At 39.9% G+C, this 144,179-nt stretch overlaps 5 protein-coding genes across 5 annotated transcripts; 2 read left to right on the forward strand and 3 right to left on the reverse strand.

Moving 5' to 3' along the window:
- The first annotated feature begins 65,083 nt into the window (after window positions 1-65,083).
- Window positions 65,084-65,568, forward strand: LOC145050327 (histone H4). The gene has a single exon (XM_078998598.1). The coding sequence runs from the start codon at window positions 65,150-65,152 to the stop codon at window positions 65,459-65,461; it is 312 nt and encodes a 103-aa protein (XP_078854724.1). The 5' UTR covers window positions 65,084-65,149; the 3' UTR covers window positions 65,462-65,568.
- Window positions 65,569-66,003: 435 nt separating this feature from the next.
- Window positions 66,004-90,102, reverse strand: LOC145066981 (putative pectate lyase 2). The gene is given in 6 exon segments (XM_079014216.1): window positions 66,004-66,270; window positions 66,400-66,445; window positions 67,464-67,556; window positions 67,648-67,766; window positions 68,011-68,248; window positions 90,017-90,102. Coding segments are annotated over 6 exon segments (804 nt in total). The 3' UTR covers window positions 66,004-66,048.
- A 2,560-nt stretch (window positions 90,103-92,662) lies between these two features.
- Window positions 92,663-93,147, forward strand: LOC145050336 (histone H4). Its single transcript, XM_078998605.1, has one exon. The coding sequence runs from the start codon at window positions 92,731-92,733 to the stop codon at window positions 93,040-93,042; it is 312 nt and encodes a 103-aa protein (XP_078854731.1). The 5' UTR covers window positions 92,663-92,730; the 3' UTR covers window positions 93,043-93,147.
- Window positions 93,148-93,444: 297 nt separating this feature from the next.
- Window positions 93,445-95,312, reverse strand: LOC145050332 (putative pectate lyase 2). The gene is made up of 4 exons (XM_078998601.1): window positions 94,604-95,312; window positions 94,233-94,336; window positions 94,001-94,139; window positions 93,445-93,871 (listed from the first exon to the last, which is right to left on the reverse strand). Exons 1-4 carry the CDS (start codon window positions 95,306-95,308, stop codon window positions 93,650-93,652), a joined length of 1,170 nt encoding a protein of 389 aa, XP_078854727.1. The 5' UTR covers window positions 95,309-95,312; the 3' UTR covers window positions 93,445-93,649.
- Window positions 95,313-103,755: 8,443 nt separating this feature from the next.
- TTG1 (Transducin/WD40 repeat-like superfamily protein) lies at window positions 103,756-105,157 on the reverse strand. The gene has a single exon (XM_078998609.1). The coding sequence runs from the start codon at window positions 105,031-105,033 to the stop codon at window positions 104,026-104,028; it is 1,008 nt and encodes a 335-aa protein (XP_078854735.1). The 5' UTR covers window positions 105,034-105,157; the 3' UTR covers window positions 103,756-104,025.
- Window positions 105,158-144,179: the final 39,022 nt, after the last annotated feature.

Below are 144,179 nucleotides of genomic sequence, written 5' to 3' on the forward strand. Positions count from 1 at the left end.
CTACATTCACGAGGTAGCGAAGATGGACCAAGAGATTGCCTCTGCCATTCACAAGCGAACCACGATCAAACCTATAGGCAGAGCTGGAAATGTTAATACAATGGTCAAGGGGAAGATTGATTCGAAGTACCACACTGTAATGTTCGTCAGGGGCGAAGGTCAGAAATGCCGGTTCGCTCTTGTTGACAAACACCTCTTCTCGACTACTTGCTTGGAGCATGTCTTGGAGATTATTCAGAGGTGTGATCAGAACAGTGCAGATGACAAGAAGTTGTTCACTGATATGCTGAGGTGGTATATCCAGTTTCGTCAGACACTTCTCGCGATAATCTCTCGGCTGTTCAAGGTGATAAAGACTGTGAAGCCAACTCAGAAGAAATAATCTCTCACCTCATTTGACGCAAAGGGGGAGATTGTTGGGATAATTATGTTGCGTCATGGGCTTAGTCCTTAGCCCAGTTTTGATTGCCGGTATTGGGCCTGTCCAACCGTGCATGTTTTGTTCTAGGGTTTAGTATATAAGTTGCATGCATGCAGTCTTTGTAAAAAAAACGCTTTTATTATTATTCATATTCAGTTTTTGTAAACCCTAGCACGCCTCTACAGTGGAAGTTCTTCGTCGAGCTCTGGTGAGGCGTGACTATATTTGAATCATAAGCACAATGTTGATTCTATTTTGTGTTCTTCATATTACTGTGTTTGTTTTTGTTTGATCTTTATTCTTTACCTGTGAAAGATCTAATCGATATAAGATTTATTCTCATCACATAGCGACAATACTATAACCAGGATATCGACCTAACAGGTCACTAACATAACCTCATCCTAAATACCAGGATACCGACCTAACCAGGTCACTAACATAGCATCATCCTATATACCAGGATACCGAACCAACCGAGTCACTAAAGCATACATATCACCATCCTAACTACCAGGATGTAAATCAATAAGTATAACATGCAATAATCCGGATACAATCCATAAAGGGCCGGCCTTGGTGCCTTAGACCCTGATGATATAGTGAGGATAACTCACCTTGAGACTGTCGACTTGAAAGATAACCTCAAACTCTCGGATCACCGACACAAGCTCCACCACCTATATTCACCATAGAACCATACTTGTAAATTTCCAATCTCCCAAAATGCCCTAGAAGTCAACTAGTCAACCCATGGTCAAAGTCAAAGTCAACGGTCAAGGTCAACAGTCAATATTGACCTCAACACGTCGAGTACAACCAACCACTCGCCGAGTTCCTTGCATAACTCGTCAACTCATCGAGTCACTCGACTGACTCGCCGAGCCCACGACAGTCTTCATCGGCCTCGCCGAGTTGACCATACAAATCGTCGAGTCCCTTCAGTCCTTCATCCATCCAGATGCTTTTTAAGCCATGAAAGGTTCCATATTGCAAATCCAATTCCCCAAGGCATGTTCATCACGTAAAGTTGCAAACTTTACGTGTATGCAATGCTCTAAATACTCTAAATGACAAATCCAAGCTTGAAATGGAGTTTAACACTTGAGGAGGGGTTCATACTTGCCAAAGCTGATAGATTTAAGGACTTAGAGACCAAAGAGAGTTCAGATTTGAAGTTACAACTTCATATCTTAGCTCATACTCAAGGATAGCTTCTTATTATGCTAGAAAATCCCCAATCTTTAATCAAATGAGATCTAGAAGGAAATGAGATCAAGGTAACGACTTGATACCTACCAAGAGATGCCAACTGAGGTAGATACCAGATCCCCACATGTTCTTTGCTCCTAGCCACTTGTTCTCCAAGTTCTTCTTACAAAGATCCACCTCCCAAAGCTTGAAACACACAAAGATGAGCCACACACACGGATTAGGGTTTGTTGAACTCTCAAGAAGTTGTAAGGGGGAAGAAGGAGGCTTATGATCCTTTAAATAGGGTGCAAAACCCTGGGAATTAGGGTTTCATCCCCCATCACCTACTCATCGAGTTCTAATTTGGACTCGGCGAGTAGATTACTTAAACGCGTGGCCCAACCCGCTACTACTCGACGAGTCATAGCATCAACTCGTTGAGTAGACCCTGCAATTATGAATAAATCAAAGCCATAAATTAACATCTGAGAATCGGTGCGTTACAATTCTCCTCCACTTAAATTGGATTCCGTCCTCGAAATTATCTCTTGTCACCCTTGGCATGCCTGACATCCGGAAGGGCACCTCCACAACTTGAACTCACAATGACCTTCCCAAAACGATCAAATCTAGCAGAAATAAACCTCTACCTCAAAAATACCCAATCCATAATCCCACACAACAACCAATTCCACTTCCCCTGAAATCTGAAGCCTGGGATTTCGAAACCGGTCCGACTCCAGACTGACCGTACATACCGAACCATCTCTATTCCCATTTCACTTGTCCCTTAACGTGCCTATCTAACTTTTAATAATTTGAGGTTCCTACCAGAGAGCGGGATCATAAATTACATATTACGGCAATTTGACGCTCCTTTTAACTCCCAAACCAATATTCTCATCACTGCCAATTCCCAAACATAAACACCTGATCCTGGCCTGATCAACCTCAGGTTGGAATACTAACTCATCGAATCAATTCAACCATCAAGTTGGAGTTCTCAGGGTTTGTTGTTCTACCACCTCAACCTTACCGCTCCTACTGAACCTCCATGCCTACGACTTACAGTGGACCCACACCGGGTAGCTCGGCCTACTGCATAAAGCAGGACCACCTCACCCAACCAAACACAATATGTCATCAATTAGACCATCCATATTAGGTACACATAATACTGAAAATCACCTATCATATCGTTCCCTCTCGCCTACCACTTCCTCATGGGAATACGGTCCCGCATGCAATTACCATCAAGTGACAAACATACACACCAGCTAACCATCACGATTACCCATACCTGGCCGGCTGGCCCAATCAGCCCCGGGCTTGAATACCAGGCATGCTTGCGACGGGTCCAGTCATCCCCATGATGGAATACCCTCGTACCATACATATGTTTGGCCCAATCAACCCTCGGGTTAGAGTACCAAACGCGTCAGGTTCAATCAATCATAGGGTCCGGTCATCCTTAGGATAGGATACCCTAGATCGGAACACCAATATATATACATATATCAGGTCCTAACTCATAAATTGAGATCCAAGGATCTATACTTGCATTCCACCCCGAATCCTTCGATTCAACGCAACCACTTGCCATACCTGGATACAACTATTTTCTCAACCGTTGCTGAGACTACCCGTCTCATACCTGATCCATCATCAGGTTCCCAAAAACTGGAAAACAGAGACATTCTAACCCGAATAATCCTTCAACTTCAACATCACGATGACATTACACCTTCTGCCTGGAACTCGCGGTTCGCACCATCGATCAAAAGTTCCTCTGTTTACGCCACAGACTTCTAACATACATACCTTGTGCGGATATACTCGCGATTCTCCAACGCAAGCCTTCACCAAAAGCCTACTCGAAAAAATGTCTACCCATGATACTTCCCCATGCAACCTTCCCTAGATCTGATGAATATCCACTCGGACCTACCCCGAGTTCCCAACTAGAGTATTACCAGAACTAAGGAGAATGACCCTCAAGACACACCGACCGCATACTTAAACCGATAATCGAGCCATATGATGAATCAACGCATTGACGATCCATTGTCTCTTGCTAATAAGGCATTGTTCTCTTAAATCTATCCTATTAAGTCAATCTACGTTGTGAATCCAAACCTATTAGATAATTATACTTTCAATTTCTATTATATTAAGACATTGCACTTTGATAATCTAACATATTTAGAAATCATGTTTTAAAATATATATATATATATATATATATATATATATATATATATATATATATATATATATATATATATATATATATATATATATATATATATATATATATATATATATTTGTTTGATTTTAGCTACCAATTATAACATTATATTTCTAATCTTTTCCTAACAATACAAGATTCGACACGGTAAGTTTCTTAGGATCTCTTATATGTATGTTGTTTGGGTTAATTGGGTCATTGGCTTGTTGTGTATTTGAAACACCAAACTTGATATGTTTGGTACTCTCCACTTTGGGTTTATAATTTTATATCTCCATTTTTGGATGACTTTTTTTTCGTTGAATAAATTTCAAATAATTATCTATTATTGTGAAGATTGGTAGTATGGTTAAATAACATGAACTTTATGCAAAAGTAATCCTCCAAAATCAAATAACATTTAGTAAGAGTGAGAAAAGGCGAACTGCAAACCGAAAAAACCGCATAAACCGAAACCGAAATGAAAACCGACGGTGCGGCTTTTAGTTTTGTAAGAACCAAAAATGTTCGGTGCGGTGCGGTTTCTTGTCTTGCAAAAACCGCAAAAAAACGAACTGCACCGAATATATATATATATATATATATATATATATATATATATATATATATATATATATATATATATATATATATATGAAGTATTGATATTTGTAAGAACGAAGAACTCATGACAATTAAATTTTTTGTAAATATAAATATCTATCTTATCAGAGGATAATTGTATATTTTTAAGCATACGTATAGTGATATTTACGAGAACAGATAATGTTTATTTTATTTTTTAACATTTAAATATGAATAATACTATTGATTATAGTATCGTTTTTATAAATACATTAATTGATATTATCGTATGTACATGTGAGACAAATATTATATTTAGTTTGTATTATATTCAAGCATTAGAAGCATGTTGGAAGAGTGGTTATTTCTTTTGATTTCAACCCAATAGGTGGTGGTATCAGTTCATCTCCAATATATCATTTGGGCTTTCATTTTGCTAGCCTTATAAGATTATCCTTGATCGTCTTTCAAATAAAACCTTCATCATTCTCACATTTCATATAAGAGAGTCAATTTGGCGCTCCTCATCTCTATATAAAGTTTATCAATAAATGATTAACACTTCTCATCCGAGTCAAAGTAACTCGTTGAGTTACCGAGTTTTAGTAAAAAGGCAAAACAAAAAACAAATAAAAAAATTGACAAAAAACCGCAAAAAAAAAACGAACCGCATAAAACCGAACGGTGCGGTTTCTAAACTTCAAAAAACCGAAGTTGTGGTTTTTGGTTCGGTTTTGGCCAAAAACCGCACCAAACCGCACGATGCTTACCCCTAACATTTACGGCAAAATTGAGTAATTTAATCCATATAAATGGATAAACTAATAACAATAACTTGCTTTTTATGAATTTTGTAAAATCACCATTTACTCTGGAATATCATATTTCATAAGTTAAGGTGGTTGGTAGATATTGGGTCTGGAATCTACTATCGTACGTTTTGGATTGGAAAAATGTGTTCGGATTGCATACTTTGAAATATCTTTTTCCGAAATAGTTATGTTCATTCCAGATTTGGTGGTTGTTGATAGGTAACGGGTCTGGAATCCGATTGTTGTACATTCCAAACTAAAAAATCCGGACTATATAGCATTCCAGAATGGTGATCAAGAGAGGTAAAATTATGGTATTTGTGTGTTCTTTGTTCATACACAAGCCACATGCTATATATTTCGTTATCTGTGTTCCCCAGTTGTAGTACATTTCTTTATATTTGATCCTCTACAAGCTTTTTTTATATAGTTTTCGTATTCTAGAAAGATGAGTATGTATAACGCTTTTTTTCAAGTGCCAGATTCTAGTGGAGGGAAATGGAAATATAATGAGGGATCTATAAAATATATTACTCCATACTACACACACTTTGATATAGATATAAGCAATGATACCATATTTGTTGAGTTAATCGTGTTGGTTGCTTCCAAGTCCAGGTTACACACTGGTCAAATATATTTATCTTTTCAATGTCCTAGATCAAATATAGTTATACATATTCTTGACGATAGTGATCTAACATATTTTCTTAGTTTTGTTAGTAATATGACTTCTAACAGCATATAATTGTTTGGTGTTAATAATGTTATGGAAAGTGGTATTCAACGATTTCCTGGGGAAAATCGTTTGGGTGATAATCAATATGGTCATGTAGATAAGGGTGATTTTAGGTATAAAGGTAAGGTTGTTGATGATGTTTCTCCAATATTTATTGTTGATGAATCTGCGAATGATGAGGCAAAACTAATTTTTTTGGTTGATGATGTTAATATAATTCCACGTGGAGATCCAGTTAAACACTTTAAGAGTTTCACTAAATTTTATAGGGATGATGTTGAACCTAGGCCTGGAAATCGGGTTAAGTTCAGGTCGACGGATCACATGTTGGCAGGTCATAAAACATAAACTCAACCTAACCCATAAAATATATGGGTTGGCGGGTTAGCGGGTCACAGGTTGGCAAGTTGGAAACCTCTGCCCAGCCCAACCCATATAACTCGTTTAAGTATATTGGTTCACGGCTTCACAGGTTAATGGGTCAAACCCAACCCCCATAACCCTTCTAATAAATAAGCAACACAGTTTCAAAAAATGAGGTTTTTCAACATAAAATCATAAAGTGATTAAAGTCACTAACATAAAAAAAGAGGTTTTCAACATAAAGTCAAAAGTCATTAACATCCAAAAAGAAATTGAAAATTTAAAACACTCATACAAAGTTCAACTGTTAAAAAAACAATTTGATAATTCATTCATTCTAAAATTCACATTTCTTCATCTTACATCGACTTCTTCATAATGATATTCAAATAGAAACAATATGCAAAATTAAACTTTTGATATTTTGAAAGCTACACAAATAATATCATGTCTTCTACCACTTGTACTAAAAAGAACTCACCAAATGACAACTTAAAGTATGTTAGAATTTATAGCCTCCATATTGTCTTCGTTGATATTCAAATTCATTACATTTTGAGTTAGATTTTCAAAAGCCACATTCAAATCAACTACATAAGGAATAGAAAAAAAAAAAGAATAACTAATACAAAACTTTAGATAATACAAGAAAACTAAAAATTATTAAATATTAATTCAAATTCTTTGTTTGTGGCTCGTGAATATCTAAAAAATGACGACATGTGGGATTTTTTTTATAAAGGCACTGCAAAAAAACTAGCCACATACGAATACATAAGGAATACAATAATATTGAATATTATGATTACAGAAGGAAATCATATTTCATTAATATATATATATATATATATATATATATATATATATATATAGGGGGGGCAAATCAATAGAAAATGCATAAAGGTTTGGAAACCCTAATGAAACATCCTGAAAATACGGTCCAAATTTTTCGTTTTTATTTATTATATAAACCATGATCATCAAATATAAGTCATAAAATCTCAACATCATATCACTGTATCTCAAAATATCAGAGTAAAAACATCCCAGACTAAAACATAAATGGTGTGTGCACTGCAGTCATTTCAAGCTCTTCCCCTTGCTACTAGAGGTACCTGAAACCAAAACTGAAAACTGTAAGCACAAAGCTTAGTGAGCTCCCCAAACTACCATATACCACATAACATCCAACTAGGAGGTATGGGCTCCGCCCACACTCTGTGAGATACAAGCCCAACCCACACTCACCTAACTAGGAGATACGTGCCTCGCCCACACTCCGCTATCTCTGAGATACGGGCCTCGCCCACGCTCAGCTGCTATGAGATACGAGCCTCACCCACACTCAGCTGCTGTGAGATATGGGCCTCACCCACACTCAGAAAATCATAGAACGCATACCAGTATCACACAGACAACAAGTATAACTAGCATATCAATTCCATATCATATCAGTTATCTATGAGATACGGGTCTCGCCCACACTCGATTATCTATAAGATACGGGCCTCGCCCACACTTGGCTACTAATCAGAATATCAATCTATACCATATCAACTATCTAAGAGATACAGGCCTCGCCCACACTCAACTACTAATAATATCACATATACGGATCGGCCTTGGTGTTGTAGACCCGTTCCTACTAGAGGAAACTTGTCTCGATATCGTGTGAATAGCTGAAGTGTCTCTGCTCCGCAACCGGCTATACTCACACCTTATACATAACCATATCTTAGATACCATTCCATACTCAAAACCCCTTCATGGGTCAACCTTGGTCAAATTCAACGTCCAGTCAAAGTCAAACTCAACCCTAAGTTAACTCAACTCGTCGAGTCATCCCCCTGACTCGCCGAGTTCCCATGCCACTCGCAGTCATGATAAAATGAGTCAACTCGTTGAGTCCTCCTACAGACTCGCCAAGTTCTGTCCTTCACAGAATCAATTGAATCAACTCGCCGAGTTCTTCAGTATGATACTACATCTTAATGGATTAAGCCCCTATTCTTCAGATCTAAGCTCCATACTTCGCATACACTTTGAAAACATCCTTTCAAGGGTAAAGTTTCCAAATTTACCCGTTAATACCCTCACTTAATGGTTTTAGTTCAAACCCTAACTCCTTAGGACCTAGATCTTGGTCCACAAGCCACCAATACTTCAAACCAAGGCATATTCACTGAGATCTAGACTCTAAACACTGTAATAGCATGTAAAGCTCCTAACTTTCCTCACATGCATGACCTTTTGGAGCTTAAAAGGCCAAAATGACAACTTATAGCTTGCATGGGGCTTTAATGGCCATAAAGTTTGCACCTATATGCCATGAAAGCCCTCCATGGATCTAGATCTGGAGATATACACACTTGGTACGTCCATCTCCCAAGGATCAAGCTTCTTGGACCAAAAAGCCAATAGAAAAGGTAATAAGGAGATCTAAGTGCTTATTGAGTAAGGTTGAAACTTGCTTACCAGAAAATGATGAGTAATGCAAGATGTTTATAGATCTACTAGCCTCTTCTTGAATCACCAAACTTCTCCTTCTTCAACTAGCTTCAAAACACAGAAGTTTCACTCACAAGCTCAAACAAAGCACTAGGGTTTTGTGGATTAGGGTTTGGGACTTGGAGGCTGGAAATGAGGCTGATAGGTGGGGATTAAGATGCTTAAATAGGGTGTAAAACCCCAAAATTAGGGTTTCACCCCTGGCTGCCTACTCGTCGAGTTGAGGACTGTAACATCCCGAAATATCAAGAGTAGAGTTGAAGGACTAAAAGAGTAAATTGGGAAAGAGCGACTCGGCGAGTCCATGGGTGGACTCAGCGAGTAGAGTCGCGACTTGGTCGCGTGTTAAGTAGCCGACTCGGCGAGTCAGTAAGGTGGACTCGGCGAGTAGGCGCTAAGTGGAGAAAACCCTAATTCTCGGGGTTGAGCCCTATATAAAGAACATAACATTCATTCCCCCAGCCTCTTTACTCATCCTCAAGTCCATAAACCCTTAGCCTTCATGTGTGAGTGATCATATTGCATTGGGAAGCTTGGAGAAGCAATTGTTGAGGAAATCTTGAAGGGTAGGAGGCTTGGAGCAAGGGGCTTTGCTTGGATTCGAGTTCCATTGTAGTTGGGGCGTTCTTTTGAGGTAATATCTCATCCTTGGGTTGTTGTTCTTATGGATTCATCATTATGGGGTTTGTGGGGAGTTTATCTTTTGGTGTTTTGGAGTTTAGAGGTTAGATCTGAGGTTGCTACCTCAGATCTGGAATGGAGAAGGGTTGGAATGCCTGAAAGTCCCTGTATTTGAGTGTGTAGAGAAGCTATCATGTCCCAAACCCTAGCCCTAAAGTGTTAAAGGCCTAGATCTCTTTGGATTCACGTAAAGTTTGCCACTTTACGTGATGGATGGGTTGTAGGAGGCTAGATCTATGTTTTGGACCAATTGCATGGTCTGGAGTGCTTCTGTATGGATTCAGACCGGTGGTACTCGGCGAGTCACATGGGTGGACTCGACGAGTTGCTTGAAGATGAGCTGGAACTCGACGAGTTGGAAGAACAACTCGGCGAGTTGTATGAACAACTCGGCGAGTAGGTTGAAGATAGCCTTAGACTCGGCGAGTCTGTTCTTGGACTCGGCGAGTCTTGTCGAAGAGTCCCAATATTTTTCTGGTCGAGTCGAGAATCGGTGAGTCAAGGGATGACTCGGTGAGTTGTGTGCGAGTGGACTCAGAGTTGTTGGACTCGGCGAGTCTCGGGGTGACTCGGCGAGTTAGGTCACGGATTGAGGGAAGTTCTGAGTATGGGGACTCGGCGAGTCATCGGGTTGACTCAGCGAGTAGAGTCGGTCAGGGGTTGACCAATTATCTTCCGGGGGTATTTTGGTAATTAAGGGTATTTATTGAGTTGAGTGTTTTGGTGTTCAGTGGAGGAGTTCGTGTCGGAGTTTGGAGCAGTGGGATCTTATCCTTTCAGCCGGCAGTTTCGAGGTGAGTTATCCTCACTATATCAACAGGGTCTAAGGCACCAAGGCCGGCCCTTATCGGATTGAGATCCGGGTAGTTGTTGTTATGTTATTGATTTGATATGTTTGCATCCTGAGATCTAGGATGGTATATGTTAGAGACCTGATTGAGATCGGTATCTTGAGAGATAGGGAGATGTTATGCTAGTGACCTGATAGGTCGGTATCCTGGTTAGGATGATGATATGTTATGTGATCTGTTTGATATGCTTGTTAACTGTGAATTGCTATATGATTGTATGTATATGTGCACATGGTTGTTTGGACTGGAGTTGGGTTGAGGCGGGTCCTGCTTTGTGCTGTAGGCCAAGATACCTAGGGCGGACCGGTTGTTCCGAAGGCCCAGCGAGCGGTCCGGATAGGCTGTAGGCCCCAAGAGGGCGGACCAGACGTGCCGAGGCTCGGAGAGTGGACCAGGCCGACTGAAGGCCCGGTGCGGGCGGACCAGTCATATTATAGACTCAGAGAGTGGACCAGGTGGATTGAAGGTCCGGTGCGGGCGGACCAATCACACTGCAGACTCGATGTATGTGGTTAGATTCAGAGAGTGGACCAGGTGGATTGAAGGCCCGGTGCGGGCGGACCAATCACACTGTAGACTCGAGGTTTATGGCTAGAATCAGAGGGTGGACCAGGTGGACTGTAGGCCGGTGCGGCGGACCAGTCACACAGTAGACCCGAAGTGCATGGCTGTTCTGTGATCGGATATGTTATGGCATGTTATCCGTGTGTGGTATATGTGGTTGGTATTTTGGGGATATCTCACTAAGCTTTCGGGCTTACAGTTGTGGTTTTATGTTTTTCAGGTTCTTTAGGAGATCGTGGCAAGGCGAAGGCGTGATCATACCACTCCTCATGATTTTGTAGTAATGTGATTTTGGGAATACGCTAAATGTTTTGTATTGAAAACCTTTTTGTAAAGATTTAATGGAATCGAGTTGTTTTTGAAAAATTTAAAATTGGTTGTATTTTTCGGTCGTTACAAGGACTCTCGTCGAGTAGTTTTCTTAAAAACTTGTGTCCCTTCTAACTTCTACTTGACGAGTTTGGGGCTTCCAACCCGTCGAGTTGCTCTATTAAAATGAATAACTTATAATTAAATACATACCAGGAACCCGGTATTATACCTGAAATCTAGAAAACCAATACTAACGCATAGAAAAAAATACTTTAAGATATATAATATATTTTTTTGTCTTTATAGGGTTAAAAGTCATAGGTTTCGGAAGAAATTCGCTAAAAAAATATTGCAAAAAAATATTATATATATATACATATATTACTTTTTTAGCGATTTTATAAAAAAGTAGCGGTTTTTATGTTTGTAGAGTTAAAAAAAGAGGTTAAATTGCCCCTCCCCAAAGTCAACTCCATAAGAATGAAACCCATTCATTGTCTTACAAACATTTAAACCACTTGGAAGTACATACCAACTCATGCACATATAAACACTTAAGTTGATATTAAGAAACACTAAGTCATAAATATCTAAGTTAGAAATACTTACTAAATCTTCACCAAATGCCTCCATGTTCTTGACCGTTGCAGGACAAACTTTCTCATCTCATTTCTCTGCCTCCTATTTTAGTATGAAAAAAACTTTCCATCATGTACATCGTGATTTCTTTAAGTACAGTGATAGGAGGTTCCCGTCTAGCTTGTATAATGATGGCATTAAAACACTCGACAAATGCCATTCTCTACAGCCTCACAAGACAAGCCAATATAAAAAATGACCATGCATTGTGTAGAAGGTTCCATAGCCATGAGATGATAATAAGAAGCATAACATGTTCATTTGATCATCTCAATGTTAATCTTGAAATATCCTTATGTTGTAGATTTTGCAGCTGCCTAAAACATGTTTTTGAACTCTATCCCAATATACACTTTTGTAAATTTGGCATATATATGCCTAACACATTGTATGTGCTCTATATATGGTGAAACTTATTTTGTAGCTTCAAGAAGACCCTTTTTAAACAGATTATCACATTAACTAGTAGATGTGATTAACAAGTACATAAAATGATAGATAAAATTATAATTTACCTTGTGTTAAAAATTGATCGCACACATTCCTCTTCAACCATGCTATCAAAGGTCATCATCAACATGTTTCAATAATCATCTCCAAATAATAATGTTTTCAATCTCAACAACAACCTAGGCTATATGATACACTTTATGGTTTGTAGCCTTACTTATTACAGTTAAATGCTCACCCTTACATTGTCCATTCAAGAAAGAACCATCAAACATTATTACCCATATTCCATCCTCTTTTCTAACCCTATTTGATGCTTCAAGACATAGTAGATTATGTAAAAAGGTGTAGTGTCACTAGGGTTTACACGGACATAATGTAACATCCGGATTCCTAGGTATATTATCTTATTCATCTATTTTGGAGTTTGTGGAGGAACTCGGCGAGTTGGTGCTTAGACTCGCCGAGTAGGGTCGCGAATTCTTATCCGGGTTCATGACCGGACTCGGCGAGTTCATGAGTGGACTCGGCGAGTCCATGTTGTTTAATGAAACCCTAATTTCTTGGGTTTGGGACATATTCAAAGGCCCTTAGGGCCGTCATTTGGGGCTACCAAACCCCAGAGAGAAACCCTAAAAGAGCCAGAGCGTTTGTGAATGGAAATTAGCCATTTCTTGATCTTTGTGGTTGGTTCTTGCAAGAAAGAGGTGATTCCAGCTTAGAGGAGGCCAAGGATGTTGTGCATCTAGGGATTTCGAGCAAAGGACTTCATCCTTGAGGTATTGTATTGATCCTTTGTCTGTTTTGTTGAAGGAATCCATAGATGTAGAGTTTTTATGTCCTTTGTTGGAATGATTTGTGAGAATATGGCCCCTCTTCATATTGAGACTTCAGATCTGGACCCATAGTGGTCTAAAGAGCTTATTCCAGCTTGCTTTATGTTGAGCTATGGAGGTAATGAACTTAGGATGTTGTTTTGGGGCTAAATCACCAAGTGAAACCACCTAGACGTCACATGAGTGTCAAGATCCGAGCTTTACGTGATTATCATGCTTGGGAAGGTCAGATCTATGGATTAAAGGAACAGATCTGACCTCAGGAGGTCATTTGAGTTTGTGCATGGTATGAACTCGTCGAGTCCAAGGGCAGACTCGACGAGTAGGGTTAGAGTTTCCCATAAATCACTCAGTGAGTAACTTGCTGAGTTAGGGGAATGACTCGGTAAGTCAGGAGGGGGATAGAGGACTAGAGTTCAAAGCGGAACTTGCCGAGTTGATCTTGAGACTCGGAGAGTTGAGTCGGGGTGGCCCCACGATTCATGCCAGGTGTAACTCATCGAGCAAGGGGAAAGACTCAATGTGCCAAGTGAGTCTAGAGAGTTAGTGGACACGTGTAGACTCGTCGAGTCGCCCAAGTGCACTCGACGGGTCGGGTCAAAGTTTGACCGTTGACTTTTGTTGACTTTTAGGGTTTGGTCAACAATGGGGCCTTTGAGCCAAGAGAGGGGTAAAATGGTCTTTTACCCTTCTGAGGGTGCCAAGGGAGGTTTGAGTAGAGCATCGAGAGTTATATTTATGAGAGAATTTACTTTATGTGATTAGGCGGAGGCTAGATCGTATTTCTACCGAGTCAGAGATTTACCGAGACATCTGAGGTGAGTTTTCTCACTATACTGTACCTGGAAGGGTACTTATGTGTGACCGGAAGGTCTTGTATGATATGATATATGTGTTATATGTTGTTATTTGATATGTATGTGCTATGTATGATATGTATGGTAAGGACCTGAAGGTCAAGAGGATACGGACCAGAAGGTCGATACGGGTAGGACCGGAAGGTCTACCGGAACTCGGGACGGAAGTCCCCTGAGACACCTGGATCGGAAGGCGCCGGCTTGACTCGTACACACACACAGAGTATGACTTGGAAAGGCATATGCGTGGTATGTGGTATTTCGGGGAACTCACTAAGCTTTATGCTTACAATGTTTATGTGTAATGTGTTTCAGGTACCAATGATGATCGCGGGAAGGCGCAGGCTTGACTCGTACATACACACAGACGAATTTGGATATGTTTTGATCTTGGGAGTCGATATGTTTTGTATAATGATAATGTTACATTGGATTTTATGGTTTTGTTATGAATGAAGTTACATTTTTAAATGAAAATTTGTTTTGAAAAATTACGTCGTTACAAGTTGGTATCAAAGCCTTGGTTTGAGGGATTCGGATGCACCCCCGGGCGTATCTGGACTCAAGCTGAGGATTTGAGGAAAAATTTTAATAATAAAAAATTTCAAAAAGTAAAAGAGTTTTGGAAACAAGCAGAGCAGAGCCGTGTGTACGATCAGCCAGCGCCCGAACGGTGATTTCCCAAAATACCCATACATTAAGTGTTATGATACGTGAAATACTATGATATATGTTGGGTTATGATATGTATGCTAGAGTAGGCTAGGTATTCATGATAGGACTAGAGTGGCCTGATTTGTGATGCCTTAGCCTAGGAGGTTGCTGCTATTACGAGATACTTGAGAGCGAGTAGATAGCGGTGAGGATCTTAGGAGAGGCTTACCGAAGGGTAGCCTATGCTAGAGAGATGTAGAGTACTTGTGAGCTAGGATCCAAGTAGGAGGACTTGGGGTGAATGTTGATGCGGTGTGGTCGGTAGTATAGGGCCCGTACTACTAAAGACACCGGATCAGAGAGCAGTCCAAGTAAGAATCCTTAGGATACTGGGGAATGAGTAGGGTTGGGTTATCAAGTGCGAGTATGCTCGATCGAGTCTCTGATATTTTTATGTTGTATTTCAGAGACATCATGGTTGGGACACGACACACACCAGAGAGCAGCGGTGCCAGCGACGAGGCGATTCGTCGGATGATTCATGAGGAGGTGGCTGCGGCCATACAGGCCGAGATTCCGGAGATGTTTGGGTCTATCAAAACCACACTGATTGAGAATTTTGACGAGCGGTATGCCGCTCTTACTGATGATGTTGTTTCTGCAGCCACCGAAGCCATCGCGGATGCCAGGCCACAGGGAGGAGACTCGTTGCTCTATCGGGAGTTCCGCAACACGAAGCCTCCAGATTTTGATGAAACGCCGGACCCGATTGTTGTGATGAGATGGATATCTGACATTGAGGGATGCTTCTACACTTGTTTGTGTCCAGAGCATCTGAGGGTTCGGTTTGCACTGAACCAGCTTCGCTTGGGAGTGAAGGACTAATGGAAGTTTGTGACTGCGCATCTTAGTTCTGCGGAGGTTTCAGCGGTTACCTGGGAGAGGCTCACCACCATGTTCAGAGACGAGTATGTTCCCCCGGTGGAAAGGGAACGGTTGGCTCAGGAGTTCTTGACCCTCAAGCAAGGCACTAAGTCAGTTACTGTGATTACCAGGATGTTTCACGAGAGGGCGATGTTCTGCCCTGAGCACGTGTCGACCGAGCAGGCACGTATGAGTCGATATCTGAGCGTTCTGAGGAGAGACATTCATGAGTTTGCGGCAAACTCATCATACTGGACATTTGCTGAGCTTCAGGAAAATGCCCAGAAGAGGGAGATTGAGTTGGAGACGTAGGCCAGGGAGGAGGCCGAGTCTTAGAGGATGGATCGGCGGCCGGCACAGTCTCAGCCGGCAGCCAAGCGGTCCAAACCCACTCATTCGAGATCTGGGGGTCAGAAGGACCGCACTTGTGGAAAGTGCGGCTAGGGTCATGATGGGGTTTGTAGATCCGGTGCTTGCTACAAGTGTGGCAAGGAGGGGCATATCGCCAAGGATTTCCCCAAGGGATTCATGGTTTGCTTTCATTGCAACCAAACCGGACATTGGAAGGCCGAGTGTCTGCAGTTGAAGGGGACGGAACAAGGATCTTCCCCTGCTGCTACACGAGCTATTGAGGGTCGGCCGGTGAAGGCCGAGGCGCCAAAGGCGCAAGGGAGAGCGTTCCAGCTGACAGCGGAAGAGGTCCGTGCAGCGCCCGATGTCGTGGCTGGCATGTATTATTTCATGTATTTGATGGGTTTTATGCATAAGAAACATTCCTATGTGCTCATACAAACCCTAATGCTTGGATCTAGGTTTCACTATTGAACATGCTTTGATTCCAAGACTTACAAACCCTAATCTAGCATATAAACAACATAACTAACATATAGAATCAGATCTAGATGTTTACCTCTTCAATTGTTGGCTTAGATCTTGTATATCTTCTTCTTTTGAGCCTAGAGTCACAAATGCAACTCCTCTAATGGTTCACAAACCCCACAAGCAAGAAGGCAATATGAGAGAGGGAGAGGGAGGCTAGAATTCGGCCTAGGGTACTCTTGGAATCAAGTGGTAGCCGAATTCATGCCCTAGGGGTCATATTTATAGTTACAGATTACTAGGGTTTCACTCTAAACCCTAATGGACAGCTTATCCACCAAGCAGCCCATGGAACCTTCTGGAATAAGGCCCTTGGACGAAAATATGATGGTTACCCATCATAATTTCGTTCCCCCTTAAGCCCATTAGGTTTCCTTAACCTAAAACTCAACTATCACACATTTGACAGTTTATACCCCTTTATTCAATTAATCTCTTTTGACCACTAAATTAATTCTTAATTAATTTATGACCAATACTAATTAAATAAATATGATTTCTCCTTTAATATATTATTCTTATAATATATTAATAAATCATAATACTCTCTCTTTCTCCTTAAATTACCTTGTCAAGTTGCTATGGAGAAGGCAACCCAAAAGGACCATGCACAATCAGGTCAAGTACATACCAAATATAGTTACGGGCTTAGACACTATTCCAACAGTATTTACTTTTATGTTGTGGTATAGTGCTTATATTATGATATGCGTAGGTACTTTTCTTGTGAGTTCTGTAACTGCCTTGGTGTTATTTGACTCGGGTGCGAGTCGATCTTTTGTATCTTTGGCTTTTAGTCAGCACATCAGTATTAGTCGAGAGGCGTTAATTCGGCCTCTGAGAGTTTCCATAGCTGATGAGAGGGCGGTGTATGCCACCGAGGTGATTCGAGGATGTGTACTCGAGATTTTTAGAGTGGAGTTTCCGATTGATTTAGTTCCTATTGCGATGGGGGATGTCTGTGTCATCGTGGGCATGGACTGGTTGAGCAGATTTGGAGCGGTTATCGACTCCGAGCGACAGCTGGTGACCATACGAGACCCTAGTGGGGGAGTTCTTACGGTGTACGGCGAGAGTACACATTCTAGGTCGGCATTTTGTTCGGACACTAGAGCGAGACAGAGTCTACAGCAGGGTTGTAAGGGATTTATAGCGTATGTGATGGATACGAGGATTGATTCAGAGATATCAAGGTCAGTTGATGAGGTTCCGATAGTACGTGAGTTCCCGGATGTATTTCCGGAGGAGTTACCGGGTGTGCCTCCTGAGAGGCGGGTAGAGTTCAGTATTGATTTGGTTCCGGGGGTTGCGCCTATCGCCAAGGCGCCCTATCGCCTGGCGCCTCCAGAGATGCATGAGTTATCCTCGTAGCTTCAGGAGCTACTGGGGAAATGGTTTATTCGGCCGAGAAGTTCGCCATGGGGAGCGCCTATCCTTTTTGTCAAGAAAAAGGATGGTTCACACCGGATGTGCATTGATTAGCGGGAATTGAACAAGCTGACGGTCAAGAACCGTTACCCGTTGCCGAGAATCGATGATTTGTTCGCTTAGTTACAGGGAGCATCTTGGTTCTCCAAGATCGATTTGAGGTCTGGATATCATCAGGTGAGGGTGCGAGATAAGGATATCCGGAAGACAGTGTTCAGGACTCATTACGGGCATTACGAGTTCGCGGTGATGCCTTTCGGGATCACCAATGCATCGGCGGTGTTCATGGACCTCATGAACAGGGTGTGCAGGCTTATGTTGGATCGCTCGGTGATCGTGTTCATCGAAGACATATTGGTGTATTCAAGATCCAGAGAGCAGCATGAGGAACATTTGAGAGAGATCCTCAGAGTTTTGAGATCGGAGAGGCTTTATGCCAAATTCTCCAAGTGTGATTTCTGGTTACGAGAGGTCCAGTTCCTTGGACACCTCATTAACCAGAAAGGGATATAGGTGGATCCGGCCAAGATCAAAGCAGTGATGAGTTGGGAGGTACCGAGATCACCTACCGAGATCAGGAGTTTCCTAGGGTTGGCAGGTTATTATCGGAGATTTATCAAGGATTTCTCCAAGATTATCGTGCCACTCACCAGATTGACCCGGAAGGGTGTTGCTTTTTCATGGGGCCCAGTGCAGTAGGCCTCCTTCGAGACACTTCGCCAGAGACTATGCGAAGCCCCGGTGTTATCCCTTCCGGAGGGAATGGAGGATTTCGTAGTGTATTGTGACGCGTCGATATCAGGGTTGGGAGTGGTGCTTATGCAGAGGGGGCATGTGATAGGATAAGCATCAAGACAGCTGAAACCTCATGAGTCGAGGTATCCCACCCACGATCTGGAGTTGGGGGCAGTGGTGTTCGCCCTTAAGATTTGGCATCATTATCTGTATGGGGTTCGGTGTACCATATACACAGACCATAAGAGTTTGAAGTACCTGATGGATCAGCCCAACCTGAATATGCGCCAGAGGAGGTGGTTGGATGTGGTAAAGGATTACGACTGTGAGATCCTGTACCACCCGGGCAACGCTAATGTTGTAGTTGATGCCTTGAGCCGTCGGGCGGAGGGCGCCCCGATGCGAGATGTTTGCATCAGATTGACAGTGATGACTCCGGTGTTGGACACCATTCGAGGGGCTTAGGATGAGGTCGTGAGACCAGAAAACCATAAGAGAGAGCGAGTTATCGGGCATGTATCGGAGCTCGTCACCGATAGCCGAGGGCTTATGACATTTCAGGGTCGGATTTGGGTACCGTTTGTGGGCGGAACGCGTACCATTTTGATGGAAGAGGCTCATCGATCGAAGTTCTCGATCCATCCTGGGGGCACTAAGATGTATCTGGACCTGAAGAGAGAGTATTGGTGGCCCTGCATGAAGAGGGATGTCGCATGGTTTGTAGAGAGATGCTTGACTTGTCGCAGGGTTAAGGCCGAGCACTAGCGTCCACATGGTAAGTTGCAGCCATTAGAGATTCCCGAGCGGAAATGGGAACAAATTACCATGGATTTCATCACCAAATTGCCAAGGACTGCGAGGGGTGACGATGCAATTTGGGTGATTGTGGACAGGTTGACAAAGAGCGCTCACTTTCTTGCTATTAGTGAGAGCTCTTCTGTGGAGAGGCTGGCAGAGTTGTACATAAGAGAGGTGGTATCGCAACATGGAGTACCTATCTCGATTGTCTCAGATCGAGACGTGCGTTTCACTTCCAGATTTTGGAAGAAGTTTCATGAGGAATTGGGTACGAGGCGGCATTTTAGTACCAGATACCACCCACAGACTGACGGCCAGAGTGAGCGGACGATTCAGACACTCGAGGACATGATCCGAGCATGTGTGTTGGATTTCGGTGGAAGTTGGGACACGTACTTTCCCTTGGCTGAGTTTTCCTACAACAACAGCCATCATTCAAGCATCGGTATGCCACCATTTGAGTTGTTGTATGGGAGGAGGTGTCGGACCCCCATTTGTTGGGGAGAGGTAGGGTAACGTGTGATGAGTAGTATAGAGATTGTGCTTCAGACGACAGAGCAGATACATCAGATCAGACAGAGGTTGCTGACGGCCTAGAGCCGTCAGAAGAGTTATGCAGATAGACGTCGGTTCGAGCTCGAATTTCAGGTCGGCGACTTCGTACTCCTGAAGGTCACTCCTTGGAAAGGAGTGATCCGATTCAGGAAGAGGGGCAAGTTGGGGCCCCAATATATTGGTCCTTTCAGGGTGATCGCGAGAGTAGGCAGGGTAGCCTACCGGTTGGAGCTACCTGCAAAGTTGGGCCAGATTCATGACACCTTCCACGTATCGCAGCTGAGAAAGTGTATAGCTGACGAGTCGGCAGTGGTACCATTAGAGGACATTCAGGTGGATGCGAGCCTGAACTATGCAGAGAGACCGGTGGTGATTAGGGATCGGAAGATCAAGGTTCTAAGGAACAAGGAAGTGCCTCTGGTGCAGGTCCAATGGCAGCATCGAAAGGGGTCAGAGTTGACTTGGGAGCCGGAGCAAGAGATGCGTGAGCAGCATCCAGAGTTGTTTGTGGAGTCAGACTTCGAGGATGAAGTCTGATTCTAGTGGGGGAGAATTGTAACATCCGGATTCCTAGGTATATTATTTTATTCATTTATTTTGGAGTTTGTGGAGGGACTCGTCAAGTTGGTACTTAGACTCACCGAGTAGGATCGCGAATTGTTATTCGGGTTCATGACCGGACTCGGCGAGTTCACGAGTGGACTCGGCGAGTCCACACTGTTTAATGAAACCCTAATTTCTCGGGTTTGGGACCTATTTAAAGGCCCTTAGGGCCGTCATTTGCGGCTACCAAACCCCAGAGAGAAACCCTAAAAGAGCCAGAGCGTTTGTGAAAGGAAAGGAGCCATTTCTTGATCTTTGTGGTTGGTTCTTGCAAGAAGGAGGTGATTCCAGCTTAAAGGAGACCAAGGAGGTTGTGCATATGGGGATTTCGAGCAAAGGACTTCATCCTTGAGGTATTGTATCGATCCTTTGTCTGTTTTGTTGAAGCAATCCATAGATGTAGAGTTTTTATGTCCTTTATTGGAATGCTTTGTGAGAATATGGCCCCTCTTCATATTGAGACTTCAGATCTGGACCCATAGTGGTCTAAAGAGCTTATTCCAGCTTGCTTTATGTTGAGATATGGAGGTAATGAACTTAGGATGTTGTTTTGGGGGCTAAATCACCAAGTGAAACCACCTAGACGTCACATGAGTGTCAAGATCCGAGCTTTACGTGATTATCATGCTTGGGAAGGTCAGATCTATGGGTTAAAGAAACAGATCTGACCTCAGGAGGTCATTTGAGTTTCTACATGGTATGAACTCGCCGAGTCCAAGGGCAGACTCGACGAGTAGGGTTAGGGTTTCCCGTAAATCACTCAGTGAGTAACTTGTTGAGTTGGGGGAATGACTCGGTGAGTCAGGAGGGGGATAGAGGACTAGAGTTCAAAGCGGAACTTGTCGAGTTGATCTTGAGACTCGGCGAGTTGAGTCGGGGTGGTCCCACGATTCATGCCAGGTGTAACTCGTCGAGCAAGGGGAAAGACTCGACATGCCAAGTGAGTCTAGAGAGTTAGTGGACACGTGTAGTCTCGACGAGTCGGGTCAAAGTTTGATCGTTGACTTTTGTTGACTTTTAGGGTTTGGTCAACAATGGGGCCTTTGGGCCAAGAGAGGGGTAAAATGGTCTTTTACCCTTATGAGGGTGCCAAGGGAGGTTTGAGTATAGCATCGAGAGTTATATTTATGAGAGTATTTACTTTATGTGATTAGGCGGAGGCTAGATCGTATTTCTACCGAGACATCTGAGGTGAGTTTTCTCACTATACTGTACCTGGAAGGGTACTTATGTGTGACCGGAAGATCTTGTACGATATGATATATATGTGTTATTTGTTGTTATTTGATATGTATGTGCTATGTATGATATGTATGGTAAGGACCAGAAGGTCAAGACGATACGGACCGGAAGGTCGATACGGGTAGGACCGGAAGGTCTACTGGAACCCAGGACGGAATCGGAAGATCCCATAGAGTATGGCTTGGAAAGGCATATGCGTGGTATGTGGTATTTTGGGGACCTCGCTAAGCTTTATGCTTATAGTGTTTATGTGTAATGTGTTTCAGGTACTAGTGACGATCGCGGGAAGGCGCAGGCTTGACTCGTACACACACAGACAGATTTGGATATGTTTTGATCTTGGGAGTCGATATGTTTTGTATAATGATAATGTTACATTGGATTTTACGGTTTTGTCTTAAATGAAGTTACATTTTTAAATGAAAATTTGTTTTGAAAAATTACGTCGTTACACAAAAATTTCAATTGTACTTACAAAATTAGATCTCAACAACTCATGCCAATAATCCCATACTACTGCATAACGGTCACTTATTTGCCATTAATTAAGGACATTTCCCTAACCTTGATCTATAAGACTTCTAACTAATAGACCTTATGTAACATCCAGAAATAAATGGTATGGCTTGAACCCCCTTGAAATTCGATTTTTTGCATTATTAGTCCCTTAGTATGCTGGGAGTACTTAGGTGTACGCTTAGCGTCCTAGGACCTTTTCTGGTCGCGGATGTTTGGAGGTACGCTGGGCGTACCATGGATTGCATGGGGCATACGCGTCAGGGACCAAAAAACCCTAATTTCGGACTTGAGGCCTATATAAACAACTTTAAGCCCTTGGGACTAAACCCTGGAGAGCCTCCACTGCCTTTGAACGTCATTTCACTGCCGAAAGCCTTGAGAAATCATTTTTGAGCCTTAAAAGTGTGCATTTGTGATCTTTAGTGTTCTTTTCAAATAGAGGAGTTAGTCATGCAAGCTTGGATCAAGAGGGTGCTTCAAGATCTTGCATCACAATCATCTTACAGAGCTCTTAGAGGTAAAAAGCTTGCACCCTTCCTCTTTGCTTTTTAGATCTTGCTAGGGTTTTTGTAGTTGGTCCTTTTGATGGAATTTTGGGCCTCATTTGTTGTCTAGATCGTCCCCATTCGATAGTAAGGTCAGATCTAAGGTCCTTAATCCATTAAAGAGAATAAAAATAGGAGCTTGGTGGAGGTCTTAACCTTGTGCATGAATTAAGGACTTGTGAAAGGTATTAATGATGACTTTGGAGGTTTAACGGACATGAAAAGGCATAAAGTTAGCAACTTTATGCCCTAGGATGTGTTAATGGACTCAGATCTAGATTATGGACGTAAAAGAATAGAATAATAAGCACTTAATAGAGAAAGTGCTTAACTGAGACTTACGTCGGGCGTACTATGAGTACGCTACGCGTAACCCTTTAAACCCTGATATGTGTGTTTTTATATATATTTATGTGAAACATATCTTAATATTTTAGCCTTTATTATTATTATTTAGAACTAAAATATACTTAATATGCTTTGAAATATTTAATTACAGTAAAAATGGAAGATGGAATGCAAAAGAAAGAGAATGGAGCTGAAAAGATGCAAAAAGGATATTGCTGGCAGATTGACCCCTCTTCAGTGTTTCGGGTATATCTGATGACTCAAAAGTCTAATTGACGAGATTCAACATGTTCTGAAAACTAGACGAAATTTCCTACGACTTATGTGAGAGGGACGTTTGGCTAATTCGACACTCATCTTATCCAAAATCGGCCTTGAAGATGAAGCATAAAAGCTGGACGGAAATTCCCTCCAAGTTACTTATTCCCCAAGCACCACTTTCCTTATCTTTATTTGCTTAATCCCTAAGCCACATTAGTTTCCTTATTCCAATCCAACTCTAATATTCCATATAATTCTATCTCCATCAACTATAAATACCCCATATCATTCCACCATTTTCATAATCTATGATATTCCACTTCGACTTGTGCAACAAGAAAACTTCATAGTTGCTGTTTTGAGGGTCTAGGAGGCGGCCGGAAGGCCGTTAAGCTAACGGGAGCGGAGATCGGAAGGATTGGAGAGCGGATACATGTCGGTAATCATATAGGTTGTTAACGTGACCATGTTTAGCATTCCATTGTGTTACTATTCTGTATTTAGTTTCTGATTTGGGTGTAAAAACCTTTTACTTTGTGTTTATGATTAAATGAAGCTTTGATTATTAGACTAATTGCTATATTGAATTGTTTGTTTATGTTTAATTTATCTTGCCAATCTTGTTAAAAGATCCTTACGTATTAATGATGATTATTTGCTGTTAATTGTTAAGTGAATTGAGTTGTGTGAACACCTGCTTGATTGCTTGTCTCTTATGATTTTGATGACCATCGAGATTATAAGTCTAGGAATAACGAAGGTGAAACTAGGATTAACTTGGGAATAAGTAAGTTAATGTGTGAGCCTTGTTTGATGACCATCAACGAGAGGTTAAATTGAATGATTCATTTGATTAACTATATTTACAAGTCTTGCTTGATACGAACTGAACACTAGGAAGCATGTTAGTTTAATCAACTGATCACTGTTTGAATTGACTTGTTTGCTAAAGGATTAGTTATAGTGAACGCGAATCTAATCATTTTAGGAATCGGTGAACATGAATAAATGAATTTGTGTATGCAATTATCTATGTTTTTAAGGTGTAATTTATCTAAACCAAAGTACCTGAAGAGATTTGCTTTCCTGTTAGTGTATCGAGAGTTGTTAATTAATTGTTAGTTTGAGATTTATTAAACTATTTCTTTATTCTTTTCGTGTGACCTGTAACCTATAATCAAATATATTAAATTAATTCACCACCGTTCCCTGTGATCGACACCCGACTTACCTAAGCTATACTGTAATCTAACTAGGTACACTGCCTATAAGTGCATAGATAGTCTAAGTTTGTTAGGTTATAAATATTAAAATTAGTGGGTACTTTTGTGCACATCAAACCCGGTACGCTGCGCGTACCTGAAGGGTACGATGGGCGTACGCGGGGCAGTTTGGGTCGTTCTTGTTTTGGGCTGTCGAACTGTTGGGCCTCTTTTGGGTTTTTGGGCCTGATTGGATTCTGTGAGTTAAAGGCCTTTTTTATCAGTTCGGACCATGGACTATTTGGTTGGGCCTTTTTGAGTCAATCGGGCCCAATAAGGATATTGGACTTAGATCTTGGGCCCATTTGCAATGAAAGGGTGATTGGGCCTTTAGGTTTAGGGTATAAAGGTTGGGCCCTCCCTTGGGATAATTTATGAACCAATCATTGATGATATTATTATTGTTATTATTCCAGTTCGGGAGGTTGCGGGTCATTAAGAGTGCAGTATTCGTGTTCTTCGGAAAAAGGTGAGTCTTCTCACCGTACCCATGGGTCTACGACACCAAGGCCGGCCCATTATGTGCTTATGGTATATGTGCAATCACTTTGTCTTTTGATATGTAATGTGATCGTATGTTTTACATGAAGACCCTGGGGAGAGGCCGTGGCATTGGATGTAAGACCATGTGGGGTAGCCCATGGCAGTCCTGAATTTACGTGGGGCATTTCGCTTACAGGTTGTTGAATTGTTTCAGGTACATCGGAGCCAAAAGGCATGGTCAAGGCGTGATGGCGTTGTGTGCACTCTATATATCTCTCTTTTTCACTAATATGTTTGGGGACACACTCTGATAATTTATATAATGTAATGGATGGTGTTTCAAACTAAATGTGGGGATTCACGGTTTTATGTCAAGGTGTTATTTAAATTAAATTAAATTTTTCGTTGTAAAATTTGGGTTGTTGCAAGTTGGTATCAGAGCCTTGGTTTGAGAGATTCAGGCACACTCTCGAGTGTGTCGGGAATCAAACTAAGGAATGGTAGAAATGTTTTCAAAATAATAACATAAAAACGAAAAGATGAGAGTGCAACACGCGTGATCAGCCAAGCCAAGTAAGTAGTTCCCCTATATGCTTGCCATGTTATACTAATTTTGAACCATGTAGCTTATGTGAAATTTGCTATGTGTATGCTTTTAAAATTGTATACGGTCATGAGATTATAGCCTCAGAATGATTGATTTGGCCTTATTTCCGGTTCCTTGTTTGGTTGTGGTCTTAGGGTAGAATCTTTTATTCTTAAGTCTATTTGATCCCTTATCTGTGTATAATTTGCATGCATAAGAGAATTACAACTTTTTTACTTTTTGATTTTTGATCTTAGGGTAGAATCTTTTATTCGAAAGTCTATTTGATCCGCAACGCATGCATTTGTGTCTAAATTTTTTTTCCTAAGGACCCCCCCTAATTCTAAATACTCACAATCCTCATAAACACTCATCCACTTTTTTTTGAACAATGTTCATTTTATGCAACCCTCCGAATCCATCCTCATAGAACTTTCTAACCTCAAGGTATTTTTGTAGAGCTACCCAAGCATACATAAACTAGAGAATTACAACTTTTTTACTTTTTGATTTTTGGCATTTTCCACTTTTGAATTTTTTTCTTTGATCTTCATATTTTGACTTTGATTGCTCAAAAATTCTTCATTTTTTCACTTTTTGGTAATTTCTCTCTCTTCTCTTTTTTACATGTATCTCACTTTTTCCTTTTCACCCAAAACCTACATGCTTAAGCAGTGGCGCTCTACTTCAACCTTTATTGGTTAAGACATTAGTCTAAGTGCGATGGCTACATAAGTTTTCCTGGATACATTTCAGGTACAGGTTGCTAAACATATTGCATCCCTCAAACTAAGTGAAGTTGTGTTTTTGTCCCATGATTTCACTAGAATAAGCGAAGCCACAGATGCACTATAACGTGTATTGGCTCAACTAAACATTTGAGTTCTCGTCGGATCATCTCATACAATATTAGCAAAATTTTAAATTATCACTAGATTTTTCTAAATTAAACTATTATTTCAAGTTTTTAAAATTTTAAATTATCACTAGATTTTTCTAAATTAAACTATAATTTCAAGTTTTTAAAATTTCAAATTTTCACTAGATTTTAGCAATTTTCAAACTATTATTTCAGTTTTTAATTTACTTTTATCGACCCACTACCCCACACTTATTTCATACAATGCCCTCATTGTATGTATAAAACTAATTAAGCACATAAAAAGGGAGAAAAAGGAACAGACTCCCCTGGGTAGTTGTGGCGAGATCGAATGGGGCTGCTACAAGTTGCTCCAAATATTGCTGAAAGACTGGAAACTAGAACTGCTGCTTCTAAATTTTCAAGAACGCCGACTTCTAAGACGTGGTGCAAAGATTGCAAATAAATGCAATATGTAGTAACCATGACGTGGGAAAGTGTCAACCACGTCGTCTCGTCGAGAGATGTGAAATCTAAACATGGCCACAATGTGAAAATTGTTGGTCGCATCGTCACATCAAGAATGGCAGCCTCTTCTCGCGATGAAAACTCCCCCACGACATAGGAAAGTGTCAACCATGTCGTGGCATTCGGGATGATACTTCTACCTCGCGCCGAAATAAAACTCTATGGTGTGGGAATAACTCATCCATACCATAAGAGTCAAAATATAGTAGAAATGCTACTCTTCAAAATAATCTCTCACGAAATCAATATGCACCCCACACTTATGACAAATCGATGGTCTTGACTATAATCTTCGAACTCTCACACGGCTCTCTCTAGCAACAGTCGGACCTAGCTGCTAAACTTACTGCCAGCTTTCTAAGGGCGAAAATTCTGCAAAGATCTAAACAACCAAAGAGCATCAACATGGAAAACAAAAGTACCAAAAATAAAACAACCTAAATTAAACTTAATTAAATACCAAATAAAAATACTAATCCTAAGCAACGCAAAAATAAACTAAAAATAACACAAAAATAAAAATAAAAATAAAAAGGATAAACTAAGTCACTCGTCATCCTCGTCATCGTGTTGTTGTGTCCCAGATGTACTGGCTCCATCAGGTCGTGACTGGAATGGTGGAGGAAAAGGAACCGAGTACTGAAACCCCTGGTGGGCAAAGAATGCGGTCAACGCATCCCCATACCATTGTTGTTGTCTCTCCATGTGTGCAACACGCTCACCTAGGCTCTGAACTCCCTCGTCAATGCGGTGAAATTCCTCGTCAATGCGCTAAGCCAGCTAACGTATATCAATCTATGGCTCATGTCCCTGTTGCGCTCCTCGAGGAGCAGGTCTACGCCGCTGGACTCGTCGCAGTTGTGGCTCAACTGCACCCTCCTCGTCCGCCACGTCATCTGGTCGTACCCGCAAGACACCATCCTTGCCCCGCTCAAGTACACGCATCGACTCCAATAATTGAAGGCTCATCTGCCTCATATCATGAAACACCATCGATCTCGTAATCTCACGCGTCAACAACTGATAGGATCGAGCTAATCGTGTGATAAAATGCCCCCCCCCTCCGCAAATCGGGCTATCCTCCCGAAGTCCCCTGGCCCTCCTACCCAAATAAGCGGCTAAAGCAACTGGAAGGTTCAGGTGCCTCCCTGGAGTAACAAGTGCCCATAACAAATACAAGTGTATAGAAGGCACTCTCTCACTATTCTTATGGTGCGTGAGAGATATGGAAATCAGACGGTGCAACAATCTATATGTGGTAGACCGAATCATCCTCCCCCATGCAGTAGATGGTGTGTACACTCCCCCAGTAATCTCTACCCAAAAAGTGTTTTCATTGTAGTCATCCGGCTGACTTGTGAGACAATCAGCAAGGAATGCAGGGAAATGGACACTCCTCGTCTCGTCTACTGTATATATCCCAACTTGGGTGGCAAGCTCAATCGCACTGCACTCCCGACTCACACCACCCAGTCTAAAGGAAAAGGTTGTCCTATCATCGAGTGTCTTCCTAGGGTCATAGGAAACTATATCATAAAACTTCAGCAAAAATTCCTGATACACAGGATCCTGGATCCTGAACAATCTTGCCCAACCATGACATACAAACAAATGCACGCCACTCGCGTCCGAGTGCGTGTACTGCAAAAAATCTTGGATCAGCACAGCAAGTCCAGTCTGGGCCACCAATTCCCAATCAAATGAAGGTAATATGTCAATCTCCTTAGTAAGCAGCAGACTTAGATTGTTGGCATATTTGGCCCGAGTTTCATTTTTTAGAGTTTGGGGAAATTGCAAGAAACGGTGATCGGTCACGTCCTCGGGTGGGTTGGTTCATCGATGAGTCCCAGTGCTAGGTTTTGTCTATTTCCAAATAAAAACAAATCAGAAGGACTTGTTCCGAGTCCTAGATAAACACCTTGTTCCCTCGAAGGCCCTGCAAAAGTTCATAAGTGGAGCATCAAAGTCCGAAGCACCTGAGCACGTGAAGACAAAGTTCATAAGTCAGTTGCAATGGTACATCAGAGTTAGAGAATGGTTGTATCGGGCATACGTGTTCATCAAGGAGGATTCCAACTAAGCTGACTGGATTGCTAGGTTCACTTAGGGGAGATTGTTGGAACCGGAAAGTGAACCTCTAGCAACCTCTAACCTGTCATGTTCCGAAGTCTATCTTAGTTTCGCAGTGAGACATGTTCCGAAGTCATTCTGCAATCTGAAGTGATATGGGTGTCTGGAGTGAAAGAGATTATGTCCGAAGTGAGGAGATTGTTCAAAGATTGTCATTCCGTATTGCATGTATTGTTCTTGTCTTTTACATGATGTAACAATTCATAGGACTTAGTTTCTTTTGTCAAAATTGATAATCAGAAGTGTCAGAAGTAAAAACATTATCCAATCCTATTAAGCAACTTGGTTTTTATGATGTAACTCCTTCTCCTATATAAGGAGCATCTAATGACAAGAATAGTAGACAGATTGTTCCTCCATAGATTTTTTCACATTTACTTATTGTCTTTACCTTGATTATACTCAGAGTTTCACATTTAATACTTGAAGTACTTTGTTGATCTTCATCTTTAAGTCTTTACTGGTCTTTACTGGTCTTTCCAGACTCGACTGGAACATATAATCAGAAGCAGACATTGATCTTAAGCTTTAACTCAAGGTTTGAGTTTTCAATCCTTGTCCTTGTGCAATCAGATCTTTGTTGTCACACACCATCTCATAATATCATAGCATACTAGCACATAAAGCATAAAAGATAGTGGCATACCAGAAAATTATCCTTTCATTTTTTAGTTATTAAACAAAATGCATGCTTGTGGATATAGTTTACAGATAATAGATTATGATGATCCAGTTATCTAGCAGAGTATAGATGATGACATGAAGAAAAACTGTTTAATTCAAAATGAAATTTTTGGCCTTAAATTTTAAGGATAATAGATTAGGACATGTTTTTAGACAAAAGGCTTTATAATTTTTTAATTCAAAATGAAATTTTTGACCTTAATTTTTGGGTTGGTACTAGTTGGTATTAGAGCCTTGGTTTGAGAGATTTAGGCACACTTTCGGGTGTATCTGGACTCAAATCGAGGGTTTGGAAATTTTTTACAAAGAAAACAATTTTTCAGAAATTAAAATTAAGGGTTTTGAGAAAGAACAAGGAGTCTGATGCGTGCAATCGGCCGAGCTCAATTAAGTTTTCCCCAAGATACCCATACATGTTTGCTATGATATATGATATGATTATGAGAACTGCATGCTCGATTAGGGCTATGGATCTAGGAAGGATCCCTTATTTGCCTACTATATGTATATGAGAACTGCATGCTAGATTAGGGCCAAGGATCTAGGAAGATGCCTTATCACGTCCTCGGGTGGGTTGGTTCTCTGAGTTCTATGAGCCATAAATCTGCAAAAATAAAAACAGCACACAACCAAAACAAAATACCACATCATTAAACATATTCAAGTGGAAAATATAGGTGTTGGTCTAGGCTGTACGCTGGGCGTACATCCAGTATACGTTGGGCGTACGTCCAGATGCTCGAATTTGCCCCTGTTTGGTCATTGTTTAGCCATAATCAACAGTCAACAAATATTTACAAGAGAATCATGAAGGGTAGTCAAAATATGGGTAAACTACTTAGACATACTTCCAACGAAGTCGCATCTAGGTCTGTTCGTTACTGGCCTTAAGCCATAATCACTCTTCAACAACATTACCCCAGGAAATGCACAGAGCAGTCCATCAAGCGAAGGTTTACATATAGAGAAAGCTAGGCGTACACCCATAAGGTCGAATAGATGATTATCTTACAAGATAAAGGCCAAGTTAAGTCCAAGGGTTTAGTCCATTGATCGAAATCGGTCTATTAAGACATAAGCTAGCTCATATTCATGTGAAATCGACCCTAATTGATGAAGGGTATAAACCCTAGATTTTGATTTAGGCTTAATACTGCAAACTCACTGATTTAAACACAAATAAAAAACATAGAGTAACCGAATCACATACCTTTGTGACAAATTTTACAAGAAAGAAAAAAAAAAGCGAGAGTCTTGTGGAGGTATTCGGCCATCACAACGTGTGCGTGAAAAAGAGTCGAAAGAGGGAAGAACAAAAAGTCAAAGGGTAAAAGATATAACCTGATGCGAAGTTACGCGGGGCATAACTCCAACTCCTTGATAAGTCTGGTCGCGATCATCATTTTAGTACGCTAGGCGTAATGTCAATTATGTTGGGCGTAATTTTCTGAAATATTTTCCGTTTTCCTCTATTTGAAATTCCTTTTTCCAACTAATTTATTTGAGAACTTCTTAATATTTTTTTTAATTGCTTCAACAACACCCATGACTTTCCGATGAGTGACATATTTTTTAAAAAATTAGACATCATGATCAAGTGTCTTTGCCGAGATTAAACAATAATAGTTGATTAAAACCCTTGCACGCAAGAAATGGTTTTTGAAAACAACCACTTACGGGACCCGTTAGAATATTTCATTTGTTTTCTTCGTACCTTTAACTAAAAGTAGAACAAGAAGTGACCTAACTAGTCAAGAACAGCAAGAGCTCGGTCTTCTACTTAACCTCCACAATACGCCTTGCTATACTACGCCCCATGGATTGAGTTGGATAAATCAACAAAGTAGTAGGCTAAGTAGGTCAAGAATTCCCTAATCACTTGCATTCTCGAAACCCATGCAAAAGATAAATTCAATCAATGTGTACGATCCCAAATTCCTGCAATTAACAACAAGAACCTTCCCGACAAGTGGAATGATATCAACGAAAATAAAACTAAAAGTAAAATAAAAACTAACTAAAAACAAATAACGAATAATCAAATTAATTAAAAACCATTCCCCGGCAACGGCGCCAAAAACTTGATGTGAATCTTTAATGCACTAGTTTTTTATTTGTAAGTCCTAATTTATCGCATCTAAACCACACCTTACAGGCAGTGAACCCGATCGAGTATAGTATAGCTTTGATAAGCAAGGGTGTCGAACACTAGGGGAACGGTGGTGAATTAATTTAAAATATTTGATTATAGGTTACAAAACACACGAAAGGAATAAAGAAACGGTTATTAAATCTCAAATGAACAATTAATTAACAAATCTCGATAAACTAACAGGAAAACAAATCTCTTTAGGTACTTTGGTTTAGATAATTTACACCTAAAAAGCATTGACAATTGCATACACAAATTTATTTATTCATGTTCACCGATTCCTAAAATGATTAGATTCGCGTTCACTATTACTAATCCTTTAGCAAACAAGTCAATTCAAATATTGATCAGCTGATTAAACTAACATGTTTCCTAGTGTTCAGTTCGTATCAAGCAAGACTTGTAATAATAGTTAATCAAATTGGTCGTTCAATTAACCTCTTGTTGATGGTCATCAGGCAAGGCTCACACGTTAACTTACTTATTTCCAAGTTAATCCTAGTTTCACATTCGTTATTCCTAGACTTATAATCTTGATGGTCATCAAAGTCATAAGATACAAGCAATCAAGCAGATGTTCATACAACTTAATTTACTTGACAATTAACAGCAAATTATTATCATTAACACATAAGGATCTTTTAACAAGACTAGCAAGATAAATTAAACATAAACAAACAATTTAATCTAGCAATTAATCTATAAATCAAGGTTTCATTCAATCATAAACACAAAAGTAAAAGGTTTTTACACCTATTCAGAAACTAAACACATAATAGTATCACAGTGAAATGCTAAACATGGTCACGTTAACAACCCACATGATTACCGACACGTATCCACTCTCCAGTCCTTCCGATCTCCGCTCCCGTTAGCTTAACGCCCCTTCAGGCCGTCTTCTAGACCCTCAAAATGGCTTAACAGAAGTTAATTATCGACTAAATTAGGTTAGAAGTCGAATCCCCCCTCCTGGCTGTCCAATAATCACTTTTTATAAGCTTTGGGACCGACTTACGTACGTTGGGCGTAAGTCGGTTTACGCTGGGCGTAGTAAGAGTTGTATTGCGATTAGGAATTCCGGAACCAAACCCATTACGCTGGTCGTAACTGAACTTACGCAGGGCGTAATCCGTCTTTCACCATTACGCTAAGTGTACTTAGCAATTACGCTGGGCGTAATTGACTCCTTCAGCATTTTTTTTCTTTCTTTTAGCTTCTAAGCCCTAATTCCGCTCCAATCTTTTCTTTTGCGCTCTATCGACAACTAATAGCTACAAATCATAATTCAAAGCATTATAAGTACTTTTTAGTTCTAAAAGAGAATAATAGAGGCTAAAATATTAAGATATAATGTATAAAAATATATATAAAAATACACATATCATCGTGCAACTGGCCGAGCTCAAGTAAGTTTTCCCCAAGATACCCATACTTGTTATGTTATGTTATATGGTTTTGATTCAGAGAACTGCATGCTAGAATAAGACTAAGGATCTAGGAGGATGCCGTGTGTGCCTGATATATGATTCTGAGAATTGCATGCTAGTTAGGGCTAAGGATCTAGGAAGGATGCCTTATATGCCTGTTGTATGAGCTGTATGCTTGGACTGTTTAGTCGGCAGTAGGGTGGCCTGTATAGGTTATGCCTGGATTGGTTACTCAATGCACAAATGTTGATTGCTTTGTGTTATGGGGGTTCTGTCCAGCTTCAACTAACTAAGGAGCGGATATGTAACAGTATCCGCAAGCTAGTTAGGGGAAGATGGTAGGGACTCCTAGCGCAGCTGATGGTGGATAGTAGGTCAGAAGAGTGCCCTAGGAAAGCCTAGGATGAGGTCAGTAGGAAGGGTATTGGAAAAAGGGGACTTGGTGAATTCGAAGCAATCCTTGAGGAAAGTACGGATATATGTGGAAGGTAGTATGGGCCCGTACTATTGGAAGCAGTGGATCCGTACTCGATTCAAGGAGGGCCTAGATGGAATCAGGAATCAGGAAACCTGGAAAGTGTGTATGACCTCCAGAAAGTATATGTGACCCTGACTTTGTATGTTTATTTTCCATAATGGTGGTCACGCGACATGGAGCAGGAGGTTCAGGATCTGGGTCAGGATCGAGCTCGGGGGCAGGATTCGAGCATGTGGATGATGGGTTACGCGAGTTCATCGCATCCGAGATCACGAGAGGTATGCTTGATGCGACGCCGATTATTTTCCAATGCAATCAGACAGGCCATAAAAAGGTTGAATGCCCTAGGTTGCACGGAGGAGGAGGAGCGGTGGCGGCGCCCGCACCCGCCATCCTGAGGATCACTAATGGCCGCCCTGCCAAGGCGGATATCCCGGCGGTGAAGAGCCGCTTGTTCCAGCTGACTACTGAGGAGGCTCGGGTTGCACCAGACGTCGTGGTTGGTATGTATCTATTACTTTACTGCTTATTGTAATTGTATGGCTTATGTTTATATCATGGTTGTTCAGAAACCTTTTTAGTCAATGGTATGACTGCTCATGTTTTGTTCGACTCAGGTGCTACCCGGTCATTTGTGTCTCTTGCGCTTAGCAAGAAATTCCGGGATACGCCGGGGATCTTGGACTCCCCACTCGAGGTTGAGATTGCAGATGATCGCACTGTTAGTGCTGCGAGGGTGTATCGGGAGTGTGTCCTGAATGTACTTGGGGAGAGATTTCAAGTCGACCTAGTCTCGATACCGTTAGGGGTGCTGAAGATGATTGTCGGGATGGACTGGAAGGGGGCCAACGGGGCTATGATCTATTGCAAGCGACAATTGGTTCAGGTTTGAACCTCCAATGGGGGAGAGTTGGTTATTCATGGTGAGGGGGCCTTGCAGGGACCGATCCTCTGTTCGGCTGCGAGGGCAAGGAGGTTTCTTCAACGAGGTTGCATGGGATTTCTGGCTTATATCGTGGATACAAGGGTAGGGACCGCGACGGATGTGGGCAGTGTGCCGGTTGTTCAGGACTTTCGGGACGTTTTCCCTAAATAACTACCGGGGGTGCCTCCGGAGAGGCAGGTGGAATTTCGTATTGACTTGGTGCCGGGTGCCGCCCCAATAACAAAGGCACCATATCGGTTGGCACCACCCGAGATGCAAGAGTTGTCTACGCATCTTCAAGAACTGTTAGACCAAGGGTTCATTTGTCCGAGTAGTTCACCATGGGGAGCACCGATCCTTTTTGTGAAAAAGAAAGACGGGACGCACTGGATGTGCATTGATTATAGGGAGCTGAACAAGTTGACGGTAAAGAACCGCTATTCTTTGCCAAGGATCGATGATTTGTTTGATCAACTTCAGGGTGCATCTTGGTTCTCCAAGATTGATCTCAGGTCCGAGTATCATCAAATGAGGATTAGGGAAGAGGATATAATGAAGACAACTTTCAGGACTCGGTATGGGCATTATGAATTTGTGGTGATGCCATTCGGACTCACCAATGCCCCGACAACATTCATGGATCTCATGAATAGGGTATGCAGACTGATGTTGGATCGGTCAGTGATCGTTTTTATCAACGATATCCTGGTTTACTCCAAAACCAGAGAGCAACACGAACAACATTTGAGGGAGGTACTAGAAACTTTGAGGGTGGAGAAACTTTATGCAAAGTTCTCCAAATGTGATTTATGGCTACGGGAAGTGCATTTTTTGGGGCATGTCATCAATCAAAAAGGTATTTCGGTTGATCCAACAAAGGTGGAGGCTGTGATGCGATGGAGAGTACCGAGAAATGCCTCGGAGATTCGTAGCTTTTTGGGTTTAGCGGGTTACTATCGGAGATTCATCCAGGATTTCTCCAAGATTGCTATGTCATTGACCCGTTTGACCAAGAAGAATGTAACTTTTTGGTGGGATGAGGGTTAGCAAAAGGCTTTTGAGACTCTAAGGTAGAGGTTATACGAGGCTCCAATCCTCGTACTGCCTGAGGGGTTGGACGATTTGGTGGTATATTGTGATGCATCGATTTCAGGATTGGGTGCAGTATTGATGCAGCGAGGGCATGTGATTTCCTATGCCTCGAGGCATTTGAAGCCTCATGAGGCAAATTACCCCACACATGACCTGGAACTAGGGGCGGTGGTGTTCGCCCTCAATATTTGGAGGCACTGTCTGTATGGGGTGTGGTTTACCATCTATACCGATCACAAGAGCCTAAAGTATTTGATGGATCAGCGGAACCTTAATATGCGACAGAGGAGATGGTTGGATGTACTTAAAGATTATAATTGCGAAATCCAATATCACCCAGGGAAGGACAATGTGGTGGATGATGCCTTGAGTCGCAAAGCGGCAGGGTCCCCGGTTAGGGACATTTGTATGAGGATGATGGTGATGTCACCTTTGTTGGGTATGATCAGAGGGGCTCAGGTTGAGGGGGTAAAGAAGGAAAACTGGAAATCACAGAAGATATAGGGCCAGTATCCATTGTTTGTTAAGGATAGTCGCGGCCTTTTGACTCGGTGTGGATGAGTGTGGGTACCTTTGGCGGGGGGGGGGGGGGGGGGGGGGGGGGGGGGGGGTGAGGCAAAGGATGTTGGAGGAGGCTCATAAGTCTAAGTTCTCTATACATACGGGGGCAACAAAGATGTATAGGGACTTGAGGCTTAATTATTGGTGGCCCTGCATGAAGCGAGAAATCGCTTGGTTTGTGGAGCGATGCTTGACCTGCAAGAAGGTCAAGGCCGAGCACCAGCGGCCTCATGACAAGGTTCAACCGTTACCCATTCCCATGTGGAAGTGGGAAGAGATCACTATGGACTTCATTACAAAGCTACCGAGGACGGCGAGGGGAGTGGATGCCATATGGGTCATCGTAGACAAACCGACAAAGAGTGTCCACTTCATTCCAATCTCCGAGAGCATATCCGCAGAAAAGTTAGCAGACTTCTATGTTCGGGAAGTAATGGCCAGGCACGGGGTGTCGGTGTTGGTGGTTTCGGATAGGGATGTTCGGTTTACATCTAGTTTTTGGAAAACGTTTCATGAAGAACTGGGTACTCAGCTACATTTCAGTACAGCATATCACACTCAAACTGATGGATAGAGTGAGAGGACAATCCAGATATTAGAAGACATGTTGTGAGCATGCGTGCTAGATTTTGGAGGAAGTTGGGATACATATCTCCCACTGGCAGAGTTCTCATACAATAACAGTTATCACGCCAGTATCGATCGAGATCCATTCGAGATGTTATATGGTCGGAGGTTCAGGACCCCCGTATGTTGGGACGAGGTTGGTCATCGGGTCATAGGAAGCACGGAGGTGGTGCTCAAGACCACCGGGTTGATCCAACAGGTACACGACCGGCTGCGGGTCGCGCAGAGCCGACAAAAGAGTTATGCTGATCGACGGCGATCGGATCTTGAGTTTCAAGTGGGGGATTTTGTCTTATTGAAGGTGTCGCCCTGGAAGGGGATTATCAGGTTCCGTAAGAAAGGCAAGTTGGGCCCTCGATTTATAGGTTCATTCAGGATCCTAGCCCGAGTAGGCAAGGTAGCCTACCGATTAGAGCTCCTTGAGGAGCTTAGCCAGATTCACAACACCTTCCATGTATCTCAGCTTCAGAAGTGTATTGTTGACGGGTCCACGATTATACCTTTGGATGACATTCAGGTGGATGGGGGACTGAATTATGTCGAAAGGCCGATTTCCATACTAGACAGGAAGACGAAAACACTTCAGAATAAGGAAGTAAAGTTAATGAAGGTGCAATGGCAGCATCGAAAGGGCTCCGAGTGGACTTGGGAGCCAGAAGAGGAGATACGGGAGCATTACCCTAATCTATTTTCATCCAGGGACTTCAAGGGAAAATTATAGTTCAAGTGGGGGAGAGTTGTAACATCCATAAGTAAATGGTATGGATTGAACCCCCTTTTAAATTAGAGTTTTTGCATTATTAGTCCCTTAGTAGGCTGGGCGTACTTAGGTGTACGCTTAGCGTACTAGGACTTTTCTGGTCGCAGATGTTTGGAGGTACGTTGGGCGTACCATGGATTGCGCGGGGGGTACGCGCCAAGGACCAAGAAACCCTGATTTCGGACTTGAGGCCTATATAAACGACTTTAAGCCCTTGGGACTAGACCCTGGAGAGCCTCCACTGCCCTTGAACGTCATTTCACTGTTGAAATCCTTGAGAAATCATTTTTGAGCCTTAAAAGTGTGCATTTGTGATCTTTAGTGTTCATTTCAAAGAGAGGAGTTGGTCAAGCAAGCTTGGATCAAGAGGGTGCTTCAAGATCTTGCATCACAATCATCTTACAAAGATCTTAGAGGTAAAAAGCTTGCACCTTTCCTCTTTTCTTTTTATATCTAGCTAGGGTTTTTGTAGTTGGTCATTTTGATGGAATTTTGTGCCTCATTTGTTGGCTAGATCGTCCCCATTCGATAATAAGGTCATATCTAAGGTCCTTAAGCCATTAAAGAGCATAAAAGTAGGAGCTTGGTGGAGGTATTAACCTTGTGCATGAATTAAAGACTTGGGAAAGGTCTTAATGATGACTTTGGAGGTTTAATGGACATGCAAAGGCATAAAGTTAGCAACTTTATGCCCTAGGAGGTGTTAATGGACTCAGATCTAGATTATGGATGTAAAAGAATGGAATAATAAGCACTTAATAGAGAAAGTGCTTAACTGAGACTTACGTAGGGCGTACTCTGAGTACGCTACGCGTAACCCTTGAAACCCAGTACGCTGCGCGTACCAGAAGGGTACGATGGGTGTACGCGGGGCAGTTTGGGCCGTTCTTGTTTTGGGTTGTCGAACTGTTGGGCCTCTTTTGGGTTTTTGGGCCTAATTGGATTCTGTGAGTTAAAGGCCTTTTTATCAGTTTGGACCATGGACTATTTGGTTGGGCCTTTTTGGGTCAATCGGGCCCAATAAGGATATTGGACGTAGATCTTGGGCCCATTTGCAATGAAAGGGTGATTAGGCCTTTGGGGTAGGGTTTAAAAGTTGGGCCTCCCTTGGGATAATTTATGAACCAATCATTGATGATATTATTATTGTTATTATTCAGTTCGGGAGGTTGCGGGTCATTAAGAGTGCAGTATTCGTGTTCTTCGGACGAAGGTGAGTCTTCTCACCGTACCCTTGGGTCTACGACACCAACGATGACCCATTATGTGCTTATGGTATATGTGCAATCACTTTGTGTTTTGATATGTAATGTGATCGTATGTTTTGCATGAAGACCCCGAGGGGAGCCCGTGGCATTGGATGTAAGACCATGTGGGGTAGCCCATGGCAGTCCTAGGTAAAGACCATGTGGGGTAGCCCATGGCATTGGATGTAAGACCATGCGGGGTAGCCCATGGTAGTCCTAGGTAAAGTCCATATGGGGTAGCCCATGACATTCTTGTTGGTTCTATGTATGCATGGACCATGTGATATGTTACTAGGATATGTGTATGTGTGGTGTGTGGTATGCTCTGGGGAACTCACTAAGCATTTCACTTACAGGTTGTTGAATTGTTTCAAGTACATCAGAGCCAAAAGGCAAGGGCAAGGCGTGATGGCGCGACATGCACTCTATCTATCTCTCTTTTTCACTATTATGTCTGGGGACACACTCTGATAATTTATATAATGCAATGGATGATGTTTTAAACTAAATGTGGGGACTCACGGTTTTATGTCATGGTGTTATTTAAATTAAATGAAATTTTTCGTTGAAAATTTTGGGCTGTTATGTAACGTCCCAAAAATCAGGGGTAAAATTTCATTTTTAATATAACTAAAACATTGATACCATTTAATTCAACAATCAAATCATAGTCAATCAAATTGTTTATCAGAGTTTATCCCAAAACCATTCATTGCGGAAATCATAGGTGTGTGCACTGCGATCAACCCGAGCTCTTCCTTTCCAAAAAGATGATACCTGAAACCATAAACAAACCTGTAAGCACGAAGCTTAGTGAGTTTCCCAAAGCATACCATTCACACAAACCACATATCACATATCTTGTTAGCTATAAAAGTTACACACATATCATATATACTGTTAGCTATAAAAGCTACCATATATCACATAAGCCCTGCATACATAAAACCTGTAATAGTGCCATGGGCTACCCCACATGGTCTGTACCTAAGACTGCCATGAGCTACCCCACATGGTCTCACATCCAATGCCATGGGCTACCCCACATGGTCTTTACCTAAGACTGCCATGGGCTACCCCACATGGTCTTACATCCACTGCCACGGGCTTCCCCCAGGGTCTTCCCTGCAAATACCATATATAACCAAATAACATATCATGCATCACATAAATATCTACACATAACACGTACATAAACCTGTAAGGATGTCGTGGGCTACCCCCAGGGTCTTATACCATTGCACCATGGGCTACCCCACATGGTCTTCCATGCAAGTATCACAAAGACAACTAGCATGTCACATAATTACCAGCATACCACCTAGCATAAAGCTAACTATCATATCACACTACATAAGATGGGTCGGCCTTGGTGCCTTAGACCCATTGGTATGGTGAGAAGACTCACCTGCAACTGTCAGCTGAAGAAATAAGATCACGCTGCTCCAACCACTGACACAAACTCCTCCACTGGTCAACACCAAATAACTAAACTCAATAAATACCAATAATTACCAAAATACCCCTAGAAGTCAACTGGTCAACTCTTGGTCAAAGTCAAAGTCCTGGTCAAAGTCAACCTTCCAGGTCAACCCTACTCGCCGAGTCTGCCTACTGACTCGCCGAGTTCACACGCTCGGAGTCCTTCCATTCATGACTCGACTCGCCGAGTCAGCCCCTGACTCGCCGAGTCTACCGATTTTCGAGTCCTGCCCTGTCCAACTCACTGAGTCCCCACTCAACTCACTAATCCGAGTCTCAACTTGAAGGGTTTGGGGTTGATGGGTTTTGAGCATTCTAACACTTCCTAAGTGTACATGCAACCCTAATAACCTTGGATCTATGTTTGTCTAATAATCATGCAAAGTTGTTTTTCCAAGGTTATGAACCTATCTAGCATACATGGGAACAATTTTTCTTTGTATAAAAGATAGAGCTACATACCTTGTTGATGAAAGTGTTCCTTGAAACCTTGTGAGCCTAGCACCTCAAGTGTGATGCATCAAATGCTTCACACAACACCAAATGCAAAGTATAAACTTGAGAGAATACTCTAACACACTCAAAATCAGCCAAGCCCTCTTGTTTCTCTAAGTGTAGTCAATTTTAGGGAGAGACATGGTCCTTATATAGTGTGTTGCATTAGGTAAAACCCTAATGTAACATGACTCTTCATTTCTCAATCCATGGGTTAACTCCATGGAGCATCCTATGGGTGAAACCCAACTTGATAATCCATGGAGCCTTTTAGCCCACTATATAAGATATGGAAGATTTACATAATCTACCCATATATTTAATTAGTTATCTTTTTGATCACTTAATTAATTCTAAATTAATTCTTGATCAAAACTAATTAAATAATATTATTAATATATTAGAACTTATAATATATTAATAAACCATATGTGTTATTTCTCTCATTTAGTTTATCCAATTGCATGGTGCCATGCAACCCAAATGGACCATGCCGGGTCGGGTCAAGTACATACCAGAAATAGTTATGGACTTAGACACCTTATCCAACAGTTTCCCACTTGGATAAGTCTAATAACTATAACTGCAATACTTCAGGAACCGATCGGCAATCGTAGCTCTTTCAAGGTCTCTCGGAACTGAGAAGATGTCGATACGCCATTTAAGATAAGTGATCATATAATCCTCTGTTCTACATATCAGCCCGACAATTACATGGAACAATGTCTTACTTGTTGTTCAACAGTTTGTTTCCCGATTTCTGATTTGTTTGACAAAGAACTAAATTGAACACATCAATTAGGTTCTGACCGGGCCCGGTACATAGGTCAAAACAAAATCATCGAGGGGCCCAGATATCAGCTTCTAATCCAAGAAGGAATAGATAAACTTCGACTCATATGTTTGTTCTACTACTAGTTGAATCATACACAAAAGCACGTTTTATAACACCGAGTTACCAATGTGTTTTCGTACAATCAATGCATAATCAATTCATAGGTAACAAATCATATCTCTTGGTTTGAAGACTTATATATTATTACCGTCTCACGATCACTCGAGATAAAATTCCAAGAAGTGATTCCAGTGAGCGTGGATTGATTCCAATACTCAAAGCTTATGAGCATTCATGATTGTTGTAGCCATGTCCAACACCTTAGACCTCTGCAACCAATCATGACAGTCTTACTTCATATCTACTTCCAACATATGACCGACTGTGGAAAATTTGAATAATATGTAAAATCACAACATACTATTCTGGAAGTCAAAACACGCAAAAGAAATTATAGTAAATGATTGACATAAGACAGTAACACTTTACTCATAAATAAACACAACTTTTATTCATCATCAAATGTCAATTACACTTTACAAATTTCAAAATTATCTAACTACTAAAACTAATATCATCCTTCAGCCCTATGCTCCGAGCATGCTGGAGAAGCTTAACCCTACTTAGTCCCTTCGTGAGGAGATCTGTTGGGTTCTCATCGGATGATACCCTCTTTGCCACGAGGATTCCTTCTTCTATGCGATGTCTGATAAAGTGATATTTTCTGTCGATGTGTCTGGATCTCCCGTGATCCCTTGGTTCCTTGGCTAAGGAAACAACACTTTCACTATCACATAAAATTTCCATGGGCTCCTTTATAGCTGGTACAACTCCAAGGTCTCCTATGAAGTTCTTCATCCATATAGCCTCCTTTGCTACCTCGCTCGCTGCTATATACTCTGATTCACAAGTAGAATCAGCCACTGTCTCCTGCTTGGAACTCTTCCAAGTGATTGCTCCTCCGTTTAGGGTGAAGACCCAGCCCGACTGGGAGCGCAAACTGTCCCTATCAGTTTGGAAGCCAACATCACAATACCCTACAACTCTCAAGTCATTACTCCCACCGAGGGTAAGGACCCAGTCCTTAGTCCTCCGCAGGTACTTGAGAATATTCTTTACCGCAGTCCAGTGAGCCTTTCCAGGGTTCCCCTGCTACCTGCTAACAATGCTCAAAGCAAAGGCTACATCAGGTCGAGTACAAGTCATAGCATACATGATCGAGCCTACTGCTGAAGAATAAGGCACTCGACTCATTTCTGCTATCTCAGCCTCAGTACTTGGGCTCTGAGATTTACTCAATTTGGCGTTACTCTGGATAGGTAATTCTCCTTTCTTGGAGTTCTCCATGCTGAATCTCTTCAGCACCTTGTCCAAGTAGATCCTTTGACTAAGTCCAATTAGTCTCTTACTCCGGTCTCTCAAGATTCTTATCCCTAGAATATAGGCAACTTCTCCTAGGTCCTTCATAGAGAAACACTTCCTAAGCCAGGACTTAACTTCCTGCATAGTTGGGATGTCATTTCCTATGAGTAGTATGTCATCCACATACAATACCAAAAAACTAACTATACTCCCACTAGCCTTGACATAAACACAAGATTCATCTTCACTCCTAGAAAAACCAAATTCCTTGACCTTTTCATCAAAGCAAAGATTCCATCTATGAGGTGCTTGCTTTAATCTATAAATGGATTTCTCAAGCTTACATACTCTATTAGGGTACTCGTTGCTGACAAAACCTTCTGGCTGACTCATGTAAACATCTTCAGCCAACTTTCCATTAAGGAAAGCGGTTTTGACATCCATTTGCCATATTTCATAGTCATGAAATGCAGTTATGGCTAACAACACCCTAATAGACTTAATCTTGGCCACTGGAGAAAAGGTCTCATCATAATCCACTCCAAGAATTTGAGAGAAACCCTTTGCAACCAGTCGAGCCTTATAAGTGTGTACATTACCATCCATGTCGGTATTCTTCTTGAAGATCCATTTGCACCCTGTAGTCTTACGACCTAGTACATTCTCAACCAAGTTCGAACCTTGAAGCAAGCTCTCTATAGCGCTCCTGTACTATCTCTACCTGAAGGAACGGAAGATTTTGTAGTCTACTGTGATGCGTCAAATCAGGGCTTAGGTTGCGTTCTCATGCAACGTGGAAAAGCGATAGCATATGCGTCCCGCCAACTAAAGACGCACGAAGTAAATTACACGACCCATGACCTAGAACTGGGAGCCGTGGTCTTCGCTCTGAAAATTTGGAGGCACTACCTGTACGGTACAAAGTGCACCATCTTCACGGACCACAAGAGCCTCCAGCACATCTTGAATCAGAAGGAGCTGAACATGAGACAACGAAGATGGGTGGAATTGCTAAACGAATACGAATGCGAGATCAAGTACCATCCAGGCAAGGCCAACGTGGTAGCTGATGCATTAAGTCGGAAGGAGTACTCTAATCGTCGTACGAAAACACACTCGATAACCATTCAATCTCATCTGGCCACTCAAATTGCATCAGTCCAGTCGGAGGCTATGAAAACGGAAAATAGAATTAGCAAGGCATTGCGCGGGATGGAAAAGAACCTTGAAGCAAAGGAGAATGGGGTATACTACTTCATGAACCGTATTTGGGTCCCAAAAATCGGAGGATTTAGGGAGACCGTTATGAAGGAAGCCCACAAGACACGATACTCCATTCATCCCGGTTCGAACAAGATGTATTTGGACATTAAACAACACTATTGGTGGCCTAACATGAAGGCGGAAATCGCGACCTATGTTGGTAAGTGCCTTATGTGCGCCAAAGTAAAGGTGGAGTACCAGAAACCTTCAGGATTGTTACAGCAACCGGAAATCCCTGAGTGGAAATGGGAGGGGATTTCTATGGATTTCGTGACCAAGCTGCCCAAGACGTCGGACGGACTGGACACCATATGGGTAATAATCGACCGACTGACGAAATCTGCCCATTTCCTGCCAATCAAAGAATCCTACAAGATGGAGAGACTGACACGTTTGTACCTACGAGAAATTGTAAGACTCCATGGAGTGCCAAAATCTATCATCTCGGATAGGGACAGTAGGTTCACATCGCGCTTTTGGCAATCACTCCACAAGGCAATGGGAACTCATCTCGATATGAGCACCGCATATCACCCACAAACGGACGGTCAAAGTGAACAAACCATTCAAACGCTTGAAGACATGCTTTGTGCATGTGTGATAGACTTTGGGAAGTCTTGGGATACCCACCTACCGTTGATCGAGTTCTCATATAACAATAGTTACCATTCGAGCATCAAGGTGGCTCCTTTCGAAGCACTGTACGGGCGTAAATGTAGATCACCATTATGTTGGGCTGAAGTAGGTGACACCCAGCTAGCAAGAACGCATACGTCGGACAGGGCACTAACGGGACCGGAGATCATTCGCGAAACCACAGAAAAGATCATCCAGATCAGAGCTCGATTACAAGCATCGCGTGACCGACAAAAGAGCTACGCCGATAAACGGCGAAAGCCCTTAGAATTCTAGGTCGGTGATCGAGTACTGTTGAAAGTCTCACCCTAGAAAGGGGTTATACGTTTCGGAAAACGGGGAAAGCTGAACCCGCGATACATTGGACCTTTCGAAATCGCCGCTCGAATAGGTCCGGTAGCATACAGACTACAACTACCCGCGGAGCTAAACGGTGTACACCCCGTGTTTCATGTCTCTAACCTAAAGAAGTGCCTATCAGACGAAACCCTTGTCATTCCTCTTGACAAAATCGAAATCAATGAGAATCTCCTGTTCGTCGAAGAACCAATCGAAATCATGGACAGGGAGGTGAAGCATACTAAGCAGAGTCGCATCCCGATCGTGAAGGTACGGTGGAACGCAAAGCGTGGGCCAGAATTCACGTGGGAACGCGAAGATCAAATGAAGCAAAAGTACCCTCACCTATTCTAGCATTCTCAAATCTAGCTTTCAAACAGAATTTCGGGACGAAATTCCCTCTAACGGGGGGATGATGTCACAACTGAAAATTTTGTGTCATGTAATCTATACACTCAAGTTAATGTGAATCAAAAACTTAAGAACATGTGTAACACCTACTATTATGACATCAAAAACTTCAATCAAATACATCATACAAGTACTACAAATAGTCATCAAACAATTGGAGACCCTAGAAGTCCTTGTTTAAGACCATTTTGGACTAGGACTTCCTTATTGGATCCAAATGGACCAATAAGCTTCCAATTAGACTATCATGGGCTTAGAACCCTAATTGGGCTCTAATTGGACCCACACTAATTTATTTCAACATTTTGGGCCATGTTGGGCCTAGAATGGAATGAAGTAAAAGCTTTGATCCATGAATACCCTAAACTAGTCCAACAAAAATGGAAAAAAATCATACTATATTCTTTTATGTTGAAACTCACCCAAACTAACTCTAATATTGGGCTTAGGAGCAAAAAGCCCAAATTTTCCTTTTTCCTTCCATGTTTTCGGCCCAAAACAATCCCAAGAGAAAGGTTTGACTTTCTCATGCCACCTCACTATTAACCAAAGGACTTCCATGCAAGAAACTCATATCTCCATGCAAACATCACCTCAAATATCATTTCTTCTTCCTCTCTCTCTCACTCTCGGCCACATGCAAACACACACACACCACAAAAATCTCTTCCAAACTCTCTAAGTCTAGAATAACAATCCTCCCTCCTTCTTCAAAATTTTCGTGAATCTAAGAAGCTTTCAAGAGGATCTTGCAAGTTAATCATCATCTTAGGTAAGTTTTTACTTATATCCATGATCTAGCTACTTCATTCCATCAAAAACCTCTTCTAAATCTATTCCAACTTGTGATCATGCACCTTAGAAGTCACCAAACTCGAGATCTACCAAGGAAAGGTGCTAAGGCCGAAAAATCACTTCATTTTCTTCCATCTTTTCTTCAAAAACCGAAAGCTTCAAACAAGGTGAGCTTCATACCCCCTATTTTCTGTTTTTATGAGTTTTGTGGGGGGTGGAATACAAGTGAAAGTGTAGATCTATATGCGTTTGTATGCTTTGTATGATTTCCATGCTTATATGTGTGCTTTTGTGTGTTATAATGTTGGATCTAGCCATAAAACTCCTCAAAACCGAGATATACCTTATGTTAAATGATTTTAGCATCAAATATATTTCTACATACAAAGTGTTTCTAGAAAAATAGCTAAATGGCTTAGTAACAATTTCTTTGGGCTAAAAACACAATTTTTGGACCTAAAATGTGAAAAATACAAAATTAAGGGCCCAAATTGACATATCACGAATTCTGATGGATGAGGTGTGTCAAAACAGTTTCAATAAAACAATTTCTGGAAATATACTCATTTAGAGGATTAAAAACATAAATTTCAAGCTTAATGGGCTAAAAATGACATTTTCGGCCCAATGAGGCCCATTATGCGAGATTTTCTGTTTTGGAGGGCCAAAACTGTGTTTTTCTGTAAAACAGTGGACTATAAGTGTTCCAAGTCCTTTTTAAAGGTTTTAAATGCTTTTTAAATTTAAAAAGGACCAAAGTTGCAAAAATTTTACAATTTGGGCCAAAATTGTCAAAATTGCGAAAAAGAAGGGTTATAACCGAGAAAACTGAAATTTCAGGGACTTAAACTGTTTTCTATGAAAAATATTAATTTCAATAATTTTTGGTGTTAAAATGTCAAGAAAATTGATTTAAGGACCAAACCGGAAAGTATTTAATTAAAGGGTTGAAAAAGTAAATTTTACAAACAATGAGGGGCTGAAAACAGAAAACTTCCAAGGCTTATTCAATACATGCAATTTGATCAAATAATGGCACCGCGACTATCGACGAAATACAATACACTACAATACCAAAAGTCGTTAAACGAATTGGTTCGGTCTCGAACAAATAAAATCCGAAACTACTAACACGACGACACTACGACACTACGATTCATACAAGTAACGTTTGGGAATTCAATATACATGCGAGTGTGCACAGACGTCTACGCACCATCTTTGGGCCCCAAAAGTGTAAAATCTTGTTTGTTGGGCCTAGCTAGCCCAATGACCTGATCTTAAGGCCCGAAGACCTCTATCTTACGAAGTGTTGGGTTTTACCGATCTAACACAACGTAAAAGGACTTTCAATGGCTTGTATACTACTGGTCCCCAAGGGTCCTTTGGTATTGCTAGTAAAGTCTACATTTCATGCGAGGCGGGTCTGGGACCCCTCGTACATTTTTTTTATCCCCAACCGGTTAATGGAGTCATCGAGGTATTCGTGCCCTCTTTCTCTTCGGATGTGGGACTACACATAGTCAGGGCGGTTGGATAACGTGATTAGTACGGACGACGCCTACGGGATCGTTAGTATAGCTATAAACTGGTCGTTTGTGTAATGCGTGTTTGTAGCAATTAATCATGCTCAAAAATAATCCAACGTCGCCTGGGACTGACACTACACGCTATGCAATGGTTTCAATGTGACTTCATGGAATTCAAGGAATTAGGAAAACATCGGGTTTTCCTAGGGTTTTCAATACATACGGATTCGAAATGCATACAATTTTAATGAACAATTTTTACAAGTATAGAAACAAACAAGCATACCTATGGATCTTCACAAACGTTTTCAAAAGATTTTCTTTGCAGAAAATATCGGATTTTCTGGTGGTTTTCAAACGATACGAAACATTGTTTTTCTTCAAATACAGCTTATGAACTCACCAACATTTCACATGTTGACGTTTTTCAAAATACTTGTATTCTCAGGGAACCAGTGAATCAAAGGAAATCATATTCAGTGATGGCTTGCAGTTTATTTATGTACGAATCGAACAATTTATTTTTGGGAATGTAATGTTTAAACAATGTATTTCATGTAAACTCTACTGGTTGTACTATATTAATGCATGGTGACGAATGTTGTTACGTTTCATATATATTCAATGTTATGGTACTCAATTGAGTCACGACAGCCCCCGAACGTTTCCGCCGCCTGGTTCGGGGGTGTGACAGGTTGGTATCAGAGCTTTGTTTATAGTGAACTAGCATGTCGAGCCACACATTGATATGCAACTATAAACCAAAAAGAGGGACTAACATAACTCTGAACAAAACAAGTAAATAAAACACACTTGCTTGTATTAGGAATAAGGACCTAACGCCGAATCGAACACAATAATGCTGGTATCTCGGTTAATTCGGGACTGTTCTTAGTGATACCAAGGAGTGAATGTAGCCTGATCAACTACATTCTCTCCAAAGTAAAACTAACACACGTCTTGATGAGATCGGGATAGCTAGGGAACCTAAAACTATACCCTGTATCACCAAAAAGAGAACGTTCGCTTAGTCTGTATAATAGTCATAGTACCCTAGGAATAATGTTAGCATATTTACGTACCCGCGCAGACAGCATGGCTGGTTTTCATCACCCTGGAGACCCCTATTTCCCTAATCAGGGAAACAACGGGTGGCTAGAGGAGGAGGAGCCTGAGGAAGAGCAGCAGGGTATCCAGTTTCATCATGTCCTAGTAGCTCACGGGATGCTTGGGGATGAACCGGGAGAGAATCCAGGGGAAGCACACGACGTCGGACCCGACAAATATGTAGACACTGACTACGAATTTGGAGAGATCGACGACGACGACGAGGAAGGTCAGGTCGGGGATCAGGACCCCGTCCCGCCATGCGAGAACGAGGCACAGCCAGATCACCCCGATCCACCAGTGAACCCCCCAAGAGAGAACCGTTCCCTCGAAGCTGAGATCGCCGCACTGCGACAACAGCTGTATGCTATGGAAGCTCGGGCAGTGCAAGTAGAGCATGAGAGGGATGAGGTTATTGGAGACATGGCAGAGATGGCGCAGCTACTGGCGCAACATTTCGGCATATGACCTCGGCACCACCTCCAGACGCAGCTCATCGCGGTTAGGGATAGACTTATCATAGTAGGTCATTAGGGACTATGTTATGTACTCCGGCTCTATGTTTAAGTGACTACACTACTCATGGATCCGTTATGCTGTCGGATTAGTGTCACTTATGTATGCTCTTACGAGCAAATTTTCTTGTATTACATGCGGATAATATTAATGAACTTTTGTGTGTTTTGCTATGATATTACCAGTTGTTATGTGTTGAGACGTTATGATTGTATGCCCGATGGTAGTAATGTTTAGGTTCGTACCATACACCTAGTTAGTAGGATCACAACCTCACAGAAACCACATACACTCAACATCTTTCCGTTTCATGACAGAAAGATGCCTCGCCGAGCTACTCGCGGAAATCCCGAACCAACCCCGCCCGAAGTCGACACCACTGCTTTCCAGGCAGCCGTGTCTGCTGCGGTCACAGCAGCTATGGCACAACTTCACCGAGGGAACAACGGAGGAGGCAACGGGCAAGGATCCGGAAGTTCGAACAACGGGACGAATCAAGGACCCACTAAAACGTGCACCTACAAGGACTTCACAAATGCTAATCCACGGACTTTCAACGGCACTGGAGGGGTGATCACTCTGAAGCGATGGATCGAGAAGGTAGAGCCGGTATTCGAGATATGCGATTGCCCCGAGTAGATGAAGGTGAAGTTCGCGGCCTGTACTTTTATGGACCAAGCACTCACTTGGTGGAACGGACACGTGGAAGCTATGACGCTCCCTGTCGCCAACTCTATCCCATGGGCAGAAATGAAAGAAATGTTAATGGCTGAGTACTGCCCCCGAGGTGAAATACAAAAGATGGAGCAGGAACTATGGAACCTCACTGTGCATAATGCGAACATCGATGCCTACATATCAAGATTTAGCGAACTATCTCTGTTGTGCCCGGGTATGATCACATCAGAAGGAAAGAAGATTGAACGATTCATCTGGGGACTGACATCCCCCATTCAAGGGAATGTGATAGCTGCGAACCCTGAAACGTTTGACAGTGCGAAGAGATTGGCAAAGAGGTTATATGATCATAACAACAAGAAGGGCGAGAAGCCAGTGGAGACTGAGAAGAAAAAGGAGGGTGATGGCAGGAAAGGGAAGAACAACAAGAGGAAGGGGCGTCAGGGCCCCGAGACCTCTAAACAGCAGCAAACAGTGGCAGTTAACGCTGTCACCGCACCGGTTTCAGCCACACCACATGCTCCAGCCTCAGCTGCTTCAAATGCTTCAAGACCCTATTCCGGTAACCTTCCCAAATGCAATAAGTGCGGTTTCCACCATCTTGGTGAATGCAGGGAATTCCATTGCACCAGTTGCAACCGAAGGGGACACACTGCAAGGTTCTGCAGGACATACCCTCCTCAGAACCAAAGTCAGGGAAACAACCACAACAACAACAACAACAACAACTACCGCAATAACAACAACACCAATGCCGGCGGCAACAATGCAGGGCCTAGCCACACCTGTTGCGGGTGTGGAAGGACGGGGCATTTCCGCCGAGATTGCCCTAACAACAACTCAGGAAACAGAGGAGCAGGAAGAATGCTGACTATGGGTCAGAGTGATGCAGTTCAGGACCCCGCAGTTGTGACCGGTACGTTCCTCCTAAACCACACTAATGCATGCATCTTATTTGATACCGGAGCGGAGCGAAGTTTCGTAAGCGAGAAGTTTAAACATTTATTAAAACAACAACCCCAGAAGCTAAATGAAACCTATACGGTGGAAATGGCCAATGGGAAAACCGAATCCACTGGGGAGATCTACATCGGATGTACCCTAACCCTCAACCAACACGTTTTTCGAATAGACCTAATGCCAGTATCAATTAGGAGTTTCGATGTGATTATCGGCATGGATTGGTTAAGCCCCCACCATGCTGAGATTATGTGCCACGAGAAGGCCGTTCGCCTTCGTCTCCCAAATCACGAAACCCTAGTAATTTACGAAGACAAACCCAGTACGAATCTTCGTCTCATCTCGTGCATCAAAGCACAAAAACATCTGCGAAAGAACAATTTGGCGTTCTTGGCTCACATAATGGACAAGACCAAAGAAGAAACTAACATCCAAGATATTCCGGTAGCGTGTGAATTTCCGGACGTGTTTCCTGAAGATCTTCCAGGAGTACCCCCAGAGAGACAGGTTGAGTTCCGAATCGACCTCGTTCCAGGAGCAACTCCTCTCGCTAAATCACCATATCGGTTGGCTCCTGCTGAAATGCAGGAATTGTCCAGCCAACTCAGTGAGCTTCTGGACAAGGGATTTATCCGACCTATCTACTCGCCATGGGGAGCTCCGGTGCTCTTTGTCAAAAAGAAGGACGGATCTTTCAGAATGTGCATCGATTACAGAGAGTTAAATAAACTCACTGTTAAAAACCGCTACCCACTCCCACGAATCGATGATCTATTCGACCAGCTCCAAGGAGCTAGCTATTTTTCTAAAATAGATCTACGGTCTGGATACCACCAACTCAAAGTCCGAGAAGAGGATATTCCTAAAACCGCTTTCCGAACCCGCTACGGACATTATGAATTCGTCGTAATGCCCTTCGGTCTAACAAATGCACCTGCCGCATTCATGGACCTAATGAATCGAATATGTCGACCGTTCCTTGACAACTTCGTCATTGTGTTTATCGATGACATCCTCGTCAATTCTCGAAGCAAAGAGGAGCATGGCCAAGATCTCCGATAAGTCCTAGAGACTCTGCGATCGGAAAAGCTTTACGCCAAACTCTCCAAGTGTGAGTTCTGGCTCCGGAGTGTGAATTTCCTAGGCCACGTAGTTAGCCAAGACGGAATTCATGTGGATCCCTCTAAAGTCAAAGTTGTGGAAGGATGGGCAACTCCGACTACGCCCACAGAAATTCGTCAGTTCTTAGGCCTAGCAGGCTACTATAGGAGATTCATCCAAAACTTCTCTAAGATCGCCAAGCCGCTTACCTTGCATACGCAAAAGGGCGTGCCATTCAAGTGGACAGACCGACAAGAGATTGCGTTTCGAACCTTGAAGCAAGCTCTCTATAGCGCTCCTGTACTATCTCTACCTGAAGGAACGGAAGATTTTGTAGTCTACTGTGATGCGTCAAATCAGGGCTTAGGTTGCGTTCTCATGCAACGTGGAAAAGCGATAGCATATGCGTCCCGCCAACTAAAGACGCACGAAGTAAATTACACGACCCATGACCTAGAACTGGGAGTCGTGGTCTTCGCTCTGAAAATTTGGAGGCACTACCTGTACGGTACAAAGTGCACCATCTTCACGGACCACAAGAGCCTCCAGCACATCTTGAATCAGAAGGAGCTGAACATGAGACAACGAAGATGGGTGGAATTGCTAAACGAATACGAATGCGAGATCAAGTACCATCCAGGCAAGGCCAACGTGGTAGCTGATGCATTAAGTCGGAAGGAGTACTCTAATCGTCGTACGAAAACACACTCGATAACCATTCAATCTCATCTGGCCACTCAAATTGCATCAGTCCAGTCGGAGGCTATGAAAATGGAAAATAGAATTAGCAAGGCATTGCGCGGGATGGAAAAGAACCTTGAAGCAAAGGAGAATGGGGTATACTACTTCATGAACCGTATTTGGGTCCCAAAAATCGGAGGATTTAGGGAGACCGTTATGAAGGAAGCCCACAAGACACGATACTCCATTCATCCCGGTTCGAACAAGATGTATTTGGACATTAAACAACACTATTGGTGGCCTAACATGAAGGCGGAAATCGCGACCTATGTTGGTAAGTGCCTTATGTGCGCCAAAGTAAAGGTGGAGTACCAGAAACCTTCAGGATTGTTACAGCAACCGGAAATCCCTGAGTGGAAATGGGAGGGGATTTCTATGGATTTCGTGACCAAGCTGCCCAAGACGTCGGACGGACTGGACACCATATGGGTAATAATCGACCGACTGACGAAATCTGCCCATTTCCTGCTAATCAAAGAATCCTACAAGATGGAGAGACTGACACGTTTGTACCTACGAGAAATTGTAAGACTCCATGGAGTGCCAAAATCTATCATCTCGGATAGGGACAGTAGGTTCACATCGCGCTTTTGGCAATCACTCCACAAGGCAATGGGAACTCATCTCGATATGAGCACCGCATATCACCCACAAACGGACGGTCAAAGTGAACAAACCATTCAAACGCTTGAAGACATGCTTTGTGCATGTGTGATAGACTTTGGGAAGTCTTGGGATACCCACCTACCGTTGATCGAGTTCTCATATAACAATAGTTACCATTCGAGCATCAAGGTGGCTCCTTTCGAAGCACTGTACGGGCGTAAATGTAGATCACCATTATGTTGGGCTGAAGTAGGTGACACCCAGCTAGCAAGAACGCATACGTCGGACAGGGCACTAACGGGACCGGAGATCATTCGCGAAACCACAGAAAAGATCATCCAGATCAGAGCTCGATTACAAGCATCGCGTGACCGACAAAAGAGCTACGCCGATAAACGGCGAAAGCCCTTAGAATTCTAGGTCGGTGATCGAGTACTGTTGAAAGTCTCACCCTAGAAAGGGGTTATACGTTTCGGAAAACGGGGAAAGCTGAACCCGCGATACATTGGACCTTTCGAAATCGCCGCTCGAATAGGTCCGGTAGCATACAGACTACAACTACCCGCGGAGCTAAACGGTGTACACCCCGTGTTTCATGTCTCTAACCTAAAGAAGTGCCTATCAGACGAAACCTTTGTCATTCCTCTTGACAAAATCGAAATCAATGAGAATCTCCTGTTCGTCGAAGAACCAATCGAAATCATGGACAGGGAGGTGAAGCATACTAAGCAGAGTCGCATCCCGATCGTGAAGGTACGGTGGAACGCAAAGCGTGGGCCAGAATTCACGTGGGAACGCGAAGATCAAATGAAGCAAAAGTACCCTCACCTATTCTAGCATTCTCAAATCTAGCTTTCAAACAAAATTTCGGGACGAAATTCCCTCTAACGGGGGGATGATGTCACAACTGAAAATTTTGTGTCATGTAATCTATACACTCAAGTTAATGTGAATCAAAAACTTAAGAACATGTGTAACACCTACTATTATGACATCAAAAACTTCAATCAAATACATCATACAAGTACTACAAATAGTCATCAAACAATTGGAGACCCTAGAAGTCCTTGTTTAAGACCATTTTGGACTAGGACTTCCTTATTGGATCCAAATGGACCAATAAGCTTCCAATTAGACTATCATGGGCTTAGAACCCTAATTGGGCTCTAATTGGACCCACACTAATTTATTTCAACATTTTGGGCCATGTTGGGCCTAGAATGGAATGAAGTAAAAGCTTTGGTCCATGAATACCCTAAACTAGTCCAACAAAAATGGAAAAAAATCATACTATATTCTTTTATGTTGAAACTCACCCAAACTAACTCTAATATTGGGCTTAGGAGCAAAAAGCCCAAATTTTCCTTTTTCCTTCCATGTTTTCGGCCCAAAACAAGCCCAAGAGAAAGGTTTGACTTTCTCATGCCACCTCACTATTAACCAAAGGACTTCCATGCAAGAAACTCATATCTCCATGCAAACATCACCTCAAATATCATTTCTTCTTCCTCTCTCTCTCACTCTCGGCCACATGCAAACACACACACACCACAAAAATCTCTTCCAAACTCTCTAAGTCTAGAATAACAATCCTCCCTCCTTCTTCAAAATTTTCGTGAATCTAAGAAGCTTTCAAGAGGATCTTGCAAGTTAATCATCATCTTAGGTAAGTTTTTACTTATATCCATGATCTAGCTACTTCATTCCATCAAAAACCTCTTCTAAATCTATTCCAACTTGTGATCATGCACCTTAGAAGTCACCAAACTCGAGATCTACCAAGGAAAGGTGCTAAGGCCGAAAAATCACTTCATTTTCTTCCATCTTTTCTTCAAAAACCGAAAGCTTCAAACAAGGTGAGCTTCATACCCCCTATTTTCTGTTTTTATGAGTTTTGTGGGGGGTGGAATACAAGTGAAAGTGTAGATCTATATGCGTTTGTATGCTTTGTATGATTTCCATGCTTATATGTGTGCTTTTGTGTGTTATAATGTTGGATCTAGCCATAAAACTCCTCAAAACCGAGATATACCTTATGTTAAATGATTTTAGCATCAAATATATTTCTACATACAAAGTGTTTCTAGAAAAATAGCTAAATGGCTTAGTAACAATTTCTTTGGGCTAAAAACACAATTTTTGGACCTAAAATGTGAAAAATACAAAATTAAGGGCCCAAATTGACATATCACGAATTCTGATGGATGAGGTGTGTCAAAACAGTTTCAATAAAACAATTTCTGGAAATATACTCATTTAGAGGATTAAAAACATAAATTTCAAGCTTAATGGGCTAAAAATGACATTTTCGGCCCAATGAGGCCCATTATGCGAGATTTTCTGTTTTGGAGGGCCAAAACTGTGTTTTTCTGTAAAACAGTGGACTATAAGTGTTCCAAGTCCTTTTTAAAGGTTTTAAATGCTTTTTAAATTTAAAAAGGACCAAAGTTGCAAAAATTTTACAATTTGGGCCAAAATTGTCAAAATTGCGAAAAAGAAGGGTTATAACCGAGAAAACTGAAATTTCAGGGACTTAAACTGTTTTCTATGAAAAATATTAATTTCAATAATTTTTGGTGTTAAAATGTCAAGAAAATTGATTTAAGGACCAAACCGGAAAGTATTTAATTAAAGGGTTGAAAAAGTAAATTTTACAAACAATGAGGGGCTGAAAACAGAAAACTTCCAAGGCTTATTCAATACATGCAATTTGATCAAATAATGGCACCGCGACTATCGACGAAATACAATACACTACAATACCAAAAGTCGTTAAACGAATTGGTTCGGTCTCGAACAAATAAAATCCGAAACTACTAACACGACGACACTACGACACTACGATTCATACAAGTAACGTTTGGGAATTCAATATACATGCGAGTGTGCACAGACGTCTACGCACCATCTTTGGGCCCCAAAAGTGTAAAATCTTGTTTGTTGGGCCTAGCTAGCCCAATGACCTGATCTTAAGGCCCGAAGACCTCTATCTTACGAAGTGTTGGGTTTTACCGATCTAACACAACGTAAAAGGACTTTCAATGGCTTGTATACTACTGGTCCCCAAGGGTCCTTTGGTATTGCTAGTAAAGTCTACATTTCATGCGAGGCGGGTCTGGGACCCCTCGTACATTTTTTTTATCCCCAACCGGTTAATGGAGTCATCGAGGTATTCGTGCCCTCTTTCTCTTCGGATGTGGGACTACACATAGTCAGGGCGGTTGGATAACGTGATTAGTACGGACGACGCCTACGGGATCGTTAGTATAGCTATAAACTGGTCGTTTGTGTAATGCGTGTTTGTAGCAATTAATCATGCTCAAAAATAATCCAACGTCGCCTGGGACTGACACTACACGCTATGCAATGGTTTCAATGTGACTTCATGGAATTCAAGGAATTAGGAAAACATCGGGTTTTCCTAGGGTTTTCAATACATACGGATTCGAAATGCATACAATTTTAATGAACAATTTTTACAAGTATAGAAACAAACAAGCATACCTATGGATCTTCACAAACGTTTTCAAAAGATTTTCTTTGCAGAAAATATCGGATTTTCTGGTGGTTTTCAAACGATACGAAACATTGTTTTTCTTCAAATACAGCTTATGAACTCACCAACATTTCACATGTTGACGTTTTTCAAAATACTTGTATTCTCAGGGAACCAGTGAATCAAAGGAAATCATATTCAGTGATGGCTTGCAGTTTATTTATGTACGAATCGAACAATTTATTTTTGGGAATGTAATGTTTAAACAATGTATTTCATGTAAACTCTACTGGTTGTACTATATTAATGCATGGTGACGAATGTTGTTACGTTTCATATATATTCAATGTTATGGTACTCAATTGAGTCACGACAGCCCCCGAACGTTTCCGCCGCCTGGTTCGGGGGTGTGACAGGTTGGTATCAGAGCTTTGTTTATAGTGAACTAGCATGTCGAGCCACACATTGATATGCAACTATAAACCAAAAAGAGGGACTAACATAACTCTGAACAAAACAAGTAAATAAAACACACTTGCTTGTATTAGGAATAAGGACCTAACGCCGAATCGAACACAATAATGCTGGTATCTCGGTTAATTCGGGACTGTTCTTAGTGATACCAAGGAGTGAATGTAGCCTGATCAACTACATTCTCTCCAAAGTAAAACTAACACACGTCTTGATGAGATCGGGATAGCTAGGGAACCTAAAACTATACCCTGTATCACCAAAAAGAGAACGTTCGCTTAGTCTGTATAATAGTCATAGTACCCTAGGAATAATGTTAGCATATTTACGTACCCGCGCAGACAGCATGGCTGGTTTTCATCACCCTGGAGACCCCTATTTCCCTAATCAGGGAAACAACGGGTGGCTAGAGGAGGAGGAGCCTGAGGAAGAGCAGCAGGGTATCCAGTTTCATCATGTCCTAGTAGCTCACGGGATGCTTGGGGATGAACCGGGAGAGAATCCAGGGGAAGCACACGACGTCGGACCCGACAAATATGTAGACACTGACTACGAATTTGGAGAGATCGACGACGACAACGAGGAAGGTCAGGTCGGGGATCAGGACCCCGTCCCGCCATGCGAGAACGAGGCACAGCCAGATCACCCCGCTCCACCAGTGAACCCCCCAAGAGAGAACCGTTCCCTCGAAGCTGAGATCGCCGCACTGCGACAACAGCTGTATGCTATGGAAGCTCGGGCAGTGCAAGTAGAGCATGAGAGGGATGAGGTTATTGGAGACATGGCAGAGATGGCGCAGCTACTGGCGCAGCATTTCGGCATATGACCTCGGCACCACCTCCAGACGCAGCTCATCGCGGTTAGGGATAGACTTATCATAGTAGGTCATTAGGGACTATGTTATGTACTCCGGCTCTATGTTTAAGTGACTACACTACTCATGGATCCGTTATGCTGTCGGATTAGTGTCACTTATGTATGCTCTTACGAGCAAATTTTCTTGTATTACATGCGGATAATATTAATGAACTTTTGTGTGTTTTGCTATGATATTACCAGTTGTTATGTGTTGAGACGTTATGATTGTATGCCCGATGGTAGTAATGTTTAGGTTCGTACCATACACCTAGTTAGTAGGATCACAACCTCACAGAAACCACATACACTCAACATCTTTCCGTTTCATGACAGAAAGATGCCTCGCCGAGCTACTCGCGGAAATCCCGAACCAACCCCGCCCGAAGTCGACACCACTGCTTTCCAGGCAGCCGTGTCTGCTGCGGTCATAGCAGCTATGGCACAACTTCACCGAGGGAACAACGGAACCTTCAAGGGTCTTAGCCTTGGTACCCTTCGAGGGGCTATTCCTCTTCTTACGCTTCCCTTTCTCGATTGCCAAGACAGGGGCGAAGTTAGTAGGAGTAGAAGTAACAATCGCCTTACCCTTAAGACCACTTTCCGCGGTCTTTAAGAGTCCTTGAAGTTTGCTGAGTGTGACCTCTTCCTTGTTCATGTGGTATGTCATGCGGAATTGATCATAACATGAAGGTAAGGAGTGCAAAATGATATCTATTGCAAGCTCCTCGGGGAAGTTCACATTAAGCTTCAGCAAACGGTCCACAAATCTTTGCATTTTCTGCATCTGGCCCGTGATGGGTTCACCATCCTTCATTCAGGTTGTTATCATGGAGGAGATGATTTCATACCTCTCTTGTCTTGCACTTTGATGGTATATTTCCATCAAATCTTGGTGCATTTCAAAAGGGTAGAAATCTTCATATGATTTTTCGAGAACCGCGGTCATGGTGGCCATCATGATGCATGCCACTTTGGTGGAATCCCTTTCATGTGCCCTAAAATCAGTGATCTCTTAAGGAGTAGCAACTGTCTCATCAATCTCCTTAAGCTCCTTATCGAGGACATATTCTTTGTCCTCGTAGCGGGTAATCATTCGGATGTTTCTGATCCATTCATTAAAGTTGGATCCATCAAAAGTGACTTTCCCACACAAGTTCATTAGAGAAAAGGAGCCATCAGGATTAGAGCCAGAACCTGTAGTGTTTGCAGACATCTGAAAAGAATAATAGTTTAGTTTAGAAATAGAGATAGTCCTTAATAAAACACTCAAATGTAGTATTAAGGCTAGGACCCAATCACAATATGTTATACTTATAAGAGGTATGCCGTAATCTAAGTAATAACATATTTGAAAGGTAGGTGAATGACAATTCACCAATTTCCACAAAAAACGAAATATTAAAAATTATTTAATTTGGTTCTTAGAAACTCCTAGATTCTTTTGAGATTCAATGAACTTTTCAAAGGCATGTTTCAATCTCGAGTGTGCCCTCCAAGTTTTGTGACTAGGATGCCGAGGATCACAAAACGAGGTGTGAAGTAACCATGCAAATTACTTGGTATCCTTAATGTATTACCCCTCAATCAATGTGCCGGTTAACCACACACGCTCCATCGATACTATGATGAACATTAAGTCACCCTTTATCTACCTTGTTAAGTTCAAGTTAGTGTGCCGGTTAACCACACACGCTCCACTAACAACTTTGACAAAGTGTAAAGTGTAATTTCATGGATTAGCACCTTATTCACATTTTCCTAAAGTAACTAAGATTGGGAATTTAATAAAACATTTAGTTACTTTCTAATTATCATTATACTTCTAATGAGAATTTATAAGTCCTTGTCCTACCCGTTCGGCTAACGACCGTCCACCAGTCAAGCAAGCGGTGGGTGAGAGTGGACACCCATTAAGTTGCCATTTTATAGGCAACAACCTTATACCCACCTTATAGACCGACTTCGTGAATGAGGCATACTAGCGGTAAGACGACTTTGATTTTATACATACATATATATATATATATATATATATATATATATATATTATTAACTTATAATATTATAAGTATAAGGATTGAATTTTAACTTTTAAAATTCTAAGGGTTGGAACTAAAGTTTTAATATGACTTTACTTGTTCCAAAACTTGAGGGCAAGTTTTGTAAACTTTCAAAACTTTTCATTTCTTGTAACTTATGAGTTAATTAGAGTATTAAAAATGAAGACTCTTCATTTTTATAACCCATGTGTTCTTTTAATGGTTTTAAAGCAAAGTGACTTTTGGTTTTCCATAACTTGAGGACAAGTTATGGACTCCATTTAAAAACATAATGATCATGAATTAATCTACCACATAGGTTACAAACAATTCCTATGATCATTTAAACATCATAAGATCAAGAACATGAACATGAACACTTTCATGAATCAAAAAATTACACTTAAAACTTCGTAATTTTGATAACTTGTTGTTGTAAATGGATTAGCATGAACATTACACCAACTAAAATAAGTTTTCAAGTACCAAAACAATTTAGGGTAATGTTCCTAGTCCATTTCCAGCAACTAAAGTCGAAAAAGTGCATTATGAGCCTCCTACTCGCCGAGTGCATGAACCTACTCAGCAGGTAGGTTGAAGATTCACATGAACTCGGCGAGTCCCCCCATGGACTCGGCGAGTTCATCAGCCAGATTGCACAAAATCGACTTTTTTCAACTATTTAGCACAAATAACAAAAAACAAGCCTAGTCTCTGATACCACTGATGGGTTTTGAGCATTCTAACACTTCCTAAGTGTACATGCAACCCTAATAACCTTGGATCTATGTTTGTTTAATAATCATGCAAAGTTGTTTTTCCAAGGTTATGAACCTATCTAACATACATGGGAACAATTTTTCTTTGTATAAAAGATAGAACTACATACCTTGTTGATGAAAGTGTTCCTTGAAACCTTGTGAGCCTAGCACCTCAAGTGTGATGCCTCAAATGCTTCACACAACACCAAATGCAAAGTATAAACTTGAGAGAATACTCTAACACACTCAAAATCAGCCAAGCCCTCTTGTTTCTCTAAGTGTAGCCGATTTTGGGGAGAGACATGGTCCTTATATAGTGTGTTGCATTAGGTAAAACCCTAATGTAACATGACTCTTCATTTCTCAATCCATGGGTTGACTCCATGGAGCATCCTATGGGTGGAATCCAACTTGATAATCCATGGAGCCTTTTAGCCCACTAAATAAGATATGGAAGATTTACATAATCTACCCATATATTTAATTAGTTATCTTTTTGATCACTTAATTAATTCTAAATTAATTCTTGATCAAAAATAATTAAATAATATTATTAATATATTAGAACTTATAATATATTAATAAAACATATGTGTTATTTCTCTCATTTAGTTTATCCAATTGCATGGTGCCATGCAACCCAAATGGACCATGCCGGGTCGGGTCAAGTACATACCATAAATATTTATGGACTTAGACACCTTATCCAACAGGGGTTTCGCAACTTGACTCGCCGAGTCCAAGAACATATTCATTGAGTCCAAGGCATTCTTCAACAGAATCGCCGAGTTGTTCTTCCAACTCGCCGAGTTCCTGCCCAACTTCATCCAACTCGTCAAGTCCACCCATGTGACTCGTCGAGTCGCTTCAGTTCTTAATCCATTCAGTGGCTTTTCGAGCCATGCAGGGGCTCCAAATCATAGATCCGTACTTCCAAAGTCCATTCCCCACGTAAAGTTGCAATCTTTACGTATAACTAAGGAGATCTAGGCTCAAAACACTCTAGGGCTAGGTTTTAAGACAACCATGCTTCACCTACACCCCAAGACTGATACTTTATGACTCTCTAGGCCATAATACACTTAGATCTGAAGTGGCAACATCAAATCTGGGTTCTAACTCGAAATGGTTCAAGAACATGGCATAAGAGTCCCAAATCTCACAATCAAGATTGATCTACATGCAAAAGAGGGAAGGTAATGACTCCTTACCTTTAAATGCTCTGGAAAGGCCCTCAAACTCTGGATCTACTGCAAACCCTTGAATCCCCAATGATTCCTTCCTTCCTTCTTCCTTCAAATCACCCAAAAATGGCAAGAAACTTGAATGGGCAATAATGGGGGCTTAGGGTTTCGGGTTCTGGATGAGAGAGGATATATGGAACTCTAATGGAGAGAATAAGACGCTTAAATAGTGCCCAAAGTCCCGAATTTAGGGTTTCCCTCTTCAGACCGGACTCGCCGAGTTGGCCACTTACCCCATCCCCGGATCCCGCTCCGACTCGTCGAGTTCCTCCTTGGACTCGATGAGTTGACCCTTTGACTTAGGGTTTTCTTTCCTTTCTTGGTCTTTCTGATTCTGGGTGTTACATGTTACACCTTACAATGATTTTCACTTCAGATTATTGTTTGCATTTCCTTTCATTTTAAATAGGGTTTATAGACTAAACCCGTCTCAAATTTCCTTGCTAACCATGATGGATTCATAAGAACTACATTCTTAAAATTTCAAACACATGTATGCCAATCATTATTTTTTTACTTGAAATGGTCTTTCAGTACTCATCCAAGAGGCTCTAACAGTGAATGGGCATTGGTGTGTTTTTATGGATCATTGACACGTACAACCACTAGTATAAAATTATCACACTTATTGAAACAAATCTGATAACCATTACTTATAGAGTACTTGGTTAAATAAATTGGTAGTCGGTGCGGAGACTTATACCTCTATCCACACATTTGTTTTATATTCTTCTACTTAACCCTTTGGATTGTGGGTGGAATATTTGAATGCAACATCACCATCTTCTTATTTATCAGTATCTAATTCTTCATTATTAAGTTCTAATTCTATTTTTTTTCTATTGAGAATCCTCATATGAGTCCACTTCATCGTTGTTCTTCAACCTTATCTTCAAAGAGAGTTTTAAGAAACTCATCCTTGCATTTAGAATTTTGTTTCCATATAAAATATTCATCAATCTCAACATCGATGGTCTCCATATCATGAACATTCTTCCATTTTTCTATCTTGGCTACATCTTCAAGAACGGTAAAAACTAAAAGCCCTAAACTAATTAGAGGGATGAAACAAGAGAGGCGAAGTAAAAACCCGATGAAAACTTTAAATTTAGGAGGCTGCCCCTTTGACTCACCGGCCATCTCAACAACTTGAGGCTACTTGAGCATGGGTAACCGACTGAGAAAGGGTTACCAAATGAAAATGGCGGAAGTGAATAATTTAAATAATTTCTTGGGTTTTTATGTTAGGCTATAAGGAATGGTAGCATGCATAACAAATGCTAAGCACATTGTCATATCATATTTTTACCTTTCACCCAAGCTTTCATGTACACTTGTATTTTAGAAACAAAAAAAAAAAAATCAAATGAAAAAGAACCAATAAAAAAGCACGATGCAAAAAAATAAGCAAAAGAAAAAACAAAGAGAAGGATCAATCACAAGCAATCCATGTCTCTTTCTCCTCTCGTTAAGACGACACCGAGTGTTGATTAACACCTCCCTTAGAGCATGCTAGGGGTGGTGTTTACCTTGTGCTAGCGAGGCTAGTGAGGGTCTTAGCGACTCCACTTCTACAAGTCTTAGAAACATTTTTGTTAATTTGCCCAAAATAATGATATTTTTATGACAAATACCTTATTTTTATCTACAAAACATGTTAGAAAATGGATACATATTTCAACAAGACTTTATATGTATTTGAAAGGGTTCTAACTTCTAATTATTTGGTTAATTATATGAATTTATTAATAATCAAAGGTATAAGATTACTTACTAATAAAACAAAATTAAAAAGCGAGAAACAAATCAAATTAGAAAACATTTATACATACCATATTTAGCTTAGAAAAACACCCAATAGAAATAGATACAAGAAAATCCATCTCATCAATCCACGTTCTCAAGGTATAATCCAACCGCTGATAATATTCCACACCATTTCACACGGATCACAAATTCAACCGCCAACAGTCTTCCGCCCAAATTCAAAATCCCTCCAAAAGATTTCACCTTTAAAACCACGCCGACAATTCATTGCCTGCATCACATTCTAAACCAAATCTCTTCTCTTTTATCCTCTCTCCTTGTGAAAATGTCTGGTCGTGGAAAGGGTGGAAAAGGACTTGGAAAGGGCGGAGCAAAACGTCACCGGAAAGTACTCCGTGATAACATTCAGGGAATTACAAAGCCGGCGATTCGGAGGTTGGCTAGAAGAGGCGGAGTCAAGAGAATCAGCGGATTGATTTACGAAGAGACTCGAGGTGTTCTCAAGATCTTTTTGGAGAATGTGATTCGTGATGCGGTGACTTACACGGAGCATGCTCGCCGCAAAACGGTGACTGCTATGGATGTTGTATACGCTCTCAAGAGACAAGGCCGAACTCTTTATGGATTTGGGGGCTAAGTTTCTTTATCCTTTCCAATTGATATATGTAATTGATTCGATGGATTTAAATGTTTACTTGGTGAATGATGTATTGAATCTTAATGAAATACTAATATTCTTCACAAGACCGTTTGTTTTCTGGAGTGTTGTTTTCCCTATTTCTCTTGAATGCTTGGTACTCTCTCCAGTCCATGATTTTTCTAGATTTGATCTGCATTTGTTTGAATCTCGTTTAAAAACTTTTAATTCAGTTTGACGGTCAAATGGATTCGATGCATCCAAATCTCGTAAGACCTGACCTTAAAATACTGATTTACTGTGTTCTTGGATGCTTAGCTCTCTGCCACACTGAAGTTTTGTTTTATTTCTGGGCTTGATTGGTGTATGTTTGAATTCGAATTGCTGTTGAATTGTTCACAAAAATCTTTATATTATCTTAACACATTGAATTCAAATAACTCAAATTTGTTAATCTGTGAAACAAAAGCAGAGGCTTAGGTTCATATTTCTTGATGAACTCTTGTAACCCCCAAAAAAAAAATTGTCAAATTAGATTTCGGAATTGAAGCACAAACAAGAAAAACCCAAACTGGAATTGGATCGAATCAACATGCTTTGTACTTCGTGCAACGAAGTTGCCCTGCATTTGCAGTGAGCGCAGGCACTTGAGACCCATGAGCTACCGGGAAAGACTGTGCTCTTGAATACCCAGGTGCACAGCTTCCATATCCTGATGGAATGAAATATGCTCCACCTAGAAACACATCTTTTGAAGATCTTCATTTCCAGTTCTTCTAACCATTCTTATTATTCTCCCTTTTTGTAACCTACAAAAGATTCGAATTTCAAATACCGCGCCAAGAAAATGGATGAATAATGCCGAATAATCAAATATTTAGGCACAATTTTGAAAGAAGAATGAGTGATAATCAAATCAAACTCTATAAAGATCTTACCTCTCTAATTGATTCAATTTTGGAAGCTGTATAGTAGTTCCCTTCACTAAGGTGCTGCTTGTGTTTGTTTTTTCTTAGACAAAATGTCTGCAGTCTGCGGACCACATCTGTATACCTCTGCAGTAGAAGAGGTGGACCAAACGTTTGCAGTCTGAAAAAAGAAGACTATTTGTTTTTTTAATATCCGCGGGCTACTAAAATAAACTGAAATCTAAGTAAACTGATTTTTTTAAACTTCAAAGTGATTTTTTAATATTTTTATAACTTTATTATAAATAATTAACGAATCTATATCAACTTTTATGTATTACTGTATAAAAAATAAAAATAAAAATAAAAATGGTATGAATTAATGTATATATTTAATAAATATCAACTTTGGTTGCAAAGTTATAACTAAACATTATAATTAGTGATCAAAGTTATAATTAGATCAACTTTTATATATTATTATATAAAAAATAAAAATAAAAATGGTATGAATTAATGTATATATTTGATAAAAACCAACTTTGGTTGCAAAGTTATAACTAAACATTACAATTATTGATCAAAGTTATAATTAAATCCATTAAAAACGTACCATAAATATTTTCTCGAGAAATTGACGATACTGTATTAAATAATGTTTTACAAAATTTGGCAAAAAAAATATAAGAATATATTATGATTTTTTTTTCATATTTATATAAAAAACTTCAACGATTATTATTGTAATAAATCTTTATTTATAAATTTGTCAAAAATATCATGTTCGAACGTTTTTTTTTATGTTTTGTAATTTTTTTTTCAAATTGTTTATCATTAATAAAGTTGGAAAAAATATAAATTAAAAAAAAAAACTTTAAAAATAAAGATATATATGTTTTTTTTTAGGTTAGAAGATGTCTGAAGATGTTAGAAGACTCTGATCCACATATGCGCCAAGAAGAGGGCGTGCAGACATTTTTAGGTCTGCAGTCTTCAAAAAAACAAACAGTCTGCGAAAGTTAATGTCTACGCATGGTCTGCGCGGCGCAGACAAAAGAGGTCACGCAGATCTGCAGACAAAAAACAAACACTACCTAAGTATAGTTGGATTTGCACTTCCACCAACTGCATACATATGCCATTCATCATACTTATTGTTTGCAACATGTGCATATCCAAGCCTCACCCTGAAAATTTTAATCCGTTTACGTAAGGTAAAATTACAAACTTTTTGGTAAAAGTTACCGAACAAGTTTTTAGAACATAAATTACACATACCTTGGCCCTCTTTGAACTAGACCCTCTCCAAAATGGTTATAAACTATGGTAATTTTCATGATTTTGTCTTCCATATTATTGTCGTTGTGGCCAAGTAACATGATCCGGATGGTTTTGTACTAATGGTCAATAAAAAGGTACACGAATTTGAAACTGTGATGATTGGGATATTATAGCATTTAAATTTGATTTGTATTTTAGATAATATTGTTATATTTGCTAGATTTTTCAAAGTAAGATGTTGCAATAGGAGGAACTGAAAGTATGATGTTTTAATAAACAAATAAATGAAACTACAATGCTATTTTTGCATTTAGGGATGTGTGAGATGCTATATAAGTTGAGGAATTGTTGGATGTTTACCTTATCGTGCTGAGAAAATAAGTTATTTGAGATTGTGATGAGAGTTGAAGCATGGATAATATCTATGAGTCCATCTGTGGCTCGAGTAGGGAAGCAGTGGTCAACCCAAACGTAGGATGAATCAAATATAACAATGGCATCACCATCCGAGCCGTGACGGTGGCCCAAGTGTGTTGACCAGTAGTAATGAATGATTTCGAGGACGAAATATAGTTTAAGTTGGGGAGAGTTGTAACCTCTTGTTTTGAAAAGTTCTTATTTTAAGATTGTGGACAATAAATGGATCAAAATGGAGGCCTTTGTCTTTAATGGAATGAAATTTAGACCTTATTGGAGGTGTATGATGTTGGGCAAGTGATTTAAACTTTGGATTGTTTGATGGAAGCTGAGGGGTAAAATAGGAAAGGTTAAGTTTTGGGCCTCTTACATAAATTAAGGATTTAGCTCGAGATGTTTTCGGTAATAAGTATCAAGATAGGATTGTAAAGTTTGTCGATAACTTTCTGTGGATATAAAGATCATCGAAAACGGATTTGAAACAAAGAAGTTATGGTTGTTTGAAGTTAAGCTTGAAAAAAGGAGTGTGGCAGTACGCAGGGCATACACGAGCTGGTATGTTGGGTGTACTAGGCCGAAGGGACGCATTTTTAGGGCGTTACGTTGGGCCTAATTTTAGGTACTGAGCATACCACTGCAATGCAAACGCCCTATTTTTGTGGTTTTGATCCCTATTTAAGGACTCTAACCCCTTGGGGTCCTTCTTAACATCAACCTTCGCCTTCTTGAACCTCTAACTCGAAACCCTAGCCCCCTATATCAAATCTGGAGCCTTTCTATGTGTTTTGAGTGCATTATGGATTAAAGAGAAGTTCAAGCTTGTTGAATGTTGAAGCTCAAGCTTGTGGATCCAGAGTCTGCATTGCTTTTCTCAACTCCATAAGGTATAAAGGTTGAATCTTGATGATGTATTTGTTAGATATAACTAGTTTTGGGGTTTATGAACTTTTTTGTCGCTTTAGTACATAAAGTTTGGATCTCGAAAGTTTGTGACCTTGTTATGGATAAAGTTGAAAACTTTATCCATCTAAACATCATATTGATTTGGATCTTAGAGCTGGATACTTTGACTTAATGGATTAAGTGGAGAAAGATGCATTTTTGGTCCATTTGAGACATAAATACTAGATCTTGCCATCTTGGTTGTTTTGGACCATCCTAATACATAAAGTTGGAAACTTTATCTTTTATGGAGCTATTAGGAGTCATAAAATGTGATATTGGTCTCTTTCTTCCCTCTATGCAAGAGTCATGATGCTTTGGTTTGTGTATTAAGTTAGGATTTTGGTGTATGGACTCCTTATAGCCATGGAAAGTCATAAAGTTAGAAACTTTTATAACTTATAATGTTATCTGGGACTAGATTTGAGCTTTAGACGTGAGATCTTAATGAAATAAGCACTTAATGAAGGTAAATGGAATTGGTTGGGTATGTTGGGCGTACTTGGTAGTACGTTGAGCGTACCAGGATGGAGCTCCATAACCAGAAAGGGACCTACTATGATGAGTGTAGTGACTGAGTACGTTGGGCATACTCAGTCTGTTTTGACCTCCTTTAACTTTTTGACTTTTACCAAGTTTGACCTAAGGGCATTTGTAACATCCCGAATTTCAGAAGTACGATTTAAGAGTTTAAAGTGTAATTTCGAAGAAGGGACTCGACGAGTAGGTACACTTACTCGCTGAGTCGGAGCGGGTTTGGGTCGCGAATGAAGTGACCAACTCGCCGAGTCGGAAGTTGGACTCGACGAGTTGGTACTGGGATGAGAAAAACCCTAATCTTAGGGTTTGCATCCTATTTAAAGGACTTAATGTCCTCCCCTCAGCTCCCTTAGCCGCCTTTGAGATCTAGTAAACCCTAGCTCGTGTATATAAGGCCATTGGAGGGAGATTGAAGCTTGGAGAGGTGTTCTAGTGGAAGAAACTTGAAGATCAAAAGGGTTTGCATCAAGAAAGCAGCGTAGATCCAGAATCTACTGCAGTTTTGGGCACATCTTGGAGGTAATGAGTTGTTACCTTTCCTTTGTTGCTTCTAGATTTATTCTTGAATGAGATTTGAGGCCATTTTGGTATGATTGAGATCCACTTTGGGTTTGGAGTCCAGATCTGAGGTTGCTACTTCAGATCTAGACTTGTATTGGTCCAGAAAGTCATAAAGCATCAGTTATTGAATTGTTGGTGAAGCCCTTTTGTCTAAAAACCAAGCCTTAGTGTGTTTTGGGCCTATATCTCTTTGGTTTCACGTAAAGTTTGCAACTTTATGTGAGGGATAGATTGTAGAAGGGTGGATCTACGGATTGGAGCCTCAGCATGGCTCAAAAAGCTTCTGAATGGATTGAGAACTGGAGAGACTCGGCGAGTCACATGGGTGTACTCGACGAGTTGTATGAACATGTGCATGGACTCGACGAGTTGGAAGAACAACTCGGCGAGTCTGTTGAATATTGCCTTGGACTCGGCGAGTCTGTTCGCAGACCCCAACCTCTTTTGGTTAAAGCCTTGGATTAAGTGAGTCGGTCGGCGACTCAGTGAGCCGGACAGGATGGGACTCAGAGATCATTGGACTCGACGGGTCTTGGGGCGACTCGGCGAGTTAAGTCGTATTATGGGAGTTTCTGAGTATAGGAACTCGACGAGTCATCGGGGTGACTCGGCGAGTAGAATCAACCAGGAAGGTTGACTTTGACTGAGGACTTTGACTTTGACCAATAGTTGACCAGTTTGACTTCCGAGGGTATTTTGGTAATTTTGGGTATTTATGGAATGGGTTGTTTGGTAGTGTTCTGTGGTGAAGATCGTCTCGGTGGTCGGAGCAGCTTGGTCTTATCTTTCCGGTCGGCAATTGCAGGTGAGTTCTCCTCACTATATCGATAGGGTCTACAGCACCAAGGCCGACCCTTTATCGGATGGGAATCCGGGTATTGTTTTTTATGTTATTGCTTTGCTAGATATGCATCCTGGTATTTAGAATGATGTTATGTTAATGACCTGGTCAAGGTCGGTACCCGGTATATAGGGTAATGTTATGCTAGTAACTGGTTAGGTCGGAATCCTGGTTAGGATGTTGCAATGTTATTGATATGCTAGATACATCCTGGTTTAGGATGGTTGCTATGTTATTGATATGCTAGATACATATGTTATTGATATGCTAGATACATCCTGGTTTAGGGTGGTTGCTATGTTATTGATATGCTAGATACATCCTGGTTTAGGATGGTTGATATGTTATTGATATGCTAGATACATCCTAGTTTAGGGTGGTTGTTATGTTACTAAAATGCTAGATACATCCTGGTTTAGGATGGTTGCTATGTTACTGATATGCTATGTGATATGTTAGACTGTTTGTCTGGTTAAGGATTGTTATGCGATTAATTGTTTATTGTGCATATGATTGTTTGAAGGGGGTTGGGTTGAGGCGGGTCCTACTTTGTGCTGTAGGCCAACATACCCAGGGCGGATCGGATATTCCGAAGGCCCAGCGAGCGGTCCGGATAGGATGAAGGCCCCAAGAGGGCGGACCAGACGTGAAGAGGCTCGGAGAGTGGACCAGGCCGACTGAAGGCCCGGTGTGGGTAGACCAGTCATACTGTAGACTCAGAGAGTGGACCAGGTGGATTGAAGGCCCAGTGCGGGCGGACCAATCACAGTATAGACCCGATGTGCATGTTTGTTCTATTTGCGATATGTTATGAGTATGTTTGTGTGTGGTTGGTATTTTGGGGGTAACTCACTAAGCTTTCGGGCTTACAGTTCAGTGTTTTGTTTCAGGTACTTCAGGAGAACGTGGTAAGGCGAAGGCGTGATCGTACCGCTCCTCATGTTTTATGATTTATGTGATATGATTCTGGGGAATACTCTGATGATTGAACTATTTTGAAAACAAATGTATGAACTTAATGGTTTTTGAATGAATTAAAATGTTTTAATTTGGCTCCAATTTTATGGGTGTTACAGCATTTTGGGTAATTTGAATAGTAGTTTGAGATTTGGGTCCCTATTAATTGTATAGGTAACCGATAGAGATAACTTTTGGAGCGGTGATCAGTGTAGCTATTTTTTCAAACTGTGAGGTGAGTCTCTTCACTATACTCGTGGGTCGAAGACACCAATGCTGGCCTATTGGATTATGTTTGTAGGATGACAGTGGTCTTTGTGTCACTTACTATTATGCATGTATGTGCTTGATGTCTTTATGACTCTTGATATGATTGTATGCTTAGTTGTAGGAGTGAAAGATACCCGGTACTGGTTGAAAGAGACCAAAGAGGGTAAAATAGACCCAATACCGGTTGAAAGAGACCGAAGGGGGTAAAATAGACCCAGTACCGATTGAAAGAGACTGAATGGGGTGAAATAGTGCCAATACGGTTGAAAGAGACTGAAAGGGGTGAAATAGATCCACTCTAGTTTTGAATTGTTATGTATGTATGGTATGGGGTATTTTGAGGGAACTCACTAAGCTATATGCTTAAAGTTTTATGTTTACAGTTTCAGGTACTTTTAGTTCGAAATGGAAAAGCCCGTCATGATTGCACTGCATCCACCACCATTCCGCATATTATGACATGATTTGTACTCTAGGAACTATTTTATAAATCATCAAACTTTGAGGGGTTTTGAAATGAATGAATGATGTTTATGTTGGTTTTAAAAACAAAAAATTTTACATAGTAATTTTTGGGGTGTTACATCAAGGATTCCATTTTAAAAATCCTTGGATACGGTTGAATTTCTTGTAGTAGAGGCCAATCCATTGCCACTATCGTCCGCCTTTGCTACAAACAGATCATTACATTGGGCATGTGTTCTTTTAGGGCACAAACAAAGGTGAATCCCAAACCTAATAAATGTAATGATAAAACCATAGAAATTAGAAGACATCTATTTTTTTTATGTGAATTAATTTTACCTGATGCGCAACTGTAATGAGGAAGTATAACTTGTATTTCGATTTTTTATTAGAGTAAATTACGCAAATGGTCCCTATGGTTTAGGTTAATTTGTGTATTCAGTCCCTAATTTATTTTTTTTAACTCGGAAGGTCCCTATTGTTTGTTTTTGTTACGCGCTTGGTCCCTGTCTTACCTAAAAACACTATTTTTCCCTTGGTTTTTAATTTATTTAAATAAACACACCCCTTAACCCCACCCCGCCACCTCACCTTACCTTACCTACCCCATCATTTTTACCTATTTAAATAATAGTTTTCTTAGGTAATACAGGGACCAAATGCGTAACAAAAACAAATACTAGGGACCTTTTGAGTTAAAAAAAATAAGTTAGGGACTGTAACGTCCGTAGATCCTGGCTAATCAATTTAGAGATAATAGGGGTCGAAAACGACTTTTTGGCATTAGATTATTTATAATAAATAGTCTTAACCAAGTTGTAGAATATGTCTCAAGGTTTCCGTACATATAAAGAACGCCGAAATCCGAGTTATAACGAAGAAGTTATGACCCGCCGAAGTTTTACGGCAAAACCGGCACGGCACCGGGAGGCGCAAATAGTGAATTTACGATGGAGGACTTTTTAGCCTTAGTGATCTAAACAAAAGTAGTATAATATGTTAAACCGAGAAAATCCATAAAAAGAACGCCCAAATCTGACTTCGTATGAAGAAATTATGATTTTTCTAAGATTCGGCTTAGCAGTGCACGACCCGAAACTCGAATTTTAGTTCGAGCAGTTTTTGGCTTACGCAACCTAAATGTGAGTTGAAGATCTCATTAATAAGAACTCAACGGTAAAAAGATAGACGAAAACGGAGTCCGTATGAAAGAGTTATGAATTCTTCGCGGTCATTTAGCAGTCTAATCACCTCCTACTGTTAAATTTAATATCGGTCGAGAATTAGCCGACGGAGTCTGAAAGAAAGTTGTAGATCTTGTTTTTACCTACGCGTGGATATAAATAACGTCAAAAACGAAGCTCGTATGCGAAAGTTATGGGGTTTAGAAGTAAGCAGGGTGCTGCTGCAAAAAGGGTGACGTGGCTGAATATGGGCCAAGGCTTTCTCCCCAAGGAAAGCCATCAGGTGATGACACGTGGCACTGACTCGGCGAGTCAGTAAACCGACTCGGCGAGTCCTTCAGGATTTCACCCTATAAATAGAGGTGTCGGGTTCCCTCATTTCCTCACCCCTCAACCCTCTTCTTTCTCTCTCTAAGCCTCCCTAACCCCCCAAAGCCTATGGTAACTCCCTAGCATGTGGCGGAAGCCCCAGAGCGCCCGACGGCTCCGAGAAAAGAGCCTTTCGGCTCAGGAACGCTGCTCCAGCGAAGCCCGGTTTTCGAGAAAACCCGCTGTAAGTGAGCTGTACCTATCCTATCTTTAGTATAGCTTATGTTACAATATAGTAATGTTATTAGGACCTTATAAGGAGTGTTTGGGCTATTATTATGGGTTATATAAGTATTGTTTAACGCTTATATACTAATAATAATAGCTAGACTATTAAATTAGTCTCGTCAAACGTTAGACTAAACTCTAGTGGTAATGATACTAGGTTTCGTCAAGGGATAATTGTTTTAAGAGTAACGAAGTGTTGTCCGAGTGCCGACTCACCACCTTATCAAGTGAGTGCGTAGTTACTTTCATCTTATACATAGATATGAAGTATTTTATATAAATTACATGCTATGTGTGCATATTATCTGAGTACTTGCTGTCTATGCTGGATGAACGTTTTTATACATGTTTTAAATGATTTAAACTGTATACGTATTTTATATATACAAATATGTTGGGGGATGACATGGGTAGATGAATGATGATTGAGAAAAGATGATGTGAGTAAACATAAGCAGCTATGGACTTAGTTCCTAATAAATAACACTGGCAGCTATGGACTTAGTGCCTATTGGACAAACACTGGTAGCTATGGACTTAGTACCCGATAGGAATTGGTAGCTATGGACTTAGTACCTATTAGATAAACGCTGGTAGCTATGGATTTAGTACCTGTTAGGAATTGGTAGCTATGGACTTAGTACCTATTAGATAAACACTGGTAGCTATGGATTTAGTACCCAATGAATAAACTATAGCAGCTATGGAATTAGTGCTTTACGAACGAGCATTGGTAGCTATGGATTTAGTGACAGTCCTATAACCCTGGAAGTAAGGGACTTCGGAATAAACGATTGCAGGATAGATGACTCTTAGGATAAATCCTTAAGAGTAATGAAGATAATGGGGGTGGGTATTTGGGTTGATTGTTTGATTGTTTAAACATAATAATTATATTATTGTGGGTTGAAAACCCTATGTACTCACTAGGTTTCCCAACCTGACCCACTCAGTTTATTTATATCACAAGTGTCGATACGAAGTGACATTACACAGAGAGATTAAAGAGATGTAGATCACTAGTGTAAATAAATGTAAGTTCCGTTTATGCTTATGTTCCTGTATTGACGATGACATCCCAAACGTTTTAAAATAAATAAAATACGTTTCTTCGAAAATGTTTTGATAACGTATTTATCATATTTTTCTGGGAACAAATTCCGCAACATTTTTATGAAAAGAAGTACTCTGATTTTTATAAAACATAAACAAAATCGGTCTTTTCTGGCCGTGAAAATGGGGATGTCACAGTTGGTATCAGAGCATTAGTTTAAGCGAACTAGGAATTTGTAGGAAATGTCTAGACTTAAACTTAGAATGCTAAGCGATGATTGTGAGGTGTGAGCACTAGCTTACTTTAGGAATTACGCCTAAAATGCTTTTATGTGCTAAATGATTTATGATATGCGTTATAAGATTGGATCTATGGTCTGTTGCCGACCGGATCTGGAAACCTTATGTGTTTAGGATTCTAAACGTACGACTACAATATTAGAACTAGCATGTAACCGTTTCGAAGTGATAAGGATGATTTAAACGTCAATCTTAAATAAAGGTCTAGATTCACCTTATTCGGTGTATAGATAAAGATGGCAAGGACCAGTAGCGGAAACGTGAATGCAAATGAGAATAGGAACCAACCCCCAGTGGTTCAGCAAATACCTGTTGTAGAAGAAGTTGCACCTGAGCCAGTCACCATGGCTGGAGTTCAAGCCATGATTCGGGCTATGTTATCTGAACAAAGGGAAGAAATGAGGCAGATGTTGAATAGGGACGAACCTACTATGCCCATTGAGCAACCTGAACTGATTCCCGAGCAATCGGAGGAAGGGAACTACAGCCGCCAAGTGAGTCAAGTAGGGACTCAAGGTGAATGAAGGGATGGCCCGAAAAGGAGAAACGACAAGGATGGGCGAATATACAAGAATTTCTTAGGTGCGAAACCACCAAGTCTCTCAGGAAACCCAAAGCCGGTTGAGATTATGGATTGGATCTCCGAGATGGAGATGGTGTTTGAGAGTTGCAGCTGTAGCGAGAAACAGAAGACTGTATTCACAGTAAGACAACTGAAAACAGGAGTCTTGAGCTGGTGGAAGCTACTGGTAGATACGATGCCACGAGGAGAAGCCCTAAGGATGTCTTGGGAAGAATTTTTGGAACAGTTGAAAATGCAGTATTGCTCAGAGATAGATCTGATAGACCTGAACAACGAGTTTCAGAACCTGAAGAAAGGGAAGATGAGTGTTGATGAGTACGCCACCGCATTCACTGAGAGGATGAAGCTATTTCCCTACTTGGTTCCTACTGAACTCTCCAAGATTGATAGGTTTGCTAACGGATTACCCACTGACTTTGGCCCAATGGTCAAAATGGCAACTACCTTGAAAACAGCTGTTAGGGCAGCTAAGAACGTAGAGGCCCGGATAAGAGAAAAGGGTCTAGAAAAAAGATAAGGCAAGAGAGAAGCGAAAGTTTGAAGGATCTTTAAGGTCCAACAAGGAAAGCAAATTCTCAAAGCTTGGAAGAGGAGATGGAGGTGAAGCGAGATGGTGTGATAAATGCAAGAAGAAGCATTGTGGGAAGTGCAACGAAGAAGTGACTTGTTACAAGTGTGGAAGGACTGGTCACTATTCCAAGGACTGCACACATAATGATAAAGTATGCTACGGATGTGGAGGCAAGGGGCACATGTCCAGAGACTGCCCGAGGAAAAAGAAAGCAGCAAGACCAGAAACGCCACCAAGGCCAAGGGCATTCCACATGATCCTCGACGAAGCGGAAAACAACGCAAGGAACCAAGGATAAGGAATCTATACCCGAAGATCGAGTTACGAGGTAGCCTAAGAGATAAAACCACAAGATGTAGCCTCTTAGAGGCATAGTCTAGGGTGAACTTGAACACCTATGTAATAGTTTCAAGAAATAATAAAATTTTGGTTTTGTTATTTGGTGTGTTAAACTGCTATGTGATTTTCTTGAATGGTGACTTGGAAAACTGCGAGACAATACTTGGGACGAGTATGAGTAGGTGTGAAAGGTAGTAGATGCATATACTACCAGAAGCACATGACTCACGCTTGGATTAGGGAAAGTCACATGGCTACCAAGAAACTAGTAATTGATTTCGTTTTATTCAAGTATGTTGTTACCATTGTTTCGGTAATGACTAAAAAAAATTGTTATTCCGACCCTAGTGGTCATAGTAAATTGAGTCCGACTAAGACGAGTATGTTACATGGTTCAGAGAACCAAGTCCGATGTAGTATCTGACTTAAGCTAGAAGATTGAAGTGAAAGACAATCAAAGCGATCAGTAGAGGTATCTGGATAGTTACTTGTAGCTAGGAATGCTACCTTTTAAGATGTGGTTATATCACATTAGAACATGAAGGGAGGTATATTATGTTCTGGAAATTTGACTCTAAAAGACCCGAGTCTAAGCGTTGCAACATACGATGTTAGGTCATTACAATACGAAACATCGGTCCATGGTAGTAATCCTAAGATTGTTAAGAGGAAGAAGCAGTCTCCAGTAAGGATCGAGATTGTGACTTGAAGGTCATAATTCGGAGTCCAACGTGAGATAGGGAGCGGGTCCAAGATTGGGCACCGCCTGTAGTCAGGAAATCTTGGAGTTAAATACTCGTTTGAAGAAACATCAAAGTTACGGTTATTACTTAGGATGAAGAGATAACGTATGGAGTCATCATGTGAGCCCTGTTTCTTTGATGATTCCAGGACGTAATCATCCTAAGGGGGAGATAATTGTAACGTCCGTAGATCCGGGCTAGTCAATTTAGAGATAATATGGGTCGAAAACGACTTTTCGGAAAAAGATTATTTATAATAAATAGTCTTAACCAAGTTGTAGAATATGTCTCGAGGTTTCCGTACATATAAAGAACACCGAAATCCGAGTTATAACGAAGAAGTTATGACCCGCCGAAGTTTTACGGCAAAACCGGCATGGCACCGGGAGGCGCAAATAGTGAATTTACGATGGAGGACTTTTTTGATGGGTTTTGGTCCTAAGAAAATCCTATGTGCTCATATAAACCCTAATGCTTGGATCTAGGTTTCTCTATTGTACATGCAAATTATCCAAGACTATAAACCCTAATTCTGGCATTCAAGTAATCATATTAACATGAGAATAGGTTTAAGATGTTACCTTGATTGTTATGTAGCAATAACAATCCCAAATCTCCTTGTATTGACTTTGGAAGGCTCAGAGTCACAAGTGTCACTCCTCTAATGGTTCACAAACACCATAAGCAAGAGGATGAAAAGGAGAGAGGATGGAGGCTGCCCAAAAACGTCTACAAACCCTAGAGGAGTCTTGTCCATGTTTTTGGTCATAAGGGATCTCTTTATATAGGAGGCAATTAGGGTTATCTAACAAGGAAACCCTAATTTGGATGCTTAAGCCCTAAGCAACCCATGGAGCCCTTTCCTTAAGGCCTTGGACGATTTCAAATGGGCTTCCCCCATAGAATTCGTCCACCTTATAATAAAAGGCAATCTATGGCCCAAATTGCAATTATCTTATAATTACAATTCCAGTCCCTTAAGTTTAATTAATCTATTTTAGTCACAAAACTAATTACCAATTAATTCTTGACTAATATTAATTAAACAATATGATTTCTCCTTTAATATATTATTCTCATAATATATTAATAAATCATATTTAATCCTTTCTCTCCATAATTCATCCTATCAAGTTGATTTGGTGAAGGCAACCCAAAAGGACCATTCACCATCGGGTCAAGTACATACCAAAATAGTTATGGACTTAGACACTAATCCAACAGTCTCCCACTTGGATAAGTCTAATAACTATTCTGCGTATGACTTCAGATCCTGATCTGCAATCGTAGCTTTCCAAAGCCGCTGTCAACTCTGATCTTATCAGATACGCGTGTCCTTAGATAAGGGATCATATATTCCTCCATTCTAGATATCGTATGAGATATGATTTCAAATCATTCTCTTTGTACTATATCTCGATTCCCGATTCATGACGACTAACTAATTGAACAAATCAAATTAGCCCTAGCCCGGCCGAGCATTTACGTTTGTCATCACTAAATCATCGAGGGGCCCAAAGATATCGCTTTTATCCTACTTTGGATAAAAGGAACGGATAAACTTTGATACAATGCTTGCTTGCACTTACTCATCGAATCACACACAACAATATGTTTTATAACACCAAGTTACTAGTGCGTTTACATATTATCAATGTGCAACCGATTTGCAAGATACAACTCACACATCTCGGTTTCAAGAATATAAGATGTTATCGTCTCACCAATCACTCGTGATACAATTCATGGAGTGATCCAAGTGAGCGTGGGTTTAATCCAATGCTCAAATCATATTCATAAGCACTCATGAACATTGCAGCAAACATTTGCTTATGTCTAATACTCTTTTAGACAATCCACACACCAATTCACGACAATCTTCATTCATATCTACTTCCAACATATGAACGACTGTGGCCCGTTCGAATAATTCGATTATTCTTAATAAATTCAATTATTCTGGAAGTCAAAACATGTAAATGTGAAACACAAGAATAATACTAATCCCATATGGCCTCAAACCTTTGAGTATAAATAAAACTCCTTTTATTTATCACCATATCGATTACTCATTATTTGTCGTTTCGGGTGATCAACTTCTTACTTGAATTATTACACTTTTCCCATGCTCTTAGCATGCACACAATGTTTACCTATGGTTCTTACTTTTGTGAAATAGATCAAATTGAACACATTTCCAATCATTATCATTTCACAACTCCAAATCCTTTTTCATAAGTGAGAGAATATCAAATTCTTGTTACTTATAAAATATGCTAGATTCTAACATTCTATGCAATGATGCTTTGGTAATGTCACTGCACCAAAGTCACAAAGACTATTGCCAATGATATTACAAAGTCCTTTATCGGACATTGTTACAAGACAATTCCTCAGATATGATGTCTCTCACTCAAAGTACATTCCTTTGAACATCCTTTTGCATAAAGGTTTCTAATCTAGACATAGATTTTCAATATTCAATTCCCAATATAGACACGCTTCCATATTTTCCATATGACAACTCATTCTAAATAGAATCTCATCTATTCGTAATGATGTCGATATGGTCCATCCAATATGGAAACATTTCCATAATTTCCATATGACAACTTATTCTTAATAGAATCTTTTCTATTCATAATAATGTCGATATGGTCCATCCAATATCATGCTTCCAACTACTCACAAGCAACCAATCCTCGTCAAACTTTGGATTGTCCTTTGATAGTTGTTTAATTATTTTAGTCAAAACCAATTCTAGTCCCTTTTCCCTCTAAATGCGCTCGACATTTGGAAAATTTTAGAATGGTCAAACATTAAAGCATTTGCAATCGATCCTATACCCGAAGCGTACGGGACACGACACATAATGTTTTATTTGCTATGTTCTCAAAATTCGAATTGTGAAGAGGAATGTCGTAATCATAATCGAAATTTTAAGAACACACTATGTTTCTTTGACTAAGTTATTAACATTCCACAACCTAAGCCTTTAGATTTGAAATGAAGCATAATATTCTCTCCCTTACTTATAGCAAAACAACTTTACAACCCTTACAACTTTGCAAGGTATAACTCTTGTTTTCTATAATTAATATTGCCAACTTGCAATACGTGCCTTAATAATCATACAATCATAACATTTATGCTCCCACTATCATGATGATTATTATAAAACATAACACTTATGCTCCCATCTTAACTTTCAGAAAAACAATACCTATTGAATTTCTTAAGTCCATGTTTCTAATACTTAATGCTTTGATAACCTTTTATCAAGGCTTTTTGAACTTATACACCTTTGCCTTAGATAGTTCATATGTGTGTCTAAACAATTAAGACTAATTGCCAAACCTCACAATTCAAATCATGGAAAGGGATACCGTAACCATAATCGAATTCGAGAATGCAATTTTACAATCACTATCTTCTTAAAATCTTTCTTAGTGAAAGCATTTTCTCACAATCATTTTCATGAAGGAGGAAATCTTATGACACTTAGATTTAAACGGTGTATTTGTTCCTATCCATGTGAATTTGTTAAAACCAAAGTTTACGACAAATTCAAACTCATATGGATTGAACTTTCTTAATCTCGATTTCTTGCCTTATGGTAGCACAGCTGCCCACCATGTCTTCCAAGTAGTTGAGCAACTCACCTTTTCTTATCAATGTACTTTCCATTTATCAAGGTCCTTGCCTTTTATGCATTCAAATGAGAACTCATAGGACTCATATGCATAATTAACTCAAGTGGAACGGAACAGAAACAAAATAATGTCAACACGATAGGTTGTAAACCTCAACTCGTGTGCTAATGATGATCGATAAGGTCTATTTGATTTGTTCTTGAAACCTTCCAAGACCAATAAGACTCCCACTGACTCCTTGACATATAAGATTCTCTTGTCAACAACCATTTCTTGACAAACAAATAATCAAGAGTTAGTGTAGCTTTTATCAAACACTTCATAAATTGGTCCTAGTTGGTCTTTGTCTTATCCAAGACATCACAACTTTCCACATTTGATGAATGTTATAAACCTTCTTAATACTTATCACTCAATTTCGCAATCTTAACTCTAAGACTTATTTTTGGAACGAAGTATGATTGACTTCTTGATTTAACCATTTCTTCAATTCTTGATTCCTCTTCTTAGACATACAATTGTACTAAGACTCACTTAGAGGATCAATTGAGATATGGTTCTTAATCATTAAGACCCATCATAAAGCATAAAAGATACTCTCCCTTCTTCTTAGAATGGAGAAACTTTTATCTTTCTGCCTACTTGATTCTTCTTATTCGTTCTACTATTGATTTAAACCTTTTTCAATCAATCTAGAATTACACTTAATCTTGTAAGTATAATCACATTTACTAAACCTTTAGTAAATCATGACGAATATCTTTGTTACTCTTATGGTAGACTTGATCAACACATAACTTTGTGTACTCGATCTCTTAGTCCTTCACTTGACACTTTGTCAATGAATTAGTCTAATTTCCAAATATGAAATTTCTCATTCATCGTGCAACCAAGTTGCATGATTCCAAGTTTCTGTCCAATTGAAACTTGGGCGATGAGAAACTCTCCATATTTGGTAAATTCTCGACTTTCCATAAATAACATAATAAGAACCAAATCCATTATTGCTAATATTCAGACATCAATTTTTCATATATGCCATTGCAAGGATAAATAAACAATATAAAATCAAAATTTATTTTATTGCGGAAAATTTGTCCTTACAATGCAATTCATTGAAAAACTATGTTAATACATCTTTCTTAGCAATCTAATTCTAACTCTAAGTAGTAGCTCAAGAATCTAATCTTCGAGAAATGCGATCAAAATCCATTCCTTCACGGTTAGATTCTGCTCACTTCTTCCCTTAAGCTTCCTTTCTTTTCTTCGATCCTACAAAACATCAATTGTAATCTTATCACATTATGTATTAAGAATCTAGAATAGAAGCTTAAAAGAGTTAGTTAATGGATTTTACCTATATTAGATCCATACGTTTCGATTCTCCCATCTCTTAGATCTCTTAGGTAAATGGGGCAGCTTCGTCTCCAATGCCCTTTCTCTTGGCAATAAAAGCAAATTGACTCTTTTGGAACATGACATGGAACTACTTCAGACATTGCCTTTCTCTTATGATCAAACTTTTCGATCATAGCATGTCTTTCGTTGCCATTGTCTATATCCATAGAGGTCTTGAAGGCAGATTCACCAATCAACTTTGCCTTTCCATTGCGCCAAAACATTTCTGATTCAGCAGCAATAAGCATATAGGTGAGATTTATAAGGGTCACGTCGCGGTTCATCATATAGTACTCTCTCTTACGAACTTACTATATGAATTAGGAAGTGACTGAAGAACCCAATCAACAACCATTTTCTCACAGACAACGGATCCCAACATTTTTAACCTATCAATGTGTGACTTCATCCCTAGGACGTGTGCACACACCGACTTTCCTTCTTTATGTTTACTTGCCAAAAGGGCTAGAGTGATCTTGAACTTTTCAAGCCTTTGAACTTGTGGGTTAGGGAGAATTATTGGAGGAGGTGGAGGAAGTGAAGCATGATCTCTTGTTCCTCGATCGAATCGTGGAATATCATCTTCATGTGGAATGCTTGTTCCACGGGATTTGAGAAGACCATAGTTGTCAAACTTTGACATCTACAAAATGGGAGAAAACGAATTCAAGTTAGTTGATTGATTGAGGACTTAGTAAATCACCCAAATGAGATACTAAGGCTAGGACCCAACACAATATTCTACAACTCGGGAGAGGGATGCCGTAACCCTAATTGCAGAACATTTGAAGGTAAGTGAATGACGATTCACTAATTTACACCATGAAAAACGAAAAAAAATTTAAGTTTTAAATCTATGAAAACTCCTAGATCCTATGAGATTCATTGAACATTTCAATGGCATGTTTAAATCTCGATATGCCCCTCTAGTTTGTGACTGGGATGCCGATGATCACAAAGTGGGTGTGAATAACCATGCAAACTTACATGGTGCCCTCACATATTACAGTCACCTATTCGATGTGCCGGTAAACCACACACGCTCCACCGAACTATGACAAACATTTAGTCACCCTTTGCTACCTTTGCTCATAACCATTTAGTGTGCCGATAAACCACACACACTCCACTAACGTCTTTGCAAGGGCACAAAGTGTAATTTCATGGAATTGCATCAATTCACTTTTGCCTAAGTAACTAAGATTGGGAATTTTATGAAAACATTTAGTTACTTTAATAATTCATTATACTTGTAATGGAAGGTTTCGTCCTATCCTACCCGTTCGGCTAACGACCCTCCACTAGTCAAGAGTGCGGTGGGTAAGAGTGGATATCCATTCAATCGCCATTTTGTAGGCAATTTCCTTAAACACCCCTTATAGACCAGCTTCGTGAATGAGGCCTACTAACGGTAACACTGACTTTTACTCATACATATATATAATGTTAGACTTTTAATGTTATATATATAGTATATGGTGTATTTTACACTTTTAAAATACTAGGTGGTTTAATTTAACAATTATACTTTTAATTCAATTAAACTGTTAACCTAAACTTTTATGGATTTATTAAACTTCTTTTAATTATACACCTTAATTAATTAATAAAACCATAAGGGTGTGATTTGAACTTTTCAAAACAATACTAGGGTTTTAGAATTTAACATTCCTAAAATAAACCTTTTTAATCAACTTTTAAATTCCAAAACTTGAGGGCAAGTTTTGAAACATTTCAAAACATTAGGGTTTAGAATTTAAATATACATCAAAATTAAACTATTAGTTCAAAATTTAAATTCCAAAACTTGAGGGCAAGTTTTGAAACCTTTTTCAAAACATTAGGGTTTCAACTATTTAAATTTCAAAACAACAAAAACTTTTGGGTTCAAATTTAAACTATAAAACCTAAAGGGGAAAATATGAAACTTTTCATAACAACAACGATCAAATAACAAATAATCTAAATTAACAATTAATCACATAATTATCCATATTTGATTTATTTAATGATTTCTTGCAAAACAATTTATCAATTTAATCAAAATAATTAATCAATTATCACATAAGAAAACAAATATTTTATTAATTGATAAATATCTTCAATTAGATCAAGAATATAGTCATATATATCAAAAAATCGGATTTATATTGATCTGATATGATAAGGCAAGTATCCTCAAGCAAAAACAACAAGAAATCCCTGTAACAACCCGGATTTCCAGGTATCTTTTATTCATATATTTTTGGTGTTTTGTGAGGGGACTCGGCGAGTTGGAGCTCAAACTCGCCGAGTAGGATCGCGGTTCTGGACGCGGGTTCGCGCCTGGACTCGGCGAGTCCGCGCTGTTTAATGAAACCCTAATTTCCCGGTCCTAAGCCCTATTTAAAGGACCTTATGGCCCTTCATTGCGACTACCTTGACCTTGAGAGCACCAAAACAGCTGAGAGTTCTTGTGAGTGAGATAAGAGGCCATTATTCACCAATTTTGTGTGTGTTTGCAAGAAAGGAAGGGGAAAGTCAAGCTAGAAGAGTTGGGGAGCTTGGATCTACTTCCATTTCGTCAGAGGAAGCTTCTTGAGGTATCATTCGGAGCTTATTCTCGTGTTTTTGTTGATATGGTCAAATCTAGGGTTTCTTCATGCCTTGTTTGCCTTGTATTTGGAGTGTGAGAGGTCCCATGGGGATATGGTACCTAGATCTGGACCTTAGTAGGTCCAGAGAGTCCCAAATGCCATGCTTTATGTCCTTCCTTTTGGGTTGGAGAGTTAGGTTGCCATTTTAGAGGTCATTTCTTCAAAAGAATCCTTGTAGGCGTTGCATGGTAGCCAAGACTGTGACTTTACATGATGAATGTGCTTAGGAGGGCCAGATCTATGAGTTGATGGAGCGGATCTGACCTCAGAAGCGAGATTGAGTTGATGCATGGCATGGACTCGGCGAGTCCGAAGAACAGACTCGGCGAGTAGCATGAAGATTGACCTTGACCACTCAGCGAGTGGTCTTGCCGAGTTAAGGGTCGACTCAGTGAGTCGGGGAGAGTTAGAGAGGGTTGACAGGTGGACTGAGTCGAGTTGGAACTCGCCGAGTTGTTCTTGAGACTCGGCGAGTTGAGTCGTGGTGGCCCCGCGATTCATGCCAGGTGGGACTCGTCGAGTTTGGGGTGTACTCGACGTGTCAGGAGAGGATCCTAGAGAGTCAGTGACCACGTATAGGCTCGCCCGAGTCGCCCTAGTGCACTCGCCGAGTCCGGTCAAAGTTGACCGTTGACTGTTGACCAGAGTTGACCAGTGTTGACTTGATAGGCGTAGTCAACCTTAGTGGTAAAAGTGTTAATTAGAGATATATGATGTTATAGGAGGATTATAGCTCGGAGGATCGAGCACGAGTGATTTCCAGGATTCGCGAGTTATCGAGATATACGAGGTGAGTCTTCTCACTATACTTTACCTTGAGTAGGTAATTAGAGTTATGTGACAGAGTATTTGTATGCTATATGTATGTTATGTGTTATACTGCATCATTTCTATGTGATTTATGTTGTGCATGTTTATAGAGTTGGAACCGGAAGGTTCCCAGAGTTAGAACCAGTGGGTTCACAGAGTAGGGTCTACGGACCCACAGAGTTATAGCCTCGAGTGGCTAATATGTGTTATGTGTGGTATATTGGGAAACTCACTAAGCTTTGTGCTTACAGTGTTAGTGTTGTTTGTTTCAGGTACTAGTGATGACCGTGGGAAGGCGCCGGCTTGATCTGTACACACGTATGGGATTTTTATGATATGTGATCTTGGGATTTTGTATGATATGGATTGGAGTTTTAAACTTGATGTTTTATGAAAATTAAATGAAAATGTTTTTATATTATGCGAAAAATTATTTTAAATTCACGGTGTTACAATCCCGGTTTTCCCTCTCACTGACCAGCCGACTCGTCGAGTCAGGCATGGACTCGTCGAGTTCAGCATGAACTCGGCGAGCTCATCTAAAAAACTCGACGAGTTCAGCCTCCAGAAACACAAAAATCAATTTTTTTCAAGATACAAAGCATCAATACAATAGAAACCAATCTAGGCTCTGATACCACTTATGGGTTTTGGTCCTAAGAACATCCTATGTGCTCATACAAACCTTAATGCTTGGATCTAGGTTTCTCTATTGTACATGCAAATTATCCAAGACTATAAACCCTAATTCTAGCATTCAAGTAATCATATTAACATGAGAATAGGTTTAAGATGTTACCTTGATTGTTATGTAGCAATAACAATCCCAAATCTCCTTGTATTGACTTTGGAAGGCTTAGAGTCACAAGTGTCACTCCTCTAATGATCCACAAACACCATAAGCAAGAGGATGAAGAGGAGAGAGGATGGAGGCTGCCCAAAAACGTCTACAAACCCTAGAGGAGTATTTTCCACGTTTTTGGTCATAAGGGATCTCTTTATATAGGAGGCAATTAGGGTATCTAACAAGGAAAACCCTAATTTGGATGCTTAAGCCCTAAGCAACCCATGGAGCCCTTTCCTTAAGGCCTTGGACGATTTCAAATGGGCTTCCCCCATAGAATTCGTCCACCTTATAATAAAAGGCAATCCATGGCCCAAATTGCAATTATCTTATAATTACAATTTCAGTCCCTTAAGTTTAATTAATCTCTTTTAGTCACAAAACTAATTACCAATTAATTCTTGACTAATATTAATTAAACAATATGATTTCTCCTTTAATATATTATTCTCATAATATATTAATAAATCATATTTAATCCTTTCTCTCCATAATTCATCCTATCAAGTTGCTTTGGTGAAGGCAACCCAAAAGGACCATGCACCATCGGGTCAAGTACATACCAAAATAGTTATGGACTTAGACACTAATCCAACATTTTTAGCCTTAGTGATCTAAAAGAAAGTAGTAGAATATGTTAAACCGAGAAAATCCATAAAAAGAACGCCCAAATCTGACTTCGTATGAAGAAATTATGATTTTTCTAAGATTCGGCTTAGCAGTGCACGGCCCGAAACTCGAATTTTAGTTCGAGCGGTTTTTGGCTTACGCGACCTAAATGAGAGTTGAAGATCTCATTAATAAGAACTCAACGGTAAAAAGACAGACGAAAACGGAGTCCGTATGAAGGAGTTATGAATTCTTCGCGGTCATTTAGCAGTCTAATCACCTCCTACTGTTAAATTTAAGATCGGTCGAAAATTTTCCGACGGAGTCTAAAAGAAAGTTGTAGATCTTGTTTTTACCTCCGCGTGGATATAAAGAACGTCAAAAACGGGGCTCATATGCGAAAGTTACGGGGTTTAGAAGTCAGCAGGGTGCTGCTGCAAAAAAGGGTGACATGGTTGAATATGGGCCAAAGCTTTCTCCCTAAGGAAATCCATCAGGTGATGACATGTGGCATTGACTCGGCGAGTCAGTAAATAGACTCGGAGAGTCCTTCAGGATTTCACCCTATAAATAGAGGTGTCGGGTTCCCTCATTTCCTCACCCCTCAACCCTCTTCTTCCTCTCTCTCTAAGCCTCCCTAACCCCCCAAAGCCTATGGTAACTCCCTAGCACGAGGGGGAAGCTCTGGAGCGCCCGACGGCTCCGAGAAAAGAGCCTTTCGGCTCAGGAACGCTGCTCCAGCGAAGCTCGGTTTTCGAGAAAACCCGTTGTAAGTGAGTTGTACCTATCCTATCTTTAGTATAGCTTATGTTACAATATAGTAATGTTATTAGGACCTTATAAGGAGTGTTTGGGCTATTATTATGGGTTGTATAAGTATTGTTTAACGCTTATATAATAATAATAATAGCTAGACTATTAAATTAGTCTCGTCAAACGTTAGACTAAACTCTAGTGGTAATGATACTAGGTTTCGTCAAGGGATAATTGTTTTAAGAGTAACGAAGTGCTGTCCGAGTGCCGTCTCACCACCTTATCAAGTGATTGCATAGTTACTTCCATCTTACACTTATATATGAAGTATTTTATATAAATTACATGCTATGTGTGCATATTATCTGAGTACTTGTTGTCTATGCTGGATGAACGTTTTTATACATGTTTTAAATGATTTAAACTGTATACGTATTTTATATATACAAATATGTTGAGGGATGACATGGGTATATGAATGATGAGAGAGAAAAGATGATGTGAGTAAACATAAGCAGTTATGGACTTAGTGTCTAATAAATAACACTGACAGCTATGGACTAAGTGCCTATTGGACAAACACTGGTAGCTATGGACTTAGTACCTGATAGGAATTGGTAGCTATGGAATTAGTACCTATTAGATAAACGCTGGTAGCTATGGATTTAGTACCTGTTAGGAATTGGTAGCTATGGACTTAGTACCTATTTGGTAGCTATGGATTTAGTGTCAGTCCTATAACCCTGGAAGTAAGGGACTTCGGAATAAACGATTGCAGGATAGATGACTCTTAGGATAAATCCTTAAGAGTAAAGAAGATAATGTGGGTGGGTAATTGGGTTGATTGTTTGATTGTTTAAACATAATAATTATATTATTGTGGGTTGAAAACCCTATGTACTCACCAGGTTTCCCAGCCTGACCCACTCAGTTTATTTATAGCACAGGTGTCGATACAAAGTGACATTACACTGAGAGATTAAAGACATGTAGATCACTAGTGTAAATAAATGTAAGTTCCGTTTATGCTTATGTTCCTGTATTGACGATGACATCCCAAACGTTTTAAAATAAATAAAATACGTTTCTTCGAAAATGTTTTGATAACGTATTTATCGTATTTTTCTGGGAACAAATTCCGCAACATTTTTATGAAAAGAAGTACTCTGATTTTTATAAAACATAAACAAAATCGGTCTTTTCTGGCTGTGAAAATGGGGATGTCACAGGGACCAAGCGTGCAAATTACCCCAAACCATAGGTACCATTCGTGTAATTTACTCTTTTGATTAAGTATCACCGCCTCAACGCCATCGCAACACCACAACACCGCCATGTTGTTTCCTTATTCCTTTTACAGTCTCTTGTTGCTTTGCTGTTCTCCATGTTCTGATTTTCATTACAAATCATCAAATATTTAAAAGCACCAAAACCCACAATTGATTTTAGAAATCATAAAATTTCAAAAATAAATTACCAATTCACAAAATGAAATCGCTGACCACCTAAACCGTGAACATTTAAGATCACAAAGACACTTGAAGACTTAAAAATGTTACCAAAAAGTTAAAATCTTTATGCTTTCCCCCGCCTTCCTCGGTTCCTCAATTGAGAGATAAATGAAATCTAATAATGGAATTCAAACATTAAGGAAACAACAGTAACGCATGGCAAAGAGATACAATTTCGAGTTCGGACGTGAGACATAGAGAGGGTAAACAATGAGCGAGAGAAGGTGGCGATGTATATTTACAAATAAGGAAACGATGCACTCATAAATGGAGTCGTGGGAGTGGAGAGTCTTTCTTATATTCTAATCAAATAAACCTCACGTAACATCCCGAGACCAAGTATGATTCATAAAACCTTGTTTTATTATAGATGTCAAGATTGGCCCTTTAATTGAGAAAAAATGTGATAGCTGAGTACGCAGGGCGTACGCGTGTGTACGCTCATCATACTCATGTGCATGAATTGGACATGGAGGCCACCTAGTACGCTGGACGTACTAGGCTCAGAGTTAAAACCCTAATAATGGGGCGTGTCTCTATTTAAGGAACATGATGGCCTCATTTATGGCCACCATTTCCATCCCTCACCCCTCTCAAAACCCTAATTTCCGTCCCTTTAGCTTGAGTGACCATTTGTGAGCTTCTAAGTGTTCTTGTGGGATTCTTTAAGTGAAGAAGGAGCATTGAAGAGAATGATGTTGGAGTCTAGGATTTGGATATGAGTTTTTTTGTGGTTGGAGCATCATTTGAAGGTATAAAAGCTCAAAGCTTTCTCATCCTTTTTGATTGTGCATATTAGGGTCCACTTTAGGGTTTTTGTCCTAAAGCGTGAAGCTTTGTGAGTTGTTGAACTCCAGAGCCTAATATTTGTCCCTTTAAGTGTTTCTAGTGGAGTGGATTCATAAAAATGAGGTCTTGGACGTTAAACCTACCCCATGCATGAGATATGACCATTTTTGGGAGTAAAGGGTGAGAGTTTTGGGGTTTGGGACTCTCTTAGCCATGAAAATGGTTAAAGTCACGAACTTTATATATTAGGAGCCATTAGGGAATCCATATATGAGAGAATAACTATGGTCTTAACGGATTAAGACCAACGGAGTGGGAAAAGCAAGTCTGGGACGTACACCAAGTGTAATCCCAGTACGCGCAACGTAGCGTAGATGATTCCCCGATGCATGCATGGCGAGGCCGTACGCCCGACGTAAAGGGGTTGTACGCCCAGCGTACGCGCTGCAGTTGACTTTTGTTGGCTTTTAGGGTTTGGTAAAATTATGGACTATAGAGGTCATGGAAGGGTAAAATGTTTTTTTTTATCCTTCTGAGAATTTGTAGTGAGTTTAACCTAGCTTCTTTGAGAGTCGTTTATTAATTAGAGATAATTATGGTATGTGTTAGGCGGATGCTAGACCGTTGATTCGAGTACGAGGTTTATTTGCTTGCTTACGAGGTGAGTCTTCTCACTATACTTACCATGAGTGGTAGCTTTGTGTGGCCGAAGGGTATTGTATGCTTATATTGAGTATTGTGATATCCTGCATTATGTCTTTGTGATTTATGTTGTGTATTATTCTTAGCTTTATTGACCAGAGGGTCTTATTCGAGATATAGTCATATAGCCATGAGAGACTAATGAGATGTGTGTGGTATTTTGAGGAACTCACTAAGCTTCATGCTTACCGTGTTATGTTATATGTGTTTCGGGTATCTCTCAGGATTGCGGGAAGGTGTCGGCTTGATTGTACACACGAGATGAATTTATGTTTTTGAGGATCCTGATTTTTATTAAAATAATTATGGATATGTGTTTTTCATAACTTGACACGTTGGGGTTTTGTGAAATGTATTTATGAGAATTATGTGATTTTTAAAATGAAAAAAATTGTTTGAAAATTTACGGCGTTACACCTCCACACATAATCATATAGCCAAGAGAGAAATAACGGGAGATCGTGGGACGAGTTATAGAGAAGCGGAACATGGGACATGGGGAGTCATCCGAGAAGGAAAGAGAACCGCCACAAAAACTAAAAATTAGAGAATTTACGTGTCTATGATTTAATTCGAGAAAATCGCAGGCCTCAAACTTTTTTTCACTTGCCATCGTCAATAGTATTAATAATGTTCGGAGCGAAAATCCAGAAAATCTTTGAGATTATTAGTGCACAATTTGATCAAAATCTTTAGTAGAAAATTTCCTAACTTAAATTTTTTACTTTTCAAAACATCCACTTTATTGCTCCAGGAACCTATATTTTAGAAAAATAGGCAATTGATTATTGAAATGTATACATGGAAAAGCCATCTCATCGATCCATGCGAGACTCTTTGATATTCAACGGCTGATAATGATCTACATTATTTCACACGGATCACAAATTCAACCGCCCAAAATTCAAATCCCCTCCATAAGATTTCACCTTTAAAACCACGCCCACAATTCATTTCCTTCATCACATTCAAAGTTCAAACCCAATTCAATTTTATCTTTCTCCTTGTGAAAATGTCTGGCCGTGGAAAGGGTGGAAAAGGACTGGGAAAGGGCGGAGCAAAACGTCACCGGAAAGTACTCCGTGACAACATTCAGGGAATAACAAAGCCGGCGATTCGGAGGTTGGCTAGAAGAGGTGGAGTCAAGAGAATCAGCGGATTGATTTATGAAGAGACTCGAGGTGTTCTCAAGATCTTTTTGGAGAATGTGATTCGTGATGCGGTGACTTACACGGAGCATGCTCGCCGGAAAACGGTGACTGCCATGGATGTTGTATATGCTCTCAAGAGACAAGGCCGAACTCTTTATGGATTTGGAGGCTAAGTTTGTTTATCCTGTTGAATGATATATCAATAGAATTAATCGATTCCAATGTGTACTTGGTTTACAGGGTATTGAATGTTAATGAAATGCTAATTTTCTTCACAAGACCATTTGTTTTTTCGAATGTTCGTTTAACTTGTTGCTGAACGTTTAGTCAACTCTCTGCAGTTCATGATTTATTATTTTAGGTGTCCATTTTTGGGTCTGATTTACATCTGTTTGAATATCTCTTCAAAGGAAACTTTCGATTCAATTGTACCATCAAATGGATTCGGTGCATTCACGTTATGTATTTGATTTTGAAATACTGTTGTACTGTCTTCTTGACGTTTCATTTTATTTTTTTGTTTCTAGTTATGGGCTTGATTAATGTGTGTTCATATTCAAATTGCTATTGAATCATTCACAAAAATCTTTATTAATAATAACACATCTAAGTCAAAAACTCAATTTCTCCCCTTTTGATTTGGGAAGATAAAAGCAGAGGCTTAGGTTCATATTTCTTGATGAACTCTTGTAACCCCCAAAAGAAAAATGTCAAATTAGATTTCGGAATTGAAACACAAACAAGAAAAATCCAAATTGGAATTTGATCGAATCAACAAAATTAACATGCTTTGTACTTCGTGCAACGAAGTGGCCCTGCATTTGCAGTAAGCCCAGGCACCTGAGACCCATGAGCTACTGGGAAAGACTGTGCTCTTGAATACCCAGGCGCACAACTTCCATACCCTGATGGAATGAAATACGCTCCACCTAGAAACACATCTTTTGAAGATCTCCATTTCCAGTTCTTCCAACCATTCTTATTATTCTCCCTTTTTGTAACCTACAAAAGATTCGAATTTCAAATACTGCGCCAAGAAAATGGATGAATAATGCCGAATAATCAAATATTTAGGCACAGATTTGAAAGAAGAATGCTTGATAATCAAATCAAACTCTATAAAGATTTTACCTCTCTAATTGATGCAATTTTGGAAGCTGTATAGTAGTTCCCTTCACTAAGTATCGTTGGATTTGCACTTCCACCAACTGCATACATATGCCATTCATCATACTTATTGTTTGCAACATGTGCATATCCAAGTCTCACCCTGAAAAATTTAATCCGTTTACGTAAGGTAAAGTTACAAACTTTTTGGTAAAAGTTACTGAACAAGTTTTTTTAGAACATAGATTACACATACCTTGGCATTCTTTGAACTAGACCCTCTCCAAAATGGTTATAAACTATGGTAACTTTCATGATTTTGTCTTCCATATTATTGTCGTTGTGGCCAAGTAACATAACCTGCATGGTTTTGTACTTGTGGTCAATAAAAAGGTACAAGAATTTGAAAATTCGATGATTGGGGATATTATAGCATTCAAAATTGATTTGTATTTTCGAAAATATTGTTATATTTGTAATTTGTTAGATTTTTCAAAGTAAAATGTTGTAATAAGAAGAAATGAAAGTATGATGTTTTAATAAACAAATAAATGAAACTACACTGCTATTTTTGCATTTAGGGATGTGTGAGATGATATATAAGTTAAGGAATTGTTGGATGTTTACCTTATCGTGCTGAGAAAAGAAGTTATTTGAGATCGTGATGAGAGTTGAAGCATGGATGATATCTATGAGCCCATCTGTGGCTCGAGCAAGGAAGCAGTGGTCAACCCAAACGTAGGATGAATCAAATATAACAATGGCATCACCATCCGAGCCTTGACGGTGGCCCAAGTGTGTTGGACTGTTTCTCACAAGGCCCGATTTCCCGGGCTTACAATCGTGAATGCTAATCCCATGAATGATCACATGGCTCACATGTTGTATAGTTATACAAGGCCCATATGCAATTTCCACTTTGACCCCTCGCCCATCGATGGTCTTGTAACTATTCACCATAAGCTCGTTCTTGAGCTTTATGACCATATCTTTAGCGAATACGATCCACAAAGGTTGTGTTTGGATCACCCCATAACGTAGGGTTCCAGGTTTAGGGTTTATCGGATCGTCTGTAGGGTTTGTGACCACATACGTTTTACCGTTTTTTCCTCCAATAGCACCTTTACCAAAGCCAACGGTGCAATCGGCTAATGCACGACGATTATACGCCCAATTTGTGGTTTTACGCCGACATGCATCGATTGCGTTCACGGCCCGTGGTGCTTTATTGTAGATGGAGATTGGTTTGGGGGCATTATAGTAAATTGCATGAGAGATTGAAACATGGTAGGACACGAGAGTTAGGATGATGAAGAGTGAAGCCATGCCCATGTTTCTTGCGAAGTGAGATAAAAGAAACCATGAAATATGGTTGATATATATAAGATTGGATAATTACACTTTACACCCTTGTTTTATCTTTGTGTTAATTTTTGAACAAGTTGGAACTTTTCTGTAACAATGCAAGCCTTACATTAGCAAAAATTGTGAAGTTTGGGTCCTTTATAGTTTATATAAAAGCAAGAGGTAGTTATATGTAGATATCTAGTTAAGAGATAAGAGTATGACAATGTGGCACACACTACTTTGACTTGCTATGATTTTGAGACGTGAGTGCACGCTTATAAAAGTTTGACTTTTGAGGATTTTTGGGCTTAAACGCTTAGGATGTTGATAGTTGACTTTGGGCCTTTGGAAATTTAACTAAACTATTGTATTTGTAGAGTACTGACCAACGGGTTCCCATTGTTTTTATTTTTTATTTTTAGGCTTTTCGGTTTAAGTGAATGAAATGTTTTAATTCTAAGTCGATAAAGTGTCATATATGTTCATTATTTGGATAAAACTGAATTGTCCAATTGGACAATTTGGATCTGACTATTTGGTTCGGATATTCGGATTTTTGGATTGGTTTTTAGTACAACCGAATTATTATTTTGGATTTCGGATTGATTTTGGTTTATAAAATAAAACCCGAATAGTCCAAAAAAACCGAATTGCAATTTATTATTTTGTTCTTTTTAATATATATCTTTAATAATTTATAAATTTACTAAATTATTCTTTTAGTATATTAAATTTTTTCATCTATTATAATACTTTAATATGTACTTCTTATAAAAAAAAGTGTCTATAAAGTAGTAAATTATAATATAATTTTCTTGATAGTTATTTATAAGTTTTAATTCACAACTAATTAAACAATATTTTTTAGTTTATATTATAAAGTAAGTTAATACTAAAGTTATATATTTGTTGAAATGTCTTAATTTTTGAAAACCGAATTGTAAAAAACCGATCCAACCGAATTATAATTCGGTTGGACCGGATCGGATTTGAATTTAGTTTGGACTATTTGGATCTACGTTTTGAAAACCAAAATTAATTTGGATTCACTTGATCGGATCGGATTAAACCGATCCATCCAAACGAACACCCCTAATCATATATGAGCATTGTAATTCACAAAACCAAATAGATTCGTATGTTGGTTGATCGTTTTCAACGAGACTGGATCTTTGCAATTAATATAAAAGTTATTTAACCCTCAAAAAATCATGGCCATAAATCAGCCCAAATTCCTTCATTTAATCTCCATATACCCTAGAATTAATATTTTAGTTTTTATTTATTTTCATCATCAATATATAGGAAACGGGCAATATATATATATATATATATATATATATATATATATATATATATATATATATATATATATATATATATATATATATAGAGAGAGAGAGAGAGAGAGAGAGAGAGAGCTAGGTTCAAATGTTTTTAGCAAGTATTGTGTGCCTAAATGCACTAATGAGAATTCAAGAAATAATAAACCATTAAATAAATCATTTAAGGGTATTTTGGACCTTTTATACTTTTAATTAAGGAAATCATTTAATTCAATCTTGCAATTAAAGAAATAAAATAAGTATATTTGATCTAGCCTCTCTCTTAAATCCTGTCTAATAAAACCTCCAAAATTCTCAAACCCTTTTCACTCCAAGTTCACCAACCGGACCACCAGGTTCAATCCCCTGCCCACTCTGCCGCCATGGAATGGAAACGTCTCCTACAAGAAGCTCACAACCACAAAACTGCTTCCCCAAATGTTGAAATCCACCTCATCCCTCTTATGATGCTCGTATTCTTCAATGGCAGAGACCGATGATAGAATTGCAATTGAAAAATTCTTCAATGGCGGAAGATGCGAAGCAAAGCAGTCAACGGTTCTTCGTTCCTCTCCCGTCGTCGGTAGCAAAGAAGATCAAGGGGAAGATCCCCCGTCGTCGGAAGCAAAGCAGTCAACCATATATGATCTAATCTGATCGATTAAGATCAAGAAAAATGGCGATGGCGAGGGCAAGCTCTGGCCTCGCATACCCAGATCGTTTCTTCGCCGCCGCTACTTACGCCGGCTTCGGTGGCTCCTCCAATTCATCTTCCTAAGGGGTCACCTCCAAATTCTCTAATGACGTCGCCCTTTTGCTTTACGCCTTGTATCAACAAGTTTTTATTTTGCATTCGGTTTCGTTTATGAGCATCTTTCTCCATAATTCTCAATTGCTCAATTTTCCCAAAATCATTTCAATTGATCTAACAATATTTGTCTTCTATTATTAAATTACTTGCTTTGAACTTCATTAGCTCTGGGTTTTTTGTTATTATTAGAAAAGGTAGGTATTAGATAAGGTTGCTAATTTGCTGTGTGTTTTATGCAATTGGGAATTTTATTGTAATTTATATTGAATATCTGTATATGATAAACCCCTCTTTCAAGAGAAAGAGTTAGAATTTGATTTTGACCTCAAACCTAGTACTTTAAAATCAAAGCTTTGGTGTCAATTATTCACCTGAATCATTATATTTCTTGTATTTGGTTATAAACTTAATGCAATTGCTTTTTTTTTTTTGGTGAAACTCAAAATTCTTACCCATGAAGGAGCTTAAAGGTAACCCCACTTGAAAATAGAAACCACAGTCTAGTTTTTTTTTCTTCCCTGATTCATTTGATGATAATTGGACTTGCATACTCTTAGCTTGATTCTAAATTCAAATATGTTTTCTGAAAGCTAATGATTATTTTGCAATTGATCACATTGTTTTCATGCTTTACTGATTTTTCATCTCAGTTAAATTAATGGATCTAAATTTTGTTTCAAATCAGGCAACTGTTGGACCTTGTACTTTACCAAAACCAAGAGGTTGGAGTCATGTAGAACAAAACAAATGGACAAGGTTTGTTTATACTTTACCAAAAAAGATATGTGATACTTCATTCTCAAAGAATGAAAAACACAACAATATTCTTTTAGAATTTCAGGATTCAACATCCAAAAACAACAATATTCTTTCAGAATTCAAGAATTCAAGAAGAAAACATGGAGAACGAGAGTATTCTAGCAGAATGTTGTTATTTTTTAAGAATGTTATGTTTGCTGATATTCTTTTAGAATATTTATAACTATGTTAAAATGTATAAGACTTTTAGTCTGTAAGAATATATATGAATTTGTATTTAAGTTCGGATGTATAAAAATATATTAGAATGTTTGTTATTTTTCAACGTCTTATTTAAGAATTTTGTTTTTCTTCAATAATATTCTATTAGAATAAAATTCTGAAAGAGTATCATTCTAATAAAAAATATTCTGATAGAATAAAATCGGTAAAAATTGAAATTGAATTAATTAAAAAATTCAGATTTTTCTTTTAAATTAGGAGAATTAATCATCCCCAAAAAATTCGAAAATTTCCTTTTATAAATGTAGTTAATTGTCCAAAATACCCTTTTGCTAAAAATTGTGTGATTATATGGTACATGTTACCCATTGTAATATCATACACTCTCAAATCATGTCCATTGATTAATTTCATCCGTTGGTCCAGTGCATTCTGGCACACAATATTTAGTAAAAACAAAATAACCTAAGCCTATATATATATATATATATATATATATATATATATATATATATATATATATATATATATATATATATATATAATCTTTTTTGTTCAATAATATAATATTTTAGGGGTTGTTTGGTAGCTTCCTTATTCGTCAATTAAGAGATAGACATTTAATTTTTCAGATTCAGAACGTTTGATAGTCTCTTAGTTTTTGTCTTAATTGTTTTAACAATCTTTTAATTTTTAAGAGAAGAAGTTGTATTTGAATAAAAAAATGTGTATGCTTCGAAAATACCCTAATATTTCATCAAAAAATTTTCCCTCTTGTTTTTCTATTTTACAAGCCTTTCTCCATTTTCCCTTCTATTGCTCTCTTTGACTTTTTAAAAATTCAGAGTTTCTTACAATTCAGATTTTAAAAGTTCAGATCCTACTAAACACCGGTTAGAAAATAATTACGATTTCTTATTGATGAAATTGATTGCAATCTTTATAAGGACATTTGCTTGTAACTTGAAAATGAAAAATGGCATTACATTATTTTTCTCGTAGTGTTTATAAATACTGTAATTTTGCTTTCATTATGCATCAAAGTAGAATCTTGGTTCTTGTACGGATGTTATAATATTTTATTTTTGAAAAGGTCTAATGTTAAGATTATGTAATTGTCTACCATATTTTTACATATAAATTGACTTCAATGACTAAAGGACATCAAATTCATTTGTAAATGTATTTATAAATATTCAATAGTTAGTCAAACAATTTTTTATATGTCGATAAATGTATGACTAAGTAAACCAAACCTATCGGCTTACCTTTTATCTTAATAATCACATTACCACGATAATAAATATTTCAAAAAACTATAAGGTATAAACCATTTAATTAATAATTTATTTTTATTTATCTATAAATGTAAATACAATTATAAAATATTAGACATCCAATCCCAATCGTACCCGACTTTCTTACAGGTATCATTTTCAATTGGACGTCATTTAAATGTTTAAAATAGACAAGAATGTTCTTTTATTTATGCATAGCTACACATCCCATGTAGACAAAAATCCCCTCTTTTGCATACGTTGTTGCAACCCCCACAATGATGCTTTTCCACCATCGGATTCACACACGATCCCTTGCAACAAATCTCCATATATTTGCATTTCCTCCCACAAAGCCCGCAATTTTGTTTATCAGTAATCACATCAACACATTTCTTGTTGCAACAATCTGGTCCAGGGCTTCCCTTTGCAAGACAAAGCCTAGGGTTCCTGTTGCATTTTAATCCCCTAGTGTCATCAAGGACCCCACCAACCCCTAATGGTGTACTCGATACCAAACTATCAGCTTCACTGTCATTGATATCGAACCATTTTTCTTCAGTTGGTGTGGAAGAAAGTGTTGTGGCTAAGGTCATGAAAATGGCAAGGGCAATCAAGAATCTTGTTAGAGTGTTCATGGTGGTGTCTCTAAATGGGAATGTGAGTTTTGTTGGAGTAATGATTAGGGATGGGTATTTATAGGGATGTAATGTGAAGGAGTTTGAAAGATGGGGGTCTCTTTTGTTGAAAAAAAGGTTTGGTTTTGATAGCAAATTTTACATTGTTATGTATACGTATTGAATTCTGTATGTAGAATTAGAAGAAAAAAAAAGTAGATAAGAATCCACTTAATAATGTCAATTTGGATCTTGGATGGTATATTTGATGTATACTAGACGTATTAAAACTGATGTAGTCATGTGTAAATTAATTCTTAATATTGTATCATTAACTCCGTTAAAGAACAAAATGTTTTTTTAAAAGGTACTCTAACATAAAGATAGACCAACAAAGAGAAACCTATTGTGGTCCTTTCGATATCCCAAAATTGATTTTGAGTTGCCCGTTTCTTGTGAAATAAACACAATAATTCAAGTTTGTGTCCTCCGTTTCTTGTGAAAAAAACACAAAAATCAATTTTATAACATGTTAATAGTGTCCCATGTAACAAAGTAAGCCATTAGTTAAGTTTAGATATTTGCAATGATTTCATCAATGGTTTTATTAGTGTATGGACTTCGAAGGTCTCATGTCGGATGCCAGTTTGAAAGGTACAATCATGATTATTTTTACTTTTTTCACAACGTTGGATGTGATATTTTGCTTAACAATTTGTGATTATAATATGGAGAGGTCTAGGTTTTGATTTTTTATGATTGAATAAATTACACGGTCCCAATGGTTTGGGGTAATTTGCGCGCTTGGTCTCTAATTTATTTTTTTAACTCGAAAGGTCATTACTTTTGTTTTTGTTACGCACTTTGTTCATACTGTTTGTTTTTTTTACGCGTTTGGTATTTGTCTTACCTAAAAAGACTATTATTTAAATAGGAAAAAATGGTGGGGTAGGTAAGGTAATGTGAGGGGCGAGGGGTTGGGAGTGTGTTTATTTAAATAAATTAAAAAATCAAGGGAAAAATAATATTTTTAGGTAAGACAGAGACCAAACACGTAATAAAAACAAATAGTAGGGACCTTCCGAGTTAAAAAAATAAGTTAGAGACCAAACACGCAAATTATCCTAACCATAAGGACCATTCGTGTAATTTACTCTCTATGATTATGTTCTTGTCTTCTATACGTTTCTTAGGTTTAGTTAAAGGTGTTATGGGTTTTTTGTCTTCTATATACTTTTCATAGGGTTAATTAGGGGTGCTATTGTCTTTTTTCTTGAAAATTCATGTTCTATAAATCCCGTTTATTTTGTTCGTGATGCAAAACAAGTAAGGATGAGCATATGGACCGGGGAACCGGCCGGAACCGGAACCCGATGGAACCGGTCAGGCTGGGACCGGGACGTTATTTTTGTGGATTTTTGGAACTGGAAACTGGTAGGAACCGGAACGGATATAACCGTAATCGGTAGAACCGGCAAAAACCGAAACCGTATGATACTATTTTTCGAGTACCGGTTCCAACATTTGAAGGCACGACAAGAACCGGTAGAAATCGGGAACCGGTAGAACCGCCGGGCCGGTTCGGTTCTTGATTTTGGCCGAAGCCGGTTCCCGGGTCGGGTCCGATTCGGGCCAGTTCCGGCCGGTTCGGTCATTTTGCTCATCCCTAAAACAAGACAAGACATGACAAAAGATCTTCATAACATTTACAGTGCCATTAGATGATACAGGAACCAAGGATGACCCTATTTCAGTTTGGTTTTTGACAAAAACACACACAACTAATTGACTAAAACATATGTAATATGATACAAAACAAAGTAGAAGCCATTCATAATTTTATTTTTCAATGGAACCCTTAAAAACGCATTGTTTAATTTAAAATTTATATACTTAATCATTAAACTTGTACACAAAACAATGGCACTTTGGGTTTTCCGGTTCGGGTTTCTTTTCATTTTTTATATAATAAAGCCAAAACAAACCTACAAATATGGTTTTCTTAAAAGCCAAAAACAAGATAATTCGGTTCTTTTGCACACATCTAACCGGGATTGATTATAGTATTAGGGTTTGTTTAATAAACACTATGGATGTAACTATTTTAAGGTCACCTATTAACCTCTAAATCTATCAAAAATCAAACATGTTTGATGTAGCCTCTGAATGGTTAAGGAGCCCTACCTTCTTTTAAGTAAGGTTTATGCCTCGAGACGGAGCGAGGCGTAAGCCCGAGGCGGAATTAAAAAGTAAATATAAAAACTATATATCTTATAAAAAATAAAATACTAAACATATAATTGAAACTACAATAATATATAATTGAATCTCCAAGGGTCTGAACTTCTTTGGCTTCCTAATGCACCTGGTCGTCATTCTCCTCACCAAGAACAATAAAGTTCTCTGGTGCTTCTATTTCAATATCTTCTACACGAAGTGTAGAATAGGCAGAATAGAATACTAGAAGGAATTGTTACATGGAATAGGAACATAGGATAACAGGAATGTCACTTGAATCCATTAAGGTAATCGAAGCATCAAAGCATAAGATTGGAAATTATACGTAGGTGTTCAATTTTTCAGTCGACAATCAATTTCCAGTCAATCTCCAATTCGGCATTCCAAAATCCAAATTGACGATCCCAATTGCAAATTGAAGCAATTCCGTTTGGGAAAAACACGTTCCAGCATTCAATTTGGCCATGGGATGGGATCGTGACTAAGTCAAAATAAGTCAAAATTAGGGGGTGTTTGACTTTGCTTTTAAAACAACTTTTGGACTTTTAACTTTTCCAAAAAGTTAAAAAAGTCCGAAAGACGTTTGGCAAAATAGAAAATCCTTTTAAATTAACTTTTAGCCATGCCTAAAAAAGAGCCTTTTAAAAAGTCATGAAATCTCATCTTTTTGTGACTTTTGGCTTTTATCTCTTAAAAGTCATACAAACACATTTTAAATACCTTCTTCTAGAAAAAGTTCTTTTAGAAAAAGTTCTTTTTACAAGGCGTACGTTTCTGAAAAACGCACCGCCTCTATCGATTCATCTTCGCTTCACCTGGACGAAGCGTATGTCTCAAATCCAACCACAGAGGCGGCACCTCTAGTTCGGCCATGGTCTGCTTCACCTTAAGGCGCGCCTCAAGGCGTACGCTTCTGACGAGTTTTAAAACGATGCTTTTAACCATTAAGAAGTTGAAATTATTAAGCATTAAATGGTTCAATTTTATCAAATAGCCCCTTAGTAGATAAAAAATTGGAAACTTTTGTCCACTATCACACCCCAAAAAGGTTGAACAAGGTGAGCCAGAGGACTATATTGCTCGGATTTAATTCGAGTTTAATCACTACAATTCAATGTAATTAACAGGATGCAGTCCTCTGATTCAATTTCAAAGCTCAATGGCTCAAGTGCTAAACTCAACAAAAGTAAAGACAATAATCTGCATAGGGAAATACCTCAATTACACTTCATTATGTCACATATACTAGTCAAATTACAATGGGTACACTTCATTATGCTATAAAAATACGAGTTTTTCTACTAGAAACAAATGCATTGAACATATGTAATCTATTTTGTTCCATACATGTTCTCAAAATCTTAATATGATCAAATCCAACTTCCAATAAAGTATATATAATGCATTGAATAAATACAGAAGCTATATATATGCATCAAATAGATGTTCTACCTCAAACTTTCAGAAGTTGCATCTTATTGGTGAAAGCAATGGCAATCCAATCAGGCATGGCGGCAGACCACTGGAGCTGGTTAATCTCCGCCCCAGCTGTATACATTGACATCGGATCAATCCCATTAGGTCCAGCCACGGTGGGCAACTCCCATATAAGAGCCTGTGAATCATCTCCGGCTGAGCAAATATGCTGCCAACTCGCCGGAGCCCAAGCAATTGCATTCACACTTCCTCTATGTCTCTCTAATTCAGCCACAGGCATGGTGGGAGATCGAATATCAAGAATCACAATCTTATTACTGTCCATTAAAATGGTGGCCATGTACCTTAAATCCTGCTTGTTCCAAGCTAATCGTAACAATGGTGTATCTGGTTGAGGGCTTTCGTATATTATCGTTGAGTGCTCCTTGTCACGTAAATCAAAAACCCTAACAGATCCATCTGCGGAAACAGAAGCAAAGACACCGGCCTCTCCCCAAGCAATATCATGAACCTCCTTATCGTGAGCAATCAATTGTGTTTCTACAACGCCTTTTTCAACATCCCAAATAGTACACGTTGTATCGATTGAGGAAGTACCGATTCTCCTTGGTTCCACCTCGTTCCAGTCGAATGAGGTCAACGGTGCACAGAATTCGCTGCTTTTACTGTTGTTGAGAACGGAGATTTGTTCAACTGAGTTTTCACGGACTCCATAGAGGCGGAGGAAGTCACCGGAGGAGGCTAGGATATCACCGGATACCTTAGGGTTAGGGTGGAACATAAGTTTAGTAGGAGGATAAGGGTGGTCGAATGAGAGGTTAGGAATTGGCTTGATGGAAAGAGTTTCTTCATCGAATGTCACGATGTCGACTCGATTGGCGTATTCTTCGACGAAGCTGCCGAGGGCAATTCTACGGTGGGAGGCGGCGGCGGAAGAGATGGCCATGGAGTAGAGAGTGTAAGGAGATTCATATGTGACGAAGTTGTCGGATCTGAGTTGAGATTCTAGGGTTGAAGTATCCATTATGGATGAAAACTGAGAGCAAAGATAGATTCAGCCAAGGAAGACGGTGGTGGTAGAATTGGGATTTTCCGGCGCCATGTGAAATTGTGGAAATAGAAGGATATAACTGAGAAGTTGCTTTTTCAACAACCACCATGTTGACCAGGAGACAAGACCGGCGTTGATTAAAATATAATAAAAAAATAAATAAATAAATCGCTCTGTACGGTTTAATCGAGAGTTTTTGACTAAGGGAGGATCTAGTCGTTTTCATTGAACCCACCGAACCCAATGAACCCACTACCACATCAGCTTTTCTTTTTGATTTTTCTTCATCTTTCCGAACCCACAATACACGGAAATCATATCTTTCTCAACCCACTTAATTAAAAAAAATATACAAAATAATCAAAGTAAAATCTTAATTACCAATAGAGTTACCGCCGGTACCACTCCCTCTTTGGCGAGTTGTTTAATTAGTTTCACGAACCCACTTCATCCTCTCTCTATACTTTCTCTCTCTACATTCTCTCTCTCATTTTCTCTTGTACCATATGTTTTAAGACTCGTACCTTAGTTGTTTAGTATTTTTTTTTAATTGAGTGGGTTGAAAAAGATAGGATTTCCGTGTGTTGTGGGTTCGGAAAGATGAAAAAAAATCAAAGAGAAAAACTGATGTGACAGTGGGTTCAGTGGGAACGACTCCCTCCTCCCTAACAGGTGGTTTTATTTACCCAATAAATATTTACCATGTAGTATGTTATTATTATTTTTTTAATGATCCTTTACTTTTTTTATTGGGTACATGTTATTATAACCCAACAAACGGTTTAAAAGACCCTTCATTTTATTTCTTTTTGCTTTCTAAGGGCATCAACTTGTATTTTACCTGCTAATTTTGGTAAACAACACATTATAACCGGTTAGATCTGCCAAATAGGTTAGAAAATGATGACATGGAACCTCGTCAGCAACACTTAGAGCCTAGTAGACTTCTACCTCGTCAGCAACTTTGGGGATTTATCTAAGCACTACTCTAACACTTTTTCTTACCTAAAAAAAGATTTCAACTTTTTTCTTCTATCTTTTTCAAAATTAGGAAATGGAAAAAGCTTAATTCCATTAACAATGGTGACCTCTAATCACCACAACGTGTCCAGGTTTTAAAGCTTCTCGATTTCTGGAGAAACTTCACAGGTGACACGGGACAAAGTACAGCGGTTGGTAGAAAGGTCCCCGGTGGAAAGGGAGGACCGAGGGTCCTCGGAGATGGCGGATTTGAGGGAAATTAGTGCTTGGTATTCCAGCAATCGGCCTGATTTGGCAGCGAATGAGTTGAGAATGCACTGTAACAGTAGTAGGAGGAAGAGGAACCTCATCTTGTGGTCAATTTCTCTCACGCATACATACACACACTAGTTATTTTAGAGAAAAAATGGGGAAGAATAAGAAGAAAGTTTGATGAAGAATTAGGGAAGGAGTGCGAGTATGTCTCCAGCGGTGGCGGTGGTCGAATTCCCGATTCGTTTAGGGATTGACTCAACTGATTTATTAAATTGAAACAGTAATCAAGTGGAGTGTTGGTAGTAGGATTAAAAAGAATGATGAACTTGAAGCAGGATTGAAGTTAAGCAGCAACTTCAGGGTCGACGGATGCAGCCTGCTGAGGAGTGCCACAGAGTGCGAATATGTCTCTAGCGGTGGTGGTGGTTGCTGAGGGTTTCTTGGAGCAGACTTTTGGAATTGAGTTGAATGATAACAGGGGTTGGGGGTTGGAGGAGAGTAAGACGAAGAAGAAGCAGTGAGAGAGAAAGAGATGATGAATACTATTTTAAGGGGATGTGATGATAATGGTGATGGATTCCACATGGTTGTTCTCCCCCAAATTCGTGCTCTCTTGTTCGTCTCATTTAACGATACATTAGGTGGCATCTGATTTGACAAATGAGTTGACTTTTTTTAATGACGTGTACAAGATAACCAGCTGATTGGGAAAGGGGTGACCGGGTGACCCCTTCACTTTCTAGAAAATGGCCTTAAAAGCGGGTAAAAAGAGAATTTATGCCCTTACAAAGTCAAAAAATAACAATAGAGACCTTTTAAACCAAAATAGAAAAGTTCGTAGGACTACAACGACATTTTCCCTTTTCCTAGAGCACAAAATAAAACCATTTTATATGTATTCTAAACTTTCACTTGTAACTAATTATTTATTTATTTAATATAATCATTTTTTTGCTTTTAATGTTTACTAATTGTGTTTTACAAACATCATTATAACTAACAATTTTTTTTTATAAAAATCAAAAAACAACTTTTAAAATTTAGATCAACCAACAACTTTTTTAAATTTAAACCAACAAACATCATCTTAAACTAAAAAAAAATTCATAAGTAAAATATTTTAAGTACAAACCTAACAATCGTTTGTTACAAAAAAAAAACACTCCAAATAACTTTGATTCGATAACCACTATCTGCAACGACAATAATAATAATAATAATAATAATAATAATAATAATAATAATAATAATAAAGTTATACGAATGAACCAAAAAAAACAATGAATGTCTTAATTTACCTTGGTTTAGATAGATATTTTTTTTTCGATTGTGACAACTTTGCTTACAAATTCCACAAACACTTTTCTTCCTTCTTTAATGTCCATTCCATTTCGAAGTCTTGTTGAGCGAGGACGATCTTATTTATTCCATAAGAGCTCTAAATTTGGAAGCAATTCTTTAAACAATATGCTTCATGAGGAAGTGGGGAAAATTCACAAGCCAAAGTATCACAATATTTGACAATTAAGTAACATTTATCAATATATTGCCAACTATTCAAAGAAAGTGTGGCACATACAGTCAAGACATGTGAACATTGATATTTAAACACTTTCCACTTATCACATGTGCAAGGTTTTTGCTCCAAATTCACTACTTGCACATTTCTTCCTCTTTGAGTTATCAACTCAAATATACCTTTCTCTCGATTAAAAGATCTCAAGGAATGTGCACTTGCTTTTGATATCAAAGTTACTTGTTTGATAAGAACATGAGGGGTATATGCATCTCCATTAGCTCATGAACTAATTCCTAAAGGGCGTCTCACCTCCAAATAATGCACCAATCTATAAAAAGTAAGTTAGACACAAGCCGTGATTGGTAAAAAAGGGCACCTTTAAGGACATTATTAAAAATCTCTAACAAATTTGTTGTGAGCAACCCATATCTCCTCCCACCATCATGTGCAAGTGTCCATCTATCAAGTGGATGGATCTCTAGCAATTGTCTAGCTTATGGATTTAGCTTCCCAATTTCTTCCATGGTTGAGTTGAAACTTTGAACTTGATTTTGACTCCCGACATGATAAGCTAGACCTTTCAATTCTGAATTACGAAACTTCTCAACAAAGTTGTTAATAAAATGACATAACCAATACCTATAAAATAAACAAAAATAATGTGAGTTATAAAGTTTAAAAAAAGCATAATATATGTTATAAATAATACCTATGAAAACCACGTGACTCTAACCATGGTGATCCATGTTGATTGACTGCCTTTAGGATTCTAAGATGACGATCAGAAATTAAACAAATACCTTCACGTTCTTTTACCACATGAATCTTGATATAAGAAAGAAACCAATTCCAACTATCATATGATTCATTTTCTACAATTGCAAATGCTAGTGGCAACATCTGATTATTACCATCCACCCCCATTAATTCATCGTTCCTTTGTACTTATCATACAAATGTGTGCCATCAATGCTAATCACCGTCCAAAAATATACAAACCCCTTCATAGAAGGGGCAAAAGCCCAAAAAACATGTCTAAACTCCATGGGTTCTTCATTGGTTGAGCTCGAAACTAACCACTCGATTATAGTCCCCAGATTGAACTTTTGAACTGCACATACAAATTTGGGTAAAGCAGAATAAGATTCTTCCCAATTACCAAACACTTGTTCAACTGCCTTCTGTTTTCCGGTCCAAACCTTTTTGTATGAAGGAATATAACCAAATTTATCGAGTATTTTGACTCTCAAAGCAGGAATACTAATTGAAGGTTGCTCTTTAATAAGATGTTTGGTTTCCTGGTGTAACACCTGATTCCCAGTACGCAGTTAATTCAAGCATTTCTTGTGTTTTTCTCTGGGATTCGACGAGTTGGAGGCCCAACTCGTCGAGTAGAGTCGAGATCTGCGGACAGTTTAAGTGACTTGCTAGACGAGTCGGAAGACTGACTCAATGATGAGATTAAAACTTTAATCAATGAAGATCGATTAGATCTTAAACAGGTAATTGAATATAAAACAGCAAGAACACGAAAATAAGAACAAGGCAAGAGTGAATCAAACGTGTCGAATGATTAAAACAAAATCCTCAGAAGAGCTCGATTAAGAACATCAACTGTAGAGGATTGGTAGGTTACAAGAACGATCAAAGAAATCTGTAAATACTATCGTTATGCTCTAGATTAATCGTTAAAATCATTAACCTAATATGCATGCAAGCATATACTTATATAATAAACATAATGGGCTCTCGGTTGGACAGGCCCAAACCAGAATACAAATTAAATAAACAAATAGCCGAGCCCAAATGACGCAATCTTCAAACGAATCTTCAGCCCAACAATCTCCCCCTTTGCGTCAATTGGATCGAGATCTTCACTTGTTACTTGGGCCAGCAGCTGAAGCAGGTACCTTCTTCACAGTGTTGAACAGACGCTTGGTGAGAGCAAGTATTGTCTGTCTAAACCTGATGTACCACTGGATCATGTCGTTGAAGTACTTAACATCATCCGCTGAATTCTCTTTACACCTTTTGATGATCGATAATACATGCTCTAGACAAGCAGTGGTGTAAAGATGTTTGTCAGCTAAAGCAAAGAGACATTTCTGTCCTTCTGCTCTAGTGAACATAACCAAATTGCGTCTCGGGTCGATCTTGCCCATTTGCATTTGATTGAGATCACTGGCCGATCCCACAGGAGCTATCTTCGGTTTCTTCTTGAAGACAGTGGCAACCTCCTGATCCATAAGGGCAACCTCCATGATGTAACAGACAATCATCCTCTTGATATGGTCTATAATCGGACCATATTCAGCTTCATCGGTCAAGAGGATGTTATGCAAGACGATCCAATCATGAGGATTTAAATTCGGTAGATCTGCCAGGGAGATATGATGTGCAGTTCTTGCAGATCCTCGAATCATCTTGAACCGAACATTGATGAATCTTCCTTCGGTGTAAGGCTTCAGTACCCGAACGTTCACTATCTTCTGGGCGCTCCAAGTTAGATACTGAGGACGAGCAGCCTTCAGATAGAAGTCGATGAGCTCCCTATCAACCTCAGGGTTCAGATGAGGGACTTCAAAAATATTTGAGAAGGCATGGAAGATAAATGCCTTTCGAGTCAACGACATGTCAAACTGCGAATCGACAGAGTTGTAGCAGTCGAACGAGATCACCGGCTCGAGCCATAAGATGCTGGGAGTATCTATGGCCTCTTTAATCATGCGCTCCCGAGTCCAGGCAGGGAAGAGAGTTTTCCTGCTCTCGAGGAGATCGTGGGCTTCCTTCTGCTTGCGTTCGGCTTCTTCAGCCTCTCGCGCCACACGATTTACATTATCATCGACATTGCGACTGTTCTTTCGTTTCAACATGTCCGCAATGGTTTCATCATCTTCATCTTCATCTTCTTCCTCAGCTATGTTTTTCCCTTTATCCTTCACACCCGAACCCGAAGCATGACCAGTCGGAGGTGGTTCGGTTGTGTGAGTAGCTTTGGAGGAAGGAGGTGGTTTCGATCCGGACTTCAACTCTTCCCCCCCTTGTTTCGGAGTGGACACGAAACTGGGTAAACCTTCGATTTTGCTGAGAAGGTCCATAGCAGGAGAAAGTTTTTCCAGCAAGGGTACGCCTCACCGAATGGTTAAGTATGGGATCGTGTGCTTCAAGGATGTTGGATAGGGCAGCGTGTACATCCGAAACACATGATTTGATGACCTCCCTTTCGGATCGAAGAGCTTCAAGATGTTGTTGGGAGTTTGAAAGCTGTGAGCTCTTGACCTTAAGGGCGGTGGTTTTGCTTGCCAGAACGTCCATCAATGAATTTTCAGCTGCGAGATCCTCCTGAAGCTTAGCGAGGCGCTCATCGATGGAGGCACGAAGGGCCGAGTTGTCGTCGATTAGGGATTGGCGAAGTGTAGCGAACGAGGTCAACTCCATTGAGACAAACTTTGCCAATTGCTGAACAATCGGTTCCAAAGTTGTCTTGGTATAATCCACACTCTCCTGTAATGACTTCAGCAGAGAAGAGGCGTCTGAGAATAGTTTATCGACTTTTGCGGTCGCAGCCTCACAGGCTTTTGTGGAGGCGTCTATGGCGGCAGTGGCTGAGGCTACCGAATCATGTTGAGCCCTGGAGAAGGCATCAACAATCTTCTGAAGTGCAGCTTCAGATAGAGAGGACTGTTGGTTGGAAGATGAAGCGAGAAGTAAGTCAACCTTCTCGTTGAGCTCCTTAAGATGCTTCTTTGTCACTGGAGCATCATCCTCTTCATCGCTCTGAACCTGAAACGGACTAAAATAGACCGAATCGAAGGTCATGTTATCACCACCAAGAAACGGGTTATCTCCATCAGAGGCATGATCTGGAGATGATGGGGGTGATGAAGCTGGGGGTGTGGTGGTTTTGGTAGGTTCAGGTTGAGTGTGGGGTGGGGTAGTTTCGGGTGGTTGTTGAGTATGGGTAGGTTCGGTTGTATGCTGGGTTTCGGTTTGAGGTGGTTCGGTTACGGGTGGCGTTTCGGTTACAGGTGGTGTGTCGGTTGCGGTTGTGAAAATGGGTGGTGGTATAGGGAAAGAGGTTGGTGGAATAGTGGTAGTGGGGGTTATGGTCGGAATGGAAGTAGGGATGGTTTGAGGAGGTGAAGGAACTGGTGAATTATGAAGTTCCATCTCTGGGGTAGGTGATCGGGGTGGGGTGTTACCTCTTTGAGGGGTTTCGCCTCCTTGAGAGCCATCTGAACCCGAACTCTCGCCTTCTGAGTCACTCGAAGAAGAAGGGATAACAAGCTTTCGCTTCGGTTGAGTCTTCCTCCTCTTCGGTTGTGGTGACTGGGTAGGTTTTGTTTGTTTCCTCTTCCTAGGAGAAGGACCTTCAGGAGCTTTGGTCACTTGCTTCCCTTTTTCCGCCTTTTTGCCCCTGTTCACCGGTTTGTCAGCATCGTGGATGGACTTGAGCATTTCCGGTGTGAGTTCCCTTGGCCCTGACTGTTTGAACTCCTTGATCGTCCTGATGATCCTGCTGTCAGAAGGAACAGCACCGTACATTGTCTCCGGAATAGAGCCAATGAAAGAGAACCTGGACGCATCAGAGACGATGATCTTCTTGGTATGAAACGTACCGATTGAAGACATCGATGCACCTGCAGGAGTGGGGACGTCGAACTTATCCATTGCCCACTTTGTAATTAGAGTCCAGAACCGGGCATACGACACCTCAGAATGTCGTGATGAAGAAGAAAGGCTCTGGATGAGCTGTTGCCAGAGGACCAACCCAAAATCCAAGTTGACTCCGTTGTAAACTGCATACATGATCGACAAGAAAAGTCGACTAGCACCGTCGGATCCTGAGCTCCGTTCCGACAAGCCCTTGAAGAGGACTGTGAACATGCCGTTCCACTGCGGCGGCAAGCAAGATTTCTTGAACTTTGCGACGGAGGTGAGGACCTCCGTGTACCCCATATTGTAAAACATGCAATACAGATGCCCAACCGGAATTGTCTCCGGATTTATCCTTGAAGAATCAGCAGCAAACCCAAGCAGAGTGCAGAATCTCTGCCTTGAAATCGAGGTCTTGTGATCAGCAACCTCAAAGAATACCCGCTCGACTGCTTTGTCGTAATAGGCAGTCGCATACACCTGCGAGAGCATCGTCATGGGCACAGACTCAACCCGTGATAATGCAGGAGCGATTTGCGAGTACTTCAAGCACTCGATGATCGGAAACATGTAAGAATCATACGCCTGCGGTGTAAGGTCAATCACCAAGCATTGTTGAGGACGAATGGGAAGGATTTGTGAGGTAGCATGGACTGAGGATGATTCCGCCATTGTTGAAGGTAGTAGAAGAAGAAGATGAACAGTGAAGCTTTTGGGAGTTTTTGCTCTCTAGAAAATCCGGAAGCAGTAAAAAGATAAATGAGAGTTTAGACTGCCTTTTATAGTGAGGGAATAGAGAGAGAAAAATCGTTTCAAATCTTCGATGCGATGATCACGTAGGAGAGAAAGTGTCAGATTCCTAGGATCACGCCACCCAACAAGCGCCGTTTCAGAAGAAAATGGTTTCAAATCCTCACGCGCCTTTAAGTGCCAGAGAGAAATCCCTTGTAAATCGCACACGCGTCCATGATGTCAGTAAAAATATGGGCGTTTCAAATCCACACGCGCCACATTTTTACCGTCGTTTGAAATTCAATCCTTTTAACTCCCGCCTGAGTCAGCAACCCTTTGTCTTATCTTCGAAAAGGCATCTTTTAAATTAATTGCCCACGTGGATGATTTGTGACCACAGCTTCATAATTAACCACCAAAGCAATAATACAGCCTGTAATAATTAGTAACGGAATTTTGGAAAATCAAAGATTTTCGTGCTAAGAGTGTAAAAAAAAAGGAATAAAGCAACTCTTTTAAGGAATAAATGTGATGTCAATAATGACACGAAACAAGTGATCCCGGGCACGAATCTCTTCCTTCAAGATCAAGAGAGACCTTAAAGTGTTTATGTGGATTCCCGTTGAATTACGATCAAACATTTATTAATAAATGTTGAAAGACTTCTTTTAATTAGGCTAAGTAAAGGTGGCTTTCGCTTTGATTCAGCAATTCTAATCTTGAAATAAGAAAGAAAGTGAACAAAGTACTTGTGAGACCGGTGTAGTCTGTTGAACAAGTAGGTAGGAATTAATTTTAAATAGCTTGGTAAAGATAAAATCTCAAAAAAAAAAAAAAAACTGGATCCCAAGGGAAGAAATGTTATGGTTTTTAACAATTTCATAGGAATCACAAAAAAATAAAACTTGAGATTTTGGCTAGGTACATCCGTCAATTCTTTTGGTGAAAGCTTGAGCAAATTAATTGTTCACCGTCAATTCTTTAGGTGTTGAATTTTGGGTTTCACTCAGTTCGTAGTGACACGAAACTAAGATCATAAACACAGATGTTGTGTAACCATAAACCTCAGTGGTAATTTCTGAGAGTGTAAAGGGTTACGTTGATGAAACGAATGTAATGGAGAAATGTAATGGAGATGGTGTAAGAAATTAAAGTACCTCTACTGCGAAAATAAGGACCAAGCAGAAAAACTCTTAACTCATGTGAGAAGAGAGTGAGGTAGCTCACGATTAGAATAAATGTACTAGCCTTATTAGGAAGACAAGGTTTGTTTATACCAGGTCATGAAGGCTATTATTCAAAATCTTATGAGGCTTGGGACACATACAGCAGCATGCTTCTAGGGACACTTAAGTAATCCATCAATTATATCCCCATAAACGAACGCACATAAAAAAAAATAAAAGAGAAAAATATTTTTGGAGTTTTTGAAATATATAAAAAAGAATAAAATAAAAAATAAGCAAGAAAGAAAAAAAATAGACTTAAAAAAACTTTTGAAAAATTTGGTAACCGAACCCGAACGTTCGGTTGGGAAAAAGTTGAAAAACCGAACCCGAGCGTTCGGTTGGTTTTGGTTCAAGAAAATTTTGAAAAACCGAATCCGAGCGTTCGGTTGGTTTCGGTTCAAGAAAATTTTGAAAAACCGAACCCGAGCGTTCGGTTGGTTTCGGTTCAAGAAAATTTTGAAAAACCGAACCCGAACCTTCGGTAGGTTTCAGTTTTGGAAAATTTTGAGAAACCGAACCCGAACCTTCGGTTGGTTTCGTTTTTTGGAAAATTTTAGAAAACCAAGGAATTTAGACATGTAATCAGAAAATACTTTTAATAATAAGATAAACAATTTTGTACAAGAAATATACAACCAAGAAAACTACCTTTGTGGTGATGAGCGAGTCAGATGATTTAACCAAACCGAACGTTCGATTAGTTTCGCTTCTTACGGTTGAGGTTGAGAGGTAGTTTGAGGTACTGACTCTGATTCCATCATACCTAGCCCTTGCAATATTCTGTTGAATGATGCTTCAGGAAGAGCTTTGGTAAATACGTCAGCCAGTTGATCAGTGGTTCGTACGAAATGAACTTCGACGTTTCCATCTTCCACGTGATCCTTGATGAAGTGATACCTCAGTGCTATGTGTTTGGTTTTAGAGTGTTGCACTGGGTTATGACAGATCCTAATTGCACTTTCAGAGTCACAATATAGTGGGATCTTCTTCATATTGAGTCCATAGTCTCGAAGTTGACTCTGGATCCAAATCACTTGAGAGGTGCATGATGCAGCGGCTATGTATTCCGCTTCGGCAGTAGACAACGACACGCACGTTTGTTTCTTGGATTGCCAGCTAACCAACTTCCCGTCAAGGAATTGACAGCCGCCAGTGGTGCTTTTTCTGTCGAGTCCACATCCTCCAAGGTCTGCATCTGAATAGGCTTGAACGAAAAAGCCTGAATTGGAAGGATACCATAGACCTAAGGAGGCAGTTCGCTTAAGATAACGTAGAATGTTCTTCACTGCAAGCATATGAGGTTCGCGTGGGTTTGCCTGAAATCGAGCACAATAACACACCGAAAACATGATGTCAGGCCTGCTAGCAGTAAGATACATTAGTGAGCCAATCATTTGACGATAGAGCGTGATATCAACGGCCGGTTTGTCTAGGGATGGAGTTAGCTTGGTGCCGAATGCCATTGGGACTTTGACTTTGGAGTCTCCCATCATACCAAACTTTGCTAGGAGAGTCTTCGTGTAAGCTTCCTGATTGATAAAGATGCCTTCGGGTCCCTGTCTAATATTTAAACCAAGGAAAAAGTTAATAGGACCCATTGAGCTCATTTCAAATTTAGTCTCCATCAGCCTTCTGAATTCAGCTGTTAGGCTGGGATTCGTTGAGCCAAAGATGATGTCATCGACATAAATTTGAACTATCATAAGGTGGTTACCTTCCTTTTTGCGAAAGAAGGTTGGGTCAACCGAACCTTGTTTGAATTTAGACATCTTTAAGAATTTAGTTAGCGTTTCATACCAGGCTCTCGGAGCTTGTTTGAGGCCATACACAGCTTTATCCAGAATGTAGCAATGATTCAGATATTTTTCATTCACAAACCCCGGAGGTTGCTCCACATACACGGTTTCTTCGAGTTCTCCATTAAGAAATGCACACTTGACGTCCATTTGGAAAACTTCAAAGTTTTTGTGGGCAGCGTAAGCAAGAAAGATTCTCACAGATTCCAGCCTAGCTACAGGAGCGAAAGTCTCTTCATAATCGATGCCTTCCTCCTGACAATATCCCTTTACTACCAGACGAGCTTTGTTCCTTATAACATTCCCTTCCTTGTCCATTTTGTTCCTAAAAACCCATTTGAGACCAACAACCGAAGCTTCTGGAGGAGTTGGAATGAGGCGCCAGACTTTGTTCCTTTCAAATTCGTTCAGTTCATCTTGCATTGCTTGAACCCAATCGGAGTGATCGAGAGCAGTGTTAACTGTCTTCGGTTCAACTTTTGATACGAATGAGTTAAACATACAAAACTCAACCTTTGAAAATAAGGATGTCTGCTTTGCCTTGAGTTGTGATCGGGTCAGGACCTTTTCAGAGACATCACCAACCACTTGAGAGATAGGATGATCTCTGGTCCATTTGACAAGAGGAGGGTAGTTTGGATCAAAGGTGGGGTCTAGTTCAGCGTTGATCATTTCTTCTGGCTCGGATTGGCTTTCGTAGTCGAGCGTCATATCAGCTTGCTCCCCCTCGATAGATGAGCTTTCTGGAAGTGCTTGGAAATCAGGCATTGATGCACCTTCGGTTGGTAAAGCACTTTCGGTTGAAGAAGTACTTTCGGTTGCATTTGTAGAGCTAGGCTCCCCCTCAACATATGAGCTTGGCTCCCCCTCGACTGAAGCATCGTTGGATGGAGGTTCATCAGTATTCGATCCTCCTTCGTTCATTCTTCTGGCAGCGTCTTCGACAATTTGCTTCATATGAGCTATCTTGTTGTCTGCCGCGCCTGCTTCTGAGAGAGTAGCTTTTTCTGGTTCGTCAAATAGCTCCATAAACTTCTCGAATAGATTAGCGATCGAGACTGTGACTTGGCCAGTTTGAGGAAAGATTTCCCCAGCTGTGTCTTCTTTAGCCTGTAGCTTTTTGACATAGCTATCGTCAAAAGTCACGTAATATGTTTCTTCGATTTTTCTCGAACGCTTGTTGAGGACTCTGTATGCTTTGGATGTGAGAGAGTAGCCCAGAAAGATTCCCTCGTCGACTTTGACATCAAACTTGTTGCGGTGTTCTTTAGAATTAAAGATAAAACACCGTGAGCCGAACACGTGGAAAAATTTCACATTGGGCTTCCTGTTGTTGAGAATCTCATAAGGTGTGAGCGTGAATCGCTTGTTGAGATAGGACCTGTTCTGTGTAAAACAAGCAGCAGAAATAGCATCAGCCCAAAAATAAAGAGGTAAGGTAACGAAACTTAGCATAGTTCGGGCAGCTTCACACAAAGATCGGTTTCGTCTTTCGACAATTCCGTTCTGTTGAGGTGTGTATGGAGCTGAGAAGTTGTGACTTATTCCCTTTTCTGCTAGAAATTCTTCAAATCCCCTGTTCTTGAATTCCAGACCATTGTCGCTCCTGATGTTGCGAACGACCTTCTTGAGCTGTACTTCAATCTGCTTGATGAACATTTTCAGCTTATGAGTCGCTTCAGATTTGAGCTTTAGAAAGAACACCCATGTAAATCGTGAAAAGTCATCAACAATAACAAGAATATACTTGCTACCACCGATGCTTTCGATAGATGATGGACCACACAAATCAATATGAAGTAATTCGAGTGGTTCAACAACTTTTGTGTTAATTATAGATGGATGACTTTGACGACTCTGCTTCCCCATTTCGCATGCAGCACACAAATGATCTCTGTCGAACTTGAGCAGTGGAAGGCCTCGAACATGACCTCCAGTGACAAGTTTGTTAATATCTTTAAAGTTGAGATGAGAGAGTCTTCGGTGCCACAACCAGCTTTCGTCAGATTGAGCTTTTGATAACATGCATATAGCTGGGTTTCCTTTGATGGGTTTAAGATTTAGAGGAAACATCTCACCCTTACGCTCCGACTTGAGAATTACTTTCTTTGTCTTTTTCTCAATAATTTCAGAACCTTCATCGTCGAATGAGACTTTGAGACCTGTACCTCCAACAAGGTGAGATACACTGATGAGGTTGTGTTGTAGTCCTTCTACATATGCCACCTTCCTTATAGTAAAATCATCGTTGGTTATCATGCTGTATCCCTTTATGGTGCCGAAAGAATTGTTTCCAAACTTGACGTTGCCACCATTTGAAAGAGATCTGTATTCCCTGAGCTCCTCTTTCCTCCCTGTCATGTGACGCGAGCAGCCACTATCGATGTACCATTCTTCATCGAACTGCTCGTCACTTATAACCTGCAAAAGTTAAGCAGATTTAGGAACCCAAAGTTTCTTGGGTCCTCGTGAGCTTTTCATGGGAACTGGAATAGTAAGAGAGATGTCAACAAGATATGTTCGTTTTATAAGTGTTGTTTCATCTTTCTTTTTAATTGTAAAAACTTTTATTTTATTAGGTTTAGGTGTGTTCGGTTTAGACTCTGGTTTGGATGCATCAACCTTCTGTTTTCCTTTTTGTTCAGCTGACGAATGAGATTTTTGGGAATGAACAGAATGAGCTTTAGAGCAAGATGGAGATGAATTGTAAGAATTAGAAGAATTAGATGAATGAGAAGGAATGGACTTAGATTGAGATGACTTCTTGACTGGAGACTCTAGGTGACCCTTTTGCTTTTGATCATTAGTGGGACTAACCTTAGAGTTTTGATCTCTTTTATCTTCAGAACCGAACCTTTGCTTTCGGTTGGAGTCATTCTTAGAACTGAACCTTTGGTTTCGGTTGGAGTCATTCTTAGAACCGAACCTTTGCTTTCGGTTGTTGTGACTCTCATGCTTTTTGACAAGATTGTTTTCAAACTTCAGATTCTTGTCTTGATGAGAGAAATATGCATTCTGGGATTGCCAGAACTGTTTCCTTTCATTGAGATTCTTCCTGTATCTCTGGTTCCTTTCACGTTTCAGATTCCTCATTTGCTTCAGTTGATGATGGATATTGGCTTTCATTTTCGGTTTCTCCTTAGCTGGTTCACTTTGAGTTTTGGGAGTTTCACTTTGAACTGAGGAACTAGAAGGAATGTCTTCTTTTACAGAACTTCCATTCTCTTGAGGAATGTCTTTCGTACCACTAGTACTTGGCACATCGAAATTATCCGGCTTGTTCAGAGGTTCTGGTATATATCTACCTTTACTCATCCATGAAGTCCTTTCTGACAAGCCTACCGTTTCATCTGCATTATCGATTGGAGCTGACCAGAAGAACTCATCACATCCATCAACATTGTCTTCGTTTACAATAGCTGTGAGTTTAGCGGTCTGATGTTCGGTTACTCCAGTGACCTTGTACACTTGATTTGGAGTAGTGTGGACCTTTTGATATACAACAGCTTTCTCTACTAAGATCGGGGACTTTTGTTGGGACAATCGAGCGAACTCCACTGAATTTTCAGAAATTAGATTCTTATGGTTTTCAGGTTCGCTTTTTACAAATTCGGAGCAGTCAACCATGTCCTCTACAGAAATTTCACTCATGTTGTCGTCCTCATTAAGCTCAGATGCATTTTCAACATCAATTTTGTTTTCTGAGCTCAAGTTGGCGTTTAAAGAGTCAAATTTTTGTATGGTTTCGGTTCCTAGTTTAAGTCTATAATTTTCATCCAAAAGATTTTTAAGCATGTTCTTGTGGTCCTTGGATTTAATGAAAGATTCTATTTTGTCCAGTCCATACATGTAGGTCGGATTGACGTCATCAGATGATATCACACTCTCACAATTATAGGCTTCGACATCAATTTCATCCTCCTTAAACTCAAGGAAGGGCAAAATCATGCGATGGATCTTTTGTCCTATTTCACAGTCCAAGTGAAGCTGAGTAATATTAGAATAAAGACGTTTTGCAATTAAACAAAAAACATTCCGCTGTTTTAACAATTTTAAATTGTCTCTTTGTAAATAAATGTTTTCATCTTTTATTTTAACTAATTCAGACTCCTTCAACTCGATCCACATCCGCCGCTCCTCACTCTTCGAAGACACCCTGCTTAATTGATCAGTTAGGTTAGAATTGGTGACTCGAGTTTGAGTTAAGCTACTATCTAGATGAGAAATTCTTGTATTTACATTTTTTAGTTCTTTCTCATATGAGGATTGTGGTACTTTAGATGAAATGAAAACCGATTGTACCTTCTTTATCAGTTCATCAAGCTCATTGAACTGTTGGATGAGTGGTTTGGCCGTAAAGCACATGTCCTCCTGCCCCTTCGGTTCATTGCTTCCACCATCAGTGTTGTATCCCCTCATCTGAGATACATCAGACACCATGAGGCATCTTCCTCCACTGCTCTCCTCCTTTGCCACATAAGCCTTTCCATGAGTAGGCTTCCTCACTTCATCGTCTTCTGAGTCGGTAGACCAAACTTCCACGCTACCAAACTCATCATCAGCAACCGAACCCTGCACAATAAGAGCATTCATGGAAGGGTTAGCGGTAGACTTCTTCTTTCTCATCTCATCGAGCCTTTTCTGCAGCACAGCTTCCTCATCCTTTTCATCATCCTTTTCAGCCATCTTTTTAAGGACACAATCTTTAGCATAGTGGTTTTTCCCACCACAGTAGTAACAGCTTACTCCAGAATCACCATCCACCTTCGGTTCCTTCTTGGGCTCTTCAACCTTCGGTTCATTGTTAACCTTTTCTGAACTATAACTCCCCTGCCAGTTTCGGTTTTTGTTGCTGGGGAATCTCTTCTTTATGAACCTCTTGGGGTTAGACACCATCATAGCATAATCCTCAGACGTGAGGTCATACTCCTCCAAGTTGAAGTCTTCATCCTCCATCACAGCTTTAGTTTTTGACAGGAGGGCCAGTGAACCTAGGCTTGAAACAACATTCTTTTCCTGCAGCACAATCTTCTCCTGAGACTTGAGAATACCCACCAGTTTCGCCAAAGAGTATGATTTAAACAGCTCATGAGCTTTAACTGTCGACACCACTGCTCTCCATTCTGACCTTAGACCATTTAAGAACGTAACCTTCTGCTCGATAAGCTTCCTTTCGATGTCATGTTTGATCATCCTGCTGAGAAGATGATTGAAGCGATCGAACTTCTGGGTCACGGTTTCTTCGGCTCCTTGCCTGAATTCTCCAAACTCAGATAAGAGCAAGGTTTGGATAGAATGTTCAAGATCCTCGTCTGTAGAGTACAGTTCGCGAAGTCTATCCCAAACTTCCTTTGCCGTCGTGCATGAGCTGACCAACCTGAAGGTGTCGGACTGAAGGGCGAATCTTATCAATCTTAACGCCTTGATATTACACTGAAATTTATCCTTTTCATCTTGTGCAATATCTTTGACATCCTTCAGCAGATCGTTATACTCCTTTTGAGTTTTAACAATTCTTGACGTTGCAGAATGAGAAAAAGGTCCATTAATGATAGCTTCCCATATGAGGTATCCTTTATCCTCAGATCCTATAACGTAGTCTTCGAAGTGATGCGCCCAGACTTCATAATCATGGGTATATAGGATTGGAATCTTCGTCGTCGAACCGATGCTGTTGGAAATATTGATAGGATTTGATTGCGACTCGTCCATTATGATCAAAAAAGCCTGTTAAAAGATCAGACTTGTAATAACTCAGATTAGGGCAAAACAATAAATATCAAGATACGTCAATAATGAGATGACGGCTCAATAAATATTAGTAATTGCGGAAAAACCCTAATTAAAACCTTTTCACAGAAAAGATGTGTATCGATTACACAGCCTCCTGCTCTGATACCAATTGATGAGATTAAAACTTTAATCAATGAAGATCGATTAGATCTTAAACAGGTAATTGAATATAAAACAACAAGAACACGAAAATAAGAACAAGGCAAGAGTGAATCAAACGTGTCGAATGATTAAAACAAAATCCTCAGAAGAGCTCGATTAAGAACATCAACTGTAGAGGATTGGTAGGTTACAAGAACGATCAAAGAAATCTGTAAATACTATCGTTATGCTCTAGATTAATCGTTAAAATCATTAACCTAATATGCATGCAAGCATATACTTATATAATAAACATAATGGGCTCTCGGTTGGACAGGCCCAAACCGGAATACAAATTAAATAAACAAATAGCCGAGCCCAAATGACGCAATCTTCAAACGAATCTTCAGCCCAACACTCAACGAGTAGGTGCTGTTTGAGTAAAACCCTAAATTTGAGGGTTTGCACCCTATTTAAATGCCTTATCTCAGCCTCCATCGTCCCTATCACTCCCAGAGAGTTGTATATCAAAACCCTAGCCGTTCTTATTGTGTTCTTGAGCCTTGTGGTGCTACCTTTTGTGATTAAAGATGGGAAAGGAGAAGGAGACTTGTGAGACCAAAGGGAAACAAGAAGATCTAGAGTTTGGAGCTCATTTTCAGCTTATTGGAGGTATGAAGTTGAACCTTTGTCTATAGATCTTGATTTTGGGCCTTTTCCTACATATTTTTAAGCCATAGAGAGGTTGTATTCGAGATCAAGTGTTGGAAGTCAGTGTATTCTTTAGATCCAGGTCTATTGGGGGGTTTTATGGCACAAAGGTGCCCGTTTTGCTGCCATGAACACCCCATGCACCTTGGAGGCCATCTTTTATGGCTTTTTGGGCCAAAGACCCCTTGCATGTGCACCAAGTTGGAAACTTTATGTATGAAATGGACATTAGGAGGCCAGATCTATGATTTTGTGGTGTTGAGACCCATTTAAATCGACTGTATAGTGTTGGTCAATGATATGGTCATATTTAGTTATAAAATTCATGCATTATCTTAATACTTTATGTTGTTTTTGTCTCATTTAATGAATAAAAGGTGCTTAATTAGTTAAGAATTTCATTTTTCAGCAACAACGACATGCTCGGGTGGAAAAGGAAGCCGAACTAGCGATTGGAAGCTTGGATCTTGGATTTTGAAGAAAGAAGGATGTTGTTGGACAGCTTGACCCCTTGTCAGTGTTTTGGTCATATCTCATGAACCGTAACTCCGATTGACAAGATTCAAAATGTTCTGAAAGCTAGGCACACTTTCGGACGACTTTCCTATTTTGAGAAAATGATGATTCCAAACGGACTCGACGAGTAGGCCATAAACTCGACGAGTCACGTCAAACTTTTGCGATTCTGGACGCGCTGACTTGCCGTGCACGCGTTTTAAGTGACACACTCGCCGAGTCGGTCACTGGACTTGACGAGTCACCTCTATTTTGTGAAAATCTATATAAAGGGACTTTCAGATCGATACCCTGGCATGGAGAGAAACCCTTGGGGGGTAAAGCTGCGATTAGAAGACCTGCTAAGGTGCTGGAAGCCAGAGAATCAACTCTAGATCCAATTTTGAGAAGAATCAAGGCAAATTCAAGTCAATTCTTACTTATTCTTTAATTTGAACTACGTTTGAGTTGTTTGATTTCATTTTTGATCTTAGTTTTATTATAATCATGAGCTACAACTATTATCTTCTATTTAGGATAGATGACTTTATGATTATGATATGATTTTATGGTTAAGATTAATTTTATTTGGTAATATTGTTTGGTTAAGCTTGTTAAAGAACCTTATATGTTAACAATAACTATTTTCTGTTAGTAAATTAGTAATTAAGTTGTATGAACATCTCTTAATTGCTAATCTCATATGATTTATGTGAACACATAGTTATATGCCTAGGAATAACGAACGTGAAACTAGGGTTAACTAGAAAATGGGTAAATTAATGTGTGAGCTTGTGTGATGAACCATCAACCAGGAGTTAATTGAATTAACATATTTGATTAGCTTATTACAAGTCTTACTTAACCCGAATTAATAAACTAGGAAATCTATTAGTTTAATCACTTGATCACTGCTTGAATTGATATGTTTTCTAAGGATTAGTAATAGAGAACGTGAACCTGATCACACTTATCGGTAGCCAATGCCAATTAATCCATTGCACTCGTCATAAAATCAACCATAGGAATAAATGATTCAAACCTAAACAGAAGTCTCTTCTATTATTGGATTTAGTTGATTTTTGTTTGCTTAGCTGTTAGTTGCTTAGTTTGAGTATTATTTAATTGTTTAAGTTTCTAGTCCTGCAAAACTAGAGAAAACCCCCTTTCTATTGCTTGTATCATTTAGATAATATTAGCATTTATTTTAATTGTTTACTGTTCCCTGTGTTTGATACCCTACTTACCTGAACTAAACTCCTAATCGATAGGTACACTGCCTTTCGTGTGTTTGTCTTTGTGTTTAAGTTAGTAGGATTAAAACTAGTTGGTTTTACACACATCAGTCAAGGATGGACTCGACAAGTTGTTCTTGGGACTCTGCGAGTCGCGGTGTAATGACCACCAAATCCTTTCTGTGGATGGACCAGTTGTTAGGGAGGAAAGTCCCGTAGATGTTTAGACACAAAAAGGGACCTGGGAATCATGGGACTCGATAAGTGTATGAACAGACTCGGTGAGGCCAAGGCAATCTCCCAATCTTTGAAGATAGACTCGACGAGTTGTTCATACAACTCGACGAGTCGTAGACCGGACACATTATTATGAGGGAGATGAACTCTCCGAGTTCAAGGAAGAACTCGACGAATAGGATGAAGATGGTCCCGATGGTTTGAATGAAGGGGAACCCATCGAGTTCTTGCTAGACTCGACGAGTGGATTCAGGGTTGGATCGAGTTAGTGGAGTATGGACTCGACGAGTTGGTAGACCAACTCTGTGAGTCAGGTCAACTGGGTGTTGACTTTGACCAATGTTGACTTTGCCTGGTTTTGGTATTGACCTTGGTTAGGGTTGTATGTTCTATATGATGACTTGAAGGTTGTCGTGTAGGGATTGAGGAGTCGAGGAGAGCCAACCTTCACGCCAAGGAAAGTCAGACACTACAAGACATCAAGGTGAGTTACCTTCCAGTAGAAGTGGGTCTAAAGCACCAAGGCCGGCCCACTAGTAATTGTTAGTTGGGATGGTTATCTTTGTGATAATTGTTTGGTCTGTTATTGTTGGATATGTGAGTATGCTAGACTGCTAGATATGTGAGTATGCTAGTTTGCTAGTTGCCATGTTATATGAGATAATATCAGTAGAAGGGGACTAGTCCCCGATTCGGTCATTAGGACCAATGGGTAGGTCGGACACCCAAACATGTTTGACAACATGATTATGATATGATATTATGTGTTAGTAGTAGGGGTGAAATAGTCCCCGTGTTCGGTTGAGATAGACCAGAAGGTAGGTCAGCACCCCATAATAGTATGACATGGGTAGGTCAACATTTATATGACTAAGTCTAGTCCAATGTCGTTGGCCGCGTACCAATAACATCTGAATGGTGGGGGGACTTGTTGATATATGGTCCATTAGCATGGCCTAGACTGTGACATCCCCTAATTTCTCGGCCAGAAAAGACCGATTCCAGAATTCACTCTGCGTTTGTCTCTATACACCATAAACGACTCTTTCCCCGGCGGGTTTACTTTTACTATCTTCTTTCTACATAATATTCCTGCATCATTGGCGCTAAGCCAATCCATTCCTAAAACTATGTCGAATCGATTTAACTCGATAGGCAATAATTCCTCGTGGAACTTATTCCCATCCAAGTCAATCAGGATGTTTTTTCATACGATGGCTAACAGGTACAAACTTGCCACTAGCAATCTCGACTAATAAAGCATTAACTAGCCTATCTACAGGCAAAGCTAGCTTTCTACCAAATTCATGCGATATAAAGGAGTAATTGGCTCCAGAATCAAACAAAATTTGGGCAGGCAATTCGTTTATGATAAAGGTACCTGAAGCGACATCGGGTTCTACTTTCGCAACTTCGAGTGTCATTTGAAAGGCTCTCACCTTCGGCTTTGGTGGAAGATTGGGTTTTGCTGCATCCTTCTTCTTCGGGCAATCCCTCAAAATATGCCCTTCTTCATTGCACCCAAAACATACGTTCTTATTGAAGGTGCATTCATTGGCATAATGCCCAGGCTTTCCACATTTGTAACAAGTGACTTCCACGCTGCACTTCCCAATATGTTTCTTCTTACACTTGTCACACCACTTGGCTTCGGCTCCTCCTCCAAATTTTCTCGAACCAGTCTTCAAGAATTTGTTCTTTTTATTGGAACCTGAATTTTCTTCAAACTTTCTCTTTTCGCCAACTTCAACCTTGCTGGCGGCTCTCCCTTTTATCATATCTTCAACAGACTTAGCAGCCCAGATAGCTGCCTCCAAAGTAAGTGCCTGACGTACTGGCACCGCGTATTCCCATGGAAGTCCCTTTGCGTACCTGTCAATTTTTGCCAGCTCATCAGGGACAATACACAAAGCCAAATCCATTTTGTCCGTGAAGTTATTCGTATATTTGTCAACGGTCATACTTCCCTTCTTCAACGTTAGAAATTGGTTTTCTAACTCAAACACATTTTGGGCCTAGCAGTACTTGCGCTTGAAGTGCACCAAGAACTCTGCCCAAGTTAGTTGCAGTGGCTCATTAGGGCTTAGGGTTTTCCCCAAAGTGCTCCACCATCGAGCAACACTACCCCTGAACTGATGTACTGCAAACGTGGTTTGTAACTTGCCTTGGCAATCACAAGTCATGAAAGCCAACTCCATTTCCGAGATCTAGTCCATTACTCCAACGGGATCTTCTTTTCCAGTGAAGGTCGATGGCGTGCAAGTCATAAAGTCCTTATACTTGCATCCATTTCTCTCCACTCTATCCTCGTGGTTATTTCTCCCAACCACAAGTGGATCAGTTTGACTAACAGATCTACTGTTGTTTCCTTCTTCAGATCAATCGTCATTCAATTCACGTTTTTCAACAGGAATTGAAGGTTCATCCCTGTTGTTCAGCAACATTTGCCTCAGTTCCTCCCTCTGTTCAGCCAACATGGTCTGAATCATAGTTCGTACTCCAGCCATGGTGATGGGTTCGGGTGCAACTCCTACTATAGGCACCTGTTCCACCACTTAAGGTTGAGGTTGTTGGTTTATGTTTGCATTTCCAGCTCCACTCTGAGTTCTTTCCATTACAATCTATATACCGAATAAGGTGAATTTAGGTCTTTATCCTTGTTAGACATGTCAATTCCCTTATCACTCTGAAACGTTTACATGTTAGTTCTAATCTCGTAATCATACGCTTAGAATCCTACACACATAAGGTTTCAAGATCCGGTCGACAACATACCATAGATCCGAACAAATAATGGCACACATGGCAAACACATTTAGCACATAAGGGCATTTTAGGCATCTTTCCTAAAATAAACTAGTGCTCGTGTCTAAAATATGGTAGACACTCACCTCACAATCATCACTTAGCATTCTAAGTTCAAGTCAAGAAATCCTACAATTTCTTAGTTCGCTTAAACTAATGCTCTGATACCAACTGTAACATCCCCTAATTTCTCGGCCAGAAAAGACCGATTTAATTTATGCTTTTTAAAATAAAATCAGAGAAATCTTTTTAAAAGATGTTACAGAATTTGTTCCCAAAACAAAACATGATAAAAGTTTATCAAAACCTTCTTTAAGAAATGTATAGTTTCATTTCATATCAAAACCTCGGGATGTCATGTTCCGATACAGATCAAAAGCATAAACAAGACATTATAAGCCTTTCAATAGTTATTTACAACTACTGGCCTATAATCCAAAAATCTCTCATCGTCCTCCAACTATGCTTGGGGTCCACTACCTGTAATCATAAAAACTAAGTGGGTCAGGCTTGGGAGCCTGGTGAGCATATAGGGTTTTCAACCCACATTAATAATATACTTATTAAGTTCACCAATCAACAATAACCCTGATTACCCATTCTCGTTGTCCTCACTTTACGTCCCTAAACACCTATCACAAGGGACCTAGCCTAAGGAATATCATCGGGATGGACACTACTGCTAAGGGGTTTCCTCAACCATACATGTCCTAAAGGCAACCATGAGGGGGATAGAGTACGCCAATGAACATTTAATTCATCAACACCTACAAGTTGCGAACCTGCTAGTGTTCCACTGGACTGTCTAGAAGGGTCCGTGGTCGTCATCTATACTCCGCTAGATGACTACAACAACAACAACAACAACAACATCGAGGCCTCTCACCATTTTAACACACATCAACTATTTCATCTACCCATGTTCTACCCAACATATTTTGTAGATAAAAAGCATATACAGTTTAAAACTTGTATAAAACATCTATTCAACAATCACCTCAAATAAACACTTAATATAATTACACATAGCACGTATTTTATAGAAAATATTCCATATCTAGGTGTAAGATGAAAGTGACTACACACTCACTTGATTTGATGATAATCGGGCAACAATTCGTTGCTAAAAACGATCGTTTCTAATAAAACCAGGAGTTTTATTGAGAAACCGGGCTTTGCAAAGGCCGGGCTTCGAAACCCAAAAGATAAAATTTTCGGGCTTCTCGGGCACTTTGTGGAGTATTCCGGGCTTTGGAATAAGTACCGGGGCTTCGGGGGATGTTAATATGAAGAACATATGGAAAAAGGGGTTAAAAGTGGCAAATTTCCAAAGTTACCCGGGAGGTCTCGCACCCTTCTATTTATAGGGGCGAGGCTTCTGATCCAACGACTAGAAAGAGGACACGCGTCGCAGATCCGAAGGCTCGCAGGGAGGGCTCGCACATGGCTCCCACCTGCGAGGGGCTCGCTGTCAGTCTGTGATTGGACCGAGGTCTAGGGTCCGAAGTAGGGGGTTCGTGGCATGCTGCGAGGGTTCAGACATGTGCTAAGAGGGTACGTGTCGACTTCTCAAAAATTTTGGTGGTTGTCGAGGCCAACAAAATAAATACCCTAAATATTACACACTAAAATAGTGTATAGTGGTAAAGGGATCGTATCCACGGAGATTGGTTCAATTTGTTACTTCTATGATAATCTTGGTGTACAAACACTTGTAAAACTAAAATAAAATAAAATTGAGGGATTTTGATCTTTTAAGATGTTTAAAATAAAACTAGAATTACATTAACATTTAAAAACACAGTTCAACAAAAGAAAAGTTTGATGTAAAATCAATAGGAGAAAGATGGTTGACTTTAGACTTTCATTACTTGAACATTTGGTTAAATAATCATGAGAATACCAAGGTGCAATACTTGTGTTTATAATCTAATTTGGATATAGCAATTTATAAGCATAACTTGCCTCAACTCTTCTTTTGTATTAAAATGACTAGAGAAGCTCATAGCACATTTCCTAAATCAAAGTCACAAAACTAATGAAGCATGTAATTTTGTGAAAATCAATTAGCATTGGGTTTTAAGAGTCACCAAATCCAAAGAGTAATCTATTGCTTTCATTACCACTATGGAGAAAATATTTTCTTAGTCTAAATGAAATGAAAACAAACATTTAAACTAATTGTTGCTTGTTAAATTGAAGATCCATTACTTAGCCAAGAATTTAACCAACAAAGATAACATTCATATATCAATATTCATGACTAGAGATATATAAACATGAAGGAAGTTTTCATAGAAAATATAATCATAGATGTGCAACACAAGTTCTTGGAGTTCTTCAAAATAACCAAAACATTCAAGCAATTACATCCAAGTCAACCAAATCATAAATCTAGCCTAGCATGGCTATGATTAAACAAAAACAAGAGAAATTAGAGATACCAAACATTGTTCAAGATGAAAGATGAAGGAAATCCACAAATCTTCTAATCTTCTAGAGAGAAAAAGTGTTTGTTTCTTCAAGTCTTCATGATGAAAAACCCTCTCAAAACTTCAGTAAAAGTGGTCAAAAATCGAATCCAAAAGTTGCCCCAAAAGTATTCCACCAACTTTCCCCATATAGAGGCAAAAGGCTAAAATTCGGGTTCTTCACAGTGCGATCCACGCGGACCATTTGTAAATCCACGCGGACCGCGTGGATTCTGCTGAATGGGCTTTTTGGCCCATTTAATTGGCACTTCTACATTACTCTTCTCATCTATGGTCCAGCCCTTTTGTGCAAGTTCTTGATAGCCCAATGATGTCTTCCAAACTCTTCCAAGATGCTCCAATGCTCCTTTAATCTTCTATAGCTTGAATTCTCGTCGTCCCGCACTCCTTCCAAACCTCCAATAACAAATAGTCTTCGGTAAATCCTGCAAATAAGCTCAAAAGACTAGAAAGCACCCGGTAAAGGAGAAAAATAACAAAAAGAGAAAATATGCGTGAAGATTAACTAAAATGAGGTGGTTTTAACTAAAAATAAACTATGAAAAGAAGTAATAAAAACGAAACTATCAACTTCTCAGTGGACCACTTTGGATAAGGCCAGGTTCTCGGATGACTCAGCAGCTCGGATGACTCAGCAGCATTTTTGGACACATGGCACATGCGAGGCGAGGGTGACGTGGCAACTCATGACTATGCGAATTTTCTCGATTTTTGCGCCAAAACTTCTAAAATCCATAACTTTCGCATATGAGCTCCGTTTTTGACGTTATTTATATGCACACGTAGCTAAAATTACGCTCTACAACTTCCGTTTAGACTTCGTCGGCTAATTTTGAATTTAATTTTTTTATTATTATTTTTAATAGACCGGGACAGGAAATCCGTTAAAAATTCATAACTTCTTCATCCGACGTCCGTTTTCATCAGACTTTTTACCGTTGTGCTACTAATGACGAGACCTTCAATTCTCGTTTAGGTTGTGTCGGCTAAAAATCACTCGATCTAAAATTCGAGTTTTTAGCTGTCTACTGCTAAGCTGAAACTTCGAAAAATCATAACTTCCTCATACGAAGTCAGATTTGGGCATTCTTTTTATCGAACTTCTCGGTTTAACGAATACTATGACTTTAATTTAGATTACTAAGGCTAAAAAGTAGTTTATCAAAAACTCACTCTTTACGACATTCAGCGTCATGCCGGTTTTGTCGCAAAACTTCGACAGGTCATAACTTCTTCGTTATAACTCGGATTTTGGTATTTTTTATATCCCCGAAATCCTTGTTTCGACCGCTACAACTTTATGTAAAGATATCGGGCTTATCCCACACTTTATTTTTGACGCTTATTTTTATTCTTAATTAATTAAGCCTTAATAATTAAGCATAAAACACATAATTCACATAATTCCTTTTCATTTCTTCAAAATGAGTTACAAAGGTTAACCTAGACTATCACCTCAATATAAATGCCTAGGCTAGAAACACGAGTGTTACAATTGTCTCCCCCTTAGGATGATTCCGTCCCTAGAATCACATATCACCAAACAACTGCGGGTAGCGACTCATCATGTCACTCTCCGTTTCCCAGGTGAGATTTGGTCCATTCGTATGTTTCCAGCGCACAAGCACTAAATCAACCATCTTGCGTCGCAACTTCATAGTCTTACGGTCAACGATTGCCTCAGGTTCTTCGATCAACCTCTTGTTTTCATCCAACCTTAACTCAGAAATCGGAATTATGTCGGGCACATCTCCCGTGAACTTTCTCAAATAACACACATGAAAGGTGTTATGAATACCCTCCAGTTCTTCCGGTAATTCTAGCTTGTAAGCTTGATTCCCGATCTTCTGAAGAACTTTGAATGGTCCAATAAACCTTGGACTCAACTTTCCCCTTTTACCAAATCTTATAAGTCCCTTCCACGACGAGACTTTAAGTAAAACCGAATCTCCAACTTCAATGGTTATCAGTTGTATGTTCTTGTCAGCATAACTCTTTTGTCGATCTTGAGCAGCTAACATCCTTTCCCTTATCACTTACAACTTTTCAGCAGTCTGATGGACTATTTTAGGTCCCATAAACTGCTTTTCCCTAGCTTCCAGCCAACATGATGCCGTTCGATACTTTTCTCCATACAAAGCGTGATAAGGTGCCATCTTAATGCTTGAGTGGAAACTATTATTATAGGAAAATTATACTAGAGGTAAGTGTTCATCCCAGTTATCTTGAAATTCTAGGGTACATGCTCTCAGCATATCCTCCAAATTTTGAATCGTTCGTTCGCTCTGACCATTGGTTTGCGGATGGTAAGCTGTACTCAAACACAACTTAGTACCCAATTCCTCTTGTAGACTCCTCCAAAACCTTGAGGTAAAACGGCTGTCACGATCAGATACAATCGTTAGCGGAACACCGTGAAGCCTCATAATTTCCTTCATGTAAGAATTTGCAAGTTTATCCATAGACCATTTCTCGTTGGCAGCTATGAAATGCGCACTCTTAGTGAAGCGATCAACGACCACCCAAATCATGTCGTGACCATTCCTTGTTTTGGGCAGTTTAGTCACAAAATCCATGGTGATGTCTTCCTATTTACCCACGGGTACGGGTAAAGGTTCTAAACTCCCATGCGGTTTCTGATGTTGTGCCTTAACCCTAGCACAAGTTACACACTCGGCCACATACTTAGCAACATCGAGCTTCATCGTCGGCCACCAATAATAGGGTTTTAGATCCCTATACATTTTTGTACTGCCGGGATGAATCGAGTACATGGTCTTGTGAGCTTCTTCCATCAAAAGATCTCTTACTCCGCCCGTCTTAGGTACCCAAATCCTATCTTGGAATACCTTCAACCCTTGGTTGTTTGTACCGAATGCTGACGTTTTGCCCAAACGTTCTTCCTTTCGGTCATTTTTCTCTAAAGCTTCCTCTTGAGCTTTCTTTATGCTTTCCACAATTGTCGAGAAAACTTCAATTCTCAACGCTCTTGGCCTTTTCTTTTCAAGGTTTACCTTCTGACTGAGAGCATCAACAACAACATTTGCTTTACCAGGGTGCTAAAGTATCTCACATTCGTAGTCCTTGAGTAACTCTAGCTAGCGTCGTTGCCTCATGTTCAATTCCTTCTGATTAAAGAGATATCGGAGACTCTTATGATCAGTGAAAAGTTTACACTTTGTGCCATAAAGATAATGCCTCCATAACTTTAAGGCAAATACTACCGCTGCCAACTCCAGATCACGAGTGGGGTAGTTCTTTTCATGCTCCTTCAATTGCCTCGATGCATATGCTATAGGGGCACCCTTCTACTTATAGGGGCGAGGCTTCTGATCCAACGGCTAGAAAGAGGACACGCGTCGTAGATCTGAAGGCTCGCAGGGAGGGGTCGCACATGGCTCCCACCTGCGAGGGGCTCGCTGTCAGTCTGTGATTGGACCGAGGTCTAGGGTCCGAAGTAGGGGGTTCGTGGCATGCTGCGAGGGTTCGGACATGTGCTAAGAGGGTACGTGTCGCCTTCTTAGTGGACCACTTCGGATAAGGCCAGGTTCTCGGATGACTCAGTAGCTCGGATGACTCAGCAACATTTTTGGACACGTGGCACATGCAAGGTGAGGGTGACGTGGCAACTCGTGACTATGCGAATTTTCTCGATTTTTGTGCCAAAACTTCTAAAATCCATAACTTTCGCATACGAGCTCCGTTTTTGACGTTCTTTATATGCACGCGTAGCTAAAATTACGCTCTACAACTTCCGTTTAGACTTCGTTGGCTAATTTTGAATTTAATTTTATTATTATTATTTTTAACAGACCGGGACAGGAAATCCATTAAAAATTCATAACTTCTTCATCCGACGTTCGTTTTCGTTAAACTTTTTACCGTTGTGCTACTAATGATGAGACCTTCAATTCTCATTTAGGTTGTGTTGGCTAAAAATCGCTCGATCTAAAATTCGAGTTTTTAGCTGTCTACTGCTAAGCTGAAACTTCGAAAAATCATAACTTCCTCATACGAAGTCAGATTTGGGCGTTCTTTTTATCGAACTTCTCGTTTTAACGAATACTACGAATTTTGTTTAGATTAATAAGGCCTAAAGGTAGTTTATCAAAAACTCACTTTTTACGACATTCAACGCCGTGCTGGTTTTGTCGCGAAACTTTGACAGGTCATAACTTCTTCGTTATAACTCGGATTTTGGTATTTTTTATATCCCCGAAATCCTTGTTTTTGTAACATCCAAAATTTCAAAACAATTAAAACTTTTCAAAATCACCCATTTTATTAACATTGTTGCAAAAAGGTTTTCAATACATTATTAAACAGAGTAATTTCCCAGGTTCATATCATAAAACACCAACGCGTGGAACGGTACGATCACGCCTTTGCCTTGCCACAGACTCTTGAGAACCTGAAACATAAAACCACAACTGTAAGCCCGAAAGCTTAGTGAGATACCCCAGAATACCAACCACATATACGCCTTTCCAGGCCCTGACCTTCCGGTCCATGTGTCTCAGGGGACTTCCGTCCCTGCTGGGTAAACCTTCCGGTCCTACCCACGCCGACCTTCCGGTCCATCACACAACATAATCGCCTTCCGGCCCATAACATATTGCCTTCCGGCCCATAAGCATAAAATGCATATATATCATAACAAGCAATCATATAACAGTGCATAAACAACAATCGATCACGGATCACATATCATAGCATTACTCTAACAAGATACCGGTCTAGCCGGTTACTATTATAACATTACTCTATGAATCAGTCAACGTACTAAATGCATACATACGCCCTTCCAGGCCATGACCTTCCGGTCCACATAGTAATGCCTTCCGGCCTGTAACATATAATGACAACTACCTGGATTTCTATCCGGTAAAAAGGGTCGGCCTTGGTGCCATAAACCCTAACGATATAGTGAGGATAACTCACCTCGAAACTACCGACTGAACAGATAGCTCAAGCTGCTCCGATCACTGATACGATCTCCACCCCTGGATAGCCGCCAATGCACTGAACTCAAACGATAAACAACAATTACCAAAATACCCCTGGAACCACTGGTCAATCCTTGGTCCAAGACAAGGTCAAAGTCAACCCCTGACTGACCCTACTCGTCGAGTCAACCCTGTGACTCGCCGAGTCCCCATACTCAGAACTTCACTTAACCCGCGACCTAACTCGCCGAGTCACCCCAAGACTCGCCGAGTTCAACGACTCTGAGTCCACTCGCCCTTGACTCACCGATTCCTTAAGATTCCCTTTCTACACGTCGAGTATTCCCTTTTTACTCGACGAGTTCCTCGTGGAAGAATCGCGGGGCCACCCCGACTCAACTCGCCGAGTCTGAAGAACAACTCGACGAGTCCCAGTTATTCTTCAAGCTACTCGCCGAGTCTGTTCATCGGACTCGTCGAGTCCATGCCATGCAGTCGATCAAACTGCTTCCTGAGATAAGTATTGTCCCGAAATACACAAGCATGGGACCTTCTGGACCTCTAAGGTCCTAATACAGGGTTATAGTCGTTTGGGTAACAAGGTACTAATCCATCTAATCACCAAATGGGTTCCATAAACCCTAAATCCATGCACACATCTACATAACAGAAGAAGATCCGGAATATTACCTGAATAACGCACTCTCTGTGTCCCCAACCCGCAGAACTCGAATCCCTTGCTGTTCCTTTAGCCAAAACTCTTCTCCTCCTTGCACAACAATTCCTTCAAGGCCCTAATATCCTTCAATCTTGCTCCAGATGCCCACAGCCGTTTAGGGTTCTTCTCAGTCGACTAAAGACGGACAATGACGGCCTATAAGTGCCTCTTATACGTCCCAAACCTGAACGGTTAGGGTTTTCGCCAAACAGTGCAGACTCGCCGAGTCCATATCTGGACTCGTCGAGTCCAGTCGCGAACCCGTGACCCGGTCTGCGATCCTACTCGGCGAGTCTAGGCTCCAACTCGCCGAGTCCCCTCTTAAAACACCCCCAAAATCATAATTATATCAATATTTGAAATTCCGGGCTGTTACAGTTTTGACCACTATAACTTTATGTAAAGATATTGGGCTTATCTCACACTTTAATTTTGACGCTTATTTTTATTCTTAATTAATTAAGCCCTAATAATTAAGCATAAAACACATAATTCACATAATATTCACATAATTCCTTTTCATTTCTTCAAAATGAGTTACAAAGGTTAACCTAGACTATCACCTCAATATAAATGACTAGGCTAGAAACACGAGTGTTACATAGACCACTCTAGCGTTCCTGCCTTGCCTGGTGCGCTCCCGCTAGCCCTGCCTGGCACTCCCTTGCCAGCCTCGCTGGGGACTCTCCTACTGGTTTATATGACTAAGTCCAGTCCAATGTCATTAGCCGCGTACCAATAACATCGGACTGGGGGGAATTATTGATATATGGTCCATTAGCATGGCCTAGACTGCTCTAGCGTGCCAGCCTTGCCTAGTGCGCTCCCGCCAGCCCTGCCTGGCTCTCCCTAGCCAGCTTTGCTAGAGTTCTCTCACCGGCCCGGCCTGGCGCTCACTAGCCTGACTCTCCCTTGCCAGCCTTGTTGGAGTTCTCCCGCCTGCCCGGCCCGGCGCTCCTTGGCATGGCTCTCCCTTGCTAGCCTTGTTGGGGACTTCCCTGCTAGCCTTTCCTGGTGCGCGCCCGCCAACCTTGCCTGGTGCACGCCCGCCAGTCTTGTCCGGCGCCTCCGGGCAGCCTCACCCAACTCCTTGTTAGTTGGGCCTGAATTGGGCTGGTCCAAGGCCTGACCTAATGTCCCTTGACCTAATTGTCCCCTATATAATGAACAATATCTCCTCCATGGAGGGAGATCTTCCCTTTGGTTCAGCCGCCACTCTATACCCCGGCCGGGTGGCTCGGCCGCCACCCACCGCCGTCAGCTACGATACACCACCACCAGCACCAAGATGGTTCTCTCTAGCTAAAGTGAATCGTCTCAGATCTACCAGATGATCTAACTTGACTATCAGAGCCCGCTCCCGGGGCACAGTCGCTAGGGCGGCTCTAACGTCCTTGTCTGTTGTGACCTTGCAGATCTGTCTCCGCCTTAGCTACCATCAAGAGAAGAGAAGAGTATTAGAGGTGGTTTAGATCCATGTCGCATTAACAGTCATGGGAGCAGCTAAGAATGTTGAGTCCCATATAAGAGAAAAGGGTCTAGAAAAAGATAAGGTGGAATAAAAGAGGAAGAAGGACTCCTCAAGATCTGATAAGAAAGGAAGATTCATGACGTCCAACCTAGACGACCAAAAGTATGGAGGTAGTGGTGGAACCAAGTGGTGTGAGAAGTGCAAAAAGAAGCACTTTGGAAGATGCGATGGAGAAGTGACTTTCTATAAGTGTGGGAGGACCGGTCACTATTCCAGAGATTACACATTCGACCAAAGGAAGTGTTACGAATGTGGAGATGGTGGACATATTTCGAAGAACTGCCCAAAGAAGAATGAAGCTGCAAGGCAAAATATGCTGCCAAAGGCAAAGGCGAGAACATTGCAGATGTTCCTCGACGAAGCAGGTGACAATAAAAGGAATCAGGAGTAAGGGACTTTATATCCGAGGATCAAGATATAAAGTAGCCATGTGGATAGTATCATGTTGTGACATCCCCATTTTCACGGCAAAAAAAAGACTGATTTTGTTTATGCTTTATAAAAATCAGAGTATCTATTTTAATAAAAACGTTGTGGAATTTATTCCCAGAAAAAAAAACATGATAAGTTCATTATCAAAGCATTTCCGAAGAAATGTATTTTTATTCATTTTAAAACATTTGGGATGTCATTGTCAATACAGAAACATAAGCATAAACAGAACTTACATTCATTTACACTAGTGATCTATATCTCCTTAATCTGTCAGTGTAATGTAACTTCACATCGTCACCTGTGATACAAGTAAACTGAGTGGGTCAGGTTGGGAAACCTGGTGAGTACATAGGGTTTTTAACTCACAATAATATAATTATTATGTTTAATCATCAAACAAGTAACCCAATTCCCCATCCTCATTATCTTCTTTATTCCTAAGTACCTTCCCTAAGGATATATCCTAAGGGTCGTCTCCTACATCATATTTACCTCTCATCTCCTTACATCGTATTTCCTTATAACTTTGTTCCTAAGGACTCTCCTTAAGGATCATCGCCTACATCACATAGACAGTATTGATTCAGGGATTACTCCCTCAATACGTGCCCAACAAGGGTTAGGGTATCATCGCATGAATACGTAGTTACAACATCGTCTGAACTCGTAATTCATAGTAAGGGGTTAGAGTATCATCGCATGAATACGTAGTTACAACATCGCCTGAACTCATAATTCATCACCTACAAGTTATGAGCCTGCTGGTGTTTCCACGGGGTTGTCTATAATAGTTTGTGGTCGCCATCTATACTATGGTAGACAACTACATCTCCAAATTGCTGGACAAGGTTATAGTATCTTTCATCCTACATCACCGATTCATCATCACCTATCTATCCTCACCTAATTATCATCACCTATCTCTCATCATTTTATTTCATCACACATCAACTATTTCATCTACCCATGTTTTATCCCAACATATTATGTAGATATAAAATAAATATACAGTTTAAGTCATTTAAAACATGTATAAAATCATTCATCCATCATAGACAACAAGTATTCGGATAATATGCACACATAGCACGTAATTTATATTACTTCATATCTATGTGTAATATGAAAGGGACCATGCACTCACAACATGTAATATATATAAATACTTCATATCTATGTGTAAGAAGAAAGGGACCATGCACTCACAACACGTAATATATATAAATACTTTATATCTATGTGTAAGATGAAAGGGACCATGCACTCACAACACGTAATGTATATATATATATATATATATATATATATATATATATATATATATATATATATATATATATATATATATATAATACTTCATATCTATGTGTAAGATGAAAGGGACCATGCACTCACAACACATAATATATATAAATACTTCATATCTATGTGTAAGATGAAAGGGACCATGCACTCACCTGAAAAGATGGTGAATCTGAACTCAGACAGCGCTTCGCTTCTTAAAAATAATTTCATTCGACGAAACCTAGTATTATTACCACTAGAGTTTAGTCTATTATTCACTGAGACTAATTAATAGTCTAGCTATTATTACTATTATATAAGCGTTAAACAATACTTATATAACACTTAATAATAGCGCAACTACTTGTTATAAGTTCCTAATAACGTTACTATAATTAAATAAACTATATATTAAAAATAGTGTAGGCGTAGCTCACTTACAACAGGTTTTATAGAAAATCGGGATTTGCTTGGAGTAGCGTTTCCGAGCCGAAAAGCTCTTTTTCTCGGAGCCGTCAAGCACTCCGGGGCTTCCGCCTCGTGCTAGGGAGGTTCCCTAGGCTTTTCGGGGGGGGGGGGGGGGGTTCGGGGCTAGAGAGAGATTTTAGAGAGAGAGAGAGAGAGTAAAGAGAAGAAAGAATGGGAAAGGTGTGAAGAAAATGAGGGTGAGAGAGGTTCTATTTATAGGGTAAAAATGGCTGAACTTGGTGCCACATGTCACCATCTAGTGGCAAGACTTGGGGAGAAAGCAATGGTCAAGATTGTGCCACATCACCCATTTTCGCACAGCACACTTCCGACTTCTAAAATCCGTAACTTTCACATACGAGCTCCATTTTTGACGTTCTTTATATCCACGCGTAGGTAAAAGTAGGATCTACAACTTTCATTTTGACTCCGTCAGCTAACTCTAGACCGATCTTAAATTTAACAGTACGAGGAGATTATACTGATAAATGTCCGTGTAAAATTCATAACTTCTACACACGGAATTCGTTTTCGTCCGTCTTTTTACCATTGAGTTCCTATTAATGAGATCTTCAATAAAGACCGCTCGATCTAAAATTCGAGTTTCGGGTTGTGCGCTGCTAAGTCAAATCTTAGAAAATTCATAATTTCCTCATACGAAGTCAGATTTTGACGTTCTTTTTTTGTATGTTCTTGGTTTAATGTATACTAATTTTTTTTATATTTCTAAGGCTAAAAAGTCCTCCATCATAAATTCACTATTTACGTCTCCCGGTATCGTGCCGGTTTTACCGTAAAACTTCGACGGACCATAACATCTTCGTTATAACTTGGATTTCGGCGTTCTTTATATGTACGGAACCCTTGAGACAGATTCTAAAACTTAGTTAAGATTATTTATTCTAAATAATCTTTTTTCGAAAATTCGTTTTCGACTCCTATTATCTCTAAATTGACCCGAATCTACGGGCGTTACACATGTGGTGTAGCCTATTAGATGCATAGTATAGGTTGAACTTGAATACCTATGTAATCGTTTTAAGAAATAATATAAAGCTTGGTTATGTTAACCGATGTATTAAATGACTATGTGAAATTCTTGTATGGTGACTTGGAAAACCATGAGACAATACTTGGGACAAGTATGAGTAGGTGTGAATGGTAGTAGAGGCCTATACTACTGAAAGCACAAGACTCGCACTTGGAATAGGGAAAGTCACAAGGTTACCAAGACGCTATTAACTGATTATGATTTGTTCATGTTTGTCGCTACCATCGTTTCGGTAATGACTAAGAAGATGATTGTTATTCCGACTCTGGTGGTCATATCAAATCGAGTCTAACTAAGATAAGTATGTTATGTGGTTAAGAGAACCAAGTTCGATGTAACGTCTGACTTAAGCCAGAAGATTGAAGTGAAAGATAATCGAAGCGATCAATAGAAGTATCATGATCGTTCTTAAAGTAAGAGCTTGTAGATAGAAGTGCTACATGCTAGAATGTGATTATATCACATTAGAACACGAAGGAAGGAAACTTCCACTCTGGAATTTGACTCAAAGAGACCTGAGTCTAAGCATTGCATCATACGATAAGAGGTCATTAGAACATAACCTATCGATTTGTCATGATAATTGAAGTAAAGAACTTCTATTAAGTTAAGTATGTTAAGAAGAAGAAGGGGTCACCAATAAAGATTGATTTTGTAACTCGAAGGTTATGATTGAAAGCCCAGCGCGAGATAGAAAGCGGGTGCAAGATCAAGCACCGCTTGCAGTCAAGAAGTCCAAGAGTTAGATACTCATTCGAAGGAACATAGAAGTTACAGTTATTACCTAGGATGAAGAGATAATGTATGGAGTCATTATAAAAGCCTTGTTTCGTTGATGATTCTGGGACGTAATCATCCTAAGGGGCAAATAGTTGTAACGCTCGCAGATTCAGGCTAGTAAATTTAAAGAGAATAAGCGTCAAAATGACTTTTTGATGGAAGATTTTTAGAATGAATAATCTTAACCAAGTTATAGTATATGTCACAAGGGTTTCGTATATATAAAGAACGCCGAAATCCGAGTTATAATGAAGAAGTTATGATCCGTCGAAGTTTTACAGCTAAACCGACAAGTCACCGCGTAACGTAAAAAGTGAATTTTTGATAAATTACTTTTTAACCTTATCAATATAAACAAAACTCGTAGTATATGTTAAACCAACAACGTGCATAAATAGAACGTCCAAATATGGATTCGTATGAGGAAGTTATGATTTTTCTAAGATTTAGCATAATAGTGCACAACTCGAAATTCGAATTTTAGATCGATTGATTTTTGGCCGACGTAACCTAAATGAGAATTGAAGATATCATTAATAAGAGTTCAATGTTAAAAAGACAGACATAAATGGAGTCCGTATGTAGAAGTTATGAATTATACACCGTCGTTTAACAGTGTAATCTTCTCATACTACTAAATATAAAATTGGTCGAGAATTAGCTGATGGAGTCAAAAGAAGAGTTGTAGATCTTGTCAATACCTATGCGTGGATATAAAGAACGTCAAAATAGAGCTTGTATGCAAAAGTTACGTGGTTTAGAAGTCGACAGGGTGCTGCTGCAAAAGGGGTAATGTGGCACAATATAAGCCACTACTTGTCCTCCTCCAGAATGGTGACACTTGGCACCTAATCGATGAGTTGGAGGCCCAAAACTCATCGATTTGAGCCAAAATTCAGCAATAAATAGAGGTGCGATGGTTGTTTCATTCTTCATACCAAACACCCATTCTTTCTCTCTCTAACTTCTCTCTAAACCTCCCAAAACCCTCCCAAAGCCCTAGTAACCTCAAGGTGCTAGAGGAAAGCCCTGGAGCACCTGAAGGCTCCGAGAAAAAGAGTTTTTCAGCTTGGAAGTTCTACCCTGCAGAGACCAGTTCCTCGCTAAACCCCCAGTAAGTTGAGTTATGCTTACCCTACTTTAAGTACAACTTATGTTAAAGTTCATTATCGTTATTATGAACCTATAAACAAGATTTATCAGTGATTCCAAGTCGTTATACTGATTGATCTACCTACAAGGACGATTTCTAGGCTGTGATTTAGAGAGGTGTTTAAAGTGGGATTTCCACCTGAGCCTCCTTGATCATATCCAACAATGGAGAGATCACCGTCATCCTCAAACAAATGTTCCCAATTGGAGAACTTGCCTCCTTACGACTCAAAGCATCGGCCACCACGTTGGCCTCCCTGGATGGTATAAGATCTCACAATCATAATCTTTCAGTACATCCAACCATCTCCTCTGTCGCATGTTGAGGTTCTGCTAATCCATCAAATACTTCAAACTTTTGTGGTCAGTAAAGATGGTGCACCAAACTCGGTACAAGTAATGCCTCCAGATTTTGAGAGCAAACACCATAACTCCCAATGATAGGTTGTGAGTGGGGTGATTCGTCTCATGAGGCTTCAACTGCCTCAAGGCGTATGCGATCACATGCCCCATCTGCATCTGTACTGCCCTTAACCCTGAGATCGATGCATCACAATACACTACCAAATCATCTAGCCCCTCATGTAGTACTAGAATCAGGGCCTCACATAACCTCTGCCTCAAGGTCTCAAAAGCCTACTGTTGGTCTAGGCCCCACTGGAAAGTCACATTATTCTTGGTCAAACGGATCAATGGCACAACGATCTTGGATAAATCCTGGATGAGTCTCTGATAATAGCCCGCTAAACCCAAGAAGCTACGGATCTCAGATGCATTCTTCGGTACTTCCCAATGCATCACTTCCTCAACCTTGGCTGGATCGACTTAAATACCTTACTGGTTGATGATGTGCCCCATAAAATTGCACCTCTCGTAACCAGAAATCACACTTTGATAACTTGGCATATAGACTTTCCGTTCTCAATGTCTCCTATACCTCTCTCAGATGTTACTCGTGCTGCTACTTGGTCTTAGAATAGACCAGAATATCATCAATGAAAACGATTACCGACCGATCCAACATCGGCCTACACACCCTGTTCACGAGATCCATGAATGCTGATGGGGTATTGGTGAGCCCGAATGGCATCACCACAAACTCATAGTGCCCGTGCCGAGTCCTAAAAGTTGTCTTAGGTATATCTAGGGGTGCAAACGAACCAAGATACTCGTGAGCTACTCGAGATCGAATCGTTAAAAGCTCGACTCGAGATCGATTTTAAACGAGCTCGAGCCGAGCTCGAGCTTAATATTAGGCTTGTTTATTAAATGAGCTCGAGCTCGAGCCTCTGTTACTTGTCTCGATTAGGCTTGCGATCCTAAACGAGCCTCAATATATATAATAAAAAATTTATTTTATTTTTATATATTAAAATAAATAATAATTTAATAAATACCATTTTGGGAAATTAGAGTATATTGTATACGAGCCGAGCCCAAACCGAGCCCGAGCCCGAGCCCATACAATTCTTAACGAGCCGATCTCGAGCTTTGTACCATAAGGCTCGAAACGAGCCGAGCTCGAGCTCGAGCCAAAAATATTTAAACGAGCCGAGACCGAGCCTGGTTAGGCTCGAGCTCGGCTCGGCTCGTTTGCAGCCCTAGGTATATCCTCATCCCGAATGCTCATCTGATGGTACCCCGATATAAGATCAATCTTGGAAAACCAAGATCCACCCTATAGCTGATCGAAAAAATCATCAATCCTTGGGAGCAGATAACTGTTTTTCACAGTTA

Source organism: Lactuca serriola, chromosome 1, assembly GCF_051521515.1.
Source record: "Lactuca serriola cultivar US96UC23 chromosome 1, Lser_US96UC23_V15, whole genome shotgun sequence".
In the NCBI taxonomy this organism is placed as follows: Eukaryota; Viridiplantae; Streptophyta; class Magnoliopsida; order Asterales; family Asteraceae; genus Lactuca; species Lactuca serriola.

What these genes read in the sequence shown, in the direction of transcription:
- LOC145050332 (XM_078998601.1), bottom strand. Translation starts at nt 95,308, where the DNA reads ATGGGCATGGCTTCACTCTTCATCATCCTAACTCTCGTGTCCTACCAT. An exon ending in TCTTTTCTCAGCACGATAAG is followed by an intron (nt 94,337 to 94,603) that starts GTAAACATCCAA and finishes AAAACCATGCAG; the next exon opens with GTTATGTTACTTGGCCACAA. An exon ending in CTAGTTCAAAGAATGCCAAG is followed by an intron (nt 94,140 to 94,232) that starts GTATGTGTAATC and finishes TAAATTTTTCAG; the next exon opens with GGTGAGACTTGGATATGCAC.
- LOC145050336 (XM_078998605.1), top strand. Translation starts at nt 92,731, where the DNA reads ATGTCTGGCCGTGGAAAGGGTGGAAAAGGACTGGGAAAGGGCGGAGCA.
- LOC145050327 (XM_078998598.1), top strand. Translation starts at nt 65,150, where the DNA reads ATGTCTGGTCGTGGAAAGGGTGGAAAAGGACTTGGAAAGGGCGGAGCA.
- TTG1 (XM_078998609.1), bottom strand. Translation starts at nt 105,033, where the DNA reads ATGGATACTTCAACCCTAGAATCTCAACTCAGATCCGACAACTTCGTC.